At 37.9% G+C, this 144179-nt stretch overlaps 1 protein-coding gene across 2 annotated transcripts; it reads right to left on the reverse strand.

Moving 5' to 3' along the window:
• Positions 1-7676: 7676 nt before the first annotated feature.
• SLC36A4 (solute carrier family 36 member 4) lies at positions 7677-90604 on the reverse strand. Of its 2 annotated transcripts, XM_056500238.1 has the most exons (11): positions 90325-90604; positions 83069-83189; positions 82236-82326; positions 81128-81216; positions 79769-79864; positions 78542-78626; positions 71003-71230; positions 70225-70323; positions 54965-55134; positions 50180-50349; positions 7677-10627 (listed from the first exon to the last, which is right to left on the reverse strand). In XM_056500238.1, the coding sequence occupies exons 1-11, from the start codon at positions 90350-90352 to the stop codon at positions 10320-10322; spliced, it is 1485 nt and encodes a 494-aa protein (XP_056356213.1). In that variant the 5' UTR covers positions 90353-90604; the 3' UTR covers positions 7677-10319. The 2 variants fall into 2 exon arrangements, with proteins under 2 accessions (XP_056356213.1, XP_056356205.1); XM_056500230.1 differs by lacking the exons at positions 82236-82326; positions 83069-83189; positions 90325-90604 and having other exon boundaries at positions 81157-81216.
• Positions 90605-144179: the final 53575 nt, after the last annotated feature.

A 144179-nucleotide genomic window follows, 5' to 3' on the forward strand; every position in this document is an offset into this window, starting at 1 on the left:
CACCTTCCAGTGCCTAATGGGGACAAGCATTTCAGCAGGGTGTCTAGTGGTAGGACGAGGGGGAATGGCTTTAAAGAGAAACAGGGAACTGTTCACTGCCCAGAGAGGCTGTGGATCCAGTATCTCAGGAGCAGAGCTGTGCAGATCTTGTTGGAGCCAAGAAGACCATAAATATTTATGAGAAAGGAGGAAGAAAATAGAAAAGTCAGATAGAAGTCATAATTTGTTCCTTTGAGTGTTGAATAGATGCTACAACTGTCTGTCTGTGAAATTTAGTCTTTTCTATCATTAGATATCAACTTCCAGTTCCAGAGTCTTTTCCCCATGTCTCTCTAGAACAGAAAGACCAAGAAATGAGACATTACAAAGCTTACATTTTTAAGTGTTTCAGCATTTGCCCAGTACTTCAGGGTCTGGAGTGTCCTGCAAGGAGAAATTCTTTAAATTAAAATGTTTTGAAGCATATGTCATATAAAGGTGGTACCTACTTATTCATTGACCCATAGCTAGAAACAAATAGACACCTTCTTCTCCATTCAGTGCAATCAAACAAGAAAGAAAGTTCTGAGACTCATAGCTGGGTTATAAAAAGCAACAGAGCCATTGGAATGGGATGTTTGAGACAAGCAAACATGAGGTGATGGCTCCTTGAGATGATCTCGCAGAAAAATTGGTTTCCTCATGCATGTATGTGTGCTTGCCATGTTATGTTGGCAAGAAAGAAAGAGGAAATGACAGGACAAGAGCTGTAGGTGTTTGTCCAACACAGCTGAGGGCTGTGCATGGAGTCCTTTTTGTTGCATGGTACTGGTTTTACTGCATAAATTGAAGCATTCCTAGAAATTTCAAATCAGTTAATCCCAGAGCTCCTAACTTGGCTGCAGGGAGTAGGGATTATTCATGAATTGAGCAAATGAAGAGTGAAGCTACACTTATAGATGATATAGACACAGAAATAAAGGTTTGAGATGCACATTGTTCTTTGCTAGTTATAAATCCTCCAGACTCCCAATGCCCTTTACCCCATATCAGTAACTGAGTTTAGGAAAAAATTAGGAGAGTCTTATCAAAAGTTTCTATGATGTCATAATTTTCTGTTAAAAGAACCAAACCAAAATAAACAAACAAACAAACCACATAAAAACAAAACAAAACAACAACAACAACAAAAAAAATAAAAAATAAAAAAAAATAAACACAACCCCCCCCAAACAACTAAAGAGGAAGATAAAAATGAATGCTAGGGACATGTTTCATAATGCAGAGAAATGATATTTGCTCATGACATGGATCAATCAAACAGAAAATCCTGTTTTGTGCCAAACTTTGATGGAGGTAATTGAACATGAGATAACAATACCCTCATAATTTCTTATATACTGTTCTACAGGGGAGGAGGTGCTGCATGGGTAAGGCAGCAGCTAATAAATACCTGTAACTTTCAGCAAACATTGCCCAAAGTGAGCCACCCATATGCACATCTATTGTGCAGAGCACTGAGCATCTGCCCTAACTCCCTGTTGGGTGGTCCCTTCCTAAGTATGAATGTGGTGATATAAGCCAAGGCTCTCCAAAGCAGCTATCAGACCTGGGGATCTCACTTGCATGCCTGAAGGGACACTGCAAAAAAAGAACTTGTATTGCAGTCAGTTCTGGGTCACTACCCCTCCAGTTTTGATCTTTTGATAGGAATACACTGTATTATTGCTCTTGAAGTGTCATCCTTTAGCAGTAAAGTAGAAGGGAAAGAAGAAACAAAACAAGAAAACAGGTATCAGTTATTCTCACCTGCTTAACTAGTATGCTGAGCTAAACCCTGATACAGATCTGAACTATTTCCTCAAAGCATAGCACACTGGAGATTATTTTACAGAGATGTTTCCAAGGTAATTCGCAGTGAGCTAGAGCTGTCTGTAAGTGAGAACACTGCAGACATTATGGTAGGTATATTCTTGAGAGAAATAGATTTATTTGTTATGTTTGCTTGTTGAGCCCAGCACCTTGTCTTCAGTGCTAGTAAGAACTTTACTTTCTGTTTGATTTCAGAATACTGTGATGGCTTTATACATTTTTCTCTTTTGATTCATGCTTTTTTTATTGAACATCACTACTACTCTTGCCATATCACTTCAGCTAACTCTAAAATAACATTGAAAGGGGGAGATAAACCATACAGTCCCAAAAAAAAAAATATATATATTTAAACCCCCAATTTCTCTTATGAATACAGAGATGTGAGAGTAAGGGCTGAAATATGGCAGTCAATAACCACTGCAAAGCCAGAAGTTACAAAGTTTAAAGTAAAGTCTCTGAGCAAGCCAGAGACTTGTTTGCTGCCACAGGGTCATTGACCTCACTGCAGGACAAACAGCACATTTTTTCCCCCAAGCCCCAAAAGAAACAAACTACACTGGGAAAATAATGTTGCTGCAGCAAATTTTGCTGGCATTGCAATGACTGTAAGGGATCATTTGTCATCAAATTGAACAACATGACTGTTGTAAGAGAATTGTGATGCCAGCCTGGCCTCTGGCAGTCACAAGATCCATATCCCTGTTCTATATAAAAAGAGAGCATTATAATTTAGGGCATTGAGAAGGGTCATTCTGCTCCATTTTAATTAAGAAATGTTGCACTTATGATTTTTTAAAAAAATGAAAAAATTCTGTAATAAAATGTTTGACAAGTTTCTCAAAAACTACAGCTTTGCCTCCAGAAGAAGATGCCAACATTTACAGGACATAACCATAGAAACTGTGATAACAACTGGCACTGCATGTGACAGTGCCAGGCGAAGCATGTTATTGAAAAGAAATGTAACATGGCAGAAATGCAATTGCAAAGAGGAAAGATAATCAGCTGAGCTGGCTGAATCTGATGAAAACAGAAACTGTCTGCTGAGTAGAGGGAGAAGGAAATATCTGGAAGAACAAGAGCTTTACTGGCGTGGGTTTTTGTGAACAAGGCACACATTCAGCATGTAGTCTGAAGCTGTAGAAAATAGACAGGACAGACGGTGAGTCCCAAAGTAGCCTATAAAGGGAAAAGCTGAGGCCACTGCTTGTAGCTGGTGATTTTCTCAACAGCAAATCAGGTCTTGTTAGCTATGATCTCCCTGGGGTGTACCCATGCCCTTGGACTATATCCAGAAGGGTGTTCCACCTTCCAGCCTGGATCTTCATCTCAGCTTTTTCAGCTGCATTTCTGCTCAGACATGGTCCACACCAGTGCTGCTGTCACCCCACCACCCCAGCCCAAACAGTGTGTTTTCCAGAAGAGAGCCGTGGCCCACTCTGGCCAGGTCTCTGAACTGAGAGACTGGAGACCAGAGGGCACCTCTAGATATTTGAGATACAGCCCCTGTGAACAACCTTTGGAGCTGACCTGAGGGTCTGTGCTGCACACATGACCATGGCTGTTTTACAGAGATTTTACCAAGGATGCACCTGAGAGGCTTCTTTCATGGAGCTGAATTGAATACACATAATTTTTTTCTTTGGTAACTCCACTGGACACAGGCACATTTGCTTATTAGACTCACTGTCAACTGAATCCTTGAACTTCCCCATATTCTCACTTTTCAAAATCAGCTGTGACAATTGGGTTCAATAAAACAAGCAGAAATTTGAGATTCACAATAAATATAATTCAGATATGCATTTATGATTATGACAGGGGTTTTGAATTAACATGGTATTGGGGGTTGGGTGGACACAAGGCAGAGCATAAACAACAGCTCACAGCACTGTGATGAGTAGCATGACTTTGTCTAGAATTGAGAGCCAGGGACAGACCTAGCCTTGCATTCTTAGCCAGGAAAGGTCATTGGATGCAAGACATAGCAGAGACTTCCAAGAAAATAGCTTAGGTAGGAAGAGAATGGGTAATTTTAATAAACATGCATATGAAATGTATTTACTTTTATATATAAAAAGATCCTTTCAACCAAGCTGACATGAGTTCAGCAATTAAAACAGAAATATGGAACTTTAAATGTCAGAGAATTCACTAAAAAACAGTAAGTAAGGAACCCCCCCTTGTGACAGATAGGGTGAAACATTAGGTTGGGAAGACACAAAATTACCCATGGACTAATCAGACTCAGGTGAGAGAGCATTCAGATGCAATAACCCTGCAGAGGTAGCCTATGCACCATGGCTTCTAACAGAAACTTGAGACAACAAAGAGTTGTCAAGTGAAGAGAAAGCAAGGAGATTAATCTGATCCAACTATCCATTCAAATATTCTCAGCAAAGTTTTGGAGATTAAAGTAAAGTAGTACCTGTATTGTAAAGGCTGTGTACTCTCTGAAGGATGGCTTGTAAGGCTGATGAGGTGAAAGAGGCTAAGTTCCCACTGATGGACTTCTTCCTGTATATAGTTGGGTCATATTTACTAATAATAAGTTTGCTGAGCCATAGGCTAACACCCTCTGGAGCCTACCCAGCAGTAGGAAAAAATGGATTCTCTATCTTGTAGGCCAGAATTGCTCCAATAATTTATTATTCAATATGAATCCATTCACAGTAACAATGCCATAGGCTTTGGAGGAGATGGTGTAGAACAAATGATGCTGAAAGACTTACAAATCCTCACAATGATTGCATTAACCCTGGGGAGTATGAAAAAAGAGCAGTGGCCTTGGTTTCCCAGGACTTTGGTCTCTCAGGGCTGGCAGTTGAAACCAATAAAAAAAATATTCTGTTCTGCAAGGAGATTATATTAGATATGAAGATGAAAAAATCAATAAACTCTGAAATTTCCAATGGCATTTATATGTCAACATTTAGAGGGCTGGATACATTAAAGATTATTCGAATTTTGGAAAGTTGCTGAAAACTAAAATATAGAACGATCAATTCTCCCTAAGTATCCAAAATACAAATGGGAATGCTACCAAAATAAAACTTTGTTTCTGAGTGCATATGTAAGAACAAAACTGAAAGGACTTCACTGGCTTCATAGTTTGAGCTCACTCATTCAAAGTCAAATAAATCCATCAGGTCAAGAGACAAATATTGTACAGCATAAATTATCCAGAGACATCATAAAAAACATCTCACAAAATGCCACATCCACAAATTTTAAGAAGCAATTGAGCTGTTTAAAAACCACTAAAGAAACTATTACCTAAGGAAAAGGAGTGCTGGGGGGTACATGTACCTTTTACCTGCAAAATGAAGAAAAGCCAAAACTCAGCAGTATGAGGCAATGATGCTGAGCCCCAGAGAAACTAGTTTTCTCAGGAAATATGAGGGGGGTCTGTCAGGAGCTGCCAAAGTTGGTAGCAGGAAGGAAGAGGGTTTGCTACAGCTCCATGTCCAGCACACAGGGAGGCTGAGCACATACTCCTGATAAGTACATGACCATGTGTGTATACACACCCCAAGCCAGGGTTTGAGCCAGGTAAGAGAAAAGGCCAGTAAGAAGCAGATCCTGTGAGGTGGGATAATGCTTTTTATCATGCCAATGTCCTCCCTTACACGACTGGCTCAGGTGTGGAAACTTCCCTCCAGGGGAGGTATCAGGGCATTGTCGTGGGTAGCAGTGGAAGCTTCAGACAAAGTTTACTAAAGAAGTCCTCCCATTGAGTCACAAGGTGCAGAAAGGATGCTCTTGCTTTCTAAACTCCTCAGAGAGAGGAGCCAGGCACAGCTGGACTCAGTCCTAGTTTAGTGAGAAGGCAAGAGAGACTGCACTGGTCAGGCACAGGACATGGACAGACTGACATCTGTATTGACCATTCCCAGTTCACATGGGATTGACTGGACCCTTCTATCTCTACTTTCACAGAACCATAAAATTCCATTTTTCCCAACACACTTTGATTCATCTCTTCTCGCACTTTTGGTTGCAACTCCAAATTCCCATTACAAGTCCTGTACATACCTAAAATACCCTTCCCATATGTCCTGCAGGGTGCTCCCTTGCCCCTTTAAGCAGCAATGCTCTCAGTTCATGCAGTGATCCTGAGAGATGCTCCCCAGTCAACCCTTTTTGGTGATTTTCTTACCTGGACCATGGATTGATAGCTGTGCTGTGAAAACCCTAGAAGAAGCCAGGGTGGGGCTCCATTTCTCTGATGAGGTTATTTCAGTTCTCCCATTCCTTTGCATTGACATTGGTCTTTAGCCACACCAGTGGCCCCTGCTCCCTCTCCTTGCCATGATACAAGACAGGCTCCTACAGAAAACAAGGTGAATTTATTTGAAGTGGGGTTCATTCACTCACAGTTGTGCCTCTGTGCTCCTTTGTCTGTGGAGATGAGTGCTTTGCCATACAGCCTTGCAGACTCTTTTTCTGTAATTTGAGAGGCACCTCCTTTTGTGTGCAGAGATATTTTTGCTGAACTCAAACTGAATGTCTACTTAGATGCTGCTTTTTACACCCCAGCTACTGTCTGCTTGAAGTGAATCTATGGAACTGTAAATTGAGATAAATTTTTCATTGTTAATAAAAACATTTTAAGAAAAAACAAATTAAACCAAGAGTAAAAAAATTACTGCTATCAGATGCCACTCACCCAAGCATTCTAGAACTTGGAGATGAAACCACTGAGATACTAATATTGAGTTCAAACTAATATTTAGACCAGTCTCAGTACGTATGTACAGCGGTTTTGTCAGCTCACAGACCTACATTACACTAATGAGAACCATATGGGAGTCTGAAGGGTAACTCAGCTAACTGTGGGCAAGATTCAGACTTCTTGTGTCATGTTAAGATGGTCCAGGATGGCCAAAACATCTGTAAATAACACACAAAACCATAGAGAAGGTTCTCCTCCCTTCCTGAAACCCTAACAAGACGTTGCAGTTGTTTCTCCCATGGACAGCATGTGAAAAATGAACTTCAACAGATGTTATCTGCATTGCCTGTTTTCTGCCAGATAATAGTTTGACACTTCAGAAATCTTTAAGCAGCAGAAATACTGATGAATCCATACAGAACCAAATAAATTAAAGCAGAAGGACATAAGGTCTGACAAGGCTCATACTACATTCCAGCAATTATAGAATGGTAGTGAGTGATGTATGCAGCCCTTCTAGTCCTTAATCTAAAATGTTTTAGTATAGAATTTTTAAAAAAGTGATTAAAATAATCACTTTCCCTTCTTACTGTCCCTCTTATCTTTCACTCTTCCTGAGAGAAACTGGAATCTCCTAGGTTGTCCATCAACTAATCTCAGTCCTCACTTCTAGTCAAGAGTTTTCCAAGTTAACACTTTCCCTTCTCTATCAACATGTTGAAACAACACTCCATCCTTATAGATAAGGCTAAGTCCAGAGCAAATATGTATAGGCTTGTCCAATTTTAAAATGTCTGGATTTTTCTTTTCTTTCCTATTTTCTAAATAGGAACTGGGATTTCAGTGGGAATACCTGCATCTCTTTTTACATTTATAAATTAACTTACCATAGTAGCTCTAAAAAGATGCAGAAGCCTAACTTTAACTGTGCCCTCATGAAAACCCTTGGAGTGGAGGTGGGATTTCTCAGGAGTGCCTATGTGACTTTAAAATGAGATTTATCATCAAAGAAAAATCATCTCTGGAGCTTGCCTGTGTGTGTCACATCAATCACCTTGGACAACTTCAAAGGTAAATTCTGCATTAGGACAGCTGTTTCTTGTAGTGATGCAGCAGTGGTGACAGGCAGGATAACACTGAGTTTGCAGGGTAATTTGTAGTTTATTGATACAGAAGATTAAAGTTTTACAGAACATCAGGCAAACCCATCCTCTTATTTGCCCAGTACTTGAGGATGAACAGTCACAGACAAAGAAATAATCCAGTTACCTGTAGTGCAGCTAATGATTAAATTACATTAAAACTGTTAACAATATTATATTGTAAAATACAAGTTCATGTACAGTATATAAATACAATAGCTTTCTGCTCCTTGTCAGGAACATAAGCTAATCACACATTTTGTAGTTTAATTTAGCTTGTGCTAAAGTACATTTCCATCTTAAATATTTACCTTAATGTAAACCATACCTATGAAATCTCTTAGTTTCACTCCCTGCCTCTTAACTTGCAACTAATTTTACAGCATTTAAAAGCTGAATGAACACTCTTACTCAGAAGAGGTTTCTATCAGAATTTCCTCTCTTTTACATCTTTGGCAATGCTTCACAGGACACTGTCATTAGTCAGACTTAGTTTTTCACGACATGACATTTTAATCTTATCCAAAGTAGGACACTCAGATTCCTGACTCCTTCTGTCTGAAAGAGCAGGCCATGCAAATGCGCTGTATGAGTGCTAAAATTATAAAAATCCTACACTGTAGGAGAAAATTGATACTGTGCAAAATACATTAATAAACATTTTAAAGATTCAAAAGATAAAACATCGTTATACTTGGCGACGTTGGCCAACTGCATTAAAAGACTCCTTCATACCTGGTCAGTCAGTGGCCACTGCTGCTCTGGAAACCTGTGCCTTGACAGGCAGCACTGCAGTTAGACACAGCAGGGGGATGTGCATGGCTTTGTATTAGGGCCAGCCTTGCCAAGGTCTGATGGCTGAGATTAGAACCTCAAACCTATTAAGCTTCTGAACAAGCTATCTGACTTTCATAAGGATATGTGACATTCACTGGGTACCAGGGCCACCTCTGTAGGCTGTAGGTACCAGCTCAGAAAGCATTCATTGATAGTGCCGTGGCAGTATTCACCTGACAAAATCACCACCAAACTCTGAACTGGGCAAGTCCTTCTGCACCCTGGCAGAAGCACCTTCTCAGAGCTGCTCCCTAGGACACAACTGAAGCAGAACAGATATGAATGGACTTCAAAGTCCTTTTTTCTCCCAATATACAAATAGAAAGATGAGAAACCAAGAGGAAAAGTAACCTGCATTTAAATCCTCTCAGTCCTACTAAAGATGTTTCTTGCAAAACAATTTTATGTCAAGTAAAAAATGCACAGAAATATACTCTATCAGTGTGTAGTGTATGGGTTAGGTAAGCAACAGATTCACTATGAAACAGATGGAAACATCGAGATTTAATGTCTTTGAAAACAGCTTAAAGACTAAAAAACCTTCAAGATGAATAGCTGAAGTTACCTTTTTCTTCTCTGCTAACTACCTGTGTTTGCTCCACTGTGGCACTTCCATATGAAAGGCTGATTCTGTGGTATCACACAGGCAGAGACTCTTCCCTTCCAAGTGCCTGCCAGGTATTTAACTTTGTCCATGCTAAAATCAAAACTTGAGCATTACTCAGAACTATTGCTTGAAAAAATACATGCAGTTTAAACTACATGCTATAACAAATCCCTATCAGAAATGCCCTCATCAACATGGAGATAAAAGTGCTCATTACAATCACCAGATGGTAGATGACAGTGGAAATATTCTTAAGAGAAAATATAAATATAGATATATTTAGCAGTAAATTACTCTAGCACTGTCATGCCAAATGGTAGATTTCTGAGGAATATACTGAAGGCAGGCAAAATATTACATATATTTCTATCTTAATTTGTATGACTACAGTGGAGAGATTTTGGCATAGCATATTTCTTATGGGAATGTTATGATTAAAAATATTCCTTAGAAAAATTTGGTTTTTTCATAACAGGAATGACTATGATAAATAAGTTATGTTATTGTACAAATTATAGGGTTTTTAGAAAACAGGACCAAAAATAGTGCCTCAACATTTGGAGTGAAAGTCATCTATGAAGTGTGAGAGAGAAAGTCAAATATGAAACCTGAAAATCAGGATTGTACATGGGGACTCCGCATGCAGGCTTGCGAAACAAAATTTAATTTCTATCCAGATACCTACTTATGAACTTACTATTTTTTTCTTTCAAAATAAACAAATGAAGCAAAAATACACAAAGGACATGCTAGGTACTACTTAAGGCAGAACATAAGAATGCAAAAATAATTATTATATGTTCCAATAGAAATATAGATATGTAAGTCTACAGACTTCTAGCCACAGGTAATAAAAAATACAGTATTTCATACTTTTGTATAGTTGAAATCAAGGATAAAGAAATTGTGTAAAAAATGGGTCAAGGTAACAAAATGTACAAAAATAAATTGCTTATCATGTGCGATGTTGAATTTTTTTGCATGAAAGTAATATTGCTTTGATAAACAAAACAAAATCCTGTAACTTTGCCTTCAAAGTCCAGAAGAGATATATAATTACTTTCTAAAAAAATAATGTATTTTCACATGTATATCCTACATCTCTTACAAACTGTACCTCTTTACACAGTACCAGTAGTTGAAAGCAGGTCCTGAGTCAAGAATTTCTTGTTAAGGAACGAAATAGTTCACAGTGCCTGGTTTATTACTTTAACCCATCCACCAAGTCTGTAGCATTTAAATCTGCAGGAAAGCTCCCTGTTGCATTAGCAAGAACTGTGGATGCAGGATAAATTATTTCTTCAACCGTCACATACGTCCCTGTTAAAAATCCAACAAATCCAACAACAGCTATAAAAACATCTTTAAATATTGTCCATAAACTTATGTTTTCCTTGTAGAAAGTGAGGATTTCAACCAGAGGTGGCAGAATCAGTCCCAGAGTGCTGCTGCTGACGGCTCCGACAAAAGAAATCACCAGGTCTAGGCGAGGGATCAGAACTGCTACAGCACCTAAAGCACAACAGGAGAAATGGTGGCTTCAGATTCAATGTCCTCAAGAGAAATAAAACTGCAACAAACACATAATCAAGCAGTTCAGGCTTTTTACAAAGTTACATCATTCAGTAGTTTTCCAGCTCCATGTGGTGTGCACTATAGAGATGAACACACAAATTTGTCAGTAACCTGCATCTTTGTGCTCATCTGAGAGACCCAGATTCAATTCTGAATTTCTGCATGAGCTCCAGAGCATCAAGTTGAAGTGTTCTTGTACTTAGATTTGGCCTGCAAATCACAGAAAAGTCAAAGATACGAAATTTCAAGGAAGTGTTTTACCTTTTTGGCTGTCGATAGATTTTTAGGATGAAAGAATAAAAGCCAAGGCAGAGTTGAAGGGGGTGTTACACTCTGCCTAGGAGACAGTGGGCAAAAATATAGTACTGTCTATTAACTGGTATAACTAATAACCTAAAAATCACATAGAATTATTCAAAATGAACAAAGCCTGTTGATGGCTTGGCAGTCACACAGTTCACCTACAAACTTGAAAAATCTTGGTTTGTACAATTGCATTCAGTTTGTAATAGCTGCCCAGTTAACTAAATGAGAACTCGGTCCTGCCAAGAGGAGTCTGAACACAAGGCTCACTCAGCCTTTCAAGCTTGGCCAGTCCCACCTCCTGAAACTACAACAGTTATAGAAACAGAATCTGTCATGTTGGACCAGAAACACTTCTGGTTTTAACTGCTTTGGCTGGCAGTTAACTCAGATACTCTAGTTGTTGTGTCATGGTTTCAGCCCTGGACTAGAAAACAGTTTTCAAGAGCCTCTATATGACCCCTGTACGTGGTGGAAATGTCTTTTTTCCCTTCCATGAATATACTGCCTTTCAACTATCAGACATTAGTGTAAATACCCACAGCATCAGACTGTTTGCACCCTTCATTCCACCTCATCTCAAAAAGACAAAGAAGCAATCATAAAGAAAGGGGAAGGGGAAAAGAGGTGTAAAAGCTGCCAGCATATAAAAAATACCATGCAAAATGTTTGGGTTCCTCTATAACTCCATTCACTCTGAAGCCAAAATAAAAGCATGTTTGGCTTTAGAGCAACTGCACTGACCACATGTTATTCAGACAGTGTTTATGGCAATGAACAAATGGAACAAGCAAGAAGGAGATGTCAACATAACATGTGAGGATGAAAACCAAAAGGTGTATATTAGCTTTTTAATGTAAAACTATTAAGTTGTGCTTTCTATTTGCAGTGTCTTTACTGTGGACTGAATGGCACCAGCATCAAATTCTGACACACTTTCATTATGAAAGGCAGCATACTCAAATGGTCTTCCTGTTGATGTTCTCCACTGAGAATAACTTGGGGAAAACTGCACTGGAAAATACAGTCAAAATTCACTCATAGAACACAACAGCTGCCCACTGCTACCTGGCAACTGTTTGCTACACATCTTAATGAAACTTGTTACTATAGAGTTCTCACATAAAAAAGGAGCTAAGACTAAAATGCAAAAACCTGCAAATAGTGGATTCTCTAGCCCATCCTATTTGAAAGGAACATATCATGCAGAGATCTGCAAAAAACAACAAAAACCCCCCAATTAACTTGCTCCTGCTTGAGATGACTATAGTTTACTAGCACTTTGGAATACTACAGAGATATGAGAGGCATTGTTTGGCCGAAGAAAGACAGGGCAGATAGAGAAGTGGAAACCTTAGAAACAACCTGGCACTCAAAAATAGTTAAGACAAGTTCTTTTCTCCCACTGTTAGGATGGACCTACTCAATGCCAAACAGTTTCCTCCATTATATGATGTGACATTTGAAGACTGGAAATGACACATGTTTATGCATTACCCAGGACAAAGCTGAATGAAATGAGAAAGGAATGATGCCAAAGTTAATAAAAGTCACCAAATACGCTCCACTGGAACTTTTGCAGCCATAAATGTTCAAGCCACAGGAGTAGGCACCATAAATGTACAAACAATACAAGATGAGCACACAGACCAGATTGGCAAGTGTGATACTTACACAGCCATACAGAGTCCAAAAGTAATTGAAAAGTGCAGCTGAAGTGTATTTGCAATGTCTGGTAAAACTCTCAACTCATGATTATGTTGAATGTGTTGTTTTGAAGTAAAAGAGAGGACTGCACACTTATTATCCTGCCAATTTAATAGATGTAGTGGGTGTATTCATTAAAGATAGATTTTCAACTTCTGTAATAGACCTCTTTCACTTCCATGTGTGTCCAGAGTTTAGAAGGCACTCATTTATTTATAGTTCATAGTTTTGATTCAAACATTCTGCTTTATTGAAATAATGAGACTATGTTTCATATTTTTAATTGGAAAAAAATCCAACTGTAGGTTGTAATTGCTTCAAGTTACAGCAAAACAAAATGCTGTGTGTTGATTTGAATCTCATCAAACGTTTGTCTGACTCATACAATTTTGTATGAATCTGGATATTGCTGTGGGAGGAGGTTTTGAAAAGTGTTTCAAGGTTTTAATTAGTGTCTTATTTATTCCTTAACAAGCTAAGAGAAATACAATGCATGTTTATTACCTACCAAAGAATGCATTCAAGAGTCAAGAAAGGGCTCCTTTTTCCAGAAGCAAACAAGGGGCATTCTTACAGGTAGGGACCCTGATTTTCCCAGCTATTTGTAGGTTTCAAAACCACAATGTCAAGAAGAAATTCAGATCTTTTATCAGCAGTCATGAAACCTTCTGGTTTGGAAGCTCTCTGAATCTCAGCTGAAGTAAGTTCTACATTAGTAATAAGACACTTTTTTTTTTTTTTTGGTCAACAGTTAAATTGTCTTTGGGCTTGAACAGAAGAGTGGGGGCCATATGAACAAAGCATTCTGCAGAGATAACAAGAGGTAGCATCATATTGCTTCTACCTTAAACTCTTCAGTCTAACCTCAAAAACTACAACTCATGGTTTCTCCAGCCTCTCTCAGCTATGTAGTCCCAAATTCGTGTCAGCTGAGATTTTTTGAGGGGAGGAATGCTACAGTACAATGTTTAGATTTTCTTAAGGGACATGACACCCCAGTGGGAAGACACTCTTAATTTTACCCTCTTTATTTGGTAGTGCTGCTTCTTTTACATTTTTTCATTTTCTTACAGACTCAGAAAACTACTTGCCAGACTTGCTTGTTGGGAGGTAATTCCAGTGAGACTGCTGGGGAAAAACAAAGTTTTGCCATTTCCACCCAACCTAAATGCATTATACCTGCTGATGGAGTCAAATAGGTGATTACCATATTCCAATGCTTCCTCCAGTAATCAAATATTGAGCTATCTTATTTCTACCAAAAGCAATGCATTTGCCATGGTAAATCCTTGAGCAAGATGGGCACAGCTGTAATTAGGATCTATGGATCTAAGTAAAGATTATAACTTTGGTCCTATCCATAGACAGTTCAAAAGCAAAGCATATTATGACTTTACCAGGACACTTTAATCACAGAGCTCACTTAAAAAGCCTTTTTGTTTCATATTTCTGGTAGGACTTAATTAATTAATAAGCATCTCTAGGAAGCCAGAAACCAAAATTGAAATTAAAAATGCTAATAATAATGATAATTTCTGCTATATTTTCCTTTTGCTCAATAATAAAGCTGCTTAATATTTCTTCACTAAAATCATTAAATTAAATTGTTTTTTTGATAATACCAGATTTTAGATTTTATCTAGGTATTCAAATATAATTCTGACAAAAAAAACAGGTCAGTGGTATTCAAACATTGAACCTGAACATACATTACCAGATCAGAAGTACAGACCAAGCAAATTGTCCTAATAGCAGGTTTTATAAATAGGCTTAGTCAAAAAGACTGGGGGCTTCTTAAATACAAAAAATGTTGGATATTAATATGGAGTGGCAACTTCACACAGTTGAAAAGCAAAGTAATTGTCTCAAGTGACAAACAACCAGTTTTCTTCAAAGGCAGTGACAGTGCTGAGGAGGCCCCTGTCCTGAAGGAAGCCAGCATACCCCAATCTTTCTATTTGTACCACTTTTCCAGGACCAGATAGCAGACTACAACATTGGTGTATAAAGATGGGTGTCTGACATCCAAATGACTCTCCAAAAACACAAAATGAAATTTTATTTTTTGCACACAGATGCCTATGACATGGCAAAGAAAGGGCCCATTTCGGGAGTTTAAAACACTTAAATGTTCAGCCAAGAATTCTGCCATAGGTAAAATAGAAATTCAAAATATCAGCCTGAATCCTCATTCCTAATCTAATATCCCAGGCTGCACTCTGTCCATTTTTCTTTACTGCTTAGCCACTCAATCTGGCATCCTCTTCTTCCCTTCCCCCGACTGCAGTGTTTCCTGGATCCTTTCCTTAATGTGGCACCTTCGTATTTTCTTCCAACTCTTTCCTTCTTTTCTGCAACACTCTGCATTGCCCAAGGTTGTTTTTTGTTTTTATTTTCCCTTTACCTCCTGTGAGAATGGAAAAACATTTCTCTGATATGGACTGCCCCAGAAGGCTCAGCCAGTTTGGCTGCAAGGGGATTACATGTGCAGGCTGGACAACTGGCAAGCCAAGATAACATCTTCTCAAGTCCTACATCACAATTAAAACTACCCATCTTTTAAAAATAAATGTCAAAATCTAACAAGCTGTAATTTTTCCATGAAAAGTTGCTCATGTAACTTAATAAAAAATAAGTCCTTCCCTGAGAGAATGCCTTCCACATGGGACACCAAACTGTTTTGATACATATACACAAAGGAATATGAGGCCAAGTAGAAACTGTTACCTATCTGCAGATAAACCTATGCAAATAATAACTTAAGAATATTTGTGAATAAATTACATGTTGATATATGCAGTATAAAAAAAGGATTTTAGTTAAAGATCCTGGTATTACATAATAGCGAATTAGAATTTTACTTTTTTTTTTTTGCTAAAAATGATAATTAACATAGGGTTTTAGGTAGTGTTTGTCTCAGCTGTTGAGACATTAAGACTCATATAGATTGTCTTCACAAAAAGCAATTTTCTTAATACAATTTTCTAAAAAGCATACTTTTAAACACGCTCAATCTCAAAATCAAAACCAAGTGGGAAAAGGAACAAAGCAGAAGACAGATTGTAGTTATACTATGAGGTGACAAATTCTACTTGCACACTGGAGAGAAAAACAGGGACAGCTTGCACACAGGACAACCACATATCATCTAGTTTGGCTTTGTTCCCTTTGGAATGAAAAACTCCTTCATCATTATCTTCCTGCAGCATATAGTATGAGAGACAGAAACATAAAATACTTCACATCACTTGCCCTCACACTACACTACCACATTTTTGATTGCTTTGTCCTGTTAGTAGGAAAGACCAGACTCATACAGGAGAAGATGGTTTCAGTATCCTTATTCTTCAAAAGGAGAGGTGACACAGAACACGGCCCTGACACACAGCAGGGCCTTCAGGGAATGGGCAGATCCATCCCTTCCCCAGAGCCCTCCACTTTTCTCAAATATGTAAATAAATCCAGTTTTTACAGCACTTTGCATTCAAAGTTTCAAAACTGTTACCAAAAGGGTTTTTTAAATTATTTTTATTTCTTAAGCAGAAAGACACATGAAGAATGACATCAGACCAATGAGCAATTTAACAGCAGCATTGAGTCCAGTCTTCTTACCAGGCTACTTAAAATACCTACAGCCAGGGAAAAGGACTGGCATGTACCACTGGTATGAGACAACTCTTCAAGGCAGCATTCCCCCCTAGCCCCATTGATAAAATCACTCTCCTCAAGCTGTCTATATATATATATATATATATGTATATATATATATGGTGTTCTATATAACCCCAAAACTCAGGCAGTGCAGTTAGTTCATATTTCAACTTCCACAACTTCCACAACCTGCACCCACTTTAAGCAAAATCCAGTGTAACAACAATCCAATACAGGAGGAGACTGTGTGAGCAGGTGTAGCTTTACAGGGACAGGGATGAAGCAGCAGTGATACAGCCATGAGGCAATTCTTCCCCTACTCTCCTCCTTGGGACCACCCAGACTGCCTTCTCTCTCTGAGCCAAATGTCCAAGTGGTAGTTAACGAACTCATCCTGTTCTGCCTGCCCCCATCAGATCCTCCACACAGAATTAATGCATTTTTACTAAGCACCCACCTTGGATGGCAACACACCAAGAAAACCAGGGTGTGAGAAGCTAAGGAATATCTTCATGCTGCAGTTTGTCCAGTGATCTTCATGAAACCAGCAAGCAGACATGCTGGGCACAGCACGTGCCAGATTGGGTGTAAATCCATTTGACCATTTATTTAACTATAACCCATGTGGTCAGAAATGGCACCTGTTCAGGCTGTCAGATCTCAAGCATTTTATTTACTCATTTGTCTCTGCAGTAAATTTATTTGAGCTTTGCTGCTCATACTTTATCACACAAATCTTTTTAGACATTCTTCAGTGAAATAATGCAACCTGCTGTTAACATGCATTTCTGGATTCAAGAAATTAATGTAAAGCATACAGCAAAACTCAGTAATACTGAGCTCTAAATGGAAGATCCTAGACTATAAGAGTACTGACACTTCCCACTGGCAGTCAGCCTCCTCCTGATTCTACAGGCTCACCAGAAATGAGTCCACAATTGAACTTCTGTCTTCTTTGACTCACTCTCTCAAAATAATCTGTTGCTCTGAGACAGCTGAAAGGTTTTGAACCGTGCAAGCAAAAATTAATGTTTGCTTATCCAAGGACAAGACTCTTTTTGCTACAGAGAGTAGAGGTGAAGCAAAGAGTCAGGAGGAATGGTTAAGCCTTGAAGAGCCAACCATGCTGCTTCCAACGACGCTAAAGAGTTGTATTTTCTAATATTCACTACCACCACTCCATAATCCCCAGTCTTCCTCTTGGATGTACTGTTTATATCAAGCTATCCCACAGGACAGTAAGCAGGGATACATGGCTGCTACTTTGTTGTTTCATAACAAAAGCAATAATAAATTCAAACAATTTTGTATTAAAATTTTTATATTAAAAAGTTTGTCTTGCCATTACCCTTGAAAATAAAATTTTCATTATACACCTTTTGATTACTACATAAAGCAGAAATAATGTGGTGAAGATGAAATTGAACATCCTTAGCTTTAATCTCAAGCTAATATACTTTGCTCCATAAATACATAAATATGAAAGAGAAACATCGCCAAAGACACCTTTAGGAATAGTAAAAACTACTTATCTTTATCCTTCAGGCTTCTTTTTCTGTTTCATAATAAAATTTTACATTTCTTTAATAAAGATAATTGAAGAAACAGATGATTAAAATGACAAAAAGTATCAGTTATTTTGGAATCCTTTTGTAGTAATAGAATCCATCAGAGTGCCATAAATTGTAACAATAATGCCAGGTAAATTATCTTCTCTAATCACCATCTAAGGACTAAACAATATATTAAGTAATAGAGTAAGTTAGCTCTCCCTCCTGTCACCAAGTATTACTAAAACAACATAACAAGGAGATTCTGTCTGAATAACCTTAAAGAAACTTTGGAGTTTCTAACCCATGTTTCTGGGGAGGAGGAGATTGTTTACATGTGCTACAGCTTCCACCAGTAGGAACACATTAATTTGCAGAATTTCCAAACAAGGAAGTAAGTGTACCAGACCAGTTTGCTTCATGAGAGAATTCATGACAGAGCTCTATTATAAGAAAAACCACAAAGAGGAGATTTAAGTGAAGACATACTACAAATGAGAAATTTAGAAACATCACATGGACAAGTCTGGATGGTCTCAGGAAAGGCAAAATTCCACTAAACAGACACATTTAAGGGATGCTACAGGTGATAATTGAAGCTTTTACAACCACACTGATAAGAAAAGGCAGAAAGGAGGAAAGTGAGCCTGCTCCTGGATGGAGTGTGGGGCTTAGTGACACCATACCCAGTAGAGGCTGAGCTATCCAGTGCTGCCTTGGCCTCAGTCAGCCTCCCAGACCCTGGTGTCAGTGAAAGACACCTCAATAGACCAAACAATAGTTGTTAATGGGCTGTGCTCTACCTGGAGGCTGGTAAAAATCCTAAGATAGTAGGGAAAATAAAAGCTTCCTGTAACTGATAAAAATACAAAATGATCACTTAAGATGACATGAATTATGTTCTTTAAACCTAGAAAATGAAATTTGTTCACTACAACACTAATATCTAAATATGTCTCTCTATCACAAAGTACCAGTGTTGAAAGTGAGCTGACATCACATTTAAGTAAACATTAATTTACATCACTAATTTTTAATTCTGATTCAAAACTGGATTAAATTTGATATTTTTACCCAGTCTTACTTCACAGCACTTTTATGCAAAATGGCTTAAAAATATATTAATTCCTGCTTATTGAAACTTCAGATCACACATCATATTATTTAAGTAACAGCAGTGCTAAGCACTTTACAAGACAAAATGCTTTATTCCACTGAGAAATTTTAGCCGTTCTCAAATGGGAAGCCACATTCTGATTTCACACAATATTAAATGTTTTTCACAAGAAGCAAATACATGGAATCTCACATTGGTTTAAGGATCTGAATTGGCCTACTTACTTTGGGCGATGAAAAATAGAGGTTTTGGGTATGATTAGCAGCTATAGCATATGGCATGTACTCTATTATTACTGACATATTAATAAATAACTTGCGAGCTTGCTGCAATGTATTAAAAGTAAATTAAAAAATAATGCCCTTAAAAAGATTACAATCACTAACAATCACACTGCAGTGGGATGACCAATGCATTTCCAAAATAATGCTTTGCAACAGCTGGTGTCACAGGCACGGGCTAGTTAGAGCCTGCTGTGGTGATTGATGATGTAGCAACGAGAAGCTGCCAAGAGCCTTGGCTTCCTGGGGAGGATCACGTGCAGTAGCTGGTTGAGGTTCAGCTCCCTGTGTTGACAGGCTTAGGCTGATTAAGTATTGAATTATGTCCTGCAGTCCAAATCCATCAAAAAATGCAGATGTTTTTAGTCTTAACTTTGTTGGTATTCCACCTCACAAAATGAAGTTCAAAGAGAGCAGCTTGCTTCATCCCATGCAGCCGCGCTCGCCGCAGGCTGGGGCTTCCTGCACGCTCAAGCTTTGCCTCGTGTCTGGGAATATTCACTGCAGGCTAGGCATGCCAAGAGAAGGGGCACCCTCCTAGGCACTCTTTCTTGGCTCTTTGTGACCCAAGTAAATCAGTACCCAACACAAATACGTGATTGCACATCAGAAGCCTGTACCAACACATATTAACCTTTATTGGTAATTTTCAAAGAGCTCAAAATCATCTTTTCACCTTGATGGGAGAAGGGAAATAATGTGCTTACAGCAGTTACACAGGAATAGGGGAACAGGTTGGACATGCTCCTCAAAGGACTGAAGTATACGTCCCAAATACTGAGTTTTTGCCTACAAAATTACCTTCCAATAATTTTTTTCTAAATAAGGAACTGGGCTTGTGTTGTGTGAACAGAAACTTTTTTTTGTCGCTATCCTCAAATGCTTTGCATTCTGTTTTAGGGGTGGTTTTATTTTCCCATACCAACTCTACCTTTGGCAATGCTTTTAAGTGGACAGTGAAATGATTATCTGTAAATATACTTTATAAAGCAGTATGAACTCCTGCAGAATAAAAGGCAATACTAAATACCAAGCATAAGATACTACTTTATTATAATGCCATTTTTAAACTAGCAGACATTACAGCCACCATATCAATTAATAAAGCCAACAAAAAAAAAATCTTCACAGTATGTAATATTACCCCCATACTTTGATACAAATACTTGCCTTAATTAAAATTTACTGGAATATGCTTGTCGAAATTATTATGTACATTTGCTGCCTGTGGTCCTCATATTACTAAAAATGATTTGCAATTAGTTGTAAACTAGCTAAAAAAAATTACTTGCAAACTAGCAAAGAAAAGAGGCAAATTCCAGTATATTTGAAATTCATCAAACCCCTAACTTTTTACTGTCCAAAAAATTCCTGCAATGATTTCATTGTTAGCTCTAGATTACACTGTTATTTACAATGTAATATCCAAATCTAGAGTAATTTTGTAAAACAAAATTAACACTGAAGGGTAAGTATAGGAAAGATCTTACATTACTTTGGTGTTCACAAAACACTGATCTCAATGTGGAGCAACGTTTTAGTCTCAACCTAAAGAGAGGGAGCACTTTATCCCTTTCCAAGATCTTGTAAATACCAGTTTAAGGATGTGATTATAACCATGGAGTTAGAATATTGATCTACCCATTGTCAGTGTAAGATTCAATTTAGAAAACAAGTGAAACACAAAACTGCCACAAGTTTTTTCAATTAGAAGAGATAATACTGCTGTTTATAAATCAGATGAGCAATAATTTAATTAGTTTTCCTCTGGAAAAAAAGTCATGAAAGAAACAAGAAAAGGGAACAATGAAGATACTCAGAGAACAGTATCATCAAATGGTATCAGAATGGACTAGGAAGATTTCCAACATAAATAAAAGGACAAAAAACTAGAGTAGATTTGATTTAAGTAAAAAGGGGCTTATGATAAGGTAAATCAGTATTGACTGTAGGTTTCTGGGTATAAACAAAAACTGATGGCTGGAACATCTTGAATATAAACATCAAGTCACAGAAAGAAACGCTATTCTACAGGTTAGGCACAGATGAACACCATGGAGAATTTGGACAACTGTTAACATGGTCAGACAACACAGCAGGGTCAAAATTTTGCTCTCAGTGTCACAAACAATTATTCATACCTCGGTGGTAATGCTTCCTATTTGTTTTAATGAAAGTTTAGTGTTTTACCCCATGGATGGAAATACTCAGTATGTTTACTCGGTAATTATACTTAATTAGGAAAGTAATTTTTTAACAGTTTAATTTTACAAACTGTGGTTATATAATTTACATGCATTATATAATATTGATTACAGTTACTTATAAAAATAATAACTCAGATACTGTATGCAAAACCAAAAGGTATAGGAAGAAATTTGTATTTAACAGCACCAAATGTTGACAGATTAGAAACAGGTCTGTGAAATCCTTTCCCAAACACCTTGAAGGATTTATTACAAATTAAATGAATAATAGTTTTTGTGCTACGGAACATTCTGATTTTATCCCTCCCTTTTGTTATCACAAGGTATTTCATACACTGTCAAGAAAAGGGAATCTTTTTGGATGAGACAAATCATTCAGTAATTATAGTGTAAAAAATAAAGTCCTTCAATGAGGAGAAAGAGAAAATGGCAAGGTTTTATCCATCCCTCCTTCTTATGGGATGACTTTAGCAAGTATATCCATACAAGCAGGTCATTCAGCCACTTCTAAGCATCTTCCTCTTCAGAGTGAGTTGCAGTATTTCAGTAAGCCAGGAGAAGGAAAAACACATTAAAAACCAAAATAAAGCAAAAATGCCAAAACCTTGTGCTAATGCCACATGGATTTAATTAATTTAAATATGCAATTAATTTTCCTTATTTTTTCTCTAACACTTTAAAGCTGCCTTTATTATGACAAGCAATCTTTGAAGCCCTAACTCTGCAGTCTGGTGCAGTCATTATAATCAATCCACAGAGGACTTACTTCTCATACACTTCTATCAGTATCTCAAGATTAAGTGTTTGGTGCTTATTATACATGGTAAGGGTGGATGAAAACAAAACAAAGATTAAAAATTTGCTAATTTTCACCAAATGCAGTTCAGAAAGCACAACAAGCTGCTACCACTCAGCAACCTCTCTCCAATCCTTTAAAAAAAACGCAAAAGTTTTAAACCTTTTGTGAGGATCAGCTTATCAAGCCATGAATCATGAGTAACACTCAGGCATCATTAATATTCTAGCTCTTATGCTTATTTGAAGCACTTGCAAAGAAAATGCCTGGAGTGACTAATTCCAGCTATGAAGTAATTTTTAAAGAGACAACTGAAAGCAAAGCACTGTTTCACCCTTATTGAAAAGGAGGCACTAGGATGCAGGTATACAAAAGTTATACTTTGATGGCCCTGAGTATTTGATTTATTTCTGTTTTAAATATACAGTGAAAACCTCTCAAACATTTTCAAGGAATACTTTTGCTACCTTGCAATTTTCAAAACGCTTACTTGCAACCTGCTTATCATTTGTGGTATCTTGAAAGAACTCTGTACATTTGGCTCTCTGTACAGCAATCTATCTATGCTTGAGGAAAAATATATTTCCTCATCAATAAATTAGGAAAGTATTTTGAAAACAACTTGCAAGCCAACTTTGCAGCAATGTCCTGCTGGGCCTCATTTTAAGAGACTTAAAATTTATTTTTGATTTTCTTTTCACTCAGTGTACATTAAATGTGGTATTTAGTTATTCAAATTCTAAATGCTCTCTCATGCTAACCTAGGAATGCAGATGGATAAGATCAGTTTTCACTCATTTTTTACATGAGCTCATACCTTTTGTGTGATGCTGACTGCACCGCCCCTGCCTCCCCTGAGAAAGCAGAGGTTGGTCTTCAACAAGCAGTGCTGACACAGAAACATAATTAGACTTCCTGTCACTCTTAAATTTGCATAAAATCCTACCTAAGTGCCCCCTGTGAGTTGAGTGATCTCCAGAGTGCCACAAACATAGTACACAGAAGTATGTGTCAGTTCTCCAGTGAATTCTCCACCTGGACAGAGTCCATAGCAAGGAATTCACTGGACCAGAGTTTGTCTTGCTGGTCTACTTGTAGGCATTAAAAATAATTACCACCAGAAAATCAAAACAAAATGTCTGCAATGTGTAAATGTAAAACATACGTGGAGATGTTTAGCTGAATTATTTCCCTCTTGCTCATTAGTCAAATCTTTCCATGTGCTGCATTTGTGGCGAAACCATGAAAGCTTGCATATCATTGCTTTAAACACTTCCCTCATCAGTTAGCTGAACTAGTCAGACTATTTTCTTCTACCAGCTTATTGTGAGGACAGCATATCCAAAGAGAAATGAAACTCCATAGGCCACAGCTGAGACAGGGCTCTCTTTTTGCCATGTTTCCTAGTTAGAGTTTAGGAAGTCTTACTCCAAGGGAGACATGGCTTCTATTGCAAAGACTGGTAACAATCTGACTGCTAACAACATCTCTTAGCATTTTGCTCCATATTTTACATATTGCCTTTTCTTAACCCATGCTTTTAAGAAATAAAGATCAATTGAGCAACACAACCATGGGACAGAGTAAAGATTACAAGATGCAACAGCCTGAGGCAGAGTTCTAATGCCTAAAATTCCCATGATTTTATTGAGCAGATTCTTCAGACTTCTTCTACACAGAGAAATATAACAAAATAAATATAAACTTCAGAAATGTATATTCTCTTTAATGAGATGGCTCACATAAGAGGGCTTATTTATTCAGAGCTGCAAACCAGAGGAGCCCCTGGGTAATGGACCCATTTGTTCTTTTGTTGCAAAGTGGCTTCCACGAAAAGACAGGCACATTCTGTGAAAATCTGTTTTGAGTTACAGAATCACAAAATGTGTCAAGCTGGAAAGGATCCATATGGATCATCAAGTCCCAACCCTCTGCTCTTCACAGAAGCCATCTAATCTGGTTTTCAGATGTTAGGGAGACTTCATTTCCCTAGCCCATCAGACACTGTCTGCACAACACTTTTAAAAGTTTTTTTTCTCTTTGCTGACTCACCCCTGCCCTGAAAGTAGTTCAGTTTCATTTTTATGTTACTAATTCACTGTTGATTAGAGTTTATCCTCATCTGTGTAGGCTAGGATTAAGCTAGAAAAGCAAGAGATCAGGAAGAGTAAATTATTTTTAAAGAATTTCTGGAGTGCAAGCTGTAACCTACCACTGAAAGAACAATGGAATACCAATACACTGAGAATTAGTAACAATTAGTTAGCAAACCCAAACCCAACCTACAGGAAGGCTTTGGCCATGATAGAAGCAATCACTTCAGCTGGCTGCTCCACTAAGAGATCACTAAAAGACCATTATGAAATTTATATTACAACTATGATAGCTTTATCCTCAGTTCTTCTATTCTTTTATTGTTTTTATTTCTGTTGTTATGATAATTTTATACTTAATTCATGCTAGTTCAATTTGCTTCAAGAGCTCTCCATCAGAAAACTGAAGTTTTTTCATCTTTAACTTCCATACCAAAATCAGTTCAGCATAACTAACTCCTGCGCTATATGCTTTAGCTCTGCTAAACACCACAAAAAGGTTTTCTCCCAGAATAGCTTTAGTCTTTGCTACAACGTTGAAAATGTTTTCTTTAATTGAGGACGACATTGACAAAAGGAATGAACACATGCTCAGGAAGTCTAAAGATGACACCAAGCTGAGTGGTACAGGTGACACTCCTGAAGGATGGGATGCCATCCAGAGATAAGCTCAAGAAATGGGTCCATGGGAACCTCAGGAGGTTTTAACAAGACTGGGTGCCAGGTGCTGCACCTGGGTTGAGGGGATCTCTGGTACCAACACAGGCTGGGGGATAAACAGATCAGAGCAGCCCTGCTGAAAAGGAATTGGGGGTGCTGGTGGGTGACAGGCTGGACATGATCCAGCGATGTACACTCACCCAGAAAGCCAAATATGTCCTGGGCTGCATCCAAAACAGGGTGGGCAGCAGGGGAGGGAGGGGATGCTGCCCCTCTGCTCTGCTGAGACCCCACCTGCAGTGCTGCATCAGCTCTGGAACCCCAACACAAGAAGGACATGGGCCTATTTGAACAAGTCCATGGGGGATCACAAGATGATCAGAAGGATAGAACAGGCCTCCTAAGTGGAAAGGCTGAGACACTGGTGAGAGAATTGTTCAGCCTGGAGAAGAAAAGCCTCTGAGGAGATGTTCTAGCACCTTCCAGTACATAAAAGGGGCTTACAAAAGAGCTGGAGAGGGACTTTTCACAATGGCATGTAGTGATAGAATAAGGAGTAATGGTTTTAAACAGAATGAGGGTGGGTTTATATTAGATACTAAGAATAAATTCCTTACTGTGAGGGTGGTGAGACACAGGCACATGCTGCCCAGAGAAACTGTGGATGCCCCATTCCTGGCAGCATTCATGGCCAGGCTGGACAGGGCTTTAAGATACTTGCTCTAGTGGAAGGTGTCCCAGCCCATGGCAGGGGGCTGGAACTAGATGGTTTTTAAGGTCCCTTCCAACCCAAACCATTCTATGATTCAAGTGTGTTTACCCAGATGGAGGCCATCAAGAGCACTGGATCATGTAGTCCTACTGCAGTTTAAATGGCTTACTGAGAGAAACATAGCTCACGTTTTGATCTCACAGACACCACTTTTATTACTGGCAGGCTTGTCACTTTCAATTCAATGTACTGAGTGTCAAACAGTTACAAAGCTGCACCAGGATGAGTAGTTGAAAACAGCACATCAACTGATTCAGCTGTTGCCATACTAATGTTCCTCTGAAAACCCTGAATTAGCTGCTTTAAAAGAAATTGAAATGGAAAGAGGTGAAACAAAAGGAAAAGTAATTATTCTCAAGAAAGAAATATACCAGAGTGATGATAAATGTAATAAGGTAAGATATTGTGATGATAAATATTTGGACATCTATAATACAGCTGTGGAAAGAGCTCATTGTGATAAATGAAAAATACAAATACTTTTAATTTTATTTCACACAGGTGTATTTCTTTCCAGAAAATTTCTCATGCCTTCAGTGAACAAAAATCTCACTTTTGACTTCAATCTTTTTGTAAATAGGTATCAAAAGAGATACATGGAAATACTGTGAAGAGGACATAATTTTTTAAAAATTGTATCATATAATAAAATTGATGCAGAATTGTGCTATTTTGCACTGGTTCCTTTATACCTAGGACTCCCTGCCATGCAGAATTTATAATCAAACAAAAAGCTACATATACAAGGTAGTAGTTGCACATCAGGACAAAAATGGCTGCCTACTTCAACACAATCTGCTATTATAGTACAAGTCTAACAAAATATAGTGTCAGAAATAAAAACGTAGCCCACTCTACATTATTGTTCAACTGCCTGTAAAACTGTACACTAAAAATGAAGCCTTTCAGAAATGATATTGGATAGGATCCAAAATTATTTAACTTCTCCATTAGAGAAAACAAAATTCAATTTAAAGAAAGGCTTTTCCTGTATAATAATATATATATTATATATATTATATAAAATAGAAACTTCTGAAATCTAGTGGTCTTGCTGAAAGCCCATACTTTTAGAAAATATCCACTTCAATTAAGTATAGAGGAGCAGTCTGCAATGCTTGACAAGCTGCAATCAACATTGTAGCACTGCTCAGTTGAGGCTTAACTATGCAATGTGTGATGTAGCAGCTGCAGAATGCTCACAGTCAAACACTCTCCAAATAAGCACGCCTCTTACATCCTAAGTGTTGAAACAGTTACTCTTTGTAAAACTAGTGGAATAGAACTTGGAAGTTCTGGTCATCTTTTGAGCTTTTATCATGTTAAAGACAGAAAAAAAGAATAATTGCTGGATCAACAGAAAGCTCAACAAGCTTGTTTCATTTTCTTCCAGAATTCAGTTCAATATTTAGTTATCAGCTTGAGAATTACTTTAGGGATGAGACTGATCCTGCTTTTTCTGTTCCATCATAGATCATACTGAATTTGAACTCAAGTAACTATCTAGTCTGTATCTTAAAAGAAGTCTTGCTAAGCACAACTGCCAATACCCCTAACACTGTCACACACATCCAACAGAGAAATCTTTCTGCATATTAAGAGACACAATCCGTTTGTTTTCTCAACATGTTCATATTCAAATATTCTAAAAAGCTTTGTAGCTGTTTTTATCACATACCTTCACCTATTTCAAATAAAAAAATAAAAATAATTCACATAAACTTAGAGGCCATGGCCCTCCATAATCCTGATATACGTTACACTCTATGGATGTTTTGTAATTAACCAAGTACTTTATGGAATTGAATATCAAACAGGCTAAACTTTACCTAGTTTCATGTTACCACATGATCATGCAGATTGGACTGTTTATGGTTGAACTTACTCAATTTTGCTAACAAAAAACCCAAACTGTGGGACAAAATCAAAAGCATTACAGTATGAGCTTAAAACACAGCAGTTTGCACTGATAATTGTTCTAATGGATCATTTAAATAAAAAAATTCAAATACTAGGAACCTAGGAACCTAGTACTAGTAACTAGGAACCAAAGAAATTGGATTAAATTTACTTCAGAGTTGGCCCAGATGTACACTCAACTGCAGAAAGACTAAAATCAGTGCAACACGATTTTATCCAACTGATTTGCTGTGGCCACATTTTCCAACACAGGTCCTCAAAAATAGCCAGTATTAAACCTCCCCCATATTGTATCTGTCTATTATGGCATCTAAATAGTCTGACTGCTTTCCTCACAGTTTGACCACCTGCAGTTGTATAAAACAAACTAATGAGACAAACCTCACTGGCACGTTGTACAAAGTATCAGGCTGTGTAAATCTGAACACCACCATGTTTTCAGACAGTCAAAGCTAAATACTCCTTTAGGCACCTCATCAAGCCCTAAATTGCCTCTTATGGATAAACTGAAATTTAAAATGACTTCCATGTATCAGCACAAGGATAATTCATGATAAGTGTCTGAATGACAGCATTCAACATAAGTGTCAGATACAGAGAAGTATGACTTGAAGAACTAAAATAAATCCCTCAAGATCTGCAATATTCAATGATAGCAAGAGAAAAGCACTAGGAAAAAAAAAAACAACTGTCTCATACATACCTAAACTTTCCTAAATGTATGTTTAATATTTGAAATTTTTTATATTTGGCCTACTTATGGAGATAAAATTCTAAGGTACATTTTCCCAATTCCAGAGTTGAATCTTTGGCTGAATAGTCAAATGAAGGTACTGGAACATTTCATTCAACAGTCATGAAGTCAAAATTTCATGTGCTGAAGTAGATATAGTTAACATTCAAACAACAGAGTTAATTAACATGCAGATCAGACAGGTGATGAGAACATTATGAAAAGTGATTAGTCTGCACTGGGAGAAAACAAAATGTAGAAATTCAGTTAGATTTTTTGGAGGATGGTGTTTCAAAAATTCAATGACTAAAATCCAGACAGAATTGGGCAGGAAATGAAAAAGAAAGCTTGATAAGCCTATTTATTTTGGATCATAAGTATTTGCCTAAAATGAAAGAGTATTGCTTCTTACTCCAATAGACTTTTAGGTATTAATCCCATTCCACAAGAGGTATTTCAATAAATGTGCAATCTTTTTTTCATGAAGACAAACCCCCTTCCTATGTTAGCTGTATCAGGGACAGATGAAGAAACTCCAAACTGCAGAAGTCCAAAATAAAGCAATGAATGCATTCTGCATCCTTATTGTATAGATGAATGTTTAAGGGCCTGGTCTTGAAATCATAATACGGGCAAACTCATGCCATTCACTGTCTTAGTGGTCTATAAGAGCAGGAGCTCTTATGTTAAATCTTTAATGTAAGTGCTTTTCATATATCTTTGACAACCAAAAGAGTAGGTAGGCAATGTATATATTTGTATATATAGAATGCAATTTGCTCTTTTGGTAACAGGAAGGATCAAGGTCGTACAGACAATCTTGATTTCATTATTTTGTAATGTCAAAGCTTCGTAGCAAAACTACTGAATACAAAATAACACAATTTGAGACCAGACCTGAATACAAAACTGTGTGCTGCATAACGAATGTGCTTGACTGTTTTAAAGTAATATCAAATTTTCCAGGTCGAAATCCATGCAATTTTTCAGCATTTACACTATCATATCGACAGAAAATATACATCAATATTTTTGATTAATCAACAGGAAAAAAAGGCTAGAAAAAACACTAAGAAAAATCATTATCCCTAAGTTTTATCTGAGAGCACTTTGGCAAATGCTCATTTTCTAGCTGCAGGATTTGATTAAAATGTAAAACACTGAAGTTTACCATATTTATCATTTTCCTTCCCCTTTGTTTCAATAAAAATACTAAAATCCCACGCCCCATTTCCAACTTAAGTAAGCATCTATAGTGACAGCTCCCATCACCACACTACTCACACAAGCTTTAAATAACTTCCTTATCAACCTAGAAAGTTTAGCCCTCCACAGGTATTTGCAGTAAGTTCTGCCTTCCATGTAGAAGTGCATTCCAGTGCTACGGGCAAGCATGGATTTTCTTCTCATCTGAGTATAAGAATGAAGTTTCCACCATGTTTGCCAATGTAAATGCAGGCTTTCTGAAAAACTCAAATTAAATCAATGCAGTGTTAATTAATATGCAAATGATACATACCTGTTTCCCTCAGGATGCCACAGTTCTGGGGTTTTCTCTCAACAGGAATGTGATGGATACAAAGCATACTAAATATATTACTGTTTACCATTAAGTTTTTCTACAAAAGCAACCTGAGAAATGACTCTGCTTTTAGAAGCATTATAGTTAGTAAGGACTGAAGACAGAACTTCACAGAATCAGTTTTTTAGCTCCTCTGGAATAGGATAAGGTAGGAAAATTATTTAGTTTTGATTATATTTTATTTCTTTTTGTGCAGGAATGATAATCTGTCCATGATTACTTCAATGTCCATTGTATCCTTCATCAGCTAAAATAGATATGCTTAAAAATCATGGTTGATTATGAATAAAAAATCTGAGATTTTTCAGTTTCAATTACTGGTTTAAGAAGCCTGAATTAAAAAATGCAGCAGTGATGCCACAGATCTTACATACATATTATGTTCCTTGCAGCATAGTAATTCCTAACTTGAGTGCAATGAAAGATCTCACAAATAATCTCTAACAAGAAATGTCTTTTCTAACTTGTGTATGGTGTAAAGTGATGCCAATGAACACTTTCATGATATTAAAAAAAAACAAAAACAGCATAATATGAAATACTACAAAACTATTCTCAGAACAAGGGTTTGAAACTAATAGTTTCACAGAATTGCTGAAAATCCCTCCCCAGATAATTTTTACTGATAATCCATTCTCCTCCTAAAACTTACAATACAGTTCTGCTTCAGCACACTATGGACACCTTGCTTCTGTGGTTTCTTCTCCTCTTTGTGCTCCTATAAATTGAGCAATCAGATGTAAATCATCACCATACTTAGATTTTTGTGTCAAGTTTTGTTCTCCTAACTACTAAACGATGCACTGTAAATTATTTTGGCATAAAGAAAAGTCATTGATGCTATTTTCTGAGAGCAGGTTAACTTGCAAACCCAATAGTATTTTACAAATCCTTTATCTATTGTAGAAGTGATGTTTAGCTAACTCATCTTTGCAAGGTGCTCTACAATCATGATGCATGTGAAGCATCAGCATCAATCTTCCACACTGGAATTGCCTTTGAAAAATTGCCATTGCAATGTAATTTCATCACAGTATTGCAAAAGTAGAGAGAACACAGTAATCTGTGACTGAGGCACTTCAGCACTCCCCATTTTAACAAGACCAACTATCCTTTTGTTGTTTGTCACGACCATCAGACAAAACCCAGTAATTGTTACAAGAATTAAAATACGGACACTTTACCAGAAAAGCAAAAATCGCAGAACTGACTCTTCATGCAATGAAAAGTAGATCACATTAAGATCTAGCTCCACCACTGGAAAATGAAAGAAGTAGTCATATGCCTGAGAAATTGGAAGACTGATTCACTCACAAGAAGCACCTCTACATACCATTTGCTTCATCATCAGATATTTCATGAAACATGCTTATGTAAACAAAACAACCTTGGAAATGTTTTAGATGTATTTTTAAAATGAAATGTTTGTGTATTTTTCTATCTGCAGTCATGTATCTCACTTTGTTAATTATTGTTTCTCCAACTTTCTGCTGCAACCACTGCTTTGCCTGTGTGAGAGATCACATCCCCCAAAGCAGAGTTGAGCTCCTCTATGATTTGAAATTACATTTGTCCCCTCCAAAGGATGCTGATGGCAGAGATGCTCATAATTTTAGTGTAACAGGGAAGTGTCTAATGTTGAACTGAATGAATCTGGTCTTGTGATTTAAGCTAAATAGGGTAGATCTGTGTGACTCACAAAAAAATTAAGCTAAAATGTTATGGAGTTCTAACATATAGCAAAACAGCAAATTTTAAAAGTTTTTATGTATGCAATTTTGGGTCTTTTCTGAGAGATAACAAGCAACTCATTAGGAAGCTGTAACTTTTTGTGGTAGCAAAACATTCCTAGTTCACTCTTCATCTCTACTGCCTACATAAATAGGAAGTAATGGATTCAGCTCCAGAACTCATTTTTACCTATGGAGATCTCAAGGCAACAGGAATCAGCAGTTAAAGGAAAAAAATTCTATTGAAAGGGGAAAGCATTACCCTCTTTAAGAGGCTGGCAGAAAGAGAAAAAGCAGCCTAGAGCAGACCAGTGCTGTGGAGCTCCAGATCTAATGGCACAGGAACGTACAGACAGTGAGTACCCACACTTCACTAGCAGGAACCACTCAGAAACTACAAGCACTTGTAAAGCATGATAGACATGAGTCCAACACCTGGAACCACTCTGTGAGAGCTAAATCCTTTTATTACCTCTGCTGTTCAGTGCATGTATTGATTTTGAAAACATTTCCAAACTACTGCAAAGCTGAAGGATCAAATCTATCTTGTTAGGTATGGGTGGATGCTTCAAATTTGCTGAATAACCTCACACTAGTAATGTTCCTCATTGAAAGATATCAGGAACTAAACTGTGAAAACAATATTCAAACATCTACTGGATGTCAGAAATGCCAATCACCAAGCAATCACCACTTTTCTTCAGTTACATTTGCTGCGTGGCTCAGCACTTCAGAAAATGAGATAATTGTCGAGATCTAGGCTTTATTAATTGCAGGCTTTCATTCCTTAAAATGCTGCCATTTTACAAACCTAGGCAATAAATAAGGAGAATTTATAATTAAGTCATGTTCTACCATCCATACCTAACTATTTGGCTGACCATAAATATAAAAACCTTTTATGTTTATATGAGGAGTTTTAAGGAACTGGCTATCTTGTGTCCTACTCTTCTTTCACTAATAAAGATGTCTTAAGGGCTTTTATGTCCCTTTATCAAATGTTCCACTGAGTTGTGACTCACAGTCTTATACAGGAAATACTGGGATTTAAAAATGTACTCCTTTTTCAACTAAATCTCATGTTTACCCTTCTGAACCCATCCTCTTCTTTATTTCAAATGTCCAAAGAGTTAGGCTGAATTTTCAAAGTATTGCAATAGCTTTAAGAACATGGAGAACTGAGATCTAAAGAAAGTTTGCTTTTAAAATGCTTAAATGTATTTTAAAATTCTATTTTTAGATTCAAATGATGTACAATTGCATAGTTCACGAACCTACTGGTTCATGTTTGACAAAGAGCCACAAATATGACTCAAGGATTGAGCATTATTCATTAAAGAGCTGAGAGAGCAGGGACTGCTCAGCCTGGAGATGTCTCAGGAAGATCTTGTCAATGTGTACATTTACCTCACGGGAGAAAGCAAAGACTACAGAGTCAGAATCTTCACAGTGCTGCCCAGCCAGAGGACAAGAGGCAGCAGCCACAAACTGAAATACAAAAGTTTCTTCCTGAACATGAGACAGAACATCTTCACTGTGACAGTGGTCAACACCAGAGCTAGTCACCCAGAGGGGCTGTGTAGTCTCCATCCTTGGAGGTATTCAAAAACCACCTGAGCAGGACAACAGGACTGACAAGTTCCTGTGCTGCCTTCCTTCCTACCTCTACTGTCCTATGACCCCAGGTTTGCTTTCATTTGCTTTTTTAAAGACTGTTTGTTGGTTATTTGTATAATGGAACTGCTTATTTACAGTTGCTATCTATCTAATTTTTTCCAGGTTTTTTTTTTTCTTTTTCTGCTGTTATTGGAAGTAATGCCTGGAAAGGTGCATAAAGTAACATACATACTGTATATAAGATATATGATCAATTCAAAAGTTCAGTATTTTTCAGAAGTAAAAGAAACCCATATCAGACTGCAATACTAAGCATAAAGTAAGACAGAATAAAGATTGACTTCATAAAGTCTAAACTGAAAAAGTACTTGCATGAACTTGGTAATAAAAGCATTTACCATTTCAGTGTGACATTATAACTAATGAAGGTTTAAAGGACTGCATGTTTTCACTAATTCAATTTTTGTACATTTATAAAATAAACAGAGTGAAACAATTTATTCTATTGATGTAATGTATTTTACACCAGGCAAGAACTAGAAGACTTTCCAAGCTTGTATGATTGTAAATTATGTGCAATTCTCAAAGACGGGCACTGTGAATACCAGCATTTTTAACAACATAAAAGTCTGTATTTTATACTGTCCTAGATACACTGTGTCTAATTATCTCGATACTGAGATTCTTTGTAAATGACCAAAGAGTGTTTCTTTACATCTGGAGCCTGAACCTTCCAAGGGGAAGGTTCCAAGGGGATTAACTGCATTGTGAGAACACCAGGCAAAACCAAAGTATCTGCAGTGAGTCACGTATGTGCTAAATGGCACCAATTCTCCAGAACTCTGGAGTACCTAATGATTACAGCACCTCTTGAGAGCACTTGGATAAGCAAGTAGGTGGCAAGAACATAAGATGGTAACAAAGGAACATCTAATTATCCTAGTATGTATATGCATCACAAGCTCAGTAGACAACCTCTAGAGGGAAGATAAGGCACAATGCAGACAGTGTAAGTACTATGTTTTACAGCTCCACAAGATAACAATATACACACTAGCATTGTTATTTCAGGGAAAAAAGATCCTGTTGATCTGGATTAATGAAAACAGAAATAACTCTTTGTCCACATTAAAAAAAAAAAAAAAAAAAAAAAAAAACCACAAAAAACAAAACAAAACAAAACAAAAAGATTTAACATTGATGAAGCCTCAAAATATTTGCTTTCTAACAATGGAATATAATATTCAGTTCTTCCATTAAGACATCATATCCCAAGAACACACTGTAACATGAGGACATGGGAGAACATTTTACAAGTTGGGAACTGACAGAATGAAGGTTTCTTAACCAAGAAAAGGGAAGATTCTGTTGCTACAAAAAATTGGTATAGAATTGTGCTCTAAACAGAATATGTAGTCTTTAAAATATCTGATATATTTCAAGTAAATTTTTCCAACAGTTTTGCATGCAATTTGTCAGCATCCATAGCGATATTTTAAAATGCAACTTAATTAAACATTTAAGCCACTAAATAATTTTTTGCTATGATCAGAAAAAGTCCACAGGCTCTGTACACTCTCAGAGAACAGGGTCTCTGGATTTGTCTGGACCTCTATTAACCTGAGCTGATTTTAGCTTGTTTTAACTGTGCGAACAATTCTTTAGCCATCAAACAAGTCTGACTTCTAGCTTAGTTGAGACTACAGTACATGTTAACAATCTATTAAGTTCATATACACGCTGAGCAACCTTCCATTTTGTACAGCAAATTCACACTGCATACAGCTTTTCTATCAATTAACTTGGGCTATGAGTGTTAGTGTCATAATTGGACTAGTGACAACGGCATTGTACTTGAATTATACTCATTTAATATTAGGCTTAATTAATAAAACATTGCATCTGTGTTTTGTAATAATAATGTGTTCTGTCTTAGCCCATAGCAAAATTCCGTGTAAAAACCCCCCAAATGACAAACTTAGGAAAAAGCTGCAAATGATATTTTAGCCAAACATATGTATACTTATGGTCTGTTACTGCACCACAATAAATGTTGATCATAGAACTTCAGTTCTTAATACATTGTATGTTAAAATATTGCCAATTTCAGAAGAAACCATCAGATTATTTGAAACTGATGAACAGCATTCTGTCATTTGTACTAATCCAATTCCACACCTTCTCTTGTAGCTGTTAAACATTTTTCTTTCTAACACATAATCTCAAATACACTATGTCTCTTGTCCCTTCACAACCATGAATGTCTTTCACTTCTCTAAAACAAGGATTCATCTTTTCCCATTCATTTGCAGGAAACTGCTACAGATCCCAGATTTGTTCACTCATCCTTCATAAAAGGATATAAAACCACACACATGAAGGTCCAGTCCCAGACACTTCACTCAGTTCATTGGCTTGGGATCAGGTCAATGGCTAGGAAGATTTTTATTTTTTTTTACTAAACATCTAATTAAAATTTTCAGTTATTTAAGGGTTTATTTTACTACACAGTGATAAGCATCAGCATTTATAGAGCAGAAAATCCCTACAATTACATTATAGTTTTCAGCTATCTCACATGAAGGTCACTGGAATGAAATGGAAATGGAGAGATAATTGCAATTTGATCCATAAGACAGAATTACTACCTGACTATATAGCAGGATAATTAAACTGGACTTAATTGAGATGCTGCAGCATGTCTGCCACTGCCAGCAATGTGCAGTGTTAGCCTGGTCTTGGCTAGGGTCTCTGCCTTCATTTCTGTACTGTGAAGGCACTGTCTTCAACAGGACCCTGCATTTTATATTGAAATATAGTTTTTACAAAAAAGTTATCTCCTTATCATTAATAAAAAATATTCTCCCATGTCTTGGATTGTAGGAGTACCACACCACTTACACAAAAACTTCAAGAGAGAGCAAATCCCCAGTGAAAAAGATGGAGGTGCAAACAATACTGTGAAGGACCATAAAGGTTGCGAGTCATTCCCTAGAAGTACAGGGAGTGTCTTTAGTACAACACTGCAGCAGTACTTGACATTTCAAAATCCACTTTGAAAACCACCATATAGACCCCATGAAAATCCTGGAATGGATGGGGCTTGATGGCTCTGATAGCAGAAAGCTTTATATGCTTTGGAAAGGAAATCCAATCACATTCACAACATGAACAATTGAAAAATCAATTCAAATGCCTGTTAGAGGGCAAAGTTTTGCTTGGTTTTGAACTCTCTGTTGCCTCTTAGAAGGACGAAAAGCTATTGCTTGTATCTATAAAACAAGTTATTGGGAAAAATCACACAAGTATAACCACCATTTACACTGCTGTAGAATATTTGTTTCCCACTTCTGGAAAAACCAGGTCTTGACTGCTACACTTACTAAATAAGATATTCATTTGCAAAATTAAAAGTCTGAATTTGTTCCCAAAAACGTAAGTACAACATCAAAAGAGATTGTAAAATTTGTCTCTTAATTTCTAAACAAACATAGGAGACAATGCCATTAAAATCTGGAATGTAGAAGCACACACAACAATAATTTTTTGTTCAGAACGATGAAGATTAGAATCTGTAAAGAAAGAAACTAAATCCATCTGAGGTGATCAGTGCATGCATTGACCAGCTTAGGGCATAAACTACTAACAGCTGTATCAAACTGCTCTAGTTTTCCATCTGTGTGAATGCTGTTGATTGGAACTTCCTTGGCATCAGAAAGAAACATTTCCAGCACCATCAGCACTCTCTCATTCCTGGAGGCAACGAGTCTCCAGGAGAAAATGATGGTATCAACTTTCTCCTGCCATTCGGCTGTTTGGCCCTACTGCTCCATGTCTAACCTTTCCTTGCAAAACATGCCTCTTCTGCATGAGCTCCAGAAACTCCCAGATCCTCAGTGGATTGTTTTAAGCCTCCATCATCCCTCCTCATTGAGACAGAGGTCAGGCAGACACATCACCTACTCTGCAGCTCTCTGCAGTGGTGCTGCAGCCAATACCAGCACCCACCATTGGAGAGCAAATAGTATCTCACTCCTTTATGTCATAGTTTGCACCATTACAGTTCTACACTGATTAAAAAAGCTGTGATGAAAAACAAATTGCAATCTTCTGAAAAGGCTATGGAATTAAGAAATTAAGGGAACTACAATTATATACTCAATTACCCTGTATTGTTATTTTAAAAAGCTGCTGTTTCAGAAACTCAATTCTAAATCACGAGCTGTAGTAAATTACTTCATTGTACATACTAGATCAATTTAAGGTCACAACTAAATTACATTTTAAGTAACTCACTAGTCTTTGAACAAGTCTCAAGATTCTAGTGCAACTTTAGGGTTCAAAAAGTAACTAAGATTATGAAATTATCAACCTCAAAAAGTTCACATTCATCTATAAACAAAAGCTTAAACACTAATCAATTCCTTTGCTCCAAAATTTAAACAGTACACCATGCTCAAAAGTAATCCAACACAGGAGTAAATCAGCACAGGAGAACTCCTATCAAGATGGAGAAAAGCAAAAAAGGAGTCAAGTTTTGTTTTCTAAACTTACTGGTATTAAGGATGGAAGAATTGTTCAGCTATAAAAGCTGAAAATTACATCCGGTTTTTAAATTCTTATGCTCTCAAAATGCATTATTATTACCAATAATTCTGTTAATATTTCTGCAAGTGAAATACTTATAAATATTAAAAGTCTTTCTCTTTCAAAATGACTTTTTCCTTTTATTTTAGCAGTATTTATTAAAGAGAATTTTCAAAAAAAAAAGAATTTTTATATTAGGGAACCGAAATTTTACCTTAGGAAACTATTTCATTTCTGTGAAACTCCAATATTCCATGGTTCTATGCACATGAAAGAAATTAAATATTTAATACTGCTCCACAGTGTACAGATTCCAAGCAAATGAACTTTGTGATGAGAAAATGGCAAATTAGGAAATTAGTAATAAAAGAGACCTTGAAAGGGCATACAAACACAATAGCCCAGGCAATACTGAAGATCACAGATGAATTCCAAATAGAGGACAACAGAAGTTTAAAAGTTTTTTTTAGAAGAACAGGTGTTTCATGCAGAAAAACAGCAGCAATAGATAATTCTTATATTTTCATTTTCTGTGGTCCTATGAATTGCATCAAAACGCAGGTGTTCAGTATCCCATGCAGGATTTATGCTTTCACAAACAAAGAAGAGTGAAGTGATTCTTTGAAGCAATTACTGACACCTTGTGCATTATCCAACTCTCCAAAATATACAGCATCCCTCTTTGGTAATACTGTCAACTGGCTTCTCTAACGTCTCTTCAAGATCCTCTAATTTCACAGTTACCTGAAGTGCATCAGTGAGAAACACAGTATCATGACTTTTCTGATTCAGCCAAGGAATTGACACCGGGAAGGGATCTATTTCATGGACTCTATCCATAAGCATTAAGTATCAGGACTCTGTTATCTGCAGATTTTTTAAACTCAATTTTAAAATTTCACATGTACCACCTTTGCAGAAGCTCTGCCACCAGACACCAGCTTGCAGCAGAGCTGCACTCTGAATTGTGAAGAATAAAGAAGCAGAACAGAAACTTCTCAGCTGATTTTCCTCAAATTATTTCCTGCATCATCTACATGCCCAATAGCTAGGAATTTCTCAATGAACAAGTTACAACCCCCTCAGTTAGTAAAACACAATATTGACTTATTTGTGCCAGTATTTCACTATTTACAATGTTTTCCCTAACTTTTAACATCCAGTCCAGTACCCACTGCCCAATATCCATTAATACTGTACAATTTTCAAGTACAACAAACTTGTGGAAGGAGAGAGGTCTGCTAAATTGCCTTTGGTTGAAAAAAAGAAAATAAAATCTATGGGTCATTCCTTCAGATGACAGTGATGAAACTGAAATTACATGGGGTTTTGTTCATGACTTCAAGTATGTTTGATGCCTTTACTCCCTATTATCTAACTTCAAAATTTTTCTCTTTTATACATACATGATACTAGTACACACACCATCCAAATTCTCTAGTGTCAGATAAAAATATTGTTAGAGGCATCTAGCAAGTGGTCTTCTTTATATTTATTTATATAAATACAACATAAATACAACATAAATATAAATATAAATATAAATATAAATATAAATATAAATATAAATATAAATATAAATATAAATATAAATATAAATATAAATATAAATATAAATATAAATATAAATATAAATATAAATATAAATAATATAAATATAAATACAATAGATATTTTAAACAGCTCACAGGAAAGTGGTCTGCAGTTAGGAGAAATAAGAAGAGAAATGCAAAAAGTGCCTCAGTGCTTTAGTGCCTAAAAAGCTGCTGTGCAACTCATCACACATCAGGGAAAAAGGCTACCTAGGATTTTAGCTATTATGCATGTTTTTTTTGATCCCAGCTATTACTTTGGTGATTTCTAGTCTTACTCCATACATTATAGTCTATAGTATAAGGAATGCTCACCTACTCTCTACTGCTGTGTGAGACTCAATGAACCTGACTTTATATTGGTGTGGTTAGGGTCTGCTTCATACATTTTCTCTCTCTTATGTTATGTTGACTGCATAAGAAATACAGGCATGTATCTGAATATACATAATAGTCCATTTTGTTGCATAATGGAGTTTGCATTTTTTTTTTCTGTGATACTATTAGAGAAAATTATTTTGATTCTCAGCTTGTGGGATAACTTTATAGCTGTACATAAACCAGCAGGCAGCTTTATGGAAATGCTAAGCCTTTTCAAAATACAGAAAAGCAAATATTAATGATATCCTACATTGAAACTCCTTCTTCAGTCTTCTCTAAAGCTTCAAAGGAGGTTCAGCATGTCTAGTGTTTGCAAACACAACACACAGAAAACCAGCCTCAGAAACCATACCCTACCAGTTTTTCTGGATTTTTTTAGGATCTTCATTTGCAAAGTGTAGCTATTCCAAGTGACAGAGCTGAATAAATAAGTTAGAAAAAAAGCTAGCCATAACTTCTTTGCTCCCTTTTATCTATCCCTGTTACCTTCAATAACAAGTGGAAAACAAAGCCTTGCCTGCCTAAGGATGTAACTTGTTATTATGTTCCATGTGCTGGCAAGTGAGAGAGGCAATATTCAGTACTCAGAATTGATTTTGAACTTGCTCTACATTCATGGCTTTTAAATTTAAGTTGCAAAATTAAGAACCACAGGACCCAACATCCTTCTGAGAAAACTTCTCATGCTTTTTATTATACACAGTCCTTTGTTGCAAACTAGTTGAAGACTGATTATCTTTGGTGAATTTAAAATGTTACCCTGCACTTTGGTAATCAAATCAGTAAGTCTGTATTCTTGCTTTATATTTTGCTATCAAGCACTTTGTTTGTATTTAATCATAGCAATTATTTCTATTGTGCTTACCCCCTGTAATTTTATGTTATATAGAATGACAGTTATTTGAGCTAAAACAATTGCTCACAATAATTTGTGTGTTTATTTTTATTGTGATTATTGTCATTCCAACTCTCATGGCAAGAGCAGAGCACTCTAAGTTATGCATATACACCACTTAATAACTAAGCTGTTCTTTTCCTTGGGGTTCAACCACCTACTGAAGAAAACACAAAACACAACAACTACGCAGAGAAGGAAAAAGTAAATGAAAATAATACGTTATCTTCTAACTCCTCTTATAATTGCCAATGAAATTTATAAGAGTAACATGGGAAAATAGCTACTGTATTATTTATTTTTGCATTGAACTATCAAATATATATTTTTTTCTTTTGGCAAGGAATGGCTTTTAAAGACATATATTTTTACCAGCATGTGTTAGTAAGAAACTGACTCACCCAGAGCTCAATGTGGGCTGAAGTCAGAGAACACCTCTTTTTCACTACTCTCTCTCACCCCAGCACATCCCTGTGAAAATACAGAGTCCAGAACTGCACTGACACTTAAACCACAGAAAGCACGGCAGCAAAACACCCTTAGTCTTGTTTTCTGACGATTTCGCTGCCCTTTCTGTTACCAGTGGATACTGATTTCACAGCTTCAGAAATCTCTGGACAAGACTCCAAGATCCCTTCCCGAATTTTAATGTGACTTCTAAGCCCAGCATCATTGTAAGCACAATTTAAACTATTCTCCCCTTGATGGACAAGAGAGATATAGCACCTTCCAGGACCTAAAAGGGGCTTGCAAGAAAGCTGAACAGGGACTTCTCTCAAGTGCCTGGAGCGACAGAACAAGTGGTAATGGCTTTTAACTAAAACAAGGTAGACTTATATAAGATATTAGGAAGAAATTCTTCAAGAGGGTAGTGAAGCACTGGAAGAAGTTGCCCAGAGAAACTGTGAATGCCCCATCTCTGGAAGTGCTCAAGGTCAGGCTGGACATGGCTTTGAGCAACCTGCTCTAGTGTAAGGGAGGTTGGAACAGAATGATCCTCAAGGTCTCTTTCAATCCAAACAGATGTGAAAGACATCGTATGAATATTAGTGCTCTTTTATACTAGGTATAAAAAAAAAATTATCTGAAACATGAAGCACTAGAAAACGCCTCCTAACATCAGTCTTTTCAGTTTATGAAAGAGTACACCAGCTGCAAGTTTATTATGGCCTGCTTGTATTAACATGTGGAACAAAATATGTGCAAGAAAGGATCCTTAAAACTAGCAGGCAAAAGAATGGCACCTAAAAGCTGTAGCTTGATAAATGCAACACAGAAAAAGCCAAATTTTAAATACACAGATAAAAGAGCAAGGATAGTAACTTACAATCAAGATGGATATGCCCAACACTTCGGGTACTTTTCTCTGCTTTGATGCAGACATCACCAGAGTTACACGAGACAGTAGTTCCTTTCAGCAATTAAAAAAAAATATAAAGAGTTGTTTCTAAAACAGTGACTCATGGAAATGTACCTGGGATGACCCAAAACATAAAGGATTCCAGTTAATTTTCTCCTACTGAATAAATGTTAACGCTGCCAAATAATTCAGTTTCTCCCAATTCCACAGCAGACTCTTGTATCCTCAGAGGCAGGTTAATTTATCACTACTCCACAGTTTATTTGGCACAAAGATGAATGCGAATTATATCTTAGATATCCAGCTGAGCAGAGCCACAAAAATGAATAATTTCATCTTCATTCATGATACTTTAACTTTTCCTTAACCTCAGCTAGTTGCCTTGCAATTTCTTTCTAGCCCATCACATACTATTTTGACTTGAATTTGTTAAAAATCAGCTAACTGTACAGACAGGACTTTAATTAACACAGTGAAGTCCAAAATTACTACCCCTTTTTCCCAAAAGTAATAAATCTAGAATTTGTGCTTCTATAATCAAAAATTATTAACGTCTCTGAGCTGCATCCTAATTCTACTGGACACTTCCACAAAAAAACTTCTAGATGACCATCTTGAAACAGGATGAAAATGTTAAATCACACTCCAGATACACTTTGAATGTACAGTAAATTCTTCTAGCCTAGTCTATATGCTTAAGTACCAGGTCTTAAAATTAAACTCCTGCCATATTCTCAGTGGTGCACTTTGCAGCAAGCATTTGCAATCATTTTGCCTTCCAGCAAGAAATATGGTGTGTAGCTATCAAATAGGGATAATTAAAGTAAACATAAACCACATAATTGCAGCTTCCTTCACCACTTAGACTTTAGATCTGAAGTACATCATGTCAAGTTGATCACTTGTCACATAATCAAATGGCTCATTTGATGCATTTATACTGATAATCCTATGGCTTCTTGTCTGATATCACAGATGAATTATGTCCAACAATTAAAGTATAAAATAAAAGGAAAGGCATAGAAATAAAAATGGAAAAATAAATGCAACAAAGTTACAAAATATAAAGTTTATGGTTACTGAATAAGTAGTGGATAAACACAGAACACGAGAGTGAGTGGCTTTTCAAAAAAAGAGCAAAATGGGAGGTTGAAATCTGAAAGGTCACAGAAGATGCAACCAGCAAGATCACGGTGAGATACCAGTGAGGAAAGTAAAAAAGCAAGAAGAACAAAAATATGGTATCTGATCTTAGTCCAGCAAAGACAGAGCCACTTATGGGGAGAAATCTGACAGAATAATTGTATACACCTAATTCCTTTGGAGACCTGACTTTGAACCAAGGAGTCTTCAGGAAGGATGTTCACAACAGTTTAGCAGGACAGCAGTATGATTCAAGGTATCTTTTACTGAAGAAAGAACTACAGCTGAGATAACCTTGCCAAGTATTAAATAAGAACATCATTCAATCACAAAGAACAAGACATAGAATTTTTTACATCAAAACAACATTATTGTGACAACAGAAGAACTTTATCAGTGAGCATTACTGCAAGTCAAAACACAGTATGTTCCACTGCTTGCAAAAAGAAAAAACACACAAAATAATTAAACAGAGAACAAGGGGATTGTGCTGATTAGTGATGCCAATCTTCTTTTTTCTGATTGACTGCTAGAACTAGCATGATGAAGAATATGGAATTATTATATTGTGGGATAAAGAAAACCAAAGACAAGACAAATATTCTACATTTGTAAGCAGTAAGATGTTTATTTGACTCACACATCATAAAAAAATACTGTAAAGGTATTCCTCTTTCTCCCCTCATCCCATAAACTCTTAAACTTTTTTTTTTAAGCTCCATAAGCTTTTCTGTTTGTGCCAGGACAAAGGTCTGGGGCCACAGTGCAAGTCAGTCTAGGAAAACTCCCATGTTTAAGAAAAATCTAGACAGAACAAGGTTTGCAGGATACAACAGGAAGGAACAAACCACTGAATATTTGAACACGATGTTGAAAACAAAAGGATTAAAAAATGAATGGGATGTTATTTGTGCTACAAGTTCCTTAAACTTTCTGTAGCAGTAAATTAATGTTGTTCATTATCACAACATCTACACTGAGAGACCTTATCAAATGAAAACATAGGGATTAATAATCAACACAACTCAGATTAACCAACTAAGCAAAGCACGGCACGCTATTATTTTTGGTATGTCCCTGAACTCAATATACTTTTCAATTCTGAATTGTTGTACTTCAAAAGGGAGGAAGGAAGACATATGCCAATGTCCTGGAAAAAAAATGGGGAGATTTTTAAAATGCTAAGCACCATTATCCATTTCCTCTTAACTGTGCAGTAAGAAACTGATGTTTTTCCATCTGCTGAATCCTTTACTTTCCCCTTAGGAAACACTGGATCTTAAAGGAAAATTCAAGACTATGAAGCACTGAATAGATGTAAAATGCATAAGGGGTACATACAAAAATAGCTGCTCCACTCAATAAGCATGACAGAAAATCACTGGCTCGTGTATGACATTTAAGAAGAAACCTAATAAATGACCTTCTCTTCTAAGTCAGTTCATGCATAGAAATATAATGGGCTAAAATAATGGAGAAACACAAATTCATGAATTATTGAAATATTTCAAATAAAGTTCACTTTCTATGAGCTAGAGAATATATATAGATATATATATATTTGTTATTTGGAAAAAGAATTTTCACATCACCACTTTAGTATATTTTTAAGTACACAGATGGAAAATATGGGGTGGAACTAAGAAATAGAAGCAGGCCTGATTAGTTTTAAAGTTATTGTACTTCATTTGTTCTGTAAGTTATGGAAAAAAGTCTCAGAACGAAAATTTAGCCTATTTCATGACAAGCTCTAAACTACTTTTTAATTTTCTTATTACAAATATTTCAAAATTTTCCGTTTTTCACTTCAATCACAAATCATAGAATCACAGAGTCACAGAATGAGTAAGGTTGGAAAGGACCACAGTGGGTCATTTGGTCCAACCTCCCTGCTCAAGCAGGGCCACCCCAGAGCACATAGCACAGGATTGTTTCCAGACACATCTTGAATATATCCAGTGCCCAATATTCAAGCCCATACTCTTCTTTCTTTCCCATAATTTTTTTTTTTTTTTGGAAAGGAACTGTACTCCAAAATCTGAAGTACAAAATCAAAATTTTTTCAGAATTCTAACACCTGAACAGAAGTCCAACATGTACCAAAGTAATAAAAAAATCAGCAAACAGATAAAGAAGGACTTCTCATAGCTTTTCAGAAATTTACTTTATAACCTGAACTTTCTACATATATCTTCTAAAATGTAAAACTTTGCAATGATGAATACTGACATTAGACCATTCTGCTAGTCCCTACAGTTCTATTTGGAAAATGTATTTACACATTAATGTCTCTAGAACAATAAGCAATAAGAAACACTTGTAGCACCATTCAAATAAACCATAACATTTAACCATTAATCATAAACCAGAGATACCTGGTATCCATATATAAAAATTGGGTAAAAAATATTTTAATATTTGCACTGTGAAAAAGAACTTAAGTTACTATACATCCATAAATTGATGCCTACACCAATGGCAACTCATAAGAATGACAATTCATAACAGCACATCAATAGAAAAGACTCATATTAGGATACATTAACCCTGAAATTAAGAGATTTATTCTTCTTGCAAAGATATTCAAAAGGTTGAAAAAACTGATTTCACATATCTATTTCTCATGCCCAAGCATATGTCAAAAAGCCACACAATGATCATCTCTCAACTTAAAACCACAGTACAGAATCTTCTACTTGGAAGCAAGAATTATGCTCACCAGCTCCCTGTATCCAAAAAAACCCCAGATAAAAACCCAATACACAGTGGGGAAAAATTACCTGAATTAATCAAATATTTGATTTTATTCCTTTGCCAATTCATATTATTTTGTGTTAAAGCCCACTTTGATGGATCTGTTAGCAGTCCACACAAATATTTTATATCCCATCTGGAATTTTCTTAAATCACTAATTTAACTATTCAATTTTTCTGTCATTACTACTACTCTCTGAAATGAACAAACTCTTATTAAAAAAAATCTCTGTCTAATAACAGATACATAAGCCTCTTCTATATAAATTATTATCACTTTATCCTAAGAGTATGCACTAAGATCTAGTAGCTCTTAAAACTCCTTCATGTTACCTCTCCTGCAGCTGCTCTAAGCAAGTATTTTATTGGCACAACATCAATAAACAGTGTAAGACATCTGATAAATATAATTTTATCTTGTGTCTAATTGTTCAGCACAGGGAACTGTTCTTCCCTAAAACCAGGTACAGTTAAAATACGGAAATATTTAGCAAACATAACTGATAAGCTCAACTGAATAATGCATTTATTCTCCTCTTGGTAAAATTACACACTATGCTCAGACTTAATGGCAAGCAGCTCAGTAACAGCTCTGTTCATGCTCAGCTGGATCAGCCCTTCAATTAAATTTCTTTCATTTCAAGGTAATAATCAAAACAGCTGACAATTTAAGTGATATCTCCACATCCACATGCAAATGCAGTATTTCTTAATTTTCCTTTTAACAGGAGAACCGCGGCTGCAGGAACACAGCCCTAAATTAAGCTATTAAAAAAATAATATTCTAAACTTCTTGTGTGGATGAGAGATACTATTAATGCTCAACTCCAGTTTTCTCTAACATATCTGATGATATTCTTCAGCAGCTTTTACCAATTCACAAAATATTCTTTCATTACTATCTTTAATAAATCAAACACAAGTTATTCTTTAAAAATGAAAGTAATGCTAGAATTGTTCTTTTCTATTTTATTCCCTTATTTCTTCATGGATTTGCTGCCACCTTTTCAGATAAAATATTTTCTCAATACTACTTTTTATTCCCCCATACTTCTTCCAACACATCCAGCAAGCAGTTTTAATTTCAGTGTCCTTCAGTCAGAAGACATGAGGAGGCCCTTGCTAGACAGTGAGATATTTACATTTTCATTCTAGTGGAAACTTATATTCTTGCACCATCCTAAATTTTTTACCATTATTTCTACTGTGAGGCATCAGAAGTGAATATATCTGATGCCATTTAGCATCAACACTGACTAAAGCTTGGCAGTTCTCCAAGTTCTCAGCATAATTTGAAGCTGTTAATACAGGAGAATCAATTCCTTAAGCTGAACAAAACCTCTCCAAGTTCTCTCCTTCCAGAACCACCATGATCTCAGTACCAAGTAACCAAGAGAAAAAAGGAGAGGAAGCAGAACATGGAAAGTTAAAAATGCAATATTCCTGTGATCATTCTCCTGCAATGCTAAGTGTTTAAAAAGCAAGTAAGTAATGAAAAGCCCTAAGCAACACAGATGGCTTTTGGGTGTGTGTTACCTCCCCAGTCATTTGTCAAGACCTCACTTAAACATTATCTGACCAGAAAAAAATGACAAAAAAAAAAAAAAAAAAAAAAAAAAAAAAAAAAAAAGACTCCCAGGTCTACTTCTTCCAAAAAACAGTTTCTCATGTACTCCAACAGTAAAACAATGACATAATTTTTGAGTCATGCAAAAATCCCAAGAATTAGTAATAAGTGGTTTCTCGTGTCTTCTCTTAAAAAGCTAATGTGTTACTAGCAACACAGCTAAGTTTCTCTTCTCCAAGAATTATTTTCAAGCAAGCAGATTCCCTTTAATCAGTGTATGACCTCTGAATGGTCCAGACATTACAACATACTCCGTCACTGATATCAAAACCATTTAATATCTAAAATTCAATTTAAAAGGTTTTGGATTTTACTTTCTATTAAAGAAACACTTTCTGAATCATTTTAGGAATAATGTTCTGCAATCAGACAAAGTGCAGCTTAGTGAAAAGTGATGCTATTTAAATTAATTCTGTTTAAAACCAGTACTTCAACGAAAAATGATAAACAGAAGATGAAGGCAAGCATGGGAGCTAACACAATTGTTGGTGAAAAAGTATTACAGCTACTGCATGCATGCAAGTTGTAGAAACCACTTGGGAAAAACCTGAAATGCCATTAGGATAATACAACACATCACACAACAACCTGGCAAACATCAAACCTTTAAGAGCAAACTTTTAATGTTACTTTTTTGTGCCTTGCAGCAAACAATTTAATATGCTCAAATACACCAGTAACACCCGTAGCACTTCAGCAGCTCCATTTTAGAGATTCATACCACAGGTTAAGTTTGCAATGGCATACACTAGGTACAATTTTACTATCCATATATTTTTCAGATATAAACATACAGCATTCTAATATTACATCTTTATATATATAGCAGTATCTTTTGTATATATGTATCTTAACATATATATAGCTAATCTCCTTTCTTTTTCTACTTTCTTTTCTTGGAGATTGTTTTCTAGTTTTCCCTTTTCAGAAACTACCCACAAATTACAAAGATTAATTATAAAGTTAAGGACAAAACCTATGGCTGAATATTATGAAGTTATTTATAATTTTCCCAAGTCAATCAGGGAAATGTGCCTTTAAGCCTGTCTACCACTGGCTCTTCTCATCAGACACATACATGAAACTATCTTTCACCTATAAATCCCTGAGGCCTTTGGCTTTAAGCAACAGTATACTCATCTATCCTCAATCTTAAAACCTTAACACCTTGATCACTTGAAATAGAACACAGGATATATGATGCGTCAGGAGATACATATTTCATCATTCAAGAAAAAATTGGGTTTTCTTTTTATTGTTTTAATTTCACAAAGCAGATGTATTTCCAGAGCAGCAAGTTATTAGATTGATGGTATTTCCCTTTGCTTACTGCAGTAATTAAATTGCACTGACATTAAACTGTTTTTCTCAACAGACTTGACCTTAAGAAGGTCTCACTGGATGTTAAGTTTTCTTTGACAACAATCCTTAGGTGTCATCAAGCACATTAGCTATTGCATTCATCAAGGGAATGGAGACAACAAACCAAACATCTTCTCTTTCATCAATACTTTCCCCTAAAACTCAAAGTTTAGCATTTTTTGCTTATTTATCAGTCTTGATTGTTTATAAGGTATTAACAGCTAATTTCAATACAAATGGCCAAGTCAAGAAGCCAGCTTTGTACTAGAAACAATTTTTTATAATGTCTCTGAGAAAAGATTGCTATGTACTTGAGCACTTTGGCTGGGAGCTGTAAAGGCAAAGCTGAAGCTGAACTTTCCCCCACAGTTCTTTATCTTCAGGAGTATTGATTCCTAGATGAAAGTACACTCACTATTCAATATCAGCTCTGCTGACTCCTGCTAGTAGATCTCAACCAGCTGTGAGAAAGCAGGGACACAGCAGGAGGGATGGGAAGATTAGGGGACAAGGAATACAAACAACAGGAGTAACAGGGAGTGAAAGTAAAGATGCAAAACTACTTTAGAACATTATTACCTAAAATAAGTGGCACTTTGTGAACTCTGTGACCAGTCATCCACATTTGCCAATGCTTCTTTATGGGTATAGAGCCAGTATCCCTTTATGCTTAATCCTCAGATCAACAAAACAGAGTAATAATTTCTCCATGACAAGCATGTACTCAAGATCACATAGATAAATGCTGGCAAATCTCAGCAATGTGTGTCTCACTTAAAAAATGTTATTTGAAAAAGGTTTATTTTCCTGGTTGGCAGCTTCAGGGTATTACCTGCAAAAGGTATTGTTGTCAAATAATTGGTCACACCTACTAAAACAAATGTGGTTAAAATACAAATACAACATTAGTTTCACTTGTTCATAGAAGTCAAAATGTAGTGAAGTATTGAAACAAAATTTCAAGTTTGCTAGACTCTGGAAAAATGAACAACAAAACGTATATTTAAATAAGCAGGTCCCAACAAAATGTAATAGCAAGTTTTTTAATGGTTGTTCTGCATATACTTACAGGTTGAGCAGACCAATAGTGCTCTTGCCACAAGCTCACTGAGTAACTTCCATTTCTGCCTCACTCTGGAGGTAACAACTGGAATGAGAATCTCTGCAGGGACGTAGAACTGAATTGAATACGTCACAAAAATCCCAAAGGAGTACAGAATTTTTACAGACTGATACAACCTGTTGAAAACATTTACAGTCATGTAAGTATGTAAGTTGCAAATTCTTCATAAAAAATTAGCTTGATAATGGTCCTAAGAAGATAAGATATATATATATATATGAAAAAAAAAATTTCCCCCAGCAAACATGAATATAGTATTTTAACTGCCTCAGAAGATGCAAAAGATAAGCCAATTAGAATAAATCTTCCAATAAAGTTCAGACATCTTTACCACTGTTACTTGTAAATGACAAAGAGCTATCCATGCCTCCAACAGTTTTAAATTTATATACATTTTTAATTTGTGCTGCATTACTACAAGCATTTGTCATTGCTTGCAGCAAACTGACAGAAATTATGAGTCTCTTTGTATGATTTTCTTTCTATGGACATTATAAAATTTTTGGGTGAGGGCTTGGTTTACTTGCCGTGGGGTGTTATGTGTTGACAAATAGGAGAGGGAATATTCCTCATAAACAACCTGTTTTAACAGAAGATGATGCCAAGCAGACCAAGCACTGAAAATCCTGGGTTTTGCTTCAGTCCTTGAAAAGATGTTAAACCGAAGAAAAGCCAACACGCATAAGTTAGAAAATTTTAAAAAGCAGCAAGAGGAGGGAATCAACAAATAGGACCTTGATCTCTGTATCTCTCAAAGCTTGGTAGGAGCCACTTAAAGCATTCTCTCTTTGAGTATCACAGTCTGTATCTGCTTTAGTAAATAAAATCCAGCCAGGGCTGCTTTTGGCCCCTTACCCTGTGGCCAAATGGCATGGCATGGCAAAAATTGTATCTCTACAGCTCAGCTCTCTTCTACCATACTTTCTATGATTCTATGATTCTGTAATATGAGGAAGAGAAGAAATATAAACTTCAACTAAAAATACATTTTGAATAATAGGTCTTAAATTATCTGTATCAAAGGTTTGGCCATCACTACACACAACTCAGGGAATGTCCAAATGCACATTCAAATGGACAAATAGGAAAACTATTAAATCAATTTACATGTTGACATAATGGTGTAGCTAGTTGCTACACCATTGTAGAAGCTGCTGGTTTAGTGACACACATCTTTTTGACTGCTGAGCAGCTTCTAGATATTTAGAGAGAACAAGAGCTCTGCAAGACTGTACTCATTCCAGAAGCTTAGATAGATTTTAGCTGGGTAAATTTTAGTTGACCAGATACCCAGAATTCACCTCTACTCAGGTTTCAGACTATCCCAAGCCTTTACAAAAATAATTTCTAAAATACATTCAAAAACAGGATTCAAAACTTTAAAAACACAGTAGTTCAAAGTAAGCATCTCCATTAAACTATTTTTCTACAGGTCTGTGAGGATTAAAACTTTCCAAATTAAAAAAATAATTTTTATATTACTGAGTTGATTTTACTAGCAATTTAATATTAAATTCCAATCAGAAAAAGATGACTCCTTAGGCTACACTTTAATAAAAATCTAAATCATTCATATGTGCTAAACCTCTTTTAAATTCTACATTTTAGATTTCATTATGCCCTTTTTAAGGGTAGAAACATTGGCAAGTAGGGCAACAAAACTTGCAGAACAACACAGCTAGACCAAACAGAGCAATAATTATGCAAAGCTTTCACTTGAACTACTCCCATGTGAAGTTTTGTCAAACTTCAATACATCTATGTTGGTATTGTCATTAACCTTCAGGAGCAAAGACTTCAAGCACAAAGACTGTCACTTATATCTTAACAAAGACCAGATGGTGGTAAGAACCTTCATATTCAGCATCAAGAGGACGAGATTCCAAATGAGAAAAAAGAAGAAATTTTTTACAATGAGGGTAGTGAAGCTGTGGATGCCCCATTCCTGGAAGAGTTCACAGACAGGTTGGATGGAACTTGGACAACCTGGTCTTGTGAAAGATTTCTCTGGTCGTGGCACAGGGATCAGAACAGCCAATCTTTAAAGGTCCTCTCCAACTCAAACCATTTTACAAACCTATGAGACCCAAACCATGGACACTACCAAGAACTGGAGCAGAATTTTCTACAATTTTCATCTGCAAATACTGAAAACTAGTCTTTAAGTCAATTTTCAATGTATTTTAAATAATATATTATGCTGAGTGACAATTTGTACTTCCAAACACCATCTAAAATAGAATAGTACCAAGCCATTTATCCAAAGGCACTAATCTAGCAGTAATTTTTTTAAGAATATAAGCAGTCCTCTATTTAAATTAAACTTAAGAATTTAACCAGTCTAGGGCCTGCATATGCCTTCCAGTCAATTAATCTGTGAGGACATCAAATAAAACTCAGAAAGCAGGAGAATTTAAATTTAATTTTCTTTATCAGGAAAGGCTTATTCTTAAGACAGGGGTTGTCCAGCTGGAATTAAACACATAAGCCAAGTCTCACTTTTTAGATACATTCCAGGCTCTTTCACCTGACTGTCTTCTTGTAAAAAAATTCCTCTGCTCCTTGCAATTTCTCTAGCTCAAACAGGTAACTTACTGGCTTTTTATGTGAGAACCTAATAGCAAAATACTGTCCTATGGTTCACTGGAAATTTGTTTTCCTAGCCCAGTTAATTGCAACCATTTATCCCTCAGTACTGCATCAGGTAGACCCACAGTCCTGCACAGCAACAGCATCATACATCACAATCCCTGAGCACACCACTGAGCTGTTTCTCCTAATTTTGTTTGGTGCTCTGGGGTACTCTCCAGGGTAAGACAAAAACAGATGACTTTGTTAACTGTGGATATGTGCCCTGAGTAGCTTTGAGGTTATTACACTTATAATGCCAATTTCCAACCCTATAGAGCACCAGTTTCCATCTCTTTTATTATCTGTTTCCTTGCATTAGGCCTGCAAAGCCATCAGGACAAATACCATCATCATCACATCTGCACTGTAGCCAGGAGCTATTCGAAAACTCGTATGTGAATAGCTCTGTTAGACAGCAGGGATGCAGAATAAAGTTCATTCTGCTGCTTGCATGAGCACAATAAAAAGCAACAGTGGGTAGCAACCTTAGCTTATTCCACATTCTTCTCACTCCTTGTTTTTTAACAGCACCTCTCTTAAGGCACAAACAAACCCAAAGCTACCATTTAAAACAAGGTTTTCACTAATCTTACAAACAACAAGGACTGCCATCTTATATTAGAAATATAAGTATTTTTCCTTTTAGCTGCATCACACAGAATAGATACAGAAACATTTGCAGATTTCTGTGGGGATTTTTAAATGTCAGAGAATCACAGAATGGTTTGGGTTGAAAGGAATGTCAAAGATATCAAGCTCTCAATCCACTCTCTGCCCAGCCTGTACCTGTGCTAGAGATTGCCCTGGAAAAAGAAGGACAGGGAGGGAGGAAAGGGGAAAGAGAGAAAGTCAGGAAAAGAGAGAAGGAGGAAAGGAAAAGGGAAAAGGGAAAAGGGAAAAGGGAAAAGGGAAAAGGGAAAAGGGAAAAGGGAAAAGGGAAAAGGAAGAGGAAGAGGAAGAGGAAGAGGAAGAGGAAGAGGAAGAGGAAGAGGAAGAGGAAGAGGAAAAGAGAAATCCCATAAAATGAAAAAACATTAAGGCCCAAATCTCAACAGTACAACAGTACAACAGTAGTATAAAAACAAAGCAATCAGACAAGCAGTAAGAAATAGATGAAAGTTCTAGCAATGAAAAAAACATTCATCCTTCAAGACACATTTTTTATAGTTTCATGTATTAAACATTGGAATCAGTCTGGCAATTAAACAAAACTTCTTAAGAATATTAAAAATGCATAATTCACATTGACTCCAAGGAAGAAAAGAGAGTGAAAAAATAACACTTAAAAATTAAGAACATTCTTTACATGTGTTCTTCTCTTTTTCAAAGTATTAAAAAGTCGGAATTCAGTCCATCAAAGCGGGGGGGGGTATTTCCATAATTTGAGATTTCACTATTTTAATAAGCTACTACAACAGACATTTAACAAGTAAATGTATGAATATAACCTGTAAGACATTATTTCATCAGAATGAAAACATTAAAATACTTTTCAGTTTTAGCACTTTTGAACCGCTGATATACCCAATTTTAGGCCTATCAGACAAAAGTACCAAAAAAAATTAATTACATTAAAGAATAGTTAGAGTACATCCATCAACATACAGATACAAAACTAATAATACAGCAGATGAAATCACCTTCAGTGCATCTTCAGCATGTTCTCCTGACAGGAAGTCATCATATACACTATCCATGGACCTGCACTTGAACTACAAACCTATTCATCTTTGATGTCTTCTATTCCATTTGTTCACCTGTTAAACTCAGTGATTACACTAAAAAAGGGCACTATATTACCAGGATATCCAAGGTAAAGACAGCTTGTTTCAGAACTGTCTGACAGCCTGTTGCAAACTACACATTTCCTCCTTCAACAGTCCTGGAACCAGCTCCTTCTAGAGATGGAATGGCTTATAATGTTATTGATCAGTCTCCATATGCAAGTCCTTCTAATATGGAAGAAATTACTAGCTAGGACCACAGCTCTATTGTGGATACATTAAAAGTCTGAGCACCCTGATGGCACAGAGGCATGAAACAACCTTTGCAACACTTCTGCCTTCTAGGTTACTGCTTTTAAATCACAGAGGCACTTACCACTTGTCCTGAGGCAGGTTTAAAGTTATGCTGCCTTTGATTTCATCCCCAAAGCGCAGATACCCTAGGGTGGCCAGTGAGATGTACAAGGCCATGACTATTCCCATCCCAATGTTCAATGCCAGGGGGAAACGTGCCGTGTCTTTCATTCTGTTTTCCAATGGCAGGACCTGGAAATACAGGGAGAATCAATCACATTTTATGTTCTCAGTGTAAACCTACTTGTCTCTCCTCTTTCAATGCCAACTTCCAAAATTTAGGTGATTTTATAAATAAATAAGATTATTCTACAATAATGTTTTACCGCCTGGACAGTCACAATGTTTTATGCATCCAATAGAAATACTCAGTTATTGAAAAGAACGTATTTTGGTTGGAAAAAAGCATCAGTGTGGAATTATAAAGCAATATTTATAGGTCAGAAAAACTGTCAAGAGAAACTTATGGTGTTCAGATGAAAACACATAAGCAATGACAGTAACATGAAGTATTTTGTAACAAAGTTTTTCAGAATCCAAGGACATTTGTCCTATTCCTGTCAGATATGCCTGCACTGCCAGCTTCCATCACAGACAAACCTACTGACATAAGCTCAGCCTCAGCCCTTCCAGCAAGGAATCTGGAGTCCATAACTACCAGAATGCAGTCCCATGCACTTTTTCATCTCTCTGACAGAAACAGGGCCAGGCACACTAAGCACTGCTTTTCCTAAACACAGTGCTTTGAGCCTCACATAGTCAAGCCATCTCACTGGGCCTGCCATCACTTCAGTGAAGACACAGGCATTGCAACCATTACAGCACAAAGTTTGCTGGAGATTGCCTTTTACTTGTACTCTACAACATTCAGAAAAATACACTCAGTAAGTTCCAACTTCAGTTTTTAGACACCCAGACAAAATTTCCAGGCAGTAAAATCAAGTGATAAGCTCACATATTTCTCCTCCCACCTTCAATTTCACCAGCAAAACAGATCCTTTTACATCATTAAAACACCAGCTGAAGGTACACGGACACTCCTAGACAAGAACACTTTCCCCACCTCTTTCAGGAGAACCGTACAGTCATCTCAAATACTCAACATGGGATATAGTCCAAGATTAAGACACCTAATACTGTATGTCTACACCTCGGTGAAACATCCAAGCTTCTACTGATGCCTTACGATTTTAGCTTTTATATTTTTCATAATATTTCTTTAGTGTATAACTAAACTCCATATAGAGTGTTAACTACTGTTTTCCCATTTTGGTCAGACAAAACAATTCCTTTCCAGGCCTGGGAACCAAGCACATTTTACTGTCTCAGGCCCTGAGAGATGGAAACAAAAGTGAGTTGGGGGCAGAGCAAAATTAGGGTAAAATGACTTCATTATCTGAATCTGTAATTGGATTGCAATTGTAATTTTCCAATATGACAACTTATAAAAGTATGGAAACCCATGACCTGCCATCCATTTTTTGGTGTAGCGCCTGGGGGGAGGCTTTGTCTGCCCTAAATATACCCTTTAATAAATATAATCGCTTTTTATTCTCTTAATTTTGTCTGGCCTCTGTTTTTATGTAGTCCCAAAAAAGGTATCACTATAATGAAGTTAGGTAATTAGGATCTAGGCAATACAGACAGTGGAATAAAGTTCACAGCTGAGCTTATCTTTCAGTAGACATGCAGGTTATATTTGATGAACAGTATGGCACTGTTAATTAAAGAAGCTTGTCATCCCTGGTTAGCACTTATGTCATATCTAATACAAACAGTCTCAGTGCAACAGGGTTGCCCTGTAAAAGCTACTGTTCATCATACAAAATTGCTTTTTAATTGACTGAATATTTACTATTTAAGCAATATGAGTTACGAAAAAAAGCAGATTTCATCCACTTATTAACTAACAAATTGATATATCTGAATTGCTGGTACATTATTTTCTATAAGGTAATTACTCCTCTCCTCCTAGTCATCCACTGACATTTACTTCCTGACTTTTAGTAGCATGTCTCCACTGCCAATCTATGGCCCTATTTCTCCCATATGTGAAATCCCAAAGAAGTAATTTTACACTTGGGAACCAAAAGGTCCCTAAAAAGGTGCACATTTAGAGGTAATTTTCATTCCTATTCAATTAATATGCATTATGCATGTTAACTTCTTTATATACTTCAGAGCCTCCACTGATGATGTTGTTCCTCCAGAAAAGAACCTGAGCTTGGACTGTAACTTGATCTGGTGGGGAATGCAAAATTTAAACAAAGAAGAGCTTCAAAAATTAAATCAATTTTTAAATGAGTGTTGAGAAGCAGGAAGAATACAAAACGAGACGTGGTCTCTAACAAACTCTGATCAGGATATCTGCTTTTTAACCTTTTTACATTTTAACAAAGTTCTTTTCACAGGCAGACAAGATTATCATAGAATTGTCTATCTGAAAATTAGTTCAGAAATAAAGGACTAGTGGCTCATACTATGTTCAATATGCTTGAGTCCAAAGGAAGCATTGAAATTTTCTTCTTAGATTTCTAACTACACTGAATTTTTTTATCTTTAACATTTCAACCCAATCAGTTTAGCATTTAAACCCAGAAGACCCATGTTTCTCCAAGAAAACAAAAACTTTAAAAAATTAAAAGCAATTTAAAACCCTTATAGGACAATGTTCTTAAGCATACACACTCTGCTTTTCAACTATCCACTAAACCAAGTTTACTCATTAAATGCAATTATATAATTTCCTGTATAATTATGAGCAAATAAGAATAAAACAACCATTTAAACTCATGTTCTCATATAATCATCCTCTCTTTAATGTTACAACTTTCATTTTTGCTGAGTTTAAGGATATGAGACACTAAAAGAAATACAGGACAATAAGACTGTTGGTGAGAGACACATTAACATATGTAGATCTTGAAATTATATTTAAAAATGCTAATTCCTTCTGGCTTATCCTTGAGTTTGTATCAGGACTATATGTGCCTCCAGGCTGAACAGATGAGAATGCTCATGCAGCCTTTCCTGCATCACTCAGTCCAGGTGAGAGTGTCCCTTCCCAGCTCAGCATGAGCCTTCCCAGCTAATTCCAAATACCCTCTCTAAGCAGCAGCAGCAGCAATCTCAAGACAGTCATCATTGCAGATGCTTCCCCCAGTAAAACTGATCCCCAAAGAAATTATGCAAAGAACTTGAGCCAGGTTTAATAGAGTATCCAGTATCACCTACTGCAGACAAGCTACAAAATCCTGTAACTCACGAGATTAAGTGACACCAAGTAACAACCAATTACATGTGTATTTATATGTGTATTACACAAATACCCAGCTCCCTAAGCTGTTGAAGCCCATCAGGACCCAAAGGATCAGTGGACTGTCCACAAGGAGACAGAGGCTGCCAGCAGATATGATGTGACCCAGTGCTTGTTCTGACACTGCAGCTACTGGATAAATCTTCACTGTAAAACTTCTTTCTAGTCCCTGCACAGCTCCTCTTGCAATGACTTCAGAAAACCTAACATTTCATCTGAATGCAAGAGACAAGGTTCTTTTCACAAATGCTTCTCAGTTCTGGTTTTATTGCTTCCTTTCTGGAACCAGGAGGTGAGATGAGATAAGTTTCAAAGATGTATTTTTTAACCTTTTTATTTAATGACTCTCTTCTGTGCTTCTAATTTCCATGCTGTGCTTCCTTCAAGCTCTTTCTCCTTCACGCTAGTCACTGTCATAGCCCTAAACACCTATGAAATCAGATATTTTAGACTAAGCTTACTCTTTTCATAATTTCTTGATTTCTATCCATGTTTTTCCTCCTCACTGAATAAACTATCATTTTTCTCTGTCACCTACTTCACAGAGTTTTTCCTATAACTTTTGAGACATTTGCACACATCACTACTATTATACTCCTTGAAACTTAATACTATGTTCTTTTAGTTACAATCAACCTTTGGTTTCTTAAAATTGCAAAAGAAGCACAGTACATCTTGCCTTCATCCAGCAAATAAATTCAAAAGTACCCATAATTAACTGGCAAAGAATCATAAGTGAATGTTTGAAATAACCTGGCTAATCTGATACCATCCATTATGCAAAGTGCTTCATTTCAAGCTGCTTGAAGTAAATATAAACAACCCAGTAGTACCATTGCCTCTTCATCACTTGCCTTGAATATCCTGCTACACTCACAGTCTTCCTGCAAATAAGCTGCAGGAGACTGCCTAATTTTAAGCAGAAATCTCTACTGTACTTTTCATATAACTGCACCAAAAAAAAAAAAAAAAACCAAAACAGAAAAAAAAACCAACAAAGAGTTCAACCTGCAGGCAGTCAGATAAACCTTGATTTAATTTTCATAGCCACTGAAAGCTAACCTTGCGATGGATATCTTAAGAGCAGACATGCTTCATGTTTAAATACATAGAGTCACCTTTCCATTTCTCAGGGAATCCCACTAAAATGGCCATCCTTTATCCCCTGCACTTTAAAAGTAAGTATTTCAGGTAGACAGCTACATAGAAGTTTTGACTGGCTTAAGCTAGAGAAAACTCAAGAACTTTGGAAAATTAAAACAAATATATTTATCCATTTCCTCAGTGGGAAAAAAATCCATCTCTAAACATCCCTACAGCAGCAAAATAAAGCTCTGTTCAGCCAAAGCAAAAAAGCTGGTATCAAAGGTATTCAAAATATGCAAACCTAAATTCAACAACTTAACCTCCAAAGACAAATTATTAAGTCCTCAGCAAACCAATGCAGCACAGGCCTGGCCCATTCCTTCTTATCTGCAGAAGGTACCAATGAATTAATCTGCTCACTGAAAGGTGGATTTACAATCACACAGCCTACAGGGGAACTGTCTGCAGAAAATGTATAGTTACACCAAGTAAAGGAACAATAACAACATACATCATTATTACACTGCCATGTTTGCTTGCCTGTCCTAGTGCATCTCCTCTTGCACTGCACAGAAAAAGGCCCATGCAATATTTTGAGCAACAGGCTTCTATTCTATCACTTTTAGATATATTTTTAAAGTTCACTCTCTTTAGTAAGCTACAGAACATCACTATTTAGAACACGTACAATAAACAATCCAATTTTCCTTAACACATCCCTCGTGACTGCAAACAAAAGGTCAGCTTCTATTACCCAAGGAAAAATGCAAGCCAAATGGTGACTGTACATCAATCTTTATAGTAAAAGTTTTATATGAAATAAATAAATCCAGAAGACGAGTTCTCACTACAGAACATACTACCTACTGAAATCTGCTGAGCAATTCCACTCACTCCAAAAACCAATCTCCTCAGATTCCAGTAAAGCTCCTTTCCACTTCTTTCACCAGGAAAAAGAATTATTCACCTACAGAAAAAAATAAACCCAATCTACTGCCCTATTCTGATGGCCTTGATTTAACAATGCTTGAAGGAATTGTGTAATCTTATTTAGCTTGCCATCCAAACCTTGTATTTTCTCCAAGGTTCTTTTTTTCTTTTATTATTCAAGAGCTTATTTATCACTTCAGTATTACATTTATTTAATCTTTAGCTTGCTTTGAAATTCAACAGAAGTTCTGCAAGTTTGTGTATTATTATGCCCTATGTGACTTTGTGAACAAAACCCAAAACAATTTCTCTCCAATGCAAACTGAAAGTGATAAAGCAGCATTTTTGTTCACCAATATTTTTACATATTTTTAAATATTTGTCCTGTCAAAATCACTGAAGTATTATATGCTTTGCTGGCCTTTACAATAGTATGTAATTTTATCCAGCAAAAGACATATGTTAAAAGAAAATTATATGTCTAGTTTATCAGACTGTTCCAACCCCCAGTCACTTGGACTGCAGCCTACAGACTACACAGTACTATGGTCTAACATGTTTTGTATAAGTTATGCTACTCTCAAAATTTCTAAGTGATAAAAGAGATAAGGTAAGTGATGAAAGAAAAAATTACTTAAAAATGCAAGTGTTGCTGGAGGGTATATTTCCATCTACTGCAATAATACATAATGATATAGTATCTGATTGTGTCTTTCTAGACTCTTTCTGGCTCAGGAGGTAAAAATGAAATTTCCCAAAGCTGCAATGGCACTTAAATGTTTATGCCAGCCAATTATCAAACCCATATTTTTTTAAATCCCCTCAAAGAAAGAATTTAAGTCTCCTCAGAATAAGTTATAATGATTACTATCACCTATCCCTACCTGCTTCTTTGTAGGCAAGAGACAAAAAAATTACAAACTTCCATCTGATCAATGCAAACAGTTTAAAATAAAATGTCCTCTTATTTTGTCTTTTATCTGAAATGCTCCTCCACCCATATGCTGCTTTAGCTTCTGAAGGGACACACAACAAAGTATACACATATTGCAAGGTCCTGCATGGGGCTGTACAAATTCCATTACTGCAGAAGTGAAAAAATAAATTACAGTGGTTTCCACTGAGGATTAATGAGTATGACAGGAAATAAATAGGATTAAGGGCCTACAAAATTTTATAACTAAATACAGAAATTTCAGCCCTGGGATAAGGAGCCTTGAAAATATAGCCATGTACACTCCTGGATCAACAGTTAAAAAACAACAGGACGCCAGCACAGAAAGTGTTTTGCACATCACATCTTAGATTTTACATGGCCATCGCTGAAAGAAATAACCATCCAATTCTGAAAAATAATCCAAATCAATCCAAATAGAAGAGAAGACACTGACAATTTTACTTTTCTTACAACAGTTCCATACACTTCAGCCTGCCTTGAGAGCACATCACCGTGACAGCTGCCCTACCCACCACCCTTCCCACGAAGCACTGTGTTGGTTTCACGTGCTAGGGGAATGGGGTGGATTCGCCTCAGGGAAAGCACCAGGAGGCCGGGAACGGTGGGCCTGTCCCGTCTCTGAGGGCTTCCCCTGTGGGCTGCGGGGACCAATCGGAGAGCTGCTTTGGTGATGGACAGCTCGGGAAACCAATTAAAAGTTATTTCGCTTTCACAAATCACATTGGGTTAAGTTAACTGGGCTCTTTCGGCTTTCGGCTCCCGGGAGGTGCCGTGGCCTCTGGCCGGGGCAGAGGCCCCCGGTCCGGCTCTGGCTCTGCGGGGGGCCCGGCCCGTCACCCCGGCTCTGGTTTGGTGGGAGGGCCCGGCCCGGCCGCACGGTCCCGGACCCCGGCCCACGACCGCATGGCTCCGGCACCGGCCCTGCTGGCCCCCGGCTTCACTCGGCTCAGCTCTCCACGTGGCAGAAGAGGCATGAGAAGAAATAAAGCATGGAGACCACAGAGGTCAGCGGAATGAAGATAAAGTTCCTGGTGGGAAGAGATTGAAAAGATGCAACTGATAAGTAGCTGAAAACCGTTTTTGTGGGCTAAGGGGATTGTGACTACACTAAAATTCCTTTAAACTGTGAAATATACCTGGTGAGATTTGGGGTGCTTGAGAAGAAGACTTTTTGCCTTGGGGAAATGGAGTTCTTTCTGTTCTGGGACTGGAATATGAACAGAGACATTTGATAGAGAAGGAGATGAAGAGAATTTTGTTTTTCAGCAGCCTGCCTTTAAAAGTGGTACCCCAAGTGTGTAACATAACCCATTGCACAGCTCTGGAAGGACTGTGAAAATGGGAGGAGAGTCATAATCTGCAGTATTTCCCGGGCGGATGTAGATTGTGAAGGTGAAGACGCCCCCTAAGCCATAACTAAAAAAGGAACTTTTCTCTCTTAAGTGAACTGAAATGATCATTTGGATGGATAACTAACTGAAGTGTTTTCTGTATGATGTTGTTAAGGAATGTGAGATAAAGGTAGGAGGGAATAACCTAGGAATCTTATTCTGAATTCTTTTTGTGTTATTAATAAATTTCTTCTTGTACCTTTTTAAGTTTTGAGCCTGCCTTGTCTCTACTCCCAAATCCTATCTCTAAAAGAGATTAAATATATTAAAATTGGCAAAACCCAAGTCACACCGTGACAAGCACTCACACAGCTCAAGCACAACAAGTCAAAGAATACACAAAGACAATTTGAAGAACACACACCACATCACTTCCTGCTATAATCTTCTCATTCCAAATGAGAAGATTACAACACTTCACCATTACAACACTTTCCTTTCCCACCTTCTCCCATTTCTTTTAGGATTTTTTCTTCTGCTGCTCCTGACAAATCAAGTGTAATTTTTCAACCACAATGTTTATTAGGGAGCCATTACTGATGCCTGCAGAAGTGTTCAGCAGTATGTTATTAGGGCTCTCAACTCTGGGAGAACATGTATGAATAAACAATTTTAGGTTTAGGAAAGGTATTCTTCAGTGAACATTACTGAGTTAAAAATTCCTTTGACAAAATGATAGGTCTATTAATACCTAGTATTTTCAGCCATACAATAAAATAACTTTTTTTTCCAGCTGCTGTCTCCATCATCCCTGATCCAATAAATATAAATTATTAATGATTTACAACAGATTTAACTAAAAAAATATGTTGGCAAAATATTTAAGAGGTAAACTAGAACTTAAGCTTTATTTATTGTTAGATATAGACAAAAACACGTGCACAACAGTGCAATGCTACCTTCATCAATGAAAAGCCTGCACAGAGCCTACACATAGATGGTAAAACTAAGATGTTCCTGATTAAATGATAGACATGGAAGTCTAAAATCAAGGATGCAAGTATTTATTTTAGCTAGCTGCTCTCCCCAGGGAAAGTTATTAATATTTCTGCATTTTCAGGGTTATATTCAAAACCTCTGTCACATCATGAAGACTTACATTTAAATGCTACTTAGATAATTCCATACACTGCGGGGAAGTACTCACTCAGAACATAATAGAAAGGAAATCTTATCCAACTATCACAGCTAAGTTCAAAAAAGCTGCAGCTTGGGAGACATCCAGAACGACGGGCTAGGGGAACAAAAAAATCTGGCTCCAAAAAAGCAAAATAAATTGGATAAATATTCCTGCCTGAAATTATTTAACTATGTTTCTTAATTATACATAATATCAGCATAAGTGCATCACTCTGCCTCTACTGCATGTATAATTAAGGCAGACAAGTCTTCCATCTAAGAAAGGGTCATGTCTAAAAGGACAATTAGCTTCTGAACATCACTGAAGCTGTGCTCAGACCCCAAAACCCACCTGCCATAAGCTGGCAAGGCAGAGCATGACAACTTGGCACTTTGTCACTCTTGCTCTTTGCCCCCTCCTCCAAAGTCACCAACCACATAATGATTAAGAAAAGTTTCAGGAAAATAAACAGTAAACTTAAAATGCCTTTGTTCTGGAACTGTGTAAATGTATGTGTATCTTAGGTTCTCTAAGGAAGAAGAAACATTTGAATGTTGCAAGCATGTGTGTGGGACACTGCCTGAAAGAAAGTTATCCAGGGGGCCTTTTGTTTGTGTTTTTAAGAATTGCCTTTAAAATAAGAAGTAATAGAAGTACAGTATGTACAAACAAACGGTTCTCCAGGGTGAAAGCAAGTTTCTCCATTCTCCAGAAGTGCAGACTACTGGTAAGGAATATTTAACTTGATAAAGAGGTGATATCAAGCTGTCTGATACTTTATCAACATGGGCAGATGTATATTTTTTACAGTTTCTGGTACAACATCTTTTCATCTGCTGTATCTATCAACATTCTTTGTTGCTAACACATTTGCTCATAATCGTTTCCTGATTTTGCACAGCAGCTACAGCTTCTTGCTTACCCATCTAAAGTCCACATTTACCATGTACTAGGCCATCCCCACAGTCATCAAATCCAGTCACCTACAGTTATTTGTCCAATTACAAAAACATCCCACATTTCATATTTTGAAGATACAAGCCTTTGCAACACCTCAAAATAACAACAATGGAACTGATATACCCTGGACTAAAGAGCTGATGCCACAAGTAGATTTAGATGATGTCATGTTACCTGTTAAATGTCTGCTTCTGACAGATACAGTCTGGTCTTAAGGACAAGGGAAGCATGCCATTGGATTTCTTTTTTTTTTTTTTTTTTTTTTTTTAGGACAATACTAATCTGTCAAAAGAGTTTTTGACAATGAGAGGCTTTTATCTCAAAGCCACAGGCCTAACAAGCTCATCTGCATTACTTTCAAAATCCAAATAATGGCATTTTAAAATTATAATCCACTTAGTTTTCTCTTTTTAAATCTTCTGGAATTGGTTAGCTGCTGCCTAATGTGATTCCAGAGCCTGTCTTCTGGTATACAAATACTACCCTATCTTCAGCTGCAAAGCTGTGATATCCAAGTTCAAAAGCAGTTTGAATAGACATCTTCAAGTAATAGGCCAAAATATAAGAAGCCTTATTTTCCAAACCTAAAATTAATGTTGGAAAGTAATGTTTCTCTCTTCACTAAGCTAATCTGTCTGCAGCACTCAACAGGAGGGAAAAAAGTCATACTCAATTGTAAAAACTGCAGTTAACTTAGCATATTTATATGTAATGGAGAAGGAAAATTATACTTCTTGTTTAAATGTTATTCTATTGCATCCTTTTTCCTCCTGAAGCTTATTATAAAATATTACTTCCACATTTGGATTTGATTTTTTTTATCTAGAACAGACTTTGATGCAAAATATTCCTTAAGTGTAACTGGTATTACATAAGCACAACATTATGCAAAGCTATTACCTGCACATGGCAATGCTACGGACAGAGCCAAGCCTGAAGGTGTTGGTTTACATCCTTCTAAAAAGGGTGTTCAAGACTCTTAACTTCATTTTGGGCAAACTTAGTCTGAAGTTACTTTTACTTCACTAACAAAATCTCACATTAATTTTAAAACCAGGCCTATTCACCCCTGGAACACGAAAGAGGCACACAAACATGGTTCTTACAAAACAATGTTACATGTTCTGTGAAAGACACCTTCCCTCTACATCATCACCCACAGCTCCTGTATTCAAGAAGTAGCACTGGTAGTCTCTTCTGTTCTATGGCCTGAACACCAGCCCAGTGATTTGCAGGCAGCATCATCTGGCACAGGGAATCCACAGCCAGAGTAAATCAAACTCCAGAGGGAAAGCAGCAGCTGCAGAATCTCACAGTCCTGGCACACTCCTGTATTCAAAAAGGTTCACTGAAGGCTGAATATACATTTTCTCCACTTCCAAATCAACAGTCTGCTTGCTGAACTGGAATCTTCACTTGAAAGTTTAAACAAAACCAAGTATCTTATATGGTTTGTTGCATCCACTTAAGAGTACTGCATTTCTGCTGCCACTGCTGTTCCACAAACTAAACTGATGTCACTAGTCAGTAGAATTTTCACACAGTCACCTCAATGATCTTAAAAACTAAACTTACAAGTGCTGAAATCCCAAAGCAACTCTCAACACTATGAATGGTAACCCTGAGACTGGTAATACTGAGCTCTCAGCTGCTGTTTGCTAACTCAGGGCTGCTGGGTGTCCCTGCTGCCAACCTCTCCTCTTCCCACACAGTAATGATCCCCACCCAGCCGTCAAGACAGCCACCACTTGCTGCTGCAGCAACCTTAGAGCAATCTGCAGTAACCCTGTTTTTACAGACACCTCTAAGAGGCAGCAACCAAATGAACAGCACAAGCAACTGACTGCAGCACTTCTTCCTGTTACAAGCATCACTCAGAGTGATTAATGAATTAATATAATCAGCTCTTCAATAGCAGTAGCCTTATTCCTGCTACAGCAGTTGTAGCAACAAAAAAACAACTTACCGGGACTTTAGCAAAATGCCAAAATTGTTCAAACCTGCCATCAAATAAGAGTCTAGACTGATCTTACAGGCAGATATGAACAGCTCAATTCGTCACATGAATATCATCAATTTAACATATTAATTGTTTTCATTTTACTGAAAAATATCTCAAAATAGTTTTATAACACTGGTTGATGAAATGTTTGAACTAGCTCTTAGTATTACCCAAGACTTTCTAGGCACTACTTTGGTTTCTTTGAGATTCTATATTTCAATTGTAAACAGTCCACTTTTGAGTTATTACAGACTAGAGTCTGTAAAATTGAGGTTCCTCAAGTCTATTTATTCAGGGATCGACTATAGCCAAAGCAACAATATCCCAAATTCCATATTGCTGATTTCCTTGTAACACTATGACAGCTAATCAGTCCTAAACTAATGATAGATTTTAACCAAAACCCATCTCCATACACTCATCATCTATAAGACAAACGTGGTTTCTTAAGATCAAGAAGAAAATTCTAGTAGGAATCTGCTGAATCATTGCAGCTCTCTGAAACACGTTCCATTCAGTGAACAGATCCTCTGTTTTATTAGCATCACTAATTTGTATTAGTTACTAATGAACTACAGTCATATTTTAAGTGATGACAAGTGCTAAACAGAAAAAAAAAAAAAAAAAGTATTTTGGAACAATGGGATGAAAAAAAAACCCCAAACAAACACAATAAGGGCAGTTTTCTCTTCTTGTCAGGTTCTGCTTAAGATGACCGCACCAGCCCAAAACCTCAGAATTTCATTGTCCCTTTTCATAACAACCAATAATCTGGCAGCTCTCAAGATAAGAATTGGCCTAACAGACACTCAGATCCAAGGAACAGGAAAAATGAGGCCACATAACTGTTTCAGGCCAACTTACTGTATAAAATTAAGCAATCAAAATCAACTTTTCTGAGAATTAAGACCTTAAGGCTTCTGTTTATAATGCCATGTTCAGACAGCTTCACAATAATATGAGATATTTACAAGACATTCCAGAACAGAATCTAAAATCAAGTCTCTAAAAACAAGATTACGTAAATCCATTTTAAGACAGAGCAGACTAAAGAGCCAACCTAATTAAATGGACTTTTTTTTCCTTACCAGAACAAATCAACCATATGGATATAGGAACAACAGTGAGACAGGGGATAACAAGTTACCACACTCCAGCTACACAACAGGTTTATGATGGTAACTTCCTGAGCTGTAATAATTAGTTATCAATTAAATCATTCACCAAGAATTATATGAAATATTAATTATGAAAGAGGAAATGTCTTGTCTTGCTTTGCTTTACTTTTCTTTTTTCTATTTCATGCTTCAACAACTTTGTTTAATTTTGATTATTCAAATATATTAAATAATTTTTTCTTCAAATCATCTCTATTATGCATGCAAATACAGCATAAGCATGCACAGCCAACATTCTGCATATCCAAAATATCCCTGAGAGGCAGGGATATCTTAATATCATTCTGCATATAAAGAACAGACATTAAGGTATATTTTCACTTTCATTTCAGTTTGTAAAGGTTATATTAATGGTTTTGTGTAATGTAAGCACACACATAAAATGCATTGAACCATAATAAATATAAACATTTAATTAGTTTGTAAATACCAATAACAAGGTGAAAACTTAATCATGCTTTCCATTTGCTTTGAAGAGGGAGTAAATTATGACCAAGTAAAAAACAGAGAATGCAGAAATACATACAATACCTATATAACGCTAGTATCTAATGATACAAAGTAGTATTTTTACATTTTAAAGGTACATAAACCCTACATTATTAAGATCTTGAATAAAAGAGAAAAAAAAATTTGGATTTCTTAAAGATGTCCTTAGTAACAACCATGGAGAACAAGCAAATGTTCTGGGCAGCTCTTTAAAAGGTTTACATAAGCAGTCAACACTGCTACTACTACTGATGTAAATTTAAGGAGCTGTCTAATTTGGGATCTAACATGCCAGAAAATAATTACCCTAAACCAATTCCCTATGTATAATTTAATAAACTACTGCTACCAAATGATAAGCCTTCACCACCTTCCCGAGGCTTACAGGGCTCTCTGTTGGGATTCCCTGGCTACAAATACCTGTCTGCTATGCAGTGCATGAGCAAAACTGATACAACTGGGACATCAGATCTACATCAGATCTACAGTGCATGACACACAGAGCAAGTGCAGTCTGTCCCAGGCAGAGTACATAACCTAAAAGTAACAACCTTAGTGTAGTCCAATCTGATTCTCTGAGCCTGGGGAAGTTATTTCTCCCAAGACCTGTAGGCATCAAGTAACAAACAGCTGATTTCCTATAATGAAACTTCCAGATGACAAAAGGAAAGATGTTCAGATAAACTCAGATATGGTAGCTAAACCTCTACATCAATCAGTTTATATGGGAGAAACAGTAGAAAACAGTTTGAAAACACACTTTTGTAACATAAGTTAAAAGGTTTTCCTATTCAGCTCTTCTGCTTTTGATAACGCAGCAGCAAGGTCAAATAATCTGGTTTAAGTCAGAGTTGACAAATCCAAAAAAGAAAACAGGCTTGAAAATCTTCTGTGTTATATGACTGACAGACAATCATTTCAGATTAATTGCATGCTGCTTTGGAGTTGTTTTAGTCTAGGTTTGGTCAGGGGTTTTTTGGGGGATGGGGTGGGGACAGAAGAAGGGGTTGGTTGGGTTTTTTTTTAAGCATAGACTTTAAGCATAACCCTTGCTTAAGTACGTAACTATATAACAAAGCATATACAGTAATTTCCCAACAATTTATGACCTACCATTCCCAGAAGTTTCTTTAGCTATTTTTTAAAATACATCATGTAGAACAAAATTGGTTAACTAATGAGAGGAAAGTGAATGTCTTTATAAATAATTTGATGGCTGAAGGGATGGGTGTTAACATCTTTGAAATGGGTCTTAATGTCTCTGCCAGCTTTGGGCAGCAGGTTTGTTGCAGAGCCCTGACACCCTGGCTCCTGGAACAACCAAGTGTGTCTGCACAAGCCTGAACTTGTGAACTTTGGGGTAAAATAGCAGGTTCAAGAGGGGAATATGTGATAAGCAGTTCAGGAAAGCTGTACCTTCCCAGTACAGGAAAGAGGCAACGTGCAGCCAGGATTTCAGGATAAAGAGAGGCTGCACCTTCCCAAACCTTGAGAGAGAAAACCCTGCAGATGTGTGCCCCAGAGGATTCTCTCCCTTTATCTAAATAAAGTTGCAGGACTCTTCTGTCTCCTTTTTGGACATAAACCTCAGGTGTTTGTGGGTTTTCCTGACACTAACTATTTGGGACTAAAGGTATTTTTGCAATTTGGGACAGGGTTAAGCATCCAAGTGTTGGGGATTTTATGTCCACAACTTTCACCTTATTTGACCAGACAAATTAATCCTTTTCATACCAACACAGGAGATCTAGTGCTTCAAGAAAACAAAATAACAAAATAACAACAGGAGTAAAACTGCCTGTATTCCCAGCACAGAACCAGTAATTTTGAAGAGTCAGTAAAAAGCACTTACCACACCAATTCCTTCAAAAGCAAATACTGCAGTCCCAAAAAACAGTGGGTATTTCTTCCAGCCAGCCACAGGAGGCAGTTTTCGAGGATCTGCTAGATCCTGAAGAAAACAAAGCAAAACAGTGCATTAGATCTTCTTAAAATTTTGATTATGTTACACAAAAGAAATATGTTGCTATTTACAAACCCTGCTTTTCCTCCCAAACTCAGTCCTTTACACACATTTATAGCCACCTTCCCACACAGAAACTTGCAGATGTATTTATTCTAGGTTTTATAACTGTAACCAGAAATTTTCACATTTAAGTATCACATTGGTGTGTACAAGGCAGCACCAAATAAAACAGAAGGGAAAGTGCCCATCTCAAGTCTTATCTTCTGCAAACTTTTTAGTGTACTGCTCTTTCTAACCTGCTTTCATGCTGCACAGATATTCCTCATAAACATGAGGGACACTAAAATATCTTTCTAATACAAAATCATTTTAATACAAGTCAAAGTTCTGTGGAATGACTAATTACTATCTTACCCAATTTTTTGTAACTTCTCCAGCCCCCTTACCCAGCTTATATCTGTCATTGCTTTTCTCCCCATGCTCCACTTCCCACTCATCAAAATACATATTTTTATTATCTTAAATTAAGATGCCTCAAATATAAGACAATGCTGCCTTACAGAAACTGTCAGTCAGTATAGATCTATCAGAAACCAACTGCCACATTCAACAAACCTAACTTGCCACACTGAAAAGAACAGATAATAAACTTTTTTATACTCACTCTAACAATATACTGGTAAATAATCACCAGGCTGACAGCCATGGACAGATTGGCAAGAATTGAAAGGAAGGACATGCTCTTAAGGTCACGGATGAAGACCAAGAGGACCAGGAATGGCAGGAAGCACAGCATGTATATTCGTAAATCAGTACTCCTTTTCTCAGAGGAGCTGCTAGTGGCACTAATGTTCATGGAAGCAATCCTGCTTTCCAAGAATCCTTCATGGACCTTTATTAAAACAAACAAACAAACAAAACCAACATGTTGAACAGTGATAGCAGTGAGTACATGGTCACATTGCTGCTCTCCTATAGGAAAGTTTGTATTTCTGCTTCACCTGGTGAGTGACAGGAATTTTGAGACCCCTCTATGTGTACTCTCAGTGTAGAGGGGAAGACAGGGCACTTCTAGCAAGAGTTTCATACTTAAGGCAAATTACAAAATCAGGGCTTGAAAGCATCATTATCCCACCACTGACTAAAGAGGAAATTCACACATGCAGTTCAGATCACAGTCCTTTCAGAAAGGGACAGTTTGGTAAACTGGAAGCAAGCCAGACAGGTCTGGGCCTAAATCTTAAGAGTTTGAATTTCCTGGGAGAGTAAGAGGGTTAGCTGATAAAATGCTATAGCACTTGAGTTCAGTGCCTAACAACCTTATGCCTTCACCATACACATTACAGAAGCCTACATACAAAATAATGTTAAAATATGAACATCCCTATCTTTCATTTAATTCAAATGAATTGTTTTCACTCTTCACTTTTTTATTAATGAACATTAACTCAACTTTAAAAACTATGAGCTCTGACCAAACTGAGAGTCCTGTATCTGATAAATTGTTATAAATGAATGCCTATAAATTAAAAGTAGTACACAATGTGAAAGTGTACTAGGTTTTTTTGTACATTACATTGCAATAGTTGCCTGTAGTGCAAATCAGAAGATTAAGTTGGGACTATTCATGACTCTTATTGCTTCTTTTGAGAAAAAGTCAGTGTGGCTGCAACTGCCAAAAATTTGTTTTGTTTAAATGTACACAGCCATCTGTGCTGTGTGCACACCACAATCAAAATATCCAGAGCTGGTGGTTATTCTGCTTGCAGCAAAATGAGAACAGTTCAATTTGTTTTAAATCTCATCACACAGTTTCCCTTAGGTATCCTTTCCTTCTCTACCATTGCATTCACCACCTTACAAATTAGCGTATGACTGTACTTAATCTGCTCATGCTGCATCAAGCCTTTGACTTGATGGCTACAAAGATACCTAGACAGTGAAAAAAAAAATTCCTTATAGCACAGAGACAAACAAAAATGCTGAAACTTGCTTTATTTCCATTGTTTCAAACAATCCACAAATTCAGGAAGAGAGAAAACTAATTTTAAAATATTCTGTCTGTAACCAAAAGCACTGTATTTTTTTTTTTTTTTTTTTTTTTTTTTTTTTTTTTTTTTTTTTTTTGCCACAACGAAAAAGGAAAAGCTAAACAATACAATTCTGCAACCACATGTTTTCTAGAAATTTCACTTTATATGAAAACATCACTGGTCATTATGGAAACACTGATGGTTTCTACCTTGCAAGAATCTAAAGTGTCACTTGCAAGACATTAACATCTGTTAGTTTTCATTGAGATACCGTTTTTAGAAAGATACGAAGAAGTTCTAATTACATTTAGAATTGAATTCACACAGCTACAGTAACTCGACTTTGCCAAGCAGTAAGTCAAACACTTAACCAAATTACTTCCCTAATGTCACATGAAGTAAAGATCTCTGTGGAAGTTTCCTGCTTCCCCACCATACTTAAAATAGAAATACAGAGCAAGTACTTTAGGCCGCTCACTTTAACAGGTCTTGTGTGTTTACTGGCTTGCATACATTTGCTGGTAGCCAAAGCTGCTCTGCACGCAAGGACGTGTAAAAGAGCTTCTATGAATCACAGTGATTTAAGCACATAAACCATAAATACTTAGCCCAGCATGCCTTCAATTTATACAAATATCTGTAGCCTTATGAACTATCGGAAAAAAATAAATAAAACATTTGTTCCTTAAAACACCCAAACCAAACAAAAACCTAGCAGACAAGATACAGTTCAGACTCTAAAATATATTTTTATAATACCACAGTATAAACCAGCTTTTACTCAAATAATTTCAAGCATTCAAACACTTCAGTCTTTCTTAAAGACAGAGACACTCCCTTAGTGCACATAAACCCCATTAGAAAGTGCCTGAAATCAGAAATATTTTTTTTCCTATTACGACCTCTAAATTCCAACTAGACATTCAACTGGAGTTTACTGGCTAATACAGTTAGAAAATGCAATGTACAATACTCTATACAATTCTATTCAAATTCTGGCCTACTGTGATCAGCTACCCTGATGATGGGTGGGATGAGATCACATCTCCACATTGTGTTAGGTAAGTGTGGTCACACAAAATAGCCTTCATAATTATCTGCCTTTTACTAGAGTACTGAGGAAAGCCCAGAGAAAGAAACTTACTATGGCTACACACAAACTCTCCACAACCTTCATCAGGTGAATGGATACTGATGCACAATCAACAAAACACAGCTGACTAAAATTCTCAGACTGTGCCTCCCTGGCCCTACCTACCCACCTCCCATCTGAGTTTTCAGATGAGTTATATGAACTTTCAGATATGAGTTATATTCCTTTAATAATCCACTACAAACACTACAACCTGCTTTATAATACAGCAAGCGTGGTAACCCTTCTCTCTACATTTTTCCCTGCTCCTGAATTCACTGGAGAAGGAAATGGAGACCAAACAAATTCTCAAAAACTTCATGACTTGGAGAGGCATGTTGCAGGTCCTGTTCCTTGAAATACAGTTTAAAGAAAGAAATCAAGGCATCAAAGACATTCTAGTGGGAGGCTAGAAAAAATAAAAAATATACAAATTATGAAATTCTGATCCAGCTCAGTACAGATTACTATTCTGCATTAACCAGCTCTGCAGTCACAGTTGACTTTAGTCTCAGATAAGAATGGCATCTAGTTCTTGTTTGTTTTTTGACAACTTTCTCTTGTCCTCACATTTGACCTCACCAAGTACAGAACTTGACTTCATTTTCTAGACAAACCCTTTACAGTCATTGATGCTCTTAAGTTCTCCAAAAGCCACTTCTTCTCCAAGTTGAACAACCCTGATTCCCCTAGCCCTCATAGGACAAGTGTTCCAGCTCCAATAATTTCAGAGGCTCCCCTAAACTCACTTCAGTCTGTCAATGACATTCCAGTATTGGGAATACCAAAACCCAGCTGAGTATGATAAATATGGTCTAACAAACGGGAAGTAAAGGATGGCAATCACTTCCCTCCATCTACCAGCAATTCTTCTGTTCATACAATCCAGGATGCTGCTGCTTTCAGGGCACATTGCTGGCTCTTGATCTTTACCACTATCCTCTGAATCTGACCATACAAATGGCTTGTTTTTTTCCTCACATCTAGTTGTCCATCCATCCACCCATCCATACATCCATCCATCCCATAACAATCTTACTTGGATACACTGATATTGTTAGAAACAGCATGCAAAAACTTGCTAAATTCAAAGCAGCATCTAGTGCTTTCTCATAGTGTACAAATTCAGACTCATGGCCACAGTTATACTGAAAAAATGCACGGGAGGACACATTTTATTCCCTTTTGTGGACATATACACCTTTAAATCAACTTTGTATCAAGAAAGCAGCTTCTCCACTCAGAAAACTAATGCACAATTAGAGGCTGCAAAAAATTCCCTTGAAAACCAATGAACACACTTCCTTCTTATAGGAACTGTCTCAGAAGCAAGAAATAATTCCATTTCCTTAGTCTCTTCAACTGAGACCACTGTTTCCTTGCCTGTATCCCAAACCACACTCTTTCTGTAACGCAATTTTATGGACTTTTCAAGATCTAGTGAGCTCAAAACAGCAGTCCTTAAACTCACTGGTTTGTCCTAATTTCTTCCTTACTCAGCTCAGAGCAACAGCCAGTGCAGTACACAAGGCCAGATCTGGGAGAAAATCAGTATGTTACCAGAGTGATGATTATGATCCTGTAATTTTGCATGAACAGGCCAAATAAATGTTTCACAGTTCATTTAATTCTGACACTTTGTTCCAACTTAATACTGTAATTTGCAACGTTTTTAACACATCCAGTTTTATGACTAAGCATAATTTCCAAAGTTTTGTGAGGTTTTTTACTAAAAAAAAAGGGAAAAAAAATCAGAATTCCACTACACAGTATGCTACTGATGGGTTATCTTCAGGGTGCTAAAGATCTACACTCAAAAAAAGCAAGAAAGTATATTAATCTCTTAGCTTTATCAGCAAACAACGAAAGAGGACACTTGTCCAGAGAACTCAGCAAATACTCATGAGAAAGTTGATAAATTTTCCTTCACTAAAAGGGATGGTCAGGCATTGGAAGAAGCTGTCCAGGAATGTCTTAGAATCACCATCCTTTTAATTGTTCAAGAAATGTATGGATGTGGCACTTAAGCACTTGATGAACGTGGCAGTATTGGTTGATTTTTATAAAAATCTTTGCAAAAACAACCTTCACAATTCCATGGCTCTAAGAAATGCCAAGACTCTTGATGCAGGGTTTTCTGCTGTCCAAGCAGGAAATGCAAAACAACTATGGCATGAAAAGGGATCATGTTCTTTTGAGCACAGGCTTTTTCCTATCCCTGTGTGTTCCTTCACTAGCCTTGCTGCAGTCAGTCCTCAAGATTTTTGTTCCAGCTTCACTGTTCCTCTCCAGCCTGAAACACTTTCACCCAAAAGCTTCTTATTACATCCCGACAGAGCTAACCAGAACTTTTGTCACCAATCTACGTTTCTTTGGTGCTCCTGGAAATATTTCTTAGGAAAAGCTTGACTTTCTATTCAATATAACTGAAAACAGGATCTTGCAGCACAGGGTATGGGAAACACTAATGCAATGCAGAAAAATCTCAGTGTAAGTTTCCACCAGTTTCAGTGGTGGAATTTGCACACACCAACATGCAAATATGACCAGCAAAGTACAGATTATAATGCAGATGTATTGGTCAAGGTGTGCAATTAGTACTACTTTTACTATGTTTTTCCTGTATCTTAGTTCTCCCTTCCCACTCCCCCACTCCCTCTGTCCTTTCACTACCCCAAATCATTAGTGATTTAGGCTGTACTAATTTTTGTTCTTTGGTGCCCTCTATGGGACTGATTTCTGCAATAGAAAATTGCCAGGAAGAAAACAGACTTCTCCCTCACATAAGAGCAAGCACAGGACAGTCCAAATCAAGTACACTTGGAAGTGGAACTTCTGAATTGCTAATGACTTTAATCCACCTGTTCATATGGTCCATGTTATAGGTCTCTGCAGCGACTGCTTTTGCAGTCCTGTTGACCTCCTTTAAGAGAGGTAACTGTAAGAGCTTTCAATTTTTCCTCAAGAAAGCAAAAAGTTTATTAAAAAACATTTTAGGGTTTGTTTTTTTGTTTTCCAAATCTACAAAAGCAAAGGTCAGCAAGAATTCAGTGTCATCTTTTGCCTAAGGCCACAGCCCACACATAACCAGTTGATCAGGTAAGTATTTAAGATAAGAAAAGCTTTAATTTAAACTTTATGAAGTTTAAAAACTTTGTAAAATTTAAAAGCATGCATTAAAAACTACAAAGCATGCATTAAAGATCTTATTACAGAAGGCCAGCAAAATGACATCAGATAGTATTTTTAGCTTTAGGGACAGATTCTGACAGTAGAAGTGTAGTTTTAAAGGCTGGGATATTTTTTTTTTCCCCTCACAATATACAGAGTACCCAGCTTCCAAGTACACAAATTTGCCTCATCGTGACAGATCTTCATCCACAGATGAATACCCAATATAAATACTCATCCACAATGGGATGAAAAAAACCCAATTATCTTCTATGTGCTAATTGCCCAAGGGAACACTCTTGAAGAAATTCTTCCTGATGCCCAAGACAAACCTTCTGTGGCACAACTTCAGGGTATGTCCTTTCATCCTGCCACTGGCTGCCTGGGAGAAACCAACCACCCCACCTGGCTACACCCTCCTGTCAGGCAGTTGCAGCAGGTGATAAGGTCACTCCTGAGCCTCCTTTTCTCCATGTTTTACAACTCCAGCTCCTTCAGTCACTCCTCATATGACTTACTCTCTAGACTCATCCCCAGCTGCACTGTCCTCCTCTGGACTCATTCCAGCATCTCAATGTCTTTCCTGAAGTGAGGGGCCCAGACCTGGACACAGAACTCAAGGTGCTGCCTCACCAGTGCTTGTACAAATACAGGCCAGATTCACTCATTAAGCTTTATGACAACTGACTAACCATAGTCTCCTGAGCAGAAAACACAGCAGAGCACATTGGTTGAGTCCTGGAATCATAAAAAGCCCATGGAGGAGAGAACACCACAAGGTTAACATGCCTGTGTTTGAGCATCCATCCCCATGCTGGCTGATCCTCCATGGACCACGTGCTCACACAGACAAACTGATGACTGCAACTGCCAAGTGTGCCCCACTGAAGGACCAACACTGACCAGGACCCCAGCAACAGAATCCCCCTATAAGAAAGAGCTTAGAAAGACTGCAGAGCAAGAGACAGAGACAAAGCAGATGAATGAAAACAGGAGCAGCTGTCACAAAAGTGATAGGCATGGTTTTGTTTGCTTTTGTCAGTGATAGATGGCTGTAGGGAAGAAAAGGGGTAGCTGGGTTTTATTGAAAGATTTGGGATTGCTTGCCATGTGTAAAGACATTTGTGGTTGTGGCAATCCATTTGCAATGTTTAGTTGACTTAAGAAACTTCAGGGATAAAACTTGAAAGAAAGAGATGTGACCAAACACAAAGCGTTAACAGAAGAGCAAAAAAAATTTTAAGATTATATCATGTCTCTCCTCTATTAGATAAAGGGGAGACAGGATAAAAATATTTAAAATATAAAAGGTATCCACAAATAGAAAAGAATAAATTACTTATATCTAGAACATGAAATAAAGAACTTACAATATCAATAAGAAATCTGAAGCTCCTATAAAGAAGCAGCTGTCTAACAGATAAAGAAAGCATTGGAACTGACTACTGAGAAAGCTGTAGAAATGTCAATGTCAGGCATTTTTGGAACAAAAATCAGGATTCATTTATATACAGTGGATTCTGTGAATAGAAGGGACTAAACAAGAACCAAAAAAAAAAATTCCAGTTACATGAAAAGGATAAAATACGCTCAGGAGTTTGGGGAGAAAAAAGGAAGTCAGCAGAAAGCCTAGCAAAAAAACATAAATTCTGAGACAACTGGCTCCTACACCATTTTATGTCTTATCTTCCATCATTTCCACAATTAAATTTTAAACTCAGCAAACAAATCAGAAGGAAATATACACTTTCACGAGATCTGAATTTTGTTGCCCACTGCCCCCTTTAACCAAAAGCTTTATAGGAAATAAAAGGGAGGGAAAATGAATCTAAACCCATAACTGCTTCCATATGGCAGCATTACTCACTTGCTTCACATTTTCTGCCAAGAACACAACATAAACACCACAAAATCCCAGCTGTGTTACCACTAGGAAAAAGTCCACAATACACCTGAGGAAGAAAAAACAAACATACATTATACTAAAGATCCAAACAATTATCCCATTGCTACCTAATACACAATTACTTCTCCTTTTTAGAGCAGTCAGAATACTAGACTCAAATTCCACATTAATCTCACAAGCAGTGCAGTGCAGGGTCCTCCTGTCAAATCTGGGGGCTGATCACTGACAATGGTGTGGCTCAGACTGTTTTTACTGTAATGAAACTGCTAGAGTCAAGCACAGAGCAGAGATCTGCCCCAGAGAATGGATTTGCTGCAGCACAGAGTCTCTGGAGACCCAATTGCCCATTTGAGGCTTATAACTCTTTGGTGAAATAGAAAATTGTCATTATTTATCAGAACAAACCAGTTTTCCCTCTAATTGAGCTCTGCTCCATTCCTACGAAGTCATCACAACACATCTTAAAACACTAGCTCACGAGCAAGATGCTGCATCCTTGAAAGTAACAGGAATATTAAAAATTCTTCCACAAGTGAGGGAAAAACCATTTAAAATTAACACTGAGCAACATATCTGTTTCAGATTCACAATATCACTACTGTGCAGTCATACCACAAACTCTACAAACAGCAACAGATGGCAAAGAAAAAATAATGTGTTTTTTGCAAAAAAAGGACAAAATATTTAACAGATACAACAAGCTATTTGTATCTTCATGCCATTATTGCAAAAATAGTAAATATTTCTGCATTATTTGTATGTTGTATTTAAACAGGAACCAAATTATTGTTTTGCTTCCTCTCAGAATAAATACATTAAAGTAATTAACATTTGCAGTGTCAACCTGAAATGCACAGAAATGCTGGGAAAAGAGAATGAAAAACTACTTCACTGCATTAGACAACACAGAAAGCATTTCTGGTTATAACACAGCTCTTCCTATATGACTAAACAGAATTCTTCTTCTTCAGATCTCTTGTAGAACTGAAAATTGAAATGCCTGATAGAGTTAGATATCTTCCCATCTCAACACTACCAGCTGGCAGCAGGAAATAGCAAATAGCACTGCATAAAAGCATTTTTAAGGAAGGTAAAATCTTAGTAAAATGGAAATCTCCTAATCATTCCAAGTAGAGCCATTAATTTTTAAAAATACATTTACTTGATTAAATTCTAGTTGAAACTTACCGGCCCCAAGAAGCTCGTTTCTGAAGAGCAGTCAGGGGTCCCACTTCCATTGCACAGCTAACTGTATCACTATATCCCAGGGAGGATTTCTTCATCCTGAAATCAAAAAGTGAAGAAAAACAGTTACTAGAAACTATGTGGACCTAGAACCCTACTATGAAAATACTGTCAGTCTTCCATGATTTTAACAAGTTGTCACCTGCAGCAACACTCTTGCTGAATTTCAGAGGTACTGGGCTTCTTTAACCCAGGAAGGGCCATTTAGCACTCTACAAGCATGTGAGACACAGTGTTGCTTCCACTCAGTTCAACAGTATTAAATGAGTTTCTTACAAAACAATGATTTCGTTTTTCTATAAACTACTCCAAAATCACATTATTATTATTATATGAGCTAACGAAATTAATCTCAAATCTAAAAGTCACAAAGAACTTAAATAGAATTCAACTCTTGTTGCACAAGCAGTTAATTAAAATTGATTCAATTATTTTATTTTGGTCATCAGCTTTAAAGACCATTCATAACTACAGAGGCAAAGTTCAGGAACGACAGGGTCTGTTCACAGTACAATATCATACTAATCTGGTAAAATAAGATTTTCCAGCTACAGGGACATAAATAGTTTTGTGATTCTACTCAGTTCAAAAGTTCATTACACTTTGAAACATGAGACCCTCCCACTGCTTCTCTGTAACACTTGACAGTACAATAAAAATGTTTAATGAAAGTCACTATTAATCAAAATACTCTGTCAGTCAAATCTGAGTAACTGCTTCCCTACAGTACTGCACATTTCACTTGGAGGAATATTTAGTATTTATCTGCTCAATACCATCATTTTAACACATTCTTTCAGCACTACAACTGCAAAGAATCAAGTTGCCACAATTCAGAGACAGAGCTCACATATAATCATGAAAGACATTAACAGCATTTTTTAGTTTATCTTTTAGTCCTATAAAGTACTTGTAAATTGGGTATTATAAGTTATTTACATTTTTCAAAGCTATGAAGACTCAGAAGCTCAATGACTATAAAGTAGGACTGAAAATAAGCAATTAAAACTGCACTGAGAAAGACCTGATTATCTGCCAACAGGGAAGAAGGCACAGGGCAACACAAGTTAAACCAACCTCATTTTGTGTATGAGCAGAGAATAAATATGTTTTTTCAATGTTTTGCATAAAGCATAGGTAATCATTACTATGTGCACACTGAGAATTTGGGAAGATTCTAACCTGACAGAAGAAACTGCTACAGCACCAGAGTATTTCGTAGTCCAAAAATCACAATCAGAAAAGAGGGATTAAAAAAAAAATACTTAAACTCAGCAACTGAATGAGTAGTTCCACATTTACCTCTGAGATAGACAGTGGCTGCAACGTACCAAGATGTGCATACAGTGAACAGATATAAATCCTATGAACACAAGGCTGATTGGTCCAACCTGGTATGGAAAAAAAAAGGGACAACATAGGAGATACAGAAATTTTCATAAAAACATGCTGGGGAAAAAGCTTTACATAAAAGAATTTCACACTGTAGCAAATAAATTAATAACTAAAAAATTTCCCCCCTCAGCTGGGTGCTGCTGCTGCTGTTTCATGTCATCTCTCAGTTTCAGTTCACTACTTTAAGAGAAGGCTATATAGAGTGGTCAAGCCATAAGTAACAAGTGAGTACTTCATTCCTCTAACTGTTTCACTTGCCAAAAAAGTTTGTCAAGAAAGAAGACTGCTTAGACTGCACAATTCAGTGATTTGAACCATTTGAAAGTGGCAATGACAGTAAAAGTTACAAGTTACAGATAACTATCAAATTAAATCATTTGTTTCAGAATAGAAACTTGACCAGAAGTTTTCCTAGAAGGAACTTGCCTTACACACATGTAACTTTCACTCTCAAACTGAACAACCTGTACTATGGAATTACAGGATTACTTAGTCGTAAGGTGTAAATTTCATTTGATTAAATTTACCCTGCCCTAGGAAATGCATTGTTTCTTACTAGGTATAAACAACCTGGGCTATACTCTGTTTCTGCAGAAACACTAGATTGATTTAACAAGCTGATGCTTCATCCTAAGACACAGACTCTGTCTCTAGAGAAATCTGTACAAAGATAACACAACCCCATATAAACAATTCCCATAAGATATCACAGGAGTCTGAGTAAATCAAAATATTTCTTTTTTTCTGACTAACTTTCTGTTTGGACCAGAAAAATACTTTGGCTAAGCCAAAATGCAACTCATGCAATGAAGTCTTCAGGGTGAAGTAGTAAATGTCTTTAAAAAAATAAAATCTTAATCTTCAGCACTGATTTCCCCAAATTAAAGAGAAGAAACGACACACCTCTATTAAGATGGCAGTGACAAATAAGAAGGATTGAGATTTCATTTTTCAATACACATATCTGTAAATCTTTCTAGATGATTTTTCTAGTCTATGAAAAAAGAACTCTTACCACAATGCCAGCATTTTTTATTGCAAGAGGAAGACCGAGAAGCCCAGTTCCGATGTTTCCCTTGAGGAGGTGAGTCAGTGTTTGCATAAACCTGGGAATAAAATGTCCCATTGGAAGCTCACATAGATAAGGTACAGGATAAAAACAAAACCTTTATTATAGACCTTTGTCTATAATAAAGTGATAAATTTCAAGTTTCAACTTACAATTTACAGTGGATCAGCTATTTTAAAGGAAGTGCAGCACATTCAAATAATGTTTTTATTCATCCTTACATGTGAGCACCCTCAACTAGAACACACAAGACTGATCTTCAGTTCTTTACTCCAGCTTGTGAAACGTTAATTTCTCAGCACTTTCCTAGTTCTTTTGCCTCAGAGTCAAAATTACCCAGTTTTATCAGTGTTATTTTAAAACTCATAACATTCAAAACAATCACCAGTTGCAAATCACAATTCTGTCAGCCAAAGCTTTATCTAAGGGAAAAAAACCCCAAAACATTTACAAGCTTTTCTAATTCAATTTTCAAAGCAGGTTATCTCCAGAGTCTCTCAAAATCATTTTCAAACAGTGCTTGGGCCTTGAGTAGCATAATCACTTTACAAATAGGAACCCTGAAACATTTCACAGCCAGTACATTGTTAGCTTCAAAGTAAGTGAAAACCTATTCAAAATAGACTGCTTTTTGGGAAACTTACATGAAGTTCTTATGTATAACCACAAAATTGTTCTGCAGGTGCAAGAAGACCCCTTTAGAGCTCAGAAAATTGCTCATAAGAAACAAGTCAGAGGCAAGAAATTTGAACAAGCTGATATTAAAGATTAACACATACGTAATGCCTTCACTATCAAGCTGATAGTGTGTCTTAACAGGCAGCAAAGTATTTTCATGCTCTTCATCTGAGATGCCATCTGAGTCTTCTTCATCAATTAAAGGCTTCATTACTTCCATGCCTGTACAACAGAGTTAACACTACATTAGCATTAGAAACAATCTTACAGTTCCAAAGACATGATTCAAACTTCCCATGTCACAAGGTTTTAACATGCTCCTAACTACCAAGATGATTTAAGCAGATCTATAGAGCACAAGTTTGCATAGGATTTTCTCTCTCTTTAAAGTGGCACACCATCTCAATATTATTATTATTATTATTAATATTATTATTGCCAAACACTACAGTTTTTTATTAAGAAAATTAACTTTTTATCATGAAAATGTCATTGGCTTAAATCACCTTGCAAGCTAATGCAACATAAAGAAAGACAGAGAAGTCATCTATCATTACAAAAGGGTGAGATTCTTCTTAACTACCGGTAGCTACTTCAGAATTAAACTAATTAAACTAAGTGCACTCAAAGAGGTAAGACAGATATCACAGAAAGTATCTCCATTCATTGAAGAAAGAACCAAAATATAGGAATCAGGTTGCATACTTTGAAAGCTGCAATTTCATGAACCTTTTAAACTGGCATAAAATTCCAGCTAAGTAACAGCACCAAGTAACAGCAAGCAGTCAGTAGTGAATAAAATTGCCTTTCAGGCAAAACTAACAGCTTATGCCAGTTTAATGTTGAGGAAATTATAACCATTTTGAATTACTGCAGTTAAGCAAAGCAAATCCTGCCAAGAGCAAAAAGATTATTTACCCTACACTTGCCTACCACAGTATCCATTCATAAAATCTCGCCAAAAAAAAAGAGAAATTCTGTGACGTTAACATTTTGTATTTAAAATACAAACAAACAAACCACACCACATTAACATTTACATTACAAAGCAGCCATTTCTGTCAGGGGTTTGGCAGTGATGGGGCTACAGGAGTGGCTTCAGTGAGAAGCTGCTGGAAGCTTCCGCCATGTTAACAGAGCCAGTGCCAGCTGCTTCCAGGATAGATCTGCTGCAGGAAAAGTCCAAGTCCATCACTGATGATGGCAGCACCTCTGCAATGACAGAGCTAAAAAGGGAAAAAAAAACCTGCCAAGCAACTAGAACTGGAGAGTGGACTGAGAACATGTGAGAGCAGCAGCCCTGCAGACCAAGGTCAGTGCAGGAGGAGGGGCAGGAGGTGCTCCAGGCACCAGAGCTGAGATTCCCCTGGTGCAGCCCATGGTGAGGTGCTGTGCCCCTGCAGCCCATGGAGGACCACAATGGAACAGAGATCCACCTGCAGCTCCTGGGGCATCCCAGCCAGAGCAGAGGAATGCCTGAAGGAGGCTGTGACCTCAAGGGAAGCACACACTGGAGCAGACTTCCTGGCAGAGGACCTGTGGCCCCACAGAGAGGAGAGTAAGTCTGGAGCAGGTTTGCTGGAACACTTGTGGCCCCATGGGGACTCACACTGGAGCAGTTTCTGGAAGACTTTCTCCCATGGGAGGGGAACACAGAAACATGCTCCACACTGGAACATGGAAAGAGTGTGAGAAGCCCTCCCACTGAAGAGAAAGGAGCAGAAGAAACAACACGGTGAACTGACTGCAGTCCCATTCCCCATCTCACTGCACCACTGGAGGGGAGGAAGTAGAGAAATTGTGAGTGAAGTTGAACCTGGGAAGAATGGAGAGATGGGTAGAAGTTTTTTTTTAAATTTATTCTTATTTCTCATTACCCTGCTATTATTTGGCTGATAAGAAATTCAATTAATTTACCAAAGTTGAGTCTGTTTCGCCCATGACTGTAATTGGTGAGTGATCTCTCCCTGTCCTTTGCTCAACTCACACACAAGCATTTGGTTATATTTTCTCCAGCTAAGGAAGGGAGTGATAGTGGACCCCTAGAACCCAGCCAGGGCCAACCCACCACAGCCATTAAACAAATCATGAAGGTTTTGATGAAGCCTTGGAGATGTCTAACCCACCAGCAGGTTACTGAAGCCAATGCTACACATCTTCTAAAGAAAATCTGTAGAACAAGTGTAAAGATCTCACAAAGCAAAAGGAAGCTTATCCAAGTCATTAAAATTAAATCATATAGCTCAAACTCTCCTGAAAACACTAAAGGGTTGTCAAAATTTCATGTCTGAAAAGTTGAAAGCCAGTAATGAAAGCACTTGACAGAAGCAAAGATGCCCAGTCAAGAACAAAAACCAGATGTCAGAGACTCAACCAGAAAGTACACTGTAAAGCAAATTTAAACTCAGTGATATTCTAATTATACAAGTCAGGATGGACTTCACCACATTTCTCTACATGGCACATGATCTATGAATTGATCAAAAGAAGGATCACCAAAGTTCCTTCCCTCTGCTCCCATAGCATTGTGCTGGCTAGTTCTTGAGGATGCCACGACCATCCTCCACCTCAGCTCTGAGTTCCTGCCAGGCTCATCTGATACTCACAAAGACCTGCATACTCTAGTACTGGAGTATCCCCTCCTCAGGGATCAGAGGGAGCAGGAAGTTTCACCCAGTGAGCAATTGATTAGGCTGATTTTCATTCTTTAAAGTATTGACTCTAAATTAAGAATCTGAAGGAACTAGCCAAACTACAAGCGTGCAAGTTTGTGATCACATGAAATTCAACAACGTATAAAAGAAATAATAATTAAATTAATTTTGCAGTTTTGTTTTCATCACATTTTTAGGATGCTCTTCATAATGTTAAACAATAATGACAACATGCTGCAAGTAAGGTTCTTATTTAGCAGTAGCAAGGGACCAGCATGACCCACAGGACCAACAGCTTTGGTGAGTGTCAGCAACTGCACAGTCAAGGGAGAAAAGTAAAATTTTCTTCCTTCATTGCAACCTGACACTGGAACATATGTACATCTACACTGTTTACCCTGCAGCCAGATGACACACAGAAGACTCTGAACTTTATTCAGACATCCCATTTTACTTTCTCTCCCAACTTCCTGACCCATCTTCTGATCACAAAGATAGTCCTTTAAGAATAGATTTAGACATACATAAGCATTCCCCTCATCTTTCAAGTAATAAAAATTTTCCTAACACAAGCTATTTTTATTCTGAAAAGTCATCTCCCTATGTTTAAAGCCATCATGTCATCTCAGGGTTATTGTTTTCACTGTCCCACTGCCCCATTCACCCATTTTCTCAGAAATGGCTTAAATTAGACCTGAGAAGATCCATTTTCAATATGCACACTAAGGTAGGGAGTTCACTGCTCTTTTTCTAATGTAATAATGCATTTGAGAATAAATTCCATTAGAAATTTTAAGTAATATCATCAACTCACACTGTCATAACTATACAGGTGACTTACCACATGTTCCTCTGAAATACTATGCTACACAAAACATTCCAACAATGCAATCTGGTCTCCATCCTAGCCATAAAAATACCCTTGAGTTGCTTCTTTCCCTCATCATTCCTCCTTCATCCCATGACTGCTGTACAGTTTTGGCCTAAATCTGTGAACCCATTAACAGTAATGGTACTCAGACATTAATGGGAGGTTTGGATCATGTGAGTTTCTAAGCATGGGTTTCCCTTTGATAATACTTCTCTACTGTTGGAATACTGTGGCTGTGTCCCACAGTCCATACTCACAGTGACATCCAGGTTTGTGTAACATCCAGATTTAATGGGTCCAAACTTGTAGTCTAGAGCACATGAGACAAAAAAAGCTTGAGCTTTGCGTACTTGGATCTAGCTTGAAATTAATTATTCTGCAACATCTGCAGTCACTGCCACAAAACTGGCACTGAATACCCACATTTACTTTGATTCCTTCCCACAGAGGAAGGAATGTGCAATTTAAATACAATTTCAAACTGCAGCACAAGAACAGCATATGTCTTTCATACCTGAATCAGAAATGCAGCTGTCTGCCTGCACTCACAAAGCATATGGAGCAGAGCACACCTCAGCCAACATTAGATTCATGCTCCACCAAACTGTCCTGGTTGCATCCAAACACTATTTGGTCAAAGACCCAACTTTCAGTCACTAATCAGTCCCCAGTTATCCAGTGAGATTAAATCCATAGTGTTAAAATCGTTATGAGTACTATTTCCAATTGTGTATCTTCATGTGTGCTTTCCTATCCCCTAGAATTTGCCAGCATCTTGCCAACCCCTACGGACAAACGGCCAAAGAAACTTTTGAACTGTTACTAAATTTACTTAATTCTCAAGATATTCGAGCACATTGAAGAAATCCTCTGGTTCAAAAGTTCAGCAAAGAAATTAATTTTCACCAAAAACTTTAGTTAATTTTTCTATATTGCTCAAGCAATTAACACTTCCAAATTTAACTCAGCACCACAGGGGATAAAACTGATCTCCATAATTTTCATTTTATGGATGAAACACTGGCAAAAGAATGAAGAAGTTTGCCAGGCGGGCATAGCAACCTAAAGGACATATTCAAAATAAAAGCCAACTACAATCTTCTAATGCTCTTCTGGAGAAGGTCACACCCCAGACAAATTCATGTCTAAAACCCCTTTTCCAAATCCAATTTAACAAAACAGTCTGGCTTTTATTTGCTTGGGATTTTTTTCCCTTCAGGTTTTTGAAATCAGTGTCAGCAAACAGAATGAACAGGATTTGACATACAAGCATACAAAGACTTGGGGGTTAGGATACAGCACACCATCGTTTGCATCAGCTGGTTTTACTCATATATGGGACAGGGAACACGCAGGTCTTGTTGGAGTAACACTTCACACGTGTATTAAGTGCTCAGCAAAAGTCAGTAGGCAAAGGAGGTCTTGTATATACTTCACTGCTCAGTCAGCTTCTACACAAGAACGAGTCCACAGGACCAGAAACACTGCCCAAGATTCACAAACTGTGAAATGTGTTTATTAAACAAAGGCTGACCCAGTGCCTCTGTAATTGGGATAAAGATTCAATTTAGCAAGCAGCTGTTTTGACAGCTCCATAAAAAAGAAAATTAGCACCACATCATCTTCACATTAGCCTAAAATGCAGGTTTATGCTAATATTTTCCCACAGGGTGGAAAGTCACATTCACAATCCTGGGGGCATTCCCAGAGCTTCTGTCACCAACCAGGGCTGGCTGCTCTTATGGGACAAAGTTAGTGACTGACTCTGTGAACAAGCAGACACATTCAAGGCGTCTTCACTGCAGTGTTAACACAGAAGATGCGTTTATATCTGGCAGCAACCACATCTGTGACAACAGGAGAGGCTCAGTGTTCCCAGCAACTGCATTCAGTTCACAGATGATCAGTGTATTACCTCCATGCTGCAGAGAGGCTTTTCAATTCAGCATTCAGAACCAGGGCTCTCAAGATAAATTTAATTACAAAGCAAACATTGTCACTAATTATTTTCAAAGTAATGCTCAGTTACTCCCTCAACCACAGAAGGAAATGCCTGTTTAGGTATTTAGGTACTTTAGCCTACAAATAACCCTCCCAGTACTTCTCCAGAATTTACTGTACAGTACAGCTTTGTCCACAAAGCACACATGACCGGCTACATTACTCAGTCACATGCTTCCACCACCTCCAAAGAAATTACAGAGCAAGACAAAGTGACTAGGAATGGTACTGCTAGAGGCATGCTGGCCCAGACGGATAAACCTTTGTAAATTTTCCTAGCTCAAGGGGAAAATAACAGATAACCCCATGAAACTGTACACAAGCCAGCTCCCTTTTTATTTTCCACTACAGCTACTCCTGTTGAATATAAGAGGCATAAAAACAAACAAATAAAACCCTCAAACTAAAACGCATTTTTTGGCTTGAAAATTAAAAAGGAAAATCTCATCTAGTTTAAAAATTCATATTAAATACTAATAATTACATTTTCTGAAATAGTCAAAGCGAGCACCAGCTTTTGTTGTGTTTTGTTGTGTTTGTTTGTCAAGAACTCCAAGCTATGCTTTGTGCAATTATTTGAATCCCTTTTTATATCTCTTTGGAAAATAAATCTCAGGTCATTTATTTCTCTCCATTACAGACTGTAACTTTATAAAGTAGATTTATTCAGCTTTGTGGTAGATTATGTTAATCTTGAGAATGGCTATTTCTAAGCAAATGCTGAAAGTCAATAATGCCCCTCAATAAGCAGGAGGAACTGTTTGCTTTTGCGTCGTAACTGGCGGATCCAGAAGGCTCATAAAATGGGACACTTGAGTTATTAAACCAAAGAGCACACAGGTCTGCACAGCTATTACACACTTTCAGAGGAAAAATATTACTCCAACCCACAATGGATCATTTATTTGGACAGGCACTGGTCGTAAATAATCCATCTGTCTAGACCAAGCCACACTTTTTACAATTAACACGCTCGTAAGTGACAATGCATTGGCAAGACTTCAGTTTTATTAAGTATTCAGCAGCACTGAACCATGCAGAAGATTTTGGAATTTTTGTCAGGTGTGGAACAGCATTTTTAATAAGTTAATCCCATAGAAAATCCCACTTCTATGGATTCTGAGGAAAAACTGTCGGATGTGTGAACTTCTGAGGAAAAAAAAAAAAAAAAAGCTCTAAAATTTCTTTCAGCAACCTTTCCTCCAAAGTGACAATCTCTCAATGCAAGATGGATCAGCCTTGGGGACAATCAAATTTGAAGCATGTCTTTCAAGTCCTATCGTTGCCACTCATGAGATGAACATCTATGAGCCCTCCACCAAGCAGATTTAAAAGTGGAAAGACTAATATACAGTAAATGCAATAAATACAATGCCGCTATTAAATAAAAACACATAAGCCCCGGGGAAACCCCAGTCTTCAGGGCAGATGAACGCATCACCTAACGATGCAAAGAGAACGTATTTCCATGAACTTGTACGGAGGCCGTGACTTCACCAAGACGCCGAGCGCCAGCCAGGTCCGGCTGAGGCCCCAGAGCCCCCGGCTGCGCTGCCCTCAGCGCGCCCGGCCCGGCGCGGCGGAGACACCGCAGCACGGCGCCCACCCCCACCGCAGGTGGGATGGTTCATCCCGCCCGCCTCGGTGCGCCGAGCGCCGCAGCGCATCCCCGGCGGGCCGAACCATCTTTCCTAAAGCACAGGGGGGGCAGGGGCCGGCCGGCCGGTCCCGGCGCCCACGCCCCCTCCTCTCCGCCCCGCAGCCAGCCGCCATCCCGCCGCCCCTCGGCCGCTCCCGCCGCCGCCGGCCTGCACGGCTCGGGTCGCCTCACCCAGCTCCTCCCTGCCCGCGCCGGCCATCGCCCCGCCGGGCTCCGCTCGCCCTTCCGCCGATGTGGAGCCGGCCGGCGCGGCGCATGCGCCCGGCGGGAGCGCACCATGGAGGGCGGCGGGCAGGCGGGCCCTGCGCGGGCTGAGGGAGGCGGCGCCGGCTCCCGGTGCAGCCCCGGCAGCGGCACTGCCCGGAGAATCGCGGAGTAGCTCAGCCTGGAAGGGATCCGCAAGGATCTTCAGCGCCCTGCTCCATGTCGGACCACCGAAAAGTAGAGCATGTGACTAAGAGCACTGTCCAGACACTGCTTGAACCGTGACATCATCATCACCTTAGTGATGCTCCTTGGCTTGGCTGCGGCCCCAGCTGGGCTGGCCCCATAGAGCGGTGCCCCTCGGCAGGGCAGGGGAGCCCGGCTTTGGATGGGGCACTGCAAGCTTTGAGCAAAATTAATCAGCAAGGACTGCAAAAAAGGCTGCGTGAAGAGTTCAGCAGAGCCTGATAGATTGAACGCTTGGAGATTAACCACTAACCTTACACCCCATCTCTACCTAACTTTACTGCCAGTATTTCTTCATCAGAACTACCTATATCTATGGCTGATTTGACTTAACTAATAAAGTTTCCAGCTTCTGCTTTCCTAAAACAATTTTTGAATATAGGACAAAGTAATTTTATTTTCTTTCTGCGCAAGAGAAATGCAGTCTTCTGAAGCTTCTCATAAACTTCAGTCATCTTCAACATACATCATTAATTAGTTTATCTATGATGCAGAATTTCCAGTGGGGAAAGCATCAATTTTCAATTGTCAAATTTATGTGTATTCCAAATACTCCTCCAAACTTTCATTTATTTATTTTAGAAATTTATATAGGAAAAGGATTCTCAGTGGGTAATCCCTGACTGCAGGTTATTGATTCAAGAACTGACTCACTTATTACAATATTTGTGTCAAGCATTTATTCAGTATTCTGCTTTGTTTCTAACAATGCTAAACTTTGTTCAAGAAAATATATAACTAGCAGATCTTCAAAAGGTGTATTGAGTGTTCATTCCTTCTACGTTGTCATTGCATCTCAGGACTTGACACACACTAAGTCCTGTGTAGACATTGAAGAGACATTAAGGACATGGTACATCTTTATTTCACATCCCAGCCAATGGAGATCTCTTTGCTTCTACTACAAAAAATTCTTTCTTCTGTGTGCAGGTTTGTTATGTACTTAGAGAGATTTTTATAATATGACCCAAAAGTTACATGTATTATGTGAGTAACCAGTGGAGATCAATGAATATTCAAAAACACATGGGAGATACTATAATGTGATAGAAATCAATGATTTTGTAATCTGCATTTTGTTTCTCTTTGGTAAGAATAGAAGGATTTGCTTTAATATGGACATCTGGTTAAATTCTAGATGTCTATCCATAAAAAAAAAAATTGCTTCAAATTATGTGGAAATTGCAGACACCAAACACTTGTTTACCATAAGTTTCAGGTTCTGAATAGCATGTACAGCTTCTCTTTTAGAAATCATGGATTGAACTCTTGTTGTTTCTGTTGGTTCAGAAGAAGGCCAATGGATTACAATACCCAACTTCTTCCATTTTCAATTTTTTTAATTAAAAGCTAACCCTGAAATCTTTAAGGGCTGTTTTCAGTAATTTTTTTTTTTGGTCTGCTTAAATCCCCCCTTATTAGAATAGATGCTCTGCTAGGTCTGTCTAAACACATAGATGCCGGCTGGCTTTAGCTTTGGGGCTCCTCAAGTCTTGAGGGACTTCCATTTCTTCATGGAATATTTTTTTGTGATGCTTTATATTTGGCAGTGAGTCCCATAATGTACAAAAAAATGGGCCTTTTGAGCCTGCTACCTATTCATCTGATAACCTCTAGTCTTGCAATATAAAAATAATTATTTCATTTATCTTCTTTAAGTCATTCTTGATAGATCACTGCCATACTCTCTCTCCTGTGTCTTTTCCAGGCTGAAGAGTCCTAATCTATTTAAATCTCCTTTTATAGAAATGCCATTCCATCTTTTCATAATTTCTATTGGCCTCTTCTATGAGTTCTAGATCTCCCATGTTCAATTGAGGATGCCAGAACTGCAGCCATATGAAGCCACTGAAACCCTTCTGGCTACATCTCAGGGGTTTTCACTCGTGCTTTTTGAATAATTTGTATTTTAACTTTTACACAGGTACTACTTTGCAAGGTGATTACTTTGCATGATGTTTTAATGAGCCATTGGTAGGCCTCAATTATGTTGCCATCCGTCTGTCTCTAGACTATAATTCTATCTGATTGGCAAATGATTGACATTCCTCTAAGATTTATATCACTGGTTTCTATCTAAGAGCACATTTCGAAATCACCTTGAATATCAAAATGGCATCTACATTTCATGAGATCCTGGATAGCAAATTGCTCATCTGTGTATCAAAAAGCAATACCTCCTGTTAATTCATCACTGAACATGGAATCAAACAGAAAGAGGGATGTTTAGGCTAGTATAAGAAGAAATTCTTTACTGGCAAGGTGATGAGGCACTGGAATAGACTGCCCAGAAAAACCATGGATGCCCCATCCTTGGAAGTGTTCTGGGAGAGGTGGGATGGGGTGCTGGGTTAGCTCAAATAAAAGAATAGATGACCATGGCTTAAGGCTGTGGGAAAACCCTTTGCAGTAAGGGTGAGTAGAAAAATCACCCCCAAAATACTCCTGTTCAGTATGTTAATCATTGCCAGAAAGTTCCCTGTTCTCTTTGATGTCACTGATTCTTTCCTGGTCCAAAAGTTTTAATATTCCCAATTGCCCTTCCCTATTGGATTCCCTCCACCCTAACTTTTCCCCTTCTCCAAAGTTATAAATACCCCTTTTATCCTGGCCCTTGCTTTTTGCCATCGCCCTCATGCATGGAATTAGCCTCCCTGTACCACCTTTCTTGGTTCATTCGATGTAAGCTGTTCAGATTGCAGTTTGTTATTTTTGTATTATTAAAGCTTTCTAGTTCCCAAACAATCGGGTCAGGTTTTCTTTCTGCACAAAGTCACCGAGTTCCATGAAGCCACCGTTCCTAACATCTGGGCTAGGAGTGGCTGCAGCTTCAGTGGGGTTTTGAGCAATCTGGTCCAATTAATGACTTCCTGCACATGGCAGGAGGTTCACAGAATCATAGAATATTCTGAGTTGGAAGGGACCCATCAGGTTCATCAAGTCCAACTCCTAGGTCTGCACAAGACAACTGAGAGTCACACCTGAGAGCCTGAGAGCATTGTCCAAATGCTCCTTGAACTCTATCAGGCTGGTGCTGTGACCACTTACTTGGGGAACCTGTTCCAGTGCCCAAAAACCATCTGGGTGATGAACCTTTTCCTAATACCCAACCTAAACCTCCCCTGACTCAGCATCATGCCAGGTTGGAACTTTGAGGTCTCCTCCAACCCAAACCATTCTATGATTCTATGATGATGCAATCTGAAAACATGTATATATCTCTTTATCTCTTTTTATTTCCTTATTTACAAGCGTGAACTTCCTTTCAGAGCAGTTCCTTATGATCAGTATGCTGGTTTGTAGCAGCCCATTTCCAAGGGTTCTTATTTTCCTTCTTTTCTTGGTACAAAAATTGAGCATCTTAAACTGTGGTTTAAAACTCAGTGTCTTAATGCAGCCTTCAAAAAATTGCAGTTGATAGAAGGAGACCCTTAAGCTTTTAGAAGGCCTTGGTTTGATGTCTATCAAATGGGGAACTGTTTTGTAGTATCTCAAAATGAACTTTCATGCATTGCCCTCCTTTGTTTGCTGTTAAAAATTTTTATAAGGAGGTCCAGATGTTGATTTCCATTGTATTGCCTAGAATCACAGAATGGTTGAGGTTAGAAGGGATCTTTGAAAATTATCTGGCCCAACCACCCTGGCAAAGCATGGCCACATGGCATCTTTCAAATATTTTCGCAAAGGGAGACTCCACAGTGTCTCTGGATAATCTGTGCCAGTGCCTGGTCACCCTCCCATGAGAAAAATGTTTCCTGATATTCAGAGAGAACCTCCTGTGTTTCAGTTTGTGCCCATTGCCTCTGGTCCTGGCACTGAATACCTTTAAAAAGCCTGGCTCCATCCTCTTTTCTGCTTTCCTTCAGTTATTTGTAGACACTGATGGGATCCCTCTGATTCATCTCTTTCCCACCAGAACAGTCCCAGCTCTTTCAGTCTTTTCTCATGGAAGAGATGCTCCACTCCCTTCATTCTTGTGGCCCTTGGCTGGACTCCCTCCTGTCTGTTTTTGCCTCTCTTGCACTGAGGAGCCCAGCACTGAACACAGCACTGCAGGTGAGGCCACGCTGGTGCTGAGCAGAAGGGAAAGACTGGTCACTCCTCTGGCCATGGTGTCAGCACTTTCCCCAGTACAGCCCAGGATGCCACTGATCACCTCTGCATTGAGAGTTCCCTGCTGGCTCCCTTTCAGCTTGGTGTCCACCAGAGCCTCTGCTCCTCTCTTTCCAAGCAGCTTTCCAGATGGGTGGCCCCCAGCATCCACTGGTGCCTGCAGTTGTTCATGAGATGTGTGGCTGAAGATGGCAGGCGTGTTGTCAATATCACCAGTTAAGAACACTTAAAAGTGTTCAGATCATAAAGATCATAAAAGGCCCATTGTGTTCAACAAATAAGCTTCAAACTCCAAAACTGCTGCTGATAAGTTTGATTGCTACAGCTGTAACACAGAAATGTTAGATGGCCCCCACTGGAATCCATAAAACATAGCTGTTTAGTAACAAAATGTTAAAAGCTTGGGGTGTGTTGACTCTCCCTAAGCTTTGATGAAGAATAAATATGATTACAGAAGATACTGCAGCTGTCAAAAGTGCTGGTGGTGGTTCATACTTCAAATAGAAATTATCAGCACATTTAAAATACCAGAAACATTTGAGGAAGCTGCCAGGATTTTTCCCAACATGAATCATTATCATGTCAGTAAAGTAAAATATTCTATCTGTCACTTAATGAAAATAAAATATCTTTATTTGCATATAGATCTGTATGTGCTGGGACTTATCAGTCAAGCATTGCCAACATCAAGGTTTGCTTTTGTTGTTTAATTTGGTAAGATGCCAGTGTCAACTTACTTTCAGTACAGTTCAAAGTCAAAGTACAGCATCCCTTCAATAAGTAGATCACTTGGGAAAATGTCGCAAATGTTCAGATACTTGTGAATCTTTGTCAGCTCACATTTATCTTTAAATTAAAAAAAAACAGATGTAATGCATAACAAAGACACCAAGTTGCACTAAAGGAGACCATATGATAATTTTGGGCAGTGCCTTAGATTCACAACGCTTTTCCGAATTATCCTACTAACTTCATGTGTCTTACAGTGTGAAAAATAGTGCTTGAATTCTGAGAGTGTCCAAGAAATACAACACTCCATATATTCTTAAGCATTTGCATAGATCTACCTTGATGCTTATGAAGTGTCTGTAGTTGTGCACATCACCAGAGACACTGTCAAATCTTGACAGTTGTGTCTTGTCCTGGAGTATTCAGTAATGAAAGGGTCAGGGAGGTCTTAGTCACGACCCTGTTCTGGACTTCTAACCAGATTTCTCCAAGACTCTGTCCCAGGTCTGTCAGGGAACAGTCCTCTTCAAGTCAGCTCCCAAAAAGCACTGTGGACAAGAATACACAAAATCTGTATTCCTCCATTTCCACAGTCCCCCCACAGCATCCCAGCAGGCTTTACACCTTCAAACAGCTCACATGTCCTCATGTAATGTTTCTAGGGTATTTAGTATACCCTCAACAACTGAAAACAGATGACAGGAGAGGGGAGAAGAACTGTGATGGTATAAGACAAACCATTCCTGGTTTAAAAATTCTACCATTCATAGTTTTTCACAGCTGGATATAATCCATTGGCATAGGTCTCTTGGTGCCCATAGCTGTAATATCACAAAAAGTCATGGCCCACCAGCAGAGCCCCAAGGCAGCTGTCAGCCACCCTCCCACTCCTGTGATTCACATCAGCTTTGGGAACTAGTACAGCCCATGGCACAAAGCATTACTCCCAAGTCTGCTCTAACTCATGAGAAAACTCCAGAGAACTACAGCTCAGAGACACTGGAAATCCACATCACAGCATGCACTGCCAGGACCTCTTTCATGTGTCTTGGGAGGATTCTCCCTCCACCAGCTGCAAGGCTTTTACAGCCCTTGTATTCATGTGAAACTGTTCAAAGAGCAGTGTGAAGAGGAGGGTGATCATCTGCCTGCTTGAGCTTCCTGAAGTAAAAGTAGTTGTAGGACACTGTAAAACCATGGCCAGTTAGTGATTAAAAGGTGATACTGAAAATACTTTTAAAAGCTGCAGGAAATATTAATTATAAGAATTTAAAAATAGCTGCATAGATCATTTCCATTTACTTCAGAGGACTAATCAAATCCAGTTTAAAAAAAAAGCCTCATGGAAAGGGTTAGAAAGCATGAGATGTTAGGAAATCTATGATCATTCAGACAATCGAGCACTGGAGTAAGGACATCTGTAGGATCTTCCTAGGATCACTTTCTTACCCTGAAATTTGCAACTGCTGTATAGATACAAGTAGCTACATTGGTAATGAATTTATTCAGTGAACATGGTAATCAAGCTCTTTCTTATCTCCTCTTAGACACACACCCAATGCCAGACCCAGTAGTTTAGAAAATAACTGATGTTCTGTTTCTGTCTGTATAATGTACAAGTGGGCAATCCTCTGTCTGGACAGCTGCACTTTGGCTGTTCTGCTTGAGAACAGCCACCATTTCTACCGCTTCCCCTGCACAGAACTGCACTGGAACTGCATAAGCATGGTTTCAGGTTCTGCCCCTCTTCTGACCTGCTCTGCTTCACATGTTGGAAGTAATGCTCAGCCCACTGTGGTGGGTTGACCTTTGCTACCCTCCTCACCTGGACAGAGGAGAGAAAATATGGTTACAAGTCTGTGAATTAAGGACAAGAAGAAATCACTCAACTTATACCATCATATGTAAAACAGACTCAACTTGGGGAAATTAATTTCATTTATTGCCATTGAAAAAGAAGGATAATGAGAAATAAGAAAAGGAAAAAAAATCTAAAAACACTTTTCTGCCACCCTTCCTCTCTTCCTGGACTCAACTCTCAGGATGAGAGAAGGAAAGGAATAAAAAATTCCTTTACTTTGATTCATGGAGTGTCAGTGTCACGAATTATCAGCCATTGTTTCATCTTTCTGTTTAAACACAATGAAATGGTGTCTTCCATTCATGGAGGAGTTCTGCTACACTGTTATTAAAAGCCAATCTTACTACAACCTGACAAAAACCATTTTTCTTTTAAAGATCTAACTCTTTGTTGACAGCAATGTTTGCTTTTGAATTGTCAGTTGCATAAAACTCCATCCCAAACCCCATAAATAAAGCATTTACTAGAACAAAAGAATGCGCTGACAATGTTGTCTTTCTCTGGAGTACTGACTTTGAATGGTATTTATCAATACAGTGAACATCTCCCCTTCTGTATAGAAGTTCATTCTGCTCTTTATTTCAACAAAGACATTTTCAAAATAATAAGCATATCCATCTTTTACAAGTGCTGCACATTTAGAGTGAGGTAAATAATAATTCATATTAATTTAATGTGAGTATAATACTTAGCTGTGGACTTCTAACAATAGAATGGGTAATGGTACCCATTTACAGCTACAGATCAGCATGTAGTATAAAAAGAAATGACACCATTAACTTCATCCCTTTTTAGTTTTTGCTAACCCTTTTCATAATTCCTTCCTCCTCCTTTCTCAGCTGAAAAGTCTGAAATAAGCGTGATGTCAGCAGCAAAAATAGCAAAACATTTCACAGTTAAATAAAGGTGAGACTACAAAGAGAGAGAGGTGATAAAGAGCTGCTTCATGGAAGCCATGGCTGCTCCTTGTAAGATCTCTGCTTCTGGTAAGGTCTCTGCCTCTGTTGGTTTGCATCAAAGGATTACATGTAGTCTGAAAATAATTCATATATATGTGTGTGTGTCTGTGTATATATATATACACATTAAGAAATCCACCAATTTACCAATCCACCAAATTATATTCCAAATAAGAAAATTTTGGTGGAGACAACTATTGATTGGCAAGGGGCAATCACGACTTCGAAATCCCAAAGGTGATATCCTGGTGCATGTGTGCCAGTCCTGCTTTGTGGGTAGGCTGCATATCCCAAAAAATAGGCATGTAGACTGACTATACCAGTAAGCTTATTAGATGGTGAGTAAAATCAGTGTTCTGTGATAATCTATATTGAATTCTAATCCAAAACCTGTCATGATTCAGGACTGAGCTTGCACTTTCCCAGGCAGAACGGGGACATATGCTATTCCCAACAAGGTTGGATGTGGCAATCTCATTTTGGAGGATGGTAAACTTTAGGTATATGGGATCCTACTTCATGCTTATAAAAAAGGGATCATGCCCTGTTTTGGTTACACGTATTTGTTCTGTGGTATAGATGAACGTAAGAGGGGGTCAACAAGCACATGGTTCCTGAAGGAGCCAAGAAGTTGCCAAGAATTTCCCTTGTGTGTAGCTGGAACAAGAGCAGAGCATGCATGGGCAAGAAGGAGAGAGAAAGCAGATGTTTGCTGTGCATGGTGCTTCTTTCCTGGGTAAAGCAATGTTGTGAATCAACCATGTCTGGTGTAGCCAATTGACACAGAAATGAATGCCAGAATCTTGTGAGTCCAGTTCTCGCTGCCACTCTGAGTAAAAATGCCTGCAATGTTCTTTTTAGTCACAGCTTGCTCCACAGCACCAGACCCAGTGATAGCCATGAAAATGGGACATAGTTATTTTTTCCTTGGCTTGTTCAGACAAATTAAGACAGTATGAAAATAGAAATATTAGCTGCTGACATTTACCAGCTGGTTCTGGTGGCACAGCAGTGAGAGGCTTGAAGGAAAGTATGGATGTGATTTCTGCTCAGTTCACTCAGTCTGAATCAACTTCCCCTCTGAACACCACAGCATTATAATTAGCAGTTCAATTGCATTTGACAAATTAAATTGTTGTGTAAATTGTTTCCCTATTCAGCACAACACTTCTGCTCTTAAAGGATAATCCAGGCCAAGGGAACATCCTGAGACTCCATGGAGAAAGACTATCACTTCTTGCAGAGAGGAGGGGAGAGAAGAAAAGGAGCAATGTCTATTTATGTATCTGTATTCTAGATATGTGGTAGTTTGTCAAATTTTAGCCAGAAACTAGATGATCTTTAAGGTCTCTTTTAGCCCAAACCACTGTATTATTCCAACATTTTGCTAATGAAAGGCTGTTAATGTAGCAAAGAAGAGGCCGAAGCAGAGGAGGAGACCAAATATTGCTGGAATAGGAAAATATCCTGGACAAATCCTCCATTCACTGTATAATAAAGATGGTTTAAGAACCTGGGGGAAGAGAGGAAAGGGTATCTGAATGTCTAGTCAAAGGGTACATGGGCTTTAAATGCTATTTAGTCCTCCATGAAGGTTTTAAAACTCTGTACTGAGGACACAGAAGGCTTTCTAACATGGGCTAATGCTCCTGTGTTAGCAGCACAGTGGGTCATATAACAGAAGTGGCTGCCTCATCCTTCCTAGATATTACAGGTTCAACAGAGGACAGCAGCTCCTTTGGGACATTTCCATATAGCCTTAATCAGGCTCTAATCCCTACAGCATTATTTGAGCTCCAGGGTCAGACAAGGCACTCTTTTCGGGGGTGCAGACACTCCTGTCTGAATTTGGGCAGCAGCAAACAATGAACAGCACTGAACAGCAGGGTTGCAGTGGTGAGCTCAGGGATGCCAACTCTTAAAACTGGACTGCACCTAGGCAACTGTTAAAATATCTGGAGTGGAGGACTAGAGTGTACATGTCAGTGGACTGAACTTTGGAAGCTCAAATTTATATCTGCCAGAATATGCTCCTACTTCTCCAAAGCAAAATCCAGCTTCTCCATGTATCATATTTAAAGCACAATTTCAGCAACAGATATGTAAGATCTATTACTAATCTTTTCAGTGTGACTAGTTAATGTACCTTCTCAGACAGGGAAAAGTGCTTAGTGCTTGGGATTTTTTTGATAAATTATCAGTTTTATGGTATTTTTGGTGGACCAAATGGGTACTGAAGTTAAAAGCATTGGTAAGACTCAGCCCAAGGCTAATATCAGAATATTAAATTATAGGAAGATCTGAGTCAAGATTTGAGATTTGGACTTGCTTCATCTCATGGTAAACACTAAAACTTCTTAAAGGAGAAATAGTGCTATTATTGAGTAAGTTTTCATTTTAACAACATGAGTTAATGTCTTTCTCTTTTGTACAAAAGAGTGTTTTTAAATAGAAATTTTCCACATTAGGCCATCATTTATATTGTCCTTTGTAGGGAGAAGATGAAAGACAATTTCACTGGGAGATGGTCTGAAGTTGTTAGTGTTGCTGCCCTGTTTTCTTGAGGATAAAGCAAGATACAGTTTCAAAATAAGAAAGAAGTATCAAGGAAAGCAGCAAGGATGGAAAATACAGTGTCAGGGAGAAGCAGGAGACATAAAGTGCAGGTGACAGTGAGGGACAGGACAGTGCCCCCCTGACATGGCACCATCTCACAGCACCCAGCTAGAAGAACTGAGGAGGGCCAGCAAGTCAGAAGGCAGGATCTGCAAAAATACAAGGGCAAGGCCCTGAGCCCGATGAGGCCACGTTAGAGCTGGCCTTGAGCACAGGCAGCCAGACTCCAACAAGGACTTGGTGCATAGCTTCTGCTTTTGGTGTTCTTATTTGTTCTTTTTTTTTTGAAGAATGTTAGTATGATTCAGTCAGCTGCTCTGTGCACAGGCCAACTCTGTCAGCAGCATTAGTAAACACACTTTCTTGGCTAAAGGAGGAAAAAAGGTAAGAGAAGAAAAAAAGACACAAAAAAGGTGCAAATGCGGGGGAAAAGGCAAAAGAAGCTCCAGATCTAATATTAAGACATTGCCAAAGCTGGTAAAGTTGGAGATGGGGGATCTTTTGGGTCCCTCTGTCTCAGAAAAGTTACTCTAACTCCCAAGATGGGACATGCCAGTGCACTCTTACTGGATTGCACTTCCAGGTCCTACCAGGATATTACAGATATCATTTGTCACAGGACCCACTTATACTGTTTGTGCCACTATATTAAAAGCTTCAGCAAAGGTCTAGGGTTAAATTGAGTTTTTTCCTACTTTCTTAATCTGATGCTCTTAATTCTTACATTACCATCTTAGTCCTCTGATTATTTAAATCACACCCTTTTTGGTTAATATTAGTATGTCTCTTTGTTTCAAATTATTCAATTTCTTAATTTTTTACTTGGTCAGTTTCTACAAATAGTTTTAGGTAACTGGCTGAATCCAATTCCTGTTATCCTGGCCAAAGTTAAACATAAGAAGCCACACAAAGATTTAAAAAATTGCAACTTTTTCTTACTTAAAAAATGTATCCACAAATTGCTCGAAGACATTTCTGTATTATGTAGAATTATGATAGCACGTCTTATTATTAACACAGTATTAATCTCCACTGGGGAAGACATGAAATTCCATTATATGCCACTTCAATAGGAAAAAAAAAAGAGAAGCTGAGGAAGAACTAAAATATAGAGAAAAAAATCAGCTTGCCTAAAGCTACACAGAAAGTCTGCAAAATTGTAAGGACTTGAATTCCATCCTCCTAACACATAGGCTAAGGCCACTCCTGTCCCATAAAACCCTTTGGCAGTTCTATTTGTAACAGACCTCATGCAGATGAGTTAATGTGAACAATGGTCGTTTCCATCAGCACAGCAGATGAAAGAGGAGAATTTCCTAAGGCAAAGCCATTTAGAGGCAAAGAATTAACACAGTTATTTTTAAAATCTCCCACTCCTTCAACAGTTCATCACCACCATCAATTAATTTAAAAAATTGTATTTCAGTGAATAACCTCTCTGTGTACACTGGTAAAAGTGGTCCCAGATGTGTTAGTGTGCAGCTTCAGGGTGGCCTGTCACAGCTGGCAGTGACAGCTGATAGGAGCTCCTTAAGTGCAGCCCCAACACATGTTCCCAGTTCCTAACCAGCTCTTGCCTCCCATCTAGTGGCTACCTCTATGCATGAAATAGTTTATTCAGATTTTTTTTTTTTTTTAATTAAGGTACTGAACAAATAAGAATCCTGTCTGTGGTAGAATAAAGTAAGAAATTAACCCACATTCTCAGAATTTTTTTAATAACTTTGCATAACTTTTCATAGTAACTTCAGTAAACTCAGTTACTCAAATACTGTTGGTTCCTTCAAAAGCCACTAAAAGATCTTCAAAGCAAGGAGATTGAAAAAATAAATCTGAATGTGGAATTCTTCTATTACCATGAGTTTGAGCCCTATAAGGAAGTTGTGTTCACAAACTTTTCACTGCCAAAGTTTAAAAAAGGCTTACTTCTCATCTGCAAGGGCAAAAAAACTCTCTCCAGAACAGCAGCCTGCAAGGAAAAGGCTGGGGGATTGAAAGAAGAATAATAAAATTCCAAAACTGTAGCTACATCACCTGGACAAAGAGCAGCACCGGTGAAGTCACACCCGAGTGTGGCTCACACAACCAGAGCAGCAGCAAGGAGGTGGCAGGAAGGATGCCAAACAGCAGAGCCTGGCTCCTCACTGCCCCCAAAAAGCAAATGTGAGTTCTCAGGGAAGTAATGACACTCAGCATCTGCAGTGTACAGAGTGCTGTATGTGGGGAAGGGAGGGCAAAGCAGAGATGTTGCTAGGGGATAACAGTGCCCAGGACCAGCCTTGGTGCAGCTGGCTTCTCATCCATTTGAGATTCTAGCTTTTATAGGGTCTATGTGCACCTATAAATATTAATCATCTATCTTGTTGGCAAGTACAGCAGGCAGAATACAAAGCAGGGAGTTATCCCATGTCAGAATATGCTGGCATGTATTGCTAGTCAATAGGTATTTGTAGTCAGAAATATCTCCTTTTGAGTTTATTTCAATATAGGACCTATCTATTTCTGGATTGTATTCAGCATCTAAGCACAGATCAGAATTGATAAAGCCTGAGGTACTTTATATTACCAGCATGTACTCCTACTAGCAATAACAGTAAATTAAACAAAGCCTGGGCACAGTCTTTAGACACAGCAAGTGATTGTTTAAACTGTTTAATTGTTAGGATAGAGCCTGGGGTATTTTTATGCTCAAAGTTTCCTAAACAACTCCCAGGCATAATTTAGGACTTGGCATATGCCATGCATCATTCTCAATTAAATCATCTCCCTATTTTGAAGGGGAAAAGGACTTGAAAGTTGGCACCTGTGCAAAAGAAGTCATTTAATGTGGTACTACAGGCATTGCCTTTGGCTACATCCATGGTGCTGGGAAATAAAAGAAGTAAACTAAAAGTTTAAATAATGTTCCCCTAAATACATAAGCTCCAGAGTTTCAGAAGATGCTATAAACTGCTTCCTCTCATCATGGGCTGCAGAAATCAGATTTTTTTGTTTGTTTTTTGCAGGAAGCAGCTTGCAGAGTTCAAAAGTTCTACCAGTATTTGGAGCAGTTGTTTATAAAAATCTTCCTGTCCCCTAAGAATGCAAGGAAATACTGAAATTTAAATGTAGAATTAATTTCTTATTTGTCTTGTTGTTTTTAAATAAATTAAAGACAAAAAATCCCTTGTGGTGTCTATTCTTGAGTAAAGAATTTTGCTCTAGATCTTTATGGAGTAGTGGTATAGGGAAGCATTTCCTTGATAAAGTCAACAAATTATAGAATCACAGAGTGGTTTGGGTTGGAAGGGACCTTTAAGTTCACCCAGTTCCAATCCCCCCCTTCATGGTAAGGGTGACCTTCCAATAGACCAGCTTGTTCAGAGTTCCATCCAACCTGGGCATTAATTAGCTCAAATAGTTAATTAGTTAATTAACTAATCTGCACAATTATTTAACAAATACTAACTTAATATTAACTAATAAGATCAATTTAGTTAACTTCAGTTCCAAAGAGCTCTAACTAATAACTCTGAGAATGTGTCCAGCATTTTGAACCAGTCCTAATGAAGTTGCATATGTCATGAAGACCATGCAGAAAGAAAAAAAATGTGCTTTACCCAGGAGTTACCAGTGTGCCATTAGTATGTCAAGATATAATATTGAATGATTATAAGTTAATGCACAAAAGGTTGGAAATTTGCAGAGTCCTCTAACTACTGGCCCTTAAATGCACCAGGTGTCCTGATTTTAAAAGTACTATCTGAAGCACAAGCAGCCTGAAAGAAACAAAAGTGCTGCCTGAAAATTATGTGCTAGAATTTCTAAGTCTCCCCAAGGAATTACCTAATTAAATTAAAAATCAAAAAATCAACCCTTTTTTCACTTTTCAAATCTCTCTTGATCTATATCTGCTTTACAAGTTAAATGGCAGCTTTGCAAATGGATTGGACTGATTCTCAGTCTCTTTTACAGCCCTTATTCCCTTCTACATCCAAAACGATATGAAGGACCTACACCATAGGCAGTCTGATCCAAAATGTTAAAAGATAATGGTAACCTTCCCACAAATTAAATAATTTTAGTGTGAGACCCTAAATAATGACAGATCTCAAAGCCTGAAGTACTAATATGGATGGATGGATCAATTAATAAAGAATCTCATTTAAGCATAACCATTTTTATAAATGCTTCTATAAATAAATATATGCAGAAATAATACTTTGAGCCAGTTAATGTAGCAATGATTTCTTGCATTGAAACTAATGAGATCCCATTGGAATAAATATTATCATAGTTGATCCAAGGCAGAAGCGTAATCAAGCAAGATTGGGGAAATAACATACTATCATCATAAATGTTAACCATATTTGTTTAATAAATGATGCTTCAGGCAGAATCCCCAAGCAAAATATTCTTAAAGTCCAAAGATTCCTGAAGCCCATTTCCACTACTGAACGATCAATGTGCAACAGCCACAGCTAGGTCACAGAAGATGTTTAAAAGAAAAAAATTAAAAGTATACTAAAAATCATCATAGTATGCTTTCCTTCTTCGACTGAAATCAGCTGTTTTTCTCGAAACAGCATTCTTCTAGGTTGCACCATACTACAGTGATGACTGTGGTGTGACTGGTGCTGTGCCTGAGATAGAGTTTGAAGTCTCCCTGGCAACGAAGTCCCAGCTGTGTCTTTCTCTCAGGTAGTAGTTTTGTGTCGAGATCAATTGCAAAATAAGAGATCCTTGCAGATTTCAGCCAATGAAGGTCCTTAGTGTGATGTGTCTGCACAAAGATAGTATATAGTTATCAAGTTACTTTGCACGTCAAGCCCATTGAGTTTGTATCCAAAGCATGTAGCTTGCTATGTTTTGAAGCCTGTCTAAATGGTACCCAATTATCTAGTGATGATCATGGGTTTATGTTAATGTGTACTCTTGTGCAAATACACATAAGCAATGCTTATTCCACACAGGAGAAAATATATCACTATGTTACATTTTAATAATTTTTATAACCACTTCTAAACAATTAGCTTTTTAACTTTTGAAAATTCTTTTAAACTCCTTTTATCACTATGAGGATATTATGACCTTAGTCTTTGTCTTGGTTACATACTTAATTAATTCACATTATACTCTTGGGAATCACTGGAAGTATTGACACAGGAGACCATTTTATTTTTCTGTGCAAACAGTGAGAGTCTCAAAGGTACACTGAGGGTAGTTTTGGAAGCAGCTGTTAGGGATGGGGTGTTATTTGTTGTATCAAAACACATTTCTCATCTGTGCTGCTTGCAATGCTTTGTGGCAAACACAGGGTTGATAAGCAGTGTGTGAAGAGCTGTGTACATGCCCTTCTCAATGCCTTCCTTCTGCCTGAAAAAGTTAATAACTACTTAACTATACATATATTCTTCAAAGAATGTCTCTGTACAGGAACTATGCATCTCTAAGTCTTGAGCTGCTCCTTTTCATGCTCAGGACAGCTGAAGCAGGATGAATGGGTAGGCAAGTAACAGAATTAGTCAGTGTAACCATTCTAAGTATTCTGCGCATCATAAAGATCCCTTTGCAACATCTACACATAACCATCCAGATAATTCTAAACAAGCCTGAAAAAACTAAAATTTTCAGGTCTTGCCTGATCTTCAAATTAGTTTCCATTCATCAATGAGCTGTATATGAGTTAGCTATCAATAATAAATATGCCAATAGTTGTATCCGTTCCTGAGCTTGCAACACTTAGTTGGTTGACCATTATATAATCAACACAAGTGTCTTTATCTAGTCTAGCTGGTCTCATAAGAGGGGGAATTTCTAAGCAGGAAGAAAACAGCTTAAATATTCCTAGATAAAGAGCACATGCCTAAATGCTATTTAGATGCATCAGACAGGATGGTAACAGAACATGTTTTAATATAAGCCAATAGTACTTCCAAAGCATGTATTTGAATACTTTTCTGGAAGAAAACTAGTTAGAAGTTCCAACAGCATTTGCGTGAATGATGTTTGTTTAAATAAACGTTGACCTTTATTTAAAGATAAAGAATGGGTGGGGTTTTGTTTCCAATTGCTTGTATTAATGTTCTGGCCATAGCTAGGCCAGTTTCTTTGATAATATTCCAATGGGTTTAATCTCTACAGGATGAAGACATAGCTAAACAATAAATGGGACTGTTCACTCTTAGCTGCTGTGGCTGCTTAGTAAGATTATGTTCCTTGAGGAGTTCCTGGTTAAGGAACAGTCCTAATGGGATACTGTCATGGATCCCATTACAGTAATTAAACTCTGAAAGTTACACCAAAATGGCAAATGTCTAATGTGGGAGAAGACAGCTGCTAACAATATTTCTCTGTGGTGCCATTTGGTGACAGCAGTGAGGCCCCTATTCTGCCATCAGTGGTCTGGTATGATTGCAATGGGACAATAAGCATAAAGGTAAGTTTATCCAAAGTGCTAATGTGAACAAAACTGTTTCCAAGTCAATAAACAATGTTGCTTTTTTCCTTCCCCTGATTCTTTTTTTTTTTTTTTTTTTTTTTTACAGGGAAAGGGGTCCAGCCAGCCATTCAGGCCATCTGCCATCATGAAACAGACTTGTCATTTAATGCCATTTGCAAACTTATTCAGTCATAAACTAGTGAGATTTCTTCTCCTGCTGCTTCCTCCTGGAGGACTGTCCCAGTCTGCTGAGTGGGAAGAGTCAAATCTACATGCAACACTGTATTTCTTTGATCAGCATTTTCCTGAATGCAGAGTGCAGGTTAAGTCAGCACTGCCACTCCTGAAACACAAAACTCAGGGAGGAGCAGGCAGGTAGGTAACACTCACCAACAATCTTGCTCCGTGTGGGAGGGCATGGGAAAATTGCACAACAGTGAAAGGATCTTCAGGTCCTTCAGGTGATGAAGAGGATACTCACCTTTTTCAAGAATATGATCTCTTATGTAAATCAATGAAAGGAACTGATCCCTTAAGTCACCTTCTTCAATCTATTTCCTTTCAGTGGAAATAGACCAAGTAATGTTATCCACAGGAACAGAACAGCACCACTTCAATTTCACAATCAAGAATGCTGAAAAAAATGCCTTGTTTATCATTAAGAAAAAAATGGTCATAAATAACAAAAAAGGTTGAGGAATCTACTTTTAAATTAGAATATCTCCACTACAAATGCAAAGACAGTGTGTTTAGCATGCAGTTTGGAAAATCTGGAGAAATATTTCCCTGGTGTATCTATCACACCCTTCCTAGAGATGAATGACAAAATGTCCAGTTCTACTCTAAACAGTGAGAACTGTAATTTCAAATTAAGAAGGCCAAATAAATCCTGGATTTATGATAGATTATGTTATTTAATGTTTAGTGAACTGGTCTTTAATCAACAGAAGGTCTGCAGTAGATAGGTCACCACAGCCTAGGCTCTTGCCCCTGTACTGTGAGTTAGCCTGGAGCTGAAGGGCACACAGGGGACAAGTTGGAGAGCACTGATGACAGAGGAGTCATGCTGTGGTCATGCTATTCAGTCCTCTGTATTATGTTCTAAAACTCCTTGAATGTTAGATATAGTCCAAATATTCATTAAAAATTAGGTGAGAAGCTATTTGGGCAGAAATAATTTTAAAAATACAGCCTTCCAGACTAACATGGAATGGAAACCAAGTTCTTAATACAGTTTTTGCATTTTAGTTTTGTTTGGTTCTAGCTTCCTTTCTGGAAGCACATTTCCTACAATACTGGCCACAGAATCATTTGTCTCTTTGTGCCCAGGTACAATGCAGTTTTCACTGACTATTTTTTAATTTCTGTTTATTTGCACAAAATGTTTCTCCCCCATGTGATAAGCCATGTTATTTTGCTGCACAGTCCTAAAACTGAAACATTTTTAATGGAGTTCTCTTGGGGACAGAGGAATGGAGCCTTAGGATCACTAATTGTGTTTCTAAATATGTCTCACAGTAGCCTAGCAGGCTGTAAAGAATTCCAATATCAATAAGGAAGAACTGGACAAAAATAAAATCATATTGACAAAAGCCAACACATGGCTAATACAGACAAATGGTGGAAATCTGCCAGTAATGGCAATGTCATTTCCTTCCCAGCTGTTCTTGGGGGCAATGCTCAAATTTTCTTTCTCATTGACCCCTTTCAGACAAAAAAATCCTTTCCTGCCCACTATTTATTGACTATATTTAGAATGGGATAAAATGAAATTATATTGACATAGGGTTTAATTAACACTGCTGAGAAGTCTGATGCCCAGAAGGCACAGCTGCTTTCATATGGCATGAGCTGGTAGAGCCAAAGCCAGGAGGACAGCCTGAGTGCCAGTGATGAATTCTGCATCTGTCAGAGCAGGGCTACTGGAGACCTCCTGGAGTCAATCTGTAAGGTTGGCATGTGCTCCTTGCCAGAACATACCACATGGCCCACAGCCTTGTGGAGCAATATCTTGAGTTAGAATCAAAGGGAAAAGAGCCAGGCAGGGCAAACTGGTGAATGGGCCTTTTGTGTTCTACAGAGAACGAGAGAAGTGCTCCAGCCTGCTTCACTGTACATCAGGTATGCACATGCACACAAGAATCATCTGTCCTCATCCTTCCTACTGCTTTGTCATCCAACCCCTGAGTTCAAGTAACTCACCCAAGTCAAGGGTTTGATGGCCAGCAAAAGATGCATGAATTGATAACTGTGATACAGAGAAGTGTGTACTAGGTTATACTGTTCCCTTCTGAAGAATCCTGGTGGTCAGATCTCAATCTGAAGAGCTTTTCAGGAGAAGTCCAATGAGGACAAGAAGTACTTTTGGGTAGCAAAAAAGGGAGCTGCTTGCTCCCTGCCTTCCAGCGATACCTTTTTACCCTTACATATTCTTTTGTCACTTTCTTTGTCCTCATTTTAGAGAGCAGGAGACAGATGTAACAGGGCAGCATTTCTCCAGAGAGGAGGTACTAGAATGGAAGTAATACAGCCTGGTGAAATTGCTCAAGCCCTTCCCATGGAGTTCACTGGTTTGGTCTCAAAAACAGAATTCAGTGGCATGAGAGGTACCTGAGCCAGCTCTGAACAAGGCAGCTAAGGTATCAAAAACTGCTTAACAACCCTGTTTGAGCCTGCAACAGTCAAAGAAAGTGGAACAGACTGAGAAGGGATAGCAGTGTGCAAAGGAAAAGGGGAAGACTGGAGAATTCTGGCCAGCAAGCAGCATCCCTTGTAAACTGTCCATAAAGTGTCTTCATGCACAAGCTAAACTGTTTGTCCAGAGTTTCATTTATGCATGTGTACTAGTGTGCTACTGTGGGAGGACCTCTGGGGGTACAAATGCCCTTTCTGAAAGAGTAATTTGGCCACTAATAGGATATTACAAACTAATGACAGAAAAGAGCTGTAAAAGTGGCTTTTAAGCAAACTGTAAAAGCTGTGTAATGTTCACACACACAGCTGGCCTGTGCTGCTGCATGACCACCACAGCACACACAAAATCCATCACTCCTGACACTGTGTAGGAAACATCCCCTCCCTACCATAACAGACAACAGAAGATGGCCCTATGTGACCAATTTTCCTTCTGTAGGAAGGGTTCTCACCATTTGCAGGTAATTTTTCCTATGTTGAGATTGGTCAATTTTGCAGTTACAACTCCCTGAAAGAGTTTCTGGGCTGGCCAGATTCTGCACCCAGGATATTAGCCAACTCACATTTTCATTTCTTGGTAGCCATGGACTTCAGCTACATTATATATAACATATGCTGTTTAGCATATAATATGTACTGTGTACCTTACATCTATAACTTGCTGTTTGAACTATCATGGCAATAAAAATATATGAGACATCTAAGAGCAGATAAAGATCCATATAGTTATTTATATTTGCAGGCCTGTAAGAATCCTTTAAAATACTGTTTTGGATGTGAGCTTTGTAACAAGTGAAGCCTGTTTGAACCTGGAACTGTGAAGCTCTGCTTGGCATAAAAAGTGAAGGATATTTTGATATAGTTTATTTTTTTGACTGGGACTAGGCTAGATGAGTCTGCTGCTGCTTCAGCATCAGATCACCCAGGAGTGGAGAGGCAGAAGCAGACAGGAAGGATTTGACAGTGCTTTATGAGAGGACATTTCTCCCTCAGCCACTGGATTTTGGCAACTTCTTTTGAAATCTTGCAGTGTTTGCATGAGGCAAACAACAAAGAGCATTCACAAGTTCAGCTAGCGCTATCCATCAAGTTTTAAAATGTGAAGAACTTCAGTACTGGTGAAAGATTTTATTCTTTAGATCTTTTTACTTTAAAATTGTTAAGACTGTTTATTCTCCTAATTACCCTGGCCTGGCAAATAGTCTGGGGTTTATATTTTCATTTCTGTTAAAAATCTTCTGATACTAGTTCTGAAATAGAACTTTCCACATATGTGAGGAAAGGCATTGCCCATCTGATTAACTGTGGAATTGGCAATGTGAAAGGAAAGAGATGAAGTAATATTTTTCTCTGCATATTTGCCTGAACCAGACTAAACTCACTGGCCCAAGTAATTAGTAGAAGATAAATGCAACAAAGATAGCTGCAGTATTTCCAGATGAAAATATCTTGTCAAGTTAGTGCTTGATGAGACTCATCTGATATACAGTGATGGTGTCTTTTTTAATTATCACAGTTCTCTTTTCCTCATTTATTGTTCTAACAAAACTCTTGGAGGAAGTTCATTTTAAGACTGAAGCCCATAGAATTAGAAATACCAACTTCAATCTTAGATGAAGTTAACATAATTAATGGCAATTGAAAAATTTTCCATTAAAATATGGTGGGACCTGACTCTCACAAGATCAGTAACTATTTTGTTTTTCAGTAACTAATGTCTGGAATAAAAAATGGCAAAGGAAGTCAATGGATGCACTTTGAGGACTGGTGGTTTGGAATTCTCATAAAGCATGTGTAAGTTTGTCAGAGTGGTCACACTGGGTATATGCAAGTGTTCTTAAAGATTGGTACTTGCATGTAACCTTACCCAAGAACAGACTTTTAAATTAGCTTAGCTTCCATTTAGGCCCAAAAACCACACAGTCAGGTATTTTTTGGTCCATTTCAAGTACTGAGGTGGTTTTGAAGCCTTATTTCCACAGCTTTCCTGAAGCTTGAAGTCTGCAAGAATGTGGTTCTGATTATGGTTCTCATTCTGGCCTGCCAGAGATATCTGGAAAAATCCCAGCTAGCTCTCTGCCAGGCAATACTCAAGTGGATCTGAGAAAGGTCTCCCAGCACAGCTCCCAAAACACAGTGTGGGTAAGACTGCACAGGTTTTTGCCTTGCTCCTTCAGGAGATAAAAGCTGACAGCTCCCAGGTGCCCTCAAGCCGTGTGTCCAGCTGGCAACATGTAACTGCAGTTTCATGTGCTGAAGACACTACACCAGTTGGCTCAGAATCAGCTCTTACACCATTACAAACACCCCAAAATGTGAATATGCAGAGCTACAGGGGTGCCAAAATTCATCCAGAGGAGACCCATGTCCAAGTCTAAGGCAGTGTGGATGCCAATGGACAGCTTGCCTTTGGCTGGGTGGACTTGGCCAAGGGCACCAAGACCCACACTCATTTAATTGTGTGAATGTTCCCTCAGCATTGTGCCCTCAGCATACAGCCTGGATGCTAACAAGCTGTAGCTCTCAGAACTGCAGCCCTCTTTACGGCCTGAGGACACTTTTAAGTGTATAGGTGTACTTTCAAGTTACTACCAAAACTGTAGACCACCTGCAGTTGAATCAGAAAGCATTGTAAAACTGCTAAGTTAAGGTTGCATCTTCAGTTTTGGAGTTTTGTACAGTTTAACTACTTTTATTTTCAAACTTATTCCTCATTTAGATGGTGAACCTTTCTATAGCAAAGAGAATTGTTTTAGTTGTTTGGAAAACAACCACCCTACCAGGCTGTAAGCCCAGAAGTAGAACTACATAATATAAACCATTTCTAGTAGCACCTTGAAACCTTGTTTAAAGGATAAGATTCTGCACCAAAGCTACATTCATTCTGCTGAAGTAACTGGACCTGTACTGATTTACACCAGCTACTGCTTTGGTCTCTTTGTAAAAGCACAGCAATTCTTTAGACATATCCATGGTTGATGTTCAGGTCTTTTATGAGTTAACCCAGCTGGCATTAATTTTTCTGTGAGATTTTTTATTTTTAGATCTATACATTAAGTACCATTAAGTAGTCTTTAATTTTAAACTTTTATGTCCCATTATATTACTTTTAAATTGTCAGCCAGATGATATAACAGGTAACATAATGGACACATCCAGCAACAATTAAGACTTAAAAGCTAATAATCATCTAAAAATATAGATGATTGGAATTACATGAGAACAATTTTGTCAGAGCATCTTTAGACATGTGTAGGTCTATTATTCTAATGGTAAATGATCTTATCCTATGGCTGTCTTGCTCTTCCCAAGTACAGCTGAAGGTCAGACAGATATTCAACCTTGCAAGTGGAAGAGACCAGCAGAGGGATTCTTGTTCTCCAAACCAAAAGTAGAACAAAGACTCCTTCTTATCTATGTTTCTTGCACATTGATTGGAGGCACTTCACTCCTACATGAAAAACACAGAGAAGTTAGAGCAGGTAGAAAGGAGAGAGATGCAGCTTTTACATCCAGCAGAGATCTAGCAGAGATTTGCAGCTTTTAAATCTAGCAGAGTTCTCCATGGGAATGGGAGAAAAGAGAAGATTTTCGGTTTGTTGACTAAAACCTTCAATGGAATTAAGTTTCACAGGAAGTTTTTTATCATTTTTCTACCTTTTTTCTTTTTGTTTTCTCTACATTTATCTTCTCTGTACTCAGAAGAGTTTAATTTCCCTCTTGCCAAGCTGCTTTGTTATTTTTAATTTAACAAATGCAAAGATGAAACTGAAAACTTTTAGAATTGTTCATTATATTGCATTTAATGCCACAAGAGAAAAAGAGGAGAAAGAAAATATTATCAAAACTATGAAAAGATCGAACATATTTTATTTCTAAAAGTTGAAAGAACAACAGTTTTTTGTTTAATTTTTGAGATCAATAGATGTCTAAATGAGGAGAGATAACCCACTCTCAGTTGAAGGAATCCAGCTGAGAAATTAATTTCCATAGGAAATTAGGCTGATACAGAGATTCTTTGGAGTATTCTTTTTAGTCTGACCAGAGTAACTTCTATAAATTCTATTTTTTCTGTTGCCCTATTCAGGACTTTGCGTGAGCATAGGGTAGTCTCTGTTTTGATTAATTGGAACTAATCTACACAGAAATGATTTAAAGTGCTGGACATAAAAGCCTTACAATGGCTGAATAAAGAAATTTAGTCTCCAAAAGTGCCTAGCTGTAACAGGTGTTTCTCATATCTTTGTCACTATACAGTAGCTTCAAAAACTTTTCACCTCTAAAAACTGGAATCAGTAGATAATTAATACCTCCCACAAAGGAGTAAGTGACAAAATAAGTGCTTAAGCTATTTAGGGTATACCAAAAAAAAAAAAAAAAAAAAAAAAAAAAAGTAATTCTTTCTGGGAAAGCAAAAGAGTTTACAGTAAGAGATTTCTATGTGTATATGTGTGCATGCATGTGTATGAAAAAGATTCTAGTCTGAAAGGAAAATTACATACTTGGCAAAGAAAAGCTCCCAAATATAGGGTTTGGCTTTCTGGGTGGATCTGAACGGCTGACTGTCATGTGTAATGTTTTGAAAGGTTTGAAATATGTAATTTTGTAAGACAGCAGGGCCCAGATCCTGCCCATCTCTGAGAAAATGGCTTAACAAAACCCTGGGTAAGAACTAGCAGTTGCCATTATTCAGAATAACCCTCAATTTGCCTTGTTCTATCACAGCAGTTGCCCCCTGAGACACCAGGGATCCAGAGTCTAGAAACAGTCATGCATTAAGCAGTGATGTTTCTATTACTGTCTTTACCAGGTCACACTGAGCAACCAAGGAGGTAAAAAGTCTACTGGCATCTTATTCAAGAGCTGTTCCAGCAGTGAAGCTCAGAACCTATATCTGACTGATAGTCAAAGATTGCACCTCTTCATCCTCTTCTAACCTCTTCTATCTCTTCTAAGTCCCTCCATGCAGTGCCTTCAAACCCTTTGCAATTAAGTGACCAAACCACACCAAGCACTAGATTACACATTTTTATGCTGTTTCATATAGATGTTAGGTAATGTGTGGAGCAATAAACATCAGGGTATACCACAGTTTGTAGTAGCAGTAGCAGAGTTGTAAGAGCAGCTCTGCTTTCTCACCAACAAGTACCTGGAAAGCCTTAATTTCTGCATGTGGCACAAGGAGACAAGAGAAGATGCTGAGAAGTTGTGTTAAAGCACTGTTATTATTTCCCATTTCCACTCAACCTCATGCTTCTCTATAGACAAGGCTGTCATTCTCTTAGGAATACCTGAGACACCTCCTACCATAAGAGTTAAAGCAAAATGCAGGTGGCCCAGTCCCTATAGTACACCTCAAAATAAGCTGCCTATTAGTATCTGAAATTAATTTCCCAGGTAAAATGTCTCAGCACTCAGCAATATTTGCTTCAGAAAAAAAGGTGAAAAAAATCAATCTCCAAAAGATGACTTAACAGTAGGAAGGGCTTCTGTGAGCACAATTAGTCTTCTCTCCAGTGGAGACACCCACATCCATCTCACGTGGATTCATTAAGAAGCTCCTGTCATGCTCCTGTCATGATTCCTTGCCTTTGTTTGTCACAGGCAAATGCAGCATGGCAGGTTTTGTTCTCCCAGTGTCATTCAGCTTCAGTATTGGGTGAATCAGGCAGCAAGGAAAGAAATGTGGTAATGGCACTGCAGAAATCACAGTGAACTGTCATCTAAACCTCTGTGAACTACAGGCCAAGAAGGATAAATTCAGCAGAAACAGGTGCTTTGAACAATGGTCATTTCAGTCAGAGGGGGAGAAAATCTGAGGGAAAAGCTCAGAGAGGTTCTTGTTTAGTCTAACAAAACAAGAGCTGAGACATAGGTAGCTGAGAAGATAAATAGTGAGCAGAAAATATATGTAAGGTAAAGCAGGAACATGTAGCTATAACAGCTTATGAATAAGTTATAATCTTCAAATTGGAGGAATGTCTTTGAACTCTGCCTGAATTAAAATTGCTTTTCAATTTTCTGTTTAAAAAAGAGGATGATGCATGATGGCTTTCTGTCTATGAGAACCTGGACCCACTGATCCAGTAAAGCTTTTCACAGTTCCCAAACTGCTATTTCTGTGCTGAATTTTAAAAAAACCTCTCCAAATCTCTTGAGAAATTTTCACAAACATGAAAACATGAAGAACTACACAAGCTTCAAAAGATCTGAACATTAAATGGGGAAAAAAGCTGTTTGTTTGGTTTTAATTATTAGATTTCCATATCTATTTGAAAAGTGACATCTAACTTAAATGCCTTTGCAAATCATTTTCCAATTCATGTCACAATTTCAAAACTTTGTGAATAAGAATAATTGAAATCTGTCCACACCACTGACTGTTAACCTCTAAATAGTATCAAAGATCAAACGGATGCATCAATGAACATATAGGTCTAATTAAATTAAGTATTACAATGCTATAAAAGGAGCAATAATTGTGTTTAAAGCAGATGATACTACATGAAAAAGAAAATTTTTATTATATCATTATTTTGATTTGAATGAGAATCAAATGATACCTGTGAAAATGCTGAATGCATAGTTAAATGCACAATAGCTAGATATTCACCAAGAAGCTCTGAGTTTTCAAGTGAGAGCAAGATCTTGATATAGCCAGCAGCATTAAGCAATTATTTATGGGTAACAAACTAATCTGAAAATAGAGCAAAGGAGAAAAAAAAGTCTTTTCCAGTTGTTACTGTTTGGAATCTGTCACCAGCTTTTCCTTTGATCTGACCTCACTGGCAGTAGTGTGGAATGTTTGCTCAAAAACTCAGTTGCTGTAGAAGCAGTGCAGCTGCCTGGTGACCACTCCATCTGGGGTCTAGTGCTAACACTGGAGATTGCTTCATGAGAAATTTCACAGAAGTTGTCACCAAGAAAGTTCAAATGTTTCAGAAAAAAAAAAAATCTAAATCAAACTTGCCTGCAGGAGAGAGCTGCAAACATTACTGCATATGTAATAAATGTCCTAATAAATGGTTATTTCAAGAAATGTAGCATTCTTTTGTGCCTCCAGTAGGTGAATGCTTATCCATGACCACAGGTTAGAAACACTTTTGATATGCTTGTGCTTGATTTACAACTGCAACATATTTGTAATGATTAGTAATGTGTTAATTCTTTAATAAACCTTTGAGGAACCGAATCTAAAGACTTAAACAAGTTAAAAATTTTGACATTCCTGGCAGTAATATTTGTGTCAGAGGCTTGTAACATATTTCCCACATTCTCCAGAGATGATAATAAACTGTGATTCTTCGAATTTTAAAAATGTGTCATGTACTGCAGCCATAGATTAATTTTGGTCAAAAACCAGTGCATATCAATGTAGATGATGAACAGATTTTCTCACCCAGTCCTGTCTCAAAGTAGTGAATTAGCAAATCAGAGTTAACATTGACTAGTGTGACAGATACCTGTAGTGCATAGAAGTTACTAAACCACAAACAGTAAATTTTCAGTAAATTAAAAATAATTAAACAGGGAGACACACTTGGAAGCAGTAATTTTTAAAAGGTTCAGAAAAAGCAAGTGAGCATCGTTCTTTGTGCCTCTGCTGTCTCTGGCAGCTCCCTTGATCATCATCCCACTTCACATGCCATAACCTCTCACGGTCTCTGTAAAATTAGTCCTATGGAGTACTTGAAGCAGGGGAAAAAAATGAAAGCAGAAGCTGGATTGACATGTCCAGTCTATAGGGTCTTACTTTATTTCCCTGAGCCTTCCTGATGATAAACAGATAAAGTAATTCAGTCTTGAATATAACTGCTATTCCTCCTAACTCCTTCTAGGGTCCCTGCAGTATGTGAAACACCAGAATTTCAGTTGAAAGATAAAAAGATGTAAGATAAGACAAGGGATTATATACCCACTTGTTTACCTCTTTGGTTTTTGTAACAAAGTGTTTTTTATCATGGCTTTGTTTTTTTAAGGATTATGTTCTTTTGAAGGGACACAAGGTGGTGGGGTGCTATATTATATCTAGTTTCAAAAAGAGCAAATATGGTCAGGAATGGACTTGTTAGGGAAAGCTGTAGATGGGCTTTCTGGGAACTTCTGATTTCCTCCATTACATTTTTCTGCCCTGCTTTCCAAGCAGCAGAAACAACATGGCACTTGCAATTCAAGAAACAGAGATGTCCAAGAAAGTTAACATTTTGGCTCTTTCCTTCAGAGTATATAATTTTACAATGAGAAACTAAGTATTTTTAAAAACTATTATTTATTCTTGCAGGAAAATGGAGAGCCATTAAATAGCAATGGCAAACATTTCCAAGATGATTAGAATAATATTGAATTTGTTTTTATACTGGCATCTGATATGATTTAAAAAATACATATACTGTTTCTGTTAATGTAACCTTGGAACAAAGACAAGAATGAAAAAAGCAGCCTCTGTTTCAGACCTTGCAGTATGCCAAAAGAGTTCAAAAACACAGTAAATTATGCAGCTGCCAGGTGACATGTGGGAGATAGGGCTCAGAAAAGTTCAAGCTCCTCTAGTTTACTCCAAATGATGTTTTTCTCCAAAGATGATTAGGCTCTTAGGAAACACCTGCAAATGTAGACCTAATTAAAACCCTGACTTGCCTACAGAGCAGCTGACTACCTTGCAAAAAATGTTCTTTCTGTAAATCTGTGTCCTTGTTGCACTTCTCTGTTTATTCTCTGAAATTCTTCTCATTTCGCTTTTTCTATGGACACTTCCCTGAAAAGAATTGTAAAGTTGGTGCCAAAAACTGGCTCAGCCTCATAAATTATAAACTTCTGGCTGCCTTCTAATTGCACAGCACACCAAAATTCAGAAAAAACCTTTTATACTGAAAGCAGACAAAACTAACCTAATTATGAAATATTTTCACTGAATTTTCTAAGGAATTTTGATGCCACCTGGTCTCTTACATAGTTATAGTGGGGGAGATTTCACCTCTTGCAAAAGGCCCTGTATTTGTGCCTCCCAGCTTGGGAAACAGGCAGGAGGTCACCAGCTCTTGTCAGAGCTGTTCTCACTGCCACTCTACATTTGCAATCCATATTATTATCCATATAGCCAAATGACCCAAATCCATATTGCCAAATATGCCGAATATTCTTCTCAGAGGCCACCTTTTTGCTGTGAGGGCTCATTGTCTGCCATTCACCATCGCAATAACCGGACCTGCTCTCAGACCTGCCCGCTCCCGTTGCTGTGGGCTCTGCTGCCATCAAGTGGAAAGCAGCACGAACTCTAAGGACCTCACCTCGAAAACCGAGGGGTGCTGCTGTATTAACGCCTCAGGTGTCACCCCGGGGCTGCAGGGATGGATGGATGGATGGATGGATGGATGGATGGATGGATGGATGGATGGATGGATGGATGGATGGATGGATAACCCCCAGCAGAGCATGGCTGACAGCAAAGCTAGCTTCTCCAAAATATTCTGCTGGAGACTGTGTCACAGGGCAACCAGTCATGCAAGTCATGCAAGTCTGCTCTGTGACAAAGGAACACCTACTCATCCTCATTGAAGTGTTCGAGTCAGCAGGGCAATTCCTAATGCAGGTACATGTATCCAAAACCTTGCATAGACTGCGATGTTCCTCAGAGTGTCAGGCAGGGGTGCAGCAAGGGCAGGAGAGATGAGGGCTGAGTGAAATTGAGGACAAGAGCAGTGCCATTCCTGACCACAGAATGGTCTGGGTTGGAATGGACCTTAAAGATCATCACATTCCAACACCCCAGCTGAGGACAGGGATGCCTTCCACTAGACCAGGGGGCACAACCTGGCCTTGAAGATTTCCAGGGATAGGACATCCACAATTTCTCATGTCCCACAGCACCCAGTCAGAAAAGCCCAGTAGGTAAAGGGACAGGGACTGGTATCAGCCATAGCCCAGGGATGGCCAGCCCAGGCAATGGTGATGAACAGCACAAGCATAGGCTGGTCCCACTGGTGCCTTCCCATCACTGCTGCTGAAGCTGAGCTGCTTTGCAGCATAAGCATTGGGACCTGCACCACAATCCCCTTTGCTTCCCCTCCCCTGGGCATACATGTATCTCACAATCACCCTTGTGGTGCAGAGAGTGACTTCTCTGTTTGTACCACTGACAGCACATGGAGACTTACCTCGCTGGCTTCTATGCTCTACAACATCATTTAGAGTCATATTCAACCCACAGATCTGAGTAAGAAAACATGCTAAGAAAGAAAATAGCAATATAATTTCTGCCTTGTAGATTGTTGTGTTAGTATGTCCTGCATACTGTAAATGGTGCTGAAATCTTTTCTAGACATTAATCAGTGAGTGATAAGTGCAAGGAGAGCAGCAAACAGCAAACATTTAACTCTTCACACAGGAGCAACCCCACTTCCCTTCCAGCACCAGGCACAAGGTGGCCAATTCAGCAGCACAAATCACATCACCAGCCACAGTAGTCATCCAAGCACCCTAAAATGTTAAATCAATGTTCAACTGTTATCTCTGATATGATCATTTCTGAGGATAGCCTATCTCTGACAGCAGGTTTCACCTAGGAGCCAAAGCCACCTTCACTAAGCCAATTTAACCACATCTGCAGACTAAATTATAATTCCAAATGTTTAGAATTAATGTTGCCCATTGAGAGGTAGTTTATTTTCAGTTTCATATGGACAGTTTAGATTGCAAATTTCAGCTCTTTTAGGAATGAGATGACACCTCAGTTTTTCTGGTTCATGTTTGCCCAGGATTCAAGAATTCAAGAATTCAGTTTATCATAGAGATAAGTTTTAGCAAAATATTCATCCATGTCAGTATTTATGTGATATATGGGGCAGTAGTTCTGTGATCCCTTGACACATTTAATGCTGCATCTGTAGCTAATGAGAGAGCTTCTATATACTTCTGTAAAGTGTGAATAAGGCACAAAACAATCACAAAGGTCTGGTTTTTATCCTAGGTTATTATGTCATATAAGTCTTTTTATAAACAGATCAAGTTCCATCCTAAATGTACCCTTCTATTCCCATTAGTCTCCTTAAATTTGCTTTCCAGAGAGTTAAAAATTTCTCTAACTTAATTCTTTCACGAGGTCATTTGAGCTTTTTCACCAATGTTGTTTTTCATTTTAAATCATCTTAACTCAGTGAACATTTTCTCCTTTCCCTGACATGTCTATTCTGATGTATTTGTATGGAGCAGCTGTATTACTTGCTAACTTTGGTTTGGAAGGATAAACAAGCCAAAGTCTTGCCAGATTCTTCTGCATTAGTAATATCAAATAGGCTTGTACTTACCCTCCATTGCACAGATGTGTATGACCAAGTATAAGAAATTGAAAGTAAGAACCAAAAATACTGTGGAAAACCCTCAAAGCCCTGTAAATAGGGGTGAAAACATGGTAGATGGAAAAGCCACATCAGGAATTTGGTCTGAATGGAAATATAAAAACATTTATATTCAAATGTTCTACAAAGAAAACTAAGACAAATAGTTTTAGTTTACATAGAAGTCTTTCATTCACTCCTAAATGAAGTGTTTAATTTAGTTGTTCCTTTAAATTATTTGGTCTTTTTGTAGGCCTTGCACTCTACTTTCTTTTTTAGAGAAGAACTCTGTAGATTTCAAGTAGATAATGTCAAAATGAACAATTTAGCAATACCGAATATTTCATTCTGAAAACATTAAAATGAAATGTTTTGACATTTCCCCAGTTTATTCTCTCTTTTGCAGTCTTAACTATTGATCAGATTTGACATGACCTCACAGTTTGCTTAACTAAAATGTCTATTTTTGGCAAAGTTACTGATCCTCAGAACAGAAAATGGTCCATATCAACATACTGGATCTGACTTATCTTACTCTTCATCCTGTCAAAAAAAAGGTGGTTTATAGCAGTATCAGCAAAATGACAAGTGAAATGTAGAGGGTGAACAGGTTTCAGTTATTATCTGCTTCTCCAAATAGAAAAGCTAAGAAATACCAAATGTAGTAGCAGATGGCAGGTTTAAAAAATAAGTATTTTTACCACCGAGTTCCCTTGTAAGAATATTATGAAGACTACGAAGTTTACATGGAGTAGAGGGATAAATTTATGGAAAAGAGGATGGCTGAAAACACAGACATCATCTGTGGCTCAGAAAGACACCAAGCTGCAAACTCTTGAAGGCTGGAATAATGTTTTGGCAAATGACTGTTGCATGCTCCCTCTGTTCCCTGTGGATGTACCTCTGGACATTTTCTGAGGAAGGACACTGAGCTAGACAAACCCTTGATCTGACCCACTCATCTGGTCTGAAGTACGTTCGTGCAAATAACGCAAAGGAACAGAATTAATGAAAGAACCAAGCTCGGCCGCTCTGCCTGTTGAGCACAGCTGTGTTTCAGTGGTACAAACCTTATTAAAAATGTCACATTTGATGTCTGCAATGCTCTTCTGAGTTCCTACTGAAAAGTGAGCAGCTGTCCATCTGGGAAGCTTTAACAACCCGGATATTATCTGTTTTATTTCCCTATTGGTAAGCTTATGATAGCTTGACCCATTAGACTGTTTACTGTGCCTACCAGTCTCCTTTATTTCTTTTTGTCTTATGAAGGGATTCAGATATGTTGAAAACAGCAGTGTCAATAAATAAGCAGAAGGCATCTGGTAATGTCTTCTGCCAAGAAAAGGAGAGAGGAGAAACCAGCATAATTTAATTTAGATATTTACTCAATATCTTTAAGCCCATCAATACTTTATAGTTCCCTTCATTTTGCATAAACATTTAGCACAGCACGGGCTTGAAGCTGCTCCTCAAATCCATCTCTCCCCACTCAATGCTGATTTCATTGCATCCTTTAAGGAAAGGGCTGGCAGCATTATTCTGTTTTCTCTCCTGAAATGAGCAGAGAGAAAATTAAACCGATTAAGACTTTTTTGTTGAAGCCTCAGTCCTTTAGCTAGGTTCTTAAGCATCGTGGTGACAGCTGTTGGTCTCACTTGAATATTTAGCCTTGAAAAACTACTTGAAAATCTGCTCTGTGATTCATAAATAGCATGTTGAAATCAATGTTAGTGGAGCTGAAGAACCAATGTGTGGATCACTGCAAGACGAGTCAGGCTACAGAGAGGAAATTCCTGATTTTGTAACACCTGTAATAGCTTTTCCATTAATTGCAACTTAAAAGAGTAATTGTTTTTGCCACTTTTAGAGACATAGGAAGTCTTGTCAAAGAAAAAGATGGTAATGTTATGCTGTGTTTAAAAGGAAAATTAGTTCTCGAAGCCTTGATTCACGGATTGCTTGCTAGAAGTTCGTACACATTAATAAAAATACAGCTGGTATCTTCTGATTCCCAGCTGCATTAAAAAATGCAAATACTCAATATTGTCAAAATAGTATTTTGTCTGTCAACAGCTCCTGATTTCATTACTGGAATGGTGTAATTCTGTAACTGGGAGTTTATTATCCATGATGGTGAAGGGGGTGACAAATGTCGCAAAGGGTTACATGAATCACACACCAAAAATCAGGGTAAGATTGCAAAAGAAACATTATGCAATGACTCACTGCTTAAGGACTATGTTAATTAAATATTAGTCAGGGCCTGAAGTGTCACACTGAGAGCTCACTTCAATCTGTGGCCCTAGTTACAGCTACAAACAGTTGGAATTGTGCCCAGTGAGACACAAAACACTGCTGAAGCACTTGGGCACAGCTCTTCAAGTTGTGCATGCTACTGCATGAAGGAAGAGAAGATGAGGCAGAAAAACGAGGGTGGAGAAAAACAGTGGAGACATAAGGAATAGTGAGAGGCAGGTAGGTATGGAGAAAGAAGAGAGGAGGCCACTGTTATTAGAGAAGGTGCCAAGAGAAATGGTGGGCTCAGGATGAAGTCCATCCCTACCCTGCACTGCAGTAGTCTACCCCTGCCTCCACCCTAGTGCTCCCAGTGCAGTGCCAGCCACTTAGACTGGACATTCCCCCAGTGAGGCTGGGATTCACTTTCAGCCTAAAGAAGAGCTCTAAAATAAGTCACTTGTTGGAGCTGCAACTGGGAAGCTGATCCTGAGGGTTTTCTCTGAAGTGAGGTGTTGTATTGATGCAGCGGTGGCTGCTAGATGGGTGTTCAGGAAATCCCACCTGGGTTCCTTATTTCACCAGGGAAAGGTTTAATTTCTGTTTCTCAATTCTCATTCTTTAAAATGAGATTATCTCCCCTCCACCCTAAAGAATTTTGTGACAGTAAATAGGTGCCTGGATATTCTGGTTATAAAAACCACATGGAAAGTTGCAAAAGAAGAATAATATTTTTTTTTTCAGGGTAGGCTTTAAAGTTTTAAAGCAATAAAGAATCCTGCTCATTCACTGAATGAGGGAAAAGTTGATGATAAAAGACAGCTTGCAGATAAAGAAAAAGTATTTGATAATGCATGTGATAATTAAAAACATGTAATAATGCAGATGGACAAGAAGCCTCACATAGGATTGTGCAGTGCTATCCTTGCAATTTTAATAACATTCATTTACTTCTGACTGGGTAGTATACACCAGAGATATCTCAGACCAACAAATGATAAAACTTTCACTCCTTAATTGCTTTAAAATATGCAATAGGTCTTTGCATGTAGTAAGATGCAATTTTTTTGAAAGGGTTTTTTTTTTCCTAAGGTGCTATCAAATACTCCAGAGATTAGAATCTCAGAAAGCACATAAGAAACTGAAATTACTAGATGCTTCATTGTATCTTTGTCCACCAGCTAGCTCACAAGTACAATGGTAGGGTTGATGAACCCATATAAACTTTTCTGATATGCAGTCACACATCTACAAATAGACACACACATGCACACCCCCTAACGCTCTCATTATATCTTTTCCTTTGTCTGAGTCTCTCTCACTGAGGGTATTTTAGAGTTTCAAAACGAACTTATGCTCTCCTGCACTGTATTTTTCTTCAAAAATGTTTTCCAGTGTTTGCCATTTCCTCCTGGTTTGGTGGCCTCTGCAAATCTGACAAGAGGGCATGTTCTCCTTTCCAGACTGTCAGTAAAAACACTAAATGGGACAGGACCCAGGACAGACTCATGCAGCATCCCATGTGATAAAGGCCTCTAAGGTAGAGTGTAACCCACTAAATGTGACCCTTTAAGCCAAATCATGCCACCAGTTTTTCTGATTTTGTTTTACCCTCCTGCAGCTCACAATGCCCTAACTTGAATCACACTTGTTTTATCCATTTTCCTGTTCACCTCCCTACGTAACATCAAAACATCAAAAGGCTGGTGGTAACAAACATCGATAAGGTGTATATAGGAATTTGTGTTCTCCTGGGAGACAAAGGAAGTTGAATCCTAATAAACGTCCTTACAATAACACTAAGCAGTCTTATTAATGCAATGATTGTGAAAATGCCGCAACACAGACAAAGATCCAGGCTTACATAGTGCAGGAACACAAGAGGACAAAAGTCATTACTAGAGATGTTGAAAAAAAAAAAGAAGATGCCTTAGGAAGAAAGCACTGAATGCTAATTCTCTGCTGCTTGTCATTATTTCAGGAAAGCTGGACTCTTTCCAAAGTCAGGCACTTTGTGCATTGCTGTGCAACAATGAAAGAGCCATCTGGGGTCAGCAGTAACTGTAAAATGAATGGACAGCAAAGGAGTGCCTCATTACTCAGCTTGACTGAAGGCAGAAGAATATTTGATGATCACTTTTATATTCTGTCTCCGAAGCTGACCACAATTAAGCCAAAGCAAAATGTTGATGGCTAATGGGATGCCACTGAGATTCAAATGTTATGTAGAATCTGACGGTATGTGAAGTCAGAGCCAGTAACACATTTCTGTGTTCTAATTAAAAACAATTACAAAAATTTAATGAACAGTATGCTACTGCAAAACATTGTCCTAACAAGAGAAGATGGAACACTTGTGAGAGCTAAAAAAGGCCCAGCTGGCCAAAGGATCAGAAGGTCAAACATATTTCACCACTGATTTTAGTTTCCTGCAGGAATTATAAACAGAATATTTAAAAAACTTAAGCAAGAGAAATAGCTACAGCAGCACCTGAAACTAGAGTGGGCAGAGGAATTTCAGTGGCATTCATTGTAGACTGAAAGAAGAAATTGCTCACTTCACTGGGTGAAATGTATTAACCTCTAAAAGGCAGTGAGTCAATAAAAATGATTTAAGACTTCTTTCTGGCCTGAAACTCCATGAATCTATGAATACCAGATGACACCTGTGCAAAGCCAACTGCTTATCATTCACACCATGATCTGCTTTGTTTCCTCAAGTGTTAAAAGGACAATGTTCTTCTTCTATATCTGTCTACTTGCACATCCTAAAAGAGTTTGTAATCATATACCAGAGACTCTGACTTGTTGCTGCCCTCCATGTGACCTTCTTGGAAGCTGTGAACTTGGGATGCATCCACAGAATCGCAGCTGTGCTGCTACCAGCATCTGATAAAACTGTGGCTACTACTAGGCCCTGGTTCTTTAAATTTTAATGAATTCTTCATTCCAAACTATGGATTTCCCATAAATCCCATAGTTTGCCCAACACTGCCAGGACATAAACAGCAACAGTGAATTCAGGTTGTAACCCCTGGTCTAGTCCCACCACAAGGCATAAAAAGAGACAAGGGTATCTTCGAGTGAAACAATGCCTTAGCCATTTTTGAAATGATAAGAAAAGATATTTTTGAAAATGTCTTCCATGAGCTGAGAAGAAAACTTAAGTGCCTCTTAGAGACTTAGGGAGACTTAGGGAGAATAAATGGTTTTCCAAAAGTCAGATGGATGAGAAGGATGACATGCAGAGAGGGGGTTGTTTGGGAATCCTCTCTTGGAGCTCAAGCTTTGGTGTTATGGAAAGCACTCCATGTCTCTCCCTGGCTGCGGCAATCAGCTGCTTCCCTGGAGGATCAGAGGGGATTTTATCACCCTGTGCCACAGCCTCATCAGAGGAGTCAGTCTGCAACTTGTGAAATACCAAGAGTTTTCTGTTTTTCACCTCTGCTGCTTTTCCCTCACTTTTCCCACTCCAATCTGACAGTCACCTTCCAGTGCCCCCTCATACCTCAAGGGTGCTGGGGCAGAGTTTTGTACCCCTCTATACAACATGCTGTCACCCTCCTAGCTCTGCACTCTGTGCTCTGGACCACAGCCATGGCCATTGCTTTGGATTTCTTATGAGAAGCAATTGCTACAGAGTGAACCACTCTTTTTGTCTCTCTCTTCCTCTTCACCCTGTTTCTTGGCTTTCAATGTATAACATTATGTTAGGGAACATGAATTGCCTAGTAGCTGCCAATAGGAGACAGCAGTGATTTAGGTAGCCAACCAGCATTACCCAGTGATACATTTGCAAAAAGCTGAGGAGACCATTAGCATGCCAATGTATATGTAATCAAACCATGCTCTGAGCAGTATGATTGGCACAAGAAATAAGGATGATTAATAAAGAGGTGGAGTGCATCAGGGTGAAACCACATAGTTACTGCAGAAAGAATATCTGGGAGAGAAAACCAGACAGAGCACCAAAGATGAAGACACTCGGAGAATGCTCACTACTACCACCAGTACCAGAACAACCACTTCACCTCCCAGATAGCTATGGAATCCATGGAAGATTCCCTTTTCTGTATCCCTTTCCCTTTCTTCTTTCTTGTATTCCATTGCTCCTTTCTTTTTTTCTTTTCTCATTTCCTTTTCCCTTTCTTTAATTTGTGGATCTTGTAATCTTTCCTTGAAAATGGCCATTCCTGCCAGAGCTGATATCCCTCATTTTTTTTTATATCATCAGTCACATACAGACACACTCTCTGTAAAAAATCTGTGTGGATGCTGGCTAAAATAGCTGGGTAATGAGTCACTTCAGTGATTTATTGATGCTGCCTGGGGTGCATAGGGTTTCCACTTCAAAGTTTTGTAACAATTTCCTACTAATTAATAGAAATTAATGCCTAACAACCTAAAAGATCTTGCTTCTTCCTGTCTGTTCTTTCTGCATAAAAAACCTGTTGTCCACAAAGTTCTGTATCTTTGTCTCTTGGCTAAACACTTCTTTCAAAGAACTGTGCTCTCTGCCTCTCTTGCTTTCCTCTAACAGCCTGGAAGAATTCCTGCTGAATAGTTACTGTCTCAGGAGTACTACAGGACATCTCTGAAATCTGTTTTGTTAATCATTTGTGGGAGGCAATATGCACCAGTAGACAAGGCAGTATACAGAGACTCAAGTCTGCTGGGATCTGCTCCTGTGCATGATGCTCTTTTCCGTGTTTTTTGGCAAGATATGCCACCTTTGGGCCTTAGTTTCTTTGTCTGTGGTAAACAGAGCATTGATACAAGGTTCTTACACTTATCTGCAAAGTACTTTGACTCTAAAAATGAGAAGGGACTTAGATAAGTATGGATGTTTTTGTTAGATCGAGCTAGTCAGCAATTTAATCTTTATGAACAAATAGGTCCAAAAATTAGACCATTGTGAGGTCAGCTTATTTCATTTCACCAAATGTAGGAACCTGGTGACAAAGGAGAAAGGAAGCTTCTGGAAAATGCATGGAGAGGTGCCTGGTCATATTCTTCTGCTGTTCTTTTATAAAATCTGCTCAAATGAAAAAAATCCCTCATTCACAGCTAATTAATAGAAGTGTGACTTATTTCATCTGATTTAGCCATATAGAAAGTAGGAATCTAATTCAGATATCGAATTTTCCAGTATAGTTGAGAGGAAGATGCTCCTGGATGAGCAGTCCCTCCATCTGTTAGGATACTACCCTGCACAATGGCATCTTAATTTTCTACTAAACCTACTGCAACTGCAATGCCCTGGCATTATTTGTACAGTTTTGTAGTTGCATTTATTTGGTTGCTAATTATCTTTTTGTGAAAAAGCAGCCTGCTGAAATCTCCCTTCTCAGTTTTTTTTTCAAGACATGTCTTGTCTGTGACTCCAGAATTTTTTATTATTCCTTAAATCCATGATTGAACATTTTTTCCACATATGTGGATTTTTTCCCATTTCAAGTACTTTGAATCTGAAGATCATCTATTTATTGCTTGTGTGATAGCCTGAACTTCTTCTAAATTAATCATGTCCCATAACACAATGTCATAAACAAGTTCTGTCAGCATGTTTTCACATTTAATCTCAAAAGAGTGAAAATAGTTAAGGCATCAGTCACTGAACTACTCCTTAAAGAACTCTACTCCTGACTTTCCCCTGTATAGTGCATTCCCTTTCAAAGGCTGTCTCTCCTCTATCTAATTCCTATTCACCTGAAATTTCTTCCACTAATTTGCATCTTTTCCAATTTCCCATATGGCTGGTAGGCCAGACAGATGACATCAATGCCATTTCTTTTGTCTAGAAAATAAGTTAGCAAAGAAGGATGTCAGGCTATTCAAATGCGATTCACATTCAGTAAACCCAAGCTGCAATTTATCTCATTCTCCATTTTTTAATTGTCTTTGGTTTCTTTTTCCATGGAAATATGTGTCAGGGCCCTGAGGGCACTCATAGTACTTAATTGCCTGATCAGCCTTGCCTGAGGCCTCCTCCCACTCCTGCCAGCTCCTCCACAACTGCCAGCCCTGCTTGTTCCCTGACAGGATTTTCGTAAACTTCTCATACCTTTGGGATCAGAATAATGGGCCTGTAGTTACACAAAGAACCATCCCTAAATAACATCACTGTTTTTTCTTATACTTTCCCTGACTTGAGGTCTGTGGGGAGGCACTCCTATTAGACCAATAGCTTTGTGAATTCTCAGGTTTATTTACAGAGGAATCTGTAAAGATCACACTCTGTCTCTGACCTGAACTCAGCAATTTCACTGAAATTTTTGTATGTGCCTCAGTTCTTGTAATTTTTACTTCTACATTCTTAATCACAGAGCTATCCTGCCTTTGCCCATATGTTGAGCATGATCATCTTAACAAAAAAGGGAGAAGTTGCTAGTAAACAACAATTAATGCTTTATCAGAAAACTTCCTGTGGACCCTCTCTCAGTCAGGTTGTTAGGCAAATGCCAAATTTAGCGGCCATCAAGGAAATTTCAATATTTAAACACTTCACTCTACAGGAAATCTCACCCAGTTGCCAAGGCTGCTGTCACAAGATTGGTGACATTCTGCTCTTCAGCTCACATAATGTAGTCTTCAGGCATCTCAAGGAGCTGACACAGGTGTCAAGAGACACTTTCCAAGGCTAAATATTGGAGCTTGCATTTTAATACAGTACATTATTACCAGCAAATATTCTCATCTAGCAGCCATGCACCATATGGTTATCTAGTTTCAAGCAGATTGCTAACCTCAGACTGCCTTAATTCAAATAAATCATGGCATTCTTTTAATATATTGGAGACTGCATCTGTTATCCTGCACCTGTCACTGCTGCAGCAATAGAATGATTTATGGTTCTCAGCTTCAGGGTGTTATGAAGTGGCAGATGGATAGATGCACGTGCCACCATCAGTTTGGGGACAGATGGAAGTGTAGCAGTGTCATAAACTTCCGATTTCTCCTGATAATATCAAAGCTCTCTTTTCTTTTGGGAAACACACCTAGAAACTGGTTATTCACCAACACTTGCATGATTGTTTGATAACTGGAACTGTACTTTACATCTGGTTTAACTCATCATATATGACGTGAAGTTCACTTAAAAAATTTGTCCACTGGAGAAATGAACATAGCTTTGAAGTACAAACAAGAAGAAACCTCTCTAATTATCTGTTGTTTGCAACTCAATTTAAAGGTGATTTTGGTGAAATTGAGTGTGTGTGTGAGAGAGAGTGTGAGTGTGTGTGAGTGTGTGTGTTTGTGTGTGTGATACACAGAGAAAACAGACCTCCTACTTATTCAAAAACCAGCAATGAAAAATATTCATAACTTGGCATATAAAAACAACTGCAATCCTACTTTTAAGTTCCTCTTGCTTAAAGATAGGATTAAATTCACCTAGCCTTAAAAATCTAATAAAAACATGTGTGTCTCTTGTGGCCCTATGGACAATGAAGAGCAGTTCCACTCAGGTTAAAAACACATGTCAAAGAGAACTACCTTTTGTGTAAATGCAGAATACCTTTTTTTAATTGTATGCCAAAATTTCATCACTTAAAAGAAGATCAACCCCAAGACTTTTCTAAACATTAAGGTTAGGAATATATTAAGGTTAGGACATAGCATGACTTGCTCAGTTTAAATTACTAATTCATCTGTTTGCCCTGTTTTTATTTTCACAAGGTCCTTGCCCTAGATTTCATCTACCAGTTGATTGAATGATCATGTTACCAAGAACCTCTTGTTGGTGTCGGCTTTTTTCAAGGTATTTAAATACAAGCCAACCAGATGACAACAAGTTGAGATGGATCAGAAATACATTTTTATATAGTCTTTCTTCTCTTTCCCAACCAAATTGGAACAACTGAATTTCTAGTGCCATGAAATGTTACACATCCATACAGGCAGACCATTTTTGATTGTGTTTTTCCTTCATACCAAGAATCTGTAAATGACACCTGAGCTGGTCCAAAATTTTCTGTAACAGATCGTTATATGTGAGTCTTTCATTCACATTACTTTTTTGAGGGTTGCTTACCTGGTTCTATGCCAGCTTACTTGCTTCCTCAGCAGCCACCACGGGACCTAGAAAATTTCAGATTCCTCAGCTTTTGAGCCCTGTGACTACAGAGCATTAGACACGACAGCTAAATTCACTGTTTTTCAGAAAATTATTGGCTAATTAATGAAAAAGCACTTAATTAATTTCCTCTACATTTTGGTGCTTAAGAGCTTCATCCTGTCCCAAAAAAAACAACCCGTTAGAGCTCCAACTGCAGAACTCCCAGACTCTTCTTCAGGCCACCAAGCAGAATACTGTAGAACAGGTGATCTCTGGAGTATATCTACAGCTAAATATCAAGGAATTTTGACTCCATTAAAAGTTCTGGAGTATTAATTACTCACCCCTCTTCTCAAAACTATTTTTCAGGATGCAGAATTTGCTTTTTCAGCAAGCTATGAACTAGACACCATGCACTAACAGATGTTACTATACATCTCAGTAGACATCTCACAGCTCACTAGAGTTTTAGTATTTGTTTGATACCATGCTGCAAGATCTTCAAGGTTTTTACATATGCAAATTTGCAGCTAGAGTACTTTAAAGGGTTTTCAGAATGGCCTATAGACATCTCATCCCCACTGATTTCAAACATGCTTTTGCATTCTGTGTAATGAAAACAAATATTTCTGAAGTTATCATTATTGCCTCTGTGGCAAATACTCTGCAACAGGAGACCATGCTCTGTAGAGTAGAAATTTCTTTATATATTACGAGAATTACTGATGTTCTACAGTTGGGCTTTAGAGCCTAGAAGGTATTCAAAATGTAAAATTATTGTCAAACTGCGAGCAAATTAGCACTGTTTTCTAAAAATTGCATGTATGGATTTCCATTACGGAATGGAAACTGGTCTTTAGTATAACATAAATAAACCTTAGGACAGCGGGAAAAATTCTGCCTTGACAGAAACACAGTAAATTCTCTGTATTTTCCTGACAATGAATAGATTGTAAATCAAGACAGATTTTCACTAGTACTGAGCAACGGAAAAGTAACAATCTTGGAGGAGATATAAGTTAATTTTTCTATTAAAATTGAGCTGGCTCAGACAAACCACAACTCTCAGGAAACAGCTTTACCCATATGAGAAACAAAAATACTATGCCAACCTTATGCTTTCAAGTGAAAATATATTCACAATGTTATTAGATTTTTAAGGATGGATCCAAAACCTGTGGAAGCCTGCCATGTATTTTAATAGACTTTGGAAAAAGTCTTTCAGAATCATAAACAGATTAATAGTAAATAAAAAATACTAAGGAAAGCAATCTCAATGATCATTCATTATTTTAGAATGCTTACCATTGGAAAACTACATATTTCTGATTTATGAAACTACATATGCAGAAAAACCTGCACATAGAAATAAACGGTCTTCATGTTTTATCTTTTGTCTTTTGCATTGAATGCATAGGCTCCTTCAACCTGAAACTCAGCAGCCTGAAGAAAGTCACAAAGTTGGTAAAAGTTCTGAATAAAATAGAAAAGACAAATATTGTCTGAAAGTCTGAGAGAAAGCTTAGTTGAGTTTAAAAATGTTTCTGTAGATTACCAAAAATTATATACAAATGGACTTAAGAAATCAATGGTTGTCAGATTAATACTCTTGAAGGAAATTACTAATGTTACCAATTTTCTAAATTTAGTCATAATTTTTGCGATATTTAGTGATTTTCTAATAGTTCTAGATTCTTTGAATACAGTAATAATGTAGTAATTTCAGGCTTCATGAGAAGTAAATTAAGTTTCTAATCCCTAGAGCTAAAGAGAGAGCAGCATGCCAAGGCACAAAACCAATAACTAACAAAAGGATCAATTAAATCTACAGGGGGGTTTTATCCCAAATGCTACTTTTTAGAACTACTAGGATTTAGCAGCTGTTAAGAACTACAGTTAAGAATACAAAAAATGCTAATCCTGCATAACCTGGGGTCTTATATTCTCATTACATCATTATATGATTATATTCTCATTCAGGCTTTGTTAATCAATGTAATTTGGGGGCTGGAAGTAAGAATTTGTTGATATGCCAGCTTTTCTTATGTTACTGGCAGTCCTTTTCCTCCTGAGATGTACACTTGTCTCAAAAGAAGACTGGAATCCTAGTGCCCTCAAAGGAGTCATTTGAGCAGAGTCAGTCAAAGAGAGAGCAATAGCAAATGTTAGTACTTACTTCAGACAATATGACCTATTGAGGCAAGTTGAAAGAAATGGAATTGTTTAGACTAAATGAAAGAAAAGACACCATATTTGCATGTTCTTTCATAAAATATTGCCAAAAAGCAGAAAAGACTAACTCATTCTGCATTCCTCTGATGGACAGGATGAGAAGTCACAGGATTGGGCTGCAAGAAGGCTCATTTAGGTTAGATATTTAGTAAATGTAATTTGACATGGTTTTACAATAGCCCTTTAACATGTCCCTCACAAACCCTATCACTGTTAGGGAAAAAGCAGACTTATGGAGAGGATATTCCTTTTATTAGTGGTAACAGAAAAAAAAATACAGCATTCAATTCTAAATATAAGTAGCTTCCTAGGTTCTTTAAAATGTGAAAAGAAAAGAAACCAAGAAGGCAGAAGAGCAGAAATTAAAAGGTGACTTACAGATTCTTTTTCTGCACCCTTCAAGAGTACATTTTATCATTATGAATTTATAATTATAATTATAGCTATAATAATGCAGGAATCCCCACATGCTAGAAGAATTGTTCCATCATTCCCATCCAATTAACAAAAATTAATCATTCTTTTCTTGAACCACACTAATCCAATCCCTTTTAAGACAGTAAGATCTAATATATACACTCAATTACAAGTTTCATATAACAAGAGTTTGACGTAAAGGGCGCATTATGCCAACCACTGAAATTATAAATAAACTTCTGCCAATTGCAACTTCTTTTTTTAATCCAATATAAAAATTATGTAGCTACATTTATTCACTGTTTTTACCTGGAGATATCAAAATACTTGAGAAACTTTAATTATCCTCACAATAATCCAACAAGAATAGCAAAGTGTTAGCGTGACCTATTTCAATCATAAGAAAATTGAATGACAAAAACTAAGTCACTTTCCTCAGATCATGCAGAAAATAAGTGGCTATCATTAGAGCAAATTAAATCATTCTTCTTTTCTATTTACTAGATAGTGCTTACTCTCTAACCATGATAATGTCACGATTGCTTATTTATGGCAGAATTATGCAGACGTAATTCCAATACATTGCAATAACTGATGGAAATAAAATGAGAATCTGGTCCATCAGGTGTGGCATTTCTACTTCTGCTGCCATTTGCTCTTTCTCTCAATTTTAACATACAAATTTGGTGTTCCATTAGAGCATCTGAACAGATCGAGCTTTCAGAACATCCAATTCACTGAAGCTGAAAGTGGAATACTTCACTAGGGAGAACAGACTCAATGCAAGTGGTTAAAGGTCAGCTGCAAGATATTCTGCTTTCTAAACTGCATGTGGAAATCATTTTACTTGTGCAGTACCATAATAGAATAGCTATTAGACAAAAGTAGCAAAGCAGAAACCTCATTGTGATAATACCATCTTTCAGTAATGTAATTACTTCATTTACCCCTCACAGCTTCATTTAGGTTGGAAAGGATTGAGTCCACCCATTAACCCAACACTGAAAGTTCACTATAAACCATGTCCCTAAACACCCCATCTACACATCTCACATACCTCCAGCGATGGTGATTCTACTACTTCCCTAGGCAGCCTGTTCCAGTGCCTGACAACCCTTTCAGTGAAGGCATTTTTCCTAACATTTAATCTGAAAGTCCCCTACTACTGCTTGAGGCCCATTTCTTCTCATCCTGTTGTTTGTCACCTGGGAGAAAAGACTGACCCCAACCTCTCTACAAGCTCCTTTCAGGCAATTCTAGAGAGCAGTAAAGTCCCCCTGAGCCTCCTTTTCTCCTGGCACCCCCCAATGATGATGCCCCTAATTGACTTTGTTGCTGTGATCCAAGTGCAGGGCCCAGCACCTGGCCTTGTTTAACCTCGTACAACTGGCCTCAGCCCATCAATCCAGCCTGTGCAGATCCCTCTGCTGAGCCTTCTGGCCCTCCAGCAGATAACTCTGCCACTGTCTCTGAACTGAGTGAGGGTGCACTTAATCAAGATTTCATTTTGGTAAATCCCAGTGAATCAGTCTTTGCTAAGTTTATATTTAGTTGTCTTCAATATATTTTTGTCTCTTGAAGAGTTTTATAACTATATTAGGTTCCTGAATTACTGTTCCTAGGCTTCATCCACACCTGTTATAGTAGAAACTAAAAAAAAATAAATGCCTTACACTTCTAATTGACATTCAATAACTCCAATTTCTCCTTGTCATTCTAGAGTGATTCTTAGATGTTTCTGAATGCTTTGAGAACTCCAGTTCCAAATTACCCTAGCAATGAATGTATAGAAACTCATGACATCTTCCACTACACTAGATTTCTGAGAGTCCTGTCCAATCTCACCTTGAATGTTTCCAGGCATGGGTCATCAGCTCCAATCTGGGCAACCTTTTCCAATGTTTCACAGCTCTCATTAAAAATTGCTTTCTTTTACCTAATCTGATCTGACCTCCTACAGTTTAAAAATATTACCCCTTGTCCTATCACTTTCTACAGGTCCTGTTAAAAGGTCTCTCTCCATCCTTCTCCTTTTAGGTACTGAAAGGCCTCAATGAGGTCTCACCAGAGCCTTCTCCAGGCTGAACAACCCTGAGTTCTCTCACCCAATCTTCGTATGAGAGATGCTTCATCCTCTGGTCATCTTCATGTCCCTCCTATGCACCTGCCCCAACAGGTCCGTGTCTTTCCCATACTGAGGACCCCAGAGCTGGACACAACACTGCAGGGGGAGTCTCATCAGAGTGGAGTAGAGGCTCAGAGTCATTTTCATCAGCCTGCTGGCCACACTGCTTCTGACACTGCCCAGGACTAGGCTTTCTGGGATCCAAGCACACACTGCCAGGTCATGTCCTGCTTTTCATCCACCAGTAGTCCAGAGTCCTTCTCTACAGGACTGCTCTTGAACTGGTCATCCCCCAGCCTGTATTGATACTAGGGCCTGCCCCAAACAAGGTGCAGCACCTTGTACTTGGCCTCTCATGAGATTCCCTTGGGCACACTTCTTGAGCTTCTCCAGGTCCCTCTGGATGGCATCCTGTATCTCAGGTGTGTCAGCTGCACCACTTAGCTTGATGTCTGCAAAATTCCTGAGGGTGCACTCATGAGAGTGTACTGTCTTTGTCATCAATGAAGACATTAAATTGCACTAGTCTCAACACAGACCCCTGAGGGACACCACTCATCACTGACCTCCATCCAGACACAGACATTCTCCACTTACCCTCTGGATGTGACCATCCAACCAATTCCTTACACCCTGAATAGTCCATCCATCAAATCCATCTCTCTCTAATTTTGTGGGGGACCATGTCAAAGGCTTAGCAGAAATCCAGGTAGATTACACCAGTAGCTCTTCCCTCATCCACTGATACACTCACTCCATTGTAGAAGGACACTAGTTTACTCAGGCTCCTCCTGTCTTCCATGTGCCCCTATGTGTCTTGCTGACACTTAAACCTTTATGCTTCATCCTAATAAGTCATCCAGATTACTTCAGATAGAAAGAGATCTACAGCAGATGGGAACAGACTCTGATTCCTCAAATGAATGGTTTTTGTTCACCTAGTAGAATAAATGCAATAGGTTTTGTCCAGTTCTGCTTTGCTTCTTCTGAATTACTGTGCAAAGTAGTGGTCTGGAGTTATATAAATAGCTCTGTGGCTTTCATTGAGTGCTCATTTAGCCCTCTCTGCACTGCTTCTCAGAGGCCCACTTAATATGGTTAAGCAAATACTTCTCAAATGTCTTAAACTTCCTTCAGTGAGAAGCTTGCAACAAAAAACTGGATCCATATATTCCCTTGTGAAAAAAATACAGCAAATCAAACAAGAGAAGTGAGTTAGTTCTGTGATATTTTTCAAATAAAATGATATCTTTAAGAACACAAAGGTGTTTGTTATTTTATTTCTGAATTCTTCACAATGACTTTTTGATATTGAGGGGCCCATAACAGTTCATTGTTTTGACAGCCAGTAATATCTAATAACCCTTTAACATCTCTGTGCACTCCAGTTTCCCATATCTTTTCACAGTAGGATCTATATATTCTCCCTGCCCCAAGGGCACTAACAAGTCTGTAGTTCTCTTATTCTCTTATTTTGGTTACTTTTTCCAGGAAGACAGTATGATTAATGTCTCCCTGGAAAATGTCAGGCAGCATTCACTCCTTCTCTTAAAGATTTATTAAACAAAGCAGTCCTTCTATTACTACCATTATTATTACTCATTAGTTGTACTGCAAGAACACTGCAGCACTTCAGTTCATCTTCTTAAGGCACTCCAGCAACATATAGCAAATAACTGAACCTGTTCTCATAAAAAAAAAAAAGAGAAACAATGGATATGACTAATACATGAGAGGAAATACAAACCATAGGAAACATTTTATACAAAATTTATTACTGAGGGGGAAATAGAGACAATGAATGAACTTTTGGTGACAGGTAGGCAAGCTACTCTGTATATGTAATTTCAAACTAATGCTGTCTTCTCCAAAATATGAACATGCCAGCCTGGAAAAGGCAGTGCGTCCTGGAGCAAAGGGAGAATCCTGTTTCTCTTCTCCAGGCAGGAAGGCTTATAGCAAAGCAGACACAGAACCTGCAACACATTTGTAAATTTCTTCCATCCTACATTGTGATTTTAATTACCAGATGTCCATGATCTCCCAGCTCTTTCTAACCAGCTTGGTGTTTGGATGCAATGATCTCCTTGAGGGCATAAACAGTCCCTTGAATCGTTAAAAGTCCCTGCTGAAACAGAACTTCACTGATATTATTCTTTTCAGGAGTTCACATTTTTTTTCATATCCAATATCATCTGCCCTCTGGTGCATTCACAATTCATCCCTGAACAGTGAGTATGGTCACAGTGTTTGAAGGGCAGTAATATTCTGAAAAATAATATTTAAAAAGAAACCTCAAATGGCACTGTATGGATGCAGTTTTCACTTTCTCCTTGGTGCCTCTAATGCAAGCTGTTTACTTTGGCATATTTGAAAGACCACGCTGTTATTTGTCCTAAAACTTGCTACTGATTGATTTGATAATCACACCAAGTTCTTTCTGTTTCTTTCTGTCTTCAGTCCTAATAATTCAACTCATTTATCAATGGCAGTGAAGGAATGGAATGCCTCTTGCTGTGCAGCACTTGCAGAAGTACAAGTCAAAGAACTTTATGAATTTACGTGTACAGAAAATGCTATGAAACACTCAGCATGGTTCCTATATGTTGTGTTTCTGAATTCACTATAAATATTCACTGTAACTATTCTATTTTGCCCAGTTTTCTGACTTTGACTGTATTTTCAGAGCAGTCCTTGACACACATGCATTCAGCCTGCTGAGGATACACTGCCCTAATATCCACACTGAAAAGTAGATCACCAGAAACAAAAAGGTTAGCTTCAATCCTTTGCCAATTATAAGCTTATTTTGCTGTTAAGAAATTAAATTTGAAGGACACATAAGCATGTGATCTAGAAATCTACCTAATGCACCTATTTCCTGCAACATTTAACTGAATTTTCAGGTGCAATCATCACAAATGTAAATAAAAAGGATCAGTGTTCATCTGGAAAATCAAACCTCACAGCTCCTTGAAGAATTACTCTTTATATTGCATTGGACACAGTCTGAAGCAGTGTGACTCATTTGCCTGTGCTGGAGATCTTGACAGATCACAACACAAGAGCTCCTAATCTCAGAGTCAATATACACTTAATTTGGAATAGGAAATCAGCTTGCCATGTAACAAACCTAATGGAGGTGTGAATAAATTCTGAAGTGTCTCAATGACCCATAGAAAATAGCACTTGATCAACAAGGACAGGTGATCTGAAAGAAGGTGTGCAAAAATGAGCCACTAACACTGGAGGTTGTATTCATGGAATTTGATGTCACAAGGTAATAATTATTTTTTAAGTTAATCGTAACAGAAAAGAATTGGTTTAGCACATGACAAAATAATGCAGCTAGAAAGGCAGCAAATGCACTTATATAATTTGGCTGCCTTTATATAAGTACTGCATCTTACATACCTGTGTAAGACAACTTCTGCTCTGCAGCTGTGGTAAAATCTGCAGCAAATACTTTTTTTTTTCTTTGCAGCTTCAACAAAACTAAAAAACTGAGAGAAAGATTGTAAATAATGCATAATTGTCTTTATTTCGTATCTTATCTTATAAATACTTCATCTTTTTATCAAATAGGGGTAATGGATTTTTTCACTATACCCTTTTAAATCTGTATGTTCATAAAACTGCAAACTGGATGCAAGTTTTATATTCCTCTTATTTTTACAGTGATTGGTATGCATTTCACCGTAAGTATTTGTTAATTTCTTTCCTTCTAGTCCCACTTCAGTGCTGAAGAATCTCCTGTACTGATACACAGTTCAGTCCACTACAAACCAGTAAACAGGGCACTCACATGTTTTGATCCTTTTAGTCTCAGTGAAGCGAAAATATAAATGCATACTAAAATTATAGGCTTAAGTTTAGATGTTTCAAAGGAAAGGAAGAAAAGAAGCACTATTAGATAGCAAGACAGCTGTTGTGTTAAAGTACAGTGTCCCATAGGATAAGGACTGCCACAGTCCCTGGGTCCTTTGAGGAAATTCGCTCTCTACAAGTTCAGACTGTGCCTATTAATGTTACAAATGCCCTGTTTTCATCCTATTCACACTTTCTCCTGCAAATAAAGCATATCCTGTAATCTGTTTCTTGAGCAGAAGTAAAAGCAATATATTCAAGCCCTGTAACATCCTAGTTTCTTTGATCACAACTGGGTGGCAATATAGACTAGAACTACTAATGACTAATAAAGAAAAAACATTCCCCACACATTCAAACACATTTACCTATCCTTTGTACCTTCCCCAAGTAATATGAAGAAATTCAGACAGTCTTTTTAGATAAAACAGGAGTTAAAACCAGTGGGTACCAGATAACCATGATACTAATCAGCTGTGATTTTATTTCAAGCCTTTGTCCACCTCAGCTATTTAAATTGCACTTTATTGTTAGATTGCCTTTTCTTTTTATGGGTATACTTATATTGCAGACTTTGTAAACTATTTATAACAATGTTTTTTAAAGTCATTTTATCTTTAAGTCTATGAGGCAATGAGGACCAGGATGCAAGACTCTTTTCCTGTCATCAAAGCATGTCCTCTTCCTACCAGTCTGTAGAATCCATATCTCTTTAGTTTTTGCCTCTGGTTTTGAATTCTTGTACACACAGTAGCTGGATCTAGTTCCAATAAAAATGATAGAAAGTACACCCTAAGAGAGACCCTCCAGATTTTGGAGGGATCAGTTTACCACAACTATAGCTCTGCATAAAGCTGAAATATAGCTCTGCATCTTGTGTCTCCTACTGCTTTCTCCAGTTAGACCCTTCAATGTGATATGGAAAGTCAGAATACTGTCAGTGTAGTGTAAAGGGTCAGCATAAGAGAATTTTCGTGTTGATACTTCTGGCAATGGACAAAGGAAAGCAATACAAAGTAACACTATGCAGACTGTGATCATTTCTAAACACTTCTAAAATCCTTTAGTCATTTTAACAGTCACTCTTTTTGTACATATAATTTCTTCATCAGAAGGAGGAGACAATAAAGTGAATCAAAAGCTGAAAAATGTACTAAAAATGTGGCAGCTATTGAATACAATGTGAGACAATGGGAGAGGAAGAGGGGTCTGGAAAACCTGGCTGCTATTCAAGGATCACTTCCTTCAGGCTCAAGAAAGATCCACCCCAACAACTTAGAAATCAAGCAAATGTGGTAGGAGGCCACTACAGGTGAGAAAGGAACTCCTGAGAGAACTTAGATATAAAAAAAAATGTACAAGAGGTGGAAGCAAAGGTGGGTTAGGAATGCCAAGGCCAACCCAGAGTTGAATCTGGTGAGGGATATGCAGGACAACAAGAAAGGTTTCCACAAGTACTTCTGTAGCACAATAAAAACTAGGAAAAACATGGTCCCATTGCTGAAGGGGGCAGGGGAACTGATGACAAATGACATGAGGAAGGATGAAGTTCTCAATGCCTCTGCCTCAGTCTCTACTGGTAAACCTAGTCTTCAGGAATGACAAGCATCTCAGGCCAGATGAAAAGTCTGAAACCTGAGGGAAGACATACTTTGATGAGAGATGCCACTAAACAAATTGGAAGTCCATGGGACTAATGGGCTGCCCCCACAAGTACTGATGGAGCCAGCTGATGTCACTGCAAGGCTTGATTATCTCTGAAAGGTTAGGGCAGCTGGAAGAGGTTCCTGAAGACAGTAAGACAACAAATGACACTTATCTTCACAAAGAGCACTGAGAAAGATTTGGAGAACTACAGGCCAGGCAGGTTCATCTGAGTCCCCAATAAGAAGATAGAGCAAACGAATCCCGAAAAACATTTCCAAACTCATGAAGGATACGAAAGTGACTGGGACTGGTCAGCATGGATTTACAAAAGGGAAGTCATGCTTAGCCAACCTGGAGTAACCTAATGACAGATGAGGCAAGAGAAGTGAATGTTGTTAAGCTCAACTTTATATGGCTGTTGCCACTGTCTCCCTTAATATCCTCATCAACAATCTGACAAAGTACAGGTTAGACAAACAGACAGAAGGATGAACAGCCAGGTCCAGAGGGTTGTGATCAGCTGCAAGAAGTCCAGTTGGAAGTAAGTCACCAGTGGTGTGCTCCATAAGTCAATACAGGGGCCTATGCTTCTTTAGTGACCCAGGTGGTAGGAGTGCACCTTCAAGGAGTTCAAAAATAATACAAAACTGGGAGGACTGGCTGCTAGTCCAGATTGGTGTGCTGTCAGAACAGATTGGAGACAATGGATGAGAGTAACCTCCTGAAGTTCAGAAGCAGGAAGAGCAAAGTTCTTCCTCTGGGGAGGAATAAGGCAGTGGACCAGTTCATGCTGGAGGCTGACTGACTGACACAGAACTGACAAGGCAGATAAAGACCTGGGGGTAGCAGCAGACAACAGCACTGACAGTGAGGCAGGAAATGTGCTGAGGCAAAAAAAAGTCAGCAGCTTCTAGGGCTGCATTAGGAAAAGTGCTGCCAGCAGATGGAGGGTCCACCAAGGGCTGGTGAGGCCAGATCTGGAGTACGGAGTCCAGTGCTTCCCAGTACAAGACAGATATGGACTTACTGGTGTGGGTCCAGAGCAGGGCCACAAAATTGATTAAGGGAATGGAACCTGTTTCGTAACAGGAGAGGCTGAGAAAGACGGGACAGTTCATCATGGAGAAGAGATGCCTCCGGGAAATCTCATCAATCAATAAATATAAATACCCAGTGAGAGGGAATGAAGAAGAGGCAGTCAGACTTTTCACACTTGTGCCCACTGAGAAGACAAGAGGTAACAGGCACAAATTAAAAAACATGAACTTCCATTTGCTATTGTGCACTCCTTGAACAGCAGGATTGGACTTGATCTAAGGAGATTCTTTCCAAACTAAACAATTCTGTGGTTCTGTGACAAAACAGCAATGAAAAATCAACTAATTTATCCCAAAGTGACGCTGTTCATAAATTAAGACACAGTAAAACATATTGAATGCCTCATTCTCAGGAAATAAAATAATAACTTGGTCTTACAGAAAACCTAGTATTGCAAATGACTGAAAGAAAAGCACAGGGTTTCTACAGAAACATTATGTAGCTCTGGAAACCAAAATCCTCTGCAGAACTATGAGTATCAGTCATTTTGAATTATATTAGAATACATTATTGTGAGGAAAGATAGCAGAGTGCTAAATCAAAGGAAATACAAATTCTGTTCTCTTTTTAAAACCCTGCTTTTCTCATTAAGAAAACCTTAAGAAAATTCAAAGCTTACAGAACTTACTATTATTGAAGCACAAGATATCTAATGGCAACAGCCAAATGAAGATGGTCAGGTTGAACAGTCTGGTAAAAAAGAATACATTTTTAATACATCATACCTCCTATGGTGTTTGTCCTACTTAAGCAAAGTGAAAAAAAATCTGAATTTTGAACTGGGAATATAGTCCATGCCTTCTGATTCTGTCTCTCTTTCTTGTTTTAAGTTTTAGAACAGATGTTTTTGTATAATGTCTGATAAATGAGGCTTGAGATCCTGTGTACATTCTTAGGAATCACTACAATGCAAATAAATAGTATGGAAGGGAGAAGGTGAAAAAGAGAAACAAAGAGATAAATTTAAAGCATAGTCCCTGTTTCTGGTTGGAAAAGGAATGGAAGGCTGGTGCCTGAGCTTTGGGAGAGTCACAGCATACACATACACATACATCTGACTAAACCATGGGTCCACAAAGCCATGAATCAGAAAGCCAAAATGATATTTTTCTCTCATTTCCAAAAGAGAAAAAAATCTGTTAGTTCTGAGGTTGGGCAGAAGAAGGCAGG

The sequence above is a fragment of the Oenanthe melanoleuca genome, chromosome 1, assembly GCF_029582105.1.
Source record: "Oenanthe melanoleuca isolate GR-GAL-2019-014 chromosome 1, OMel1.0, whole genome shotgun sequence".
In the NCBI taxonomy this organism is placed as follows: domain Eukaryota; kingdom Metazoa; phylum Chordata; class Aves; order Passeriformes; family Muscicapidae; genus Oenanthe; species Oenanthe melanoleuca.

What these genes read in the sequence shown, in the direction of transcription:
- SLC36A4 (XM_056500238.1), bottom strand. Translation starts at nt 90,352, where the DNA reads ATGGCCGGCGCGGGCAGGGAGGAGCTGG. An exon ending in CTTGATAGTGAAGGCATTAC is followed by an intron (nt 82,327 to 83,068) that starts GTATGTGTTAAT and finishes TTTTATTCCCAG; the next exon opens with GTTTATGCAAACACTGACTC. An exon ending in TGGCAGAAAATGTGAAGCAA is followed by an intron (nt 71,231 to 78,541) that starts GTGAGTAATGCT and finishes GTTTTAATAAAG; the next exon opens with GTCCATGAAGGATTCTTGGA.